Here is a 144,179-nt window from a genome sequence, read left to right as displayed (position 1 = left end):
CGCAAATGCGTGTCCATTATTAGTTCAGATTAATTTTGCCAAATCACTGAATATAATATCCTCAGGGTAGAATAAATTAATTCATTTGTAAAAGTAATTCCATTAAGTACCTTTTTCACAGCAGTCAGAAAAAGGATTTAGAAAATTTGGTTTTCTCAACACAAATTCTAATTAGTTATCAAATATCATTTGGTACTTTCTACACTTAAATAATAGATCTTTCTGGCCACTACCACCTGCTTTTAACGGTTTCTCCTTTGAAAAAGCTAAAGAGAGAAGTTTCCTTGGTGAATCACTCATCTCACTTATTGATCACCCCTAGAGAGCTTTAAGTAAGAAAGAGGCCTATCCTCAGAGACTAATAAAGTGGGGAAAGTAGATCTGTAGTTCTCAAAGGGTGGTCCCCCACCTGTAGCTCAGTATCATATTAAAACTTATTAGAAAGCAGACTGAACTGACAATTCCCATTCCAGATATAATGAACTAACAAGTCTAGGGCCGGGCGCCATGATCAGTGTTTTTGCAAACCCTCCAGATGATCCTGAGAACCAACTGTCCTGTGTTCTTTGTAGCAACTATACAGGAAGCTTCCTCTAAAACTATACAAGTAAGCGTAGGCATGAGGACCAGTGTATTCAAAGAGGTAGACTTTTTTCATTTGTGAACTTTTCCTGTCTGGTGGATATAAACTGTTGGCATGTAGGCACAGATCTGTTAAGACATTAAGGTAATTGTGGGATGGATGAAACGGTGTCTGTTGCTTTGTTTAAGGTTTTCTCACATTTGTTGAGTACATTAGCCTTCTCTTTATAAAATTTCTTTTCCATTGCCTACTGAGCAGAGAAATAACAAGTCACATGGAGGTATTATTTTGGACTAATCATGAGTACGTATAGGGCAACATTGGCAATATATTTTAAGCAGTTGACAATACAATCTTCTTGCTGGCTAAAGTATATGTTTTCCATATCATATTAGTGGAAAGAAATTGAACCATTCCAGACTTGTCCATTTCTCAGCCACAGAGCTAGTCCTTCTAAGGAATTACTGCAAACATGGATAGTTTTACTAGTAAGAAGTTCTAAAAATAGCACATCAAGCTACTGGATCAGTCTTGCTGATCTAATCATTTGTTCTGTCTTCAAGGTTAACACTGATTCCTGTAGACAGCTTGATTGTGCAGTGATTCTTAACTAGGCATGAGCCCAGGAATAATGGAGTACATGATATAGAGAAAGAGAAGCACTTCCTGATAATACAATTGACCTTGAACAATTTGGGGGTTAGGCATGTCAATCCCCTTCCATTCCCATGCAGTTGAAAAATCCATGAATAACTTTAGACTCCCTTAAAGTTATCCAGCATTTGACTTTACTAATAACATAAATAATCAGTTACCATGTACCTCATATGTTAGATGTTTTATTTACTATATTCTTACAATAAAGCTGTAGGAAAGAAACTGCTAGTAGAAAATCATAAGGAAAAGAAAATATAATTATAGTATTATACTATATTGAATAATACTGTAAGTTTATGTCATATATTACAAGGAGACCTTCATATAAGTAGACCTGTGCAGCTCAAAGTTGTGTTGTTCAAGAGTCAATTGTATTTGGGTTAATTTTACAACTGCTTAAGCTTCCTTTAAATGTATGTAGCTTTAAAACTAAATATTATGTACATGTGCTATGTTCTGACACGTTTAAGTTGTTATAATCAACCATGCCTTGCTAATACCACAACCAGTGCAGTGTTCAAATATGCAATGGCATTTTATTTAATTTTTATTTATTTTATATAGAAGTATTGGAGTATAGGCTAGAGGTGAGAGGTGGTTGTTGAGAGGATTCATCAGAAACAGAATGGGCGTGGACTGGTGGAGTTACTGAAATACACTGCTGAGGGGATCAGTGGGCCAGACAGGAGAGTCTGATGTGCTACGTGGGTCACCTCCCTGGCTGGGGATGGAACTCAGGCCATAGCAGTGATAATGCTGAGACATAACCCCTGGGCCAACAAGGAGGCCCTGCAATGGCATTTTGTCTTAGATAAAAGTGCCTCTGCTTTGGGATAGTGAAATATGAATTATATGTACCTCACAGAAATTAATGTAACCTATGGTACTTCTTTAAACCACTGGAGGGATTATCTGGGAGAAGATAAGGGCATGCATAGATAAGGATACCAACAGTGTAGAATGTCTGGATCCTAATCCAGGGACATAGATGTTCTCTGGCTCTGTGGGGTTGAGTGGGAAGTAACATATGATTAGGAATTGATAGGGGACATAAATCTGTGGGCCCCATCCCACCCACTCTCTGGAATCCTCTGCAGGGGATACTTGCCTTCTTCCTTTTGGTCTTTATGACAGACTTTTAGTATAAGAGGATTTATGGTCTCCCATCTATTTTTCTCCATTTGGTTTTGTATCATGTGGATATGATGAAATTTAGCATTTCTGTTGGTCACTTTTGTTGATAAAAACAGAAGTGTTTGAAAACCAGGTTTTAGGGCCCTCCCTGGTGGTGCAATGGGTTAGGACACAGCACTGCAAGCCAACCACAGCCGCTTCAGTAGGAGTTCGATCCCCCACCCTGGAGGTGACCCACATGGTGTTCTCCTGCTGAGTATAGAAAATTTCACAGGATAGCAACATCAGACAAACCACCCTGTGACTATGATAAATCAAGACAAAAGTAAGATCACCATGAATTTGCATGTGAATACAAACAACTTTAACAATTATACATGCCATAAAATACTCAACCTTTCCCTTTCTCAGCTATTTCTTTACCAATTACAGCTTTGGTCTCCCCTCTTGTCTACTTTTCCTTTAGGTAAGATTACTGAGACAATCATACAGTTATCCCTGCTTTCTGAAAGTACCCAACTGAGAGATAAGACTGCTCCTTAGACCCTCGTCATATCAATCAAAGCCCCAATTCAGTAAATCCTTGATAACACCCTCTTACAGGGACACCCCACAGTTACCCATGGTATGCATTTTCCCTCAGTGCAATGAATAACAAACCCATTTGTTCAACTACAGATATGTTCTCAGTAGCCTTTGACCAATAAATATTCTATATTGGTTGTTTTGGTTTTGTCCGTTCTGGGCCACACATTTCAATTATACTAGGTAAGCCTAACTCTTAGCCCTGAGTGTGGCTTGCTAATGCAGCAGTTCTGTCCCTGTCTGACTTCAGGAGACAGTTCTTCTAGGAGATCTGTTCTTTACAGGTTTATCTGAAAATAGTTTAGTACCTTGAGCAGAAGGAGTCATCTTAGACTCCAAACTGGAAATCTGCATTAGTGTTCTCTGGAGAAATAGTGCCAGTGGGATAGACAGATGGATTGTTAGGTTGGTATCAATAGATGGATTGATAGATTGATAGATGGATGGGAAGGTTGGTAGGTAAGTAGGTAGGAAGTTAGGTTGGCAGTAGGTAGATGAAGGTAGGTAGGGTAGATATTACTGTATTTAACATCTAATATTTATTGCATATCAGGAACTGTGTCATTTTAATAAACTATTTTAGTCTTTGTGACAAATCTTTGAAGTATTTGCCATTTTTAACCCCATTTTACAGATGAAAAAGATGAAACACAGAGAGGTGAATCCATTAGTCCAAGATTAAATAGCTAAGATTCAGATTCAAGTTGACCAATTCCATTTCCATTGCTCTTAATTTCTGTATCTACTGCCTTTAAGCTACTTCCTCTATTTTCTAGAACTTAAGTTGCAACTATACCCAGAGTAATATACGTAATTCTCGGAGAGCTTAATAATAGTTGTTAAATTGTGTGTTTTATTTTAAGATGACTGTAATTATTAAACTCACTCTTCTCACTTATAATAGTTAATGAGTCCAATGATCAAACTTATGATAGAGCCATAAACTATTATCTGTATATAACTAGGTTTCCAGTTGCATAAGCATATGTTGTCAAAAGTTTATTCCTTGGGCCCTCCCTGGTGGCGCAGCGGGTTAAAGCACTGCACTGAGAAGCTAAAGCCACTTCCGCATGAGTTCGATTCCCGCCTGCCCCGGAGGTGACCACATGGCATGGCAGACCTCTCCTGACCCGCCCGCTGCTCCCCTCAGCAGTGTACTTTGATCATCTGCCTGTTCTGCTCCCCACTCTGTCTCTGGTGAATCCTATCACCCTCCACATCTCTGGCCTGTACCCCCGTTCTCTATGAATAAATAAATAAATCTTTAAAAAAAAAAGTTTATTCCTTAAAGTTATCAAGGATCATTGTAAAGTACAAGTACATGGGAAACCTCTCTGTATACAATAGATATATTCATATCAGAAGATCAGAGAGATATATGTGCCACAAGGATTGAGCAGAAGTGTTTTATGGTGGTGTCGATTGGAACAAGTGTTTCTCAATTAATATTCCTTCTCATTGATAAGCCTGGAGGTGCCATCTGATTTGACATAGGGTATTACCCTCTTCTTTTATCCAATCACTATTCTCAATCCTCTGTTTTCTGTCCTTAGTCACAGCCTACTTGATCATTTTTTCAAAAAGATTTGTTTATTTATGCATACAAGGATCATTTTTAAGTACTAACTCACCATTTCTTAAACAGAATTTTTATAGTGCTTAGCCATTTTTACATCTCTTCAAAGCTTTAAGCCTTTTATTTAATATGTTAGTTTGCAAATCCAGAATTTATTTGAATACCCAAAAGCACAATAAATAAGCACTAAGAAAAAACATAATCCTTTTAAGCATATTTTAATAAACACTATATTAAACCCCAAATAAGGCAAATGCTTAACATTATTTATATGCTATAGAAATTACAAGGTTAACATTAAAATGGTAAATGTGCAGAAGCATAAAATTTGTAGACATTATCTCCCTAGTATTTATTAATATAAACTTTACAAATTAGAAGTATTCGTTTAGACATGAGTATGGCTTGCTTTTGAAGCCATTAACTGGAGTGATCCTGGGGAAACCAATGAGTACTTGAACGTTGGGGAAATATACTCTAAGCATTTCCATATAGAATTTTCTTTATCAGTTCCTACACCTAATATCATTTGGGTTGCAATTCATTTTCACAGTCTTTCCCTTTCCCCTATCATCAATCAGATTATAAGTCTAAGGCTCTGTACTTCAAAAGGGAAAAACACTGAAAAAAATCAAAGAGCAAATTAATTTAATTATAAATACCTCAAATGCAAATGTACCACTCTTTTAATATTATTTACAGAAGGTTAAATCTTGGCGGAAAACAAGTGTGTGGTAGTTTAATAATTTATTTCCTCAGTATTGTATCTCTTACTTCAAGTTTCTGACTCCCCCTATTCAGAATGAGAAATGTGGCTTAGTTCGGAGAGAAGTGTTTGTCCATAGTTATGACCTGTGAAGAAATGTACAGCTCAGTCACTCTTGACTGCCCTGCAGTGCCTCCAGAAAAATCTGTAGAGATGGATGAAGTGACAAAACAGATCCTAGTTAAAACACTCCTAGGGTTCAGGGGTTTTCAGCACTGAAGGGCTAAAGATTACTCAGAAATATTTTTGTCCAAGTTCATTCAAGAATCAATCATGCTATTCTACAGGGATGTTAGAGGAGGTTGTAACTTGACCTGCTACCAGAGGTACTTTTTCCCCTTGATGACTTATGAATAATAACTTGTACTTCAAAAATTACAAGTGCAACACATCCTGACTTTGCTGGAGCATCCAACACTTTGACATAACATGTTAATTTTTTGGAGGCCTGTAATATATTTGTACATGTGTACATATGCATATTTATGTAAATATGTATGTACACGTGTGTATATGCAATGTAATACAATCTAAGACCAGTAATTACTTTTAAGCAAAGATCTATAGCTTACTTTTTTAAAAAAGATTTATTTATCTATTTATTTATGCATACAGAACTGGGGTACAGGTCAGAAGTGCAGTGGCAGTGAGAGGATTCCCCAGAGACAGAGTGGGGAGCAGAACAGGCAGTATGATGAACTATACAGCTGAGGGGAGCAGTGGATGAGACAGGAGAGGTCTGCTGTGCCATGTGGGCCAGCTCCCTGGTCTGTGCTGAAGCCACTGCTGCTAGCTTCTCAGTGCTGTTTTAACCCATTGCACCACCAGGGAAAGCCCTATAGTTTAATATTTTTGTATAGATTAAAACTGGATCTCATACTATCCACTAAAATTAACATAGATAGTCATTAACAGTTGTTTGCTATTTTATTTTTTAAAGACTTATTTATTTATTTAGATATACAGAACTGGGGTACAGGCCAGAGGTGCATGGGCAGTGAGAGGGTTCACCACAACAGAGTGGGGAGCAGAACAGGCAGATCGATGAAGTACACTGCTGAGGGGAGCAGTGGGAGAGTCAGGAAAGACCTGCTGTGCCATGTGGGTCACCTCTGGGTCAGGGGATCGAACTCCCACTAACGCGGCTGCAGCCAGCTTGCAGTACTTCATCCTAACCTGTTGAGCAACCGGGGAGCGCCTGCGTTTGCTATTTTTAACCTAACATGATAATTATTCTAAGTCAAGCACATTTTACTTAATTGAGAAATCTTTCATTTTTAATTCAATCAATATTATTAATTAAAATTAGTTTTGGGGCCCTCCCTGGTGGCACAGCAGGTTAAAGCACAGCACTAAGAAGCTAAAGCCACTTCAGCATGAGTTTGTTCCCTGCCCCGGAGGTGATCCAGGTCTGCCTGTACTGCTCCCCACTCTGTCTCTGGTGATGCCTGTCACCACCCCTGCACCTCTGGCCTGTACCCCACTTCTGTATGTATAAATACATAAATTTAAAAAAGAATAGTTTGGAAGTCCAAGTCTGTGCTTAGTATGAATTAAACAGAAAGAAAATAGCCATTGAGAATCTACAACTTATATCACTTTAAGACTTAGAAATTTAAACCCGTCAAACTACTCAAATTATGACTTTTACTAAGTTATTTGATAAAAATGTAGCATTTACCAATAGCAATTTAATAATAAAGGCTCCCATTTTAGAGTAAAACAAGTGGCAAATTTGACTCGAAATTTTATGTGGCAAAGACTTATAGAAAGGAAGAGCTATAATAGAAGGCTGACTGGGAATATAAATTAATTTGTAGCACTAGTTTAATTCTGATAAAAATCTCAAAAGAATTTCCTTTTTTTCTTGAGATAAGCTATGGTAAAATTCATTTGTGAAATAAGCATTATGTTCATAAGTTTGATATTTAGGGGTTGATATTTAGGAATGAAGCTGAAATGGGGAAAGGGGTGGCTGGTTTGAAATGACAAAGTATCTAAATTTATTACAAAGCAACAGTTATTAAAATACAAAGCCAAAATAGGGTTTCTCAGCCAAAGCAAGGTTCCCATAGTTCTTGGGGGGGGGGATGGGAGAGGGGGTTGCTGAGGGCCTGTGCTATGAGTATTAGGCCAGTCTGTAGCACCCCAAGCTCCTTCAGTTGTGATCACCAAATACTGTTTCCAGACACTGACAAATGTCCCCTGGAACACAGAATTACCTCTGTTTGAAAACCTGTGCACTAAAAGGTGAAAGATCGGCAATTAATGCAAGGTAGAAATCTCAGAAATTAGCCAATTATATTTACGTTCATTTATGACATGGTAGACATCACTAAATAATGGATAAGGAAAATGTCTACAATTGGATTTGTGACTGTTGGTTTTTAAATAGATTAGCATAAAACTGCATCTCATACTATACATTAAAATTAACATTATGAATAGAATTAAATGTAAGAACTCATAATCAAAGGAACTTTTAGAAAATAGATTTAGTTATTATCTGACCCCTGAGTCAGTGATTGCTGAAGGGAATTTTATAAAGATTCTATCATAGTGCAATGTAGTAAGAATCCTGAGAAGACAGATTCTATACTTCTAAAACACAAATAGTGATGCAAACCAATGTTACCCAAATTAAGAGAAAAAAGTTCTATCACATAGAAAATCAAACATCAAAGATTTGACACAAATGGGATAATTCTCTTAAGAAAGAAAATCATAGACAAGAGGAAATCTTTGAACCAATTATAACAGATTTAGGTGTAATATATGTACACATACCAGCATTCAGCGTTTTTGTTTGTTTGTTTTACTTATTTATTTTTTTTCATAAAGAGTTAGATAACAAATTGTCATGGGCAGGAATAGCTGTGAGCATGTGACCTTTACTTGATCTAATGTATTGTTGTCACTCTTGAAATTCTTTATAAACTTTTAACAAGGGGATGCACAATTTTCAAATTTTACTGGACCTGATACTCATGTAGCTGGTTTGATTGTGGGCTATACAACCATAGTTTAAACTACACAACTCTTTCATAAAAAGCAGCCTTAAACAATATATAAGTGAATGAATGTGGTTGTGTTCTAATAAAACTTTATTTATAAGAACAGGCAGTGGGCCAAAGTTGGCCCAGGGGCCATCATTTGCTCTTATCTCTGCTATACACAAAATTTATCAAAATTCATAAAAGAACCATATATAAATGAATGCCCACCCTCAGTAATTGTCAAGGAAATTCCTACTAACAGAAAACAACTATTGAATTAATACAGACAAAATAATGATAAATTTACATACTAATGAAATTATGGTAAACCTGGTAGCCTCAAGGAGCACTCAAGAGGTATAAATTGGACAGTTTCTTGTAGAAAATGTTTGAACTATTATATAGCAAGACACTAACTCTTTGATTGTCATGTGTCAGGAACATACCCCAAGAAATAGCTCACAATGAGAAGCTGCTACATTTGTGTGAAGATGTTCACAAGAGATTGATTGTTCAAAGATGAAAATATGAGAACCACTAAAATATGCTACAGTGGAATCATGCACAAGTCTAGTCTGAACTGTTAATTTGATGGAAGAATATACTATCAATACAAATGGTCCACCTTGTGAATATGCTTTGATAGCTTGAAAAGTGTTTTCAGTGTTTTGTTGATTGAGAAGAGAGGGCAGTAAAGTGACAATGTTATGTTTGAGTCTAATGTAAACATTATGCATCCATAATTATGCATCCATAAATGCTAGAAGGAACCAAAGAGGAAGCTATAGGACTATAATCTTTGAGTTTCATCTCTGGCTTCAGTACAGTGCTAAAGCTGAGCCCCAGCCCTGTCCTGCTTGGGTGGGCATCACTAGGCAAGATTCTTAACCTCTCTAAGACTCAGCTTCCTTTTCTATATATAGATTTAAATAACATACTACCAATTTCATAAGTAAGTAAAAAATATCTGGCATAGCACAGTGCTTTGTATATGATAAGTTTTCAAATGTTGGCTATTATTACTATCATTATTATCATCAAAGCATAGGAAATTAAGATAGTCTATTTCATTCTAATTTAGTTATGTTATTTGTGCAGGTAAGGAAACTTGTAACAACAGTCTTTTCAAATGCAATGAGTAAGACAACAGCAATCTCAGCAGGTAACAAACTAAAGCTATTAAAGCAGGATAATAAAAAGACTATTTTAAAGATTTCACCAATAGGAAAGAGAAAGGAATGGCTGGAATGTCTTAACATAAGTTGCTAACTCACAGAGACATATAAGCAAAGTCACAAAGGCAATTAGAATGAGCACAAGGAAGGGTAATGAGTGGCAATAATTAATCCTGCCACCAGACACCCACACACAGTGTCACCCACATCTATGTATTCTTTAGGGAAACTGATTAAGTCAGAAAAGCAGAGAAATGGTAGTTATGAATGCAGTCATGTGTGAGTAGCCCCCTCCACCCTGCTTCTCCCCCAGAGTGAGAGAGAAAGAAGACTTAAGCATCACATTCCTGCTAGGGAATTTGCTGTTCAGGCTTAGTCTTGTCCTTGTCCTGACCTCTCACTGTAGTAAATGGGATTTCCAGATGCCTTGGAGTCTGATGTTCTGGGGGGTGGGGTCCCTGCTGTATTACTCTCAGCTCCTTTACCACAGGTCTGAGTGAGGGGTTACAGAGTGCATACATGACTCTGAGTCGCTGCCTTTCCATCCAACTGGTACCAAGAAGCTTCATGAGAAGAGAATCTTGTAGTCCAGAGAAATCTGGACGTGTTTTGGCCCCTTGTGACGGTTCTCATTGCCACAGAGGGCTGCGCTAGGATTCATGGGACTATCTCACCTGTTTTCTGTATTACACCTGGGAATGCCTGTGAGACTGAACTAGGCAGTGTTCTCTTCCCGCTTTCCCACCATGCCCAAATTTGCAAACACCTTCAGTGAGTGTTCACATATAGCATACACAGACTAGTCAATAGTATAGTATAATAAATAAATTAGTCCAATAGCAACATATATTAAGTTTAAGGAGTCTAAAGCTATATGGAACCTAGGGAAGCTCAATAGTTGGTCAATGAAGGTACCCCATCCTGGTGACTACAGTCCAGTGACACAGCTCTACTTGGTCATCTGCCACCTTTCCACTTAAATGTGGAGACATTCAGCCCAGATCTGCCATGGTCCATACCCACCAGAACAACATTCATCCTCTGGTTGCAGCACTGTCCTGAACCCTAACTGGCCACTCAAACTTGCTCCTCCCCCAGTTGCCCGTCATCTCTTCATTTCCTAAGCTGGGCTCTTTGCTCTCTCCCTTTCAATGGAACCTGCCACCCACAGGTAGAATGCCCTCAGTCTTTTAAGACCAGCAGAAAGGTTTGCCTCTCTGGTGGCACAATGAATTAAAGTGCAGCACTACAAAGTTAGCTGCAGCTGCTTCAATGCGAGTTTGATTCCTGGCTGGGGAGATGACCCACATGGCACTGCTTCCCTCAGCAGTGTATTTCGTTGATCCGCATATTCTGCTCCCCACTCTGTCTCTGGTGAACCCTCTCACCACTTCTGGCCTGTATCCTAGTTCTGTCCACAAAATAAATATTTTTTTAAAAAAGACAAAGCAACAGAGAACCCTTCTGTTTTCCCTGTGGGAGTCCAGCTCACATGCTTGCTCATGGTGCCATTTTCTCCTCTTTCATTGCGCCCATAATCTTTGACAGAAATACTGCCATTCTGGCCCAGTCTGAGCACTCTACTGACTTTTTCTCTAGATCTGGGTTTCTTAACCTTGGCACTCGTGACATTTTAGATTGAATGATTTTTTGTAATCATAAATTCTTACAATTTTCTATGTTCTATCTAGATGGAAAGTCGTATCCTTTTAAGGATAATTAGATTCATAGACTGTCCATTTTCTTCCCTTTTCTTTCTTTCTTTTTTTTTAAAGATTTCACTTATTTATGTATACAGAAATGGGGTACAGGCTAGAGGTTCAGGGACAGTACCAGAAACAGAGTGGGGAACAGGACAGGCAGATTGACAAAGTACACTGCTGAGGAGAGCAGTGGGCTAGATGGGAGAGGTCTGCTGTGCCAGGTGGATCACATTGAGGTGGGATCGAACTCTCACTGAAGCAGCCACAGCTTGGCTTAGTGTCTCAGTGCAGCACTCCAACCCACTGTACCACAAGGGAGGGCCTGAATGTCCCTTTGCCCAAGTGTATTGAATCTATGGGTAGAAGCTTTATAAAGCAGATTTAAATTGATTGTTCCATATAACTAAAAAGTCGAGATTTAGCAATCGTTTCATGTAAAATTTGATATAAGGCTTCAAAGACTTTCCCCAAAGTCTTTTTCTCCTTTGCGTTCGCTTATCTTTCTTTATGCTAACTTCATCCTCAGGTTTCACACTGTGAGTAGCAACTCTAGGTTCTCCCCTTATGCTAGTAAACCAGGCCTCACAGCTTTACATGTGCTCCAGAAAGAGAGGGTCACTTCTGATAGCTCCATATAGGAAAGTGAACTCTTCTTTCTCTTAAGCTCCAGAAAATATTTAATTTTTCTTTGAGTCATCTCCCTTTCTTGGATTTAATTAGCACAACCAGAAGTTTGCATGTATGATCTGTGTTAGCTAATCAAATCTCAACTCTGGAATGTGGACCAGGTCTATAACCTTCAAATCATAAAGCAAAGTTGAAGAAAATAATTTCTTATGGAAAGTTAGGAATTGATCCTAAAAGTTGAGAGAATATATGCTTGGGAGGATCAAACAAATATGCTTCTACACCTACTGGTTAATCTGCTTCCTATCATAGGTAGGAACAACCACTTTTCTGTCACATAGCTTTCACCAAGATCTGGTACTGCTGGAAACTGCTGGACAAGTGCTCAGGTACAGTCCACTAGACGAGAGACCCACATGCATGGAACAGGTCTTAGTCTAGGACAGAGTGGGGCTAGAGTAGGGGGCGGCCCACTGCTTGGAGAAGCCTCTCAGCTGACCCCTGTCATTGCATCAGAACCTCTGTCCATTATGGGGATTCTAGTGCCAGATTGTTCTCACTGCGAGTGTGTTAGCACTTCATTCTCCAAGTGCAAAGAAATGGGACCATGTGTGAGCATCGGGCAAGTCACATGCTGTTTCCTGGCTTCCTACCAGGCTGTCAGGCCGTCAGGCCACCCCCACTTTAAAGACAAGGAAATGGAAGCACAGACAGGTGAAGTGGCTTGCCCACGGTCAACCACATAGAAGAAGCAGAACATGGATTTAAACAGATAAGTTTTTTACTCTAAAACCTGTGTTTTTTGTCACCAAAAATGAACCCCCTAGGAGATCAATCTAGCATTATATCTATTTACTGACACTCTTACTGAAAAAATGCATTCAATATGCACAAGAGTGAATGTGAAGCATTTTCCCAGAAATTAATGAATGGAAGAGGGAAAGAAAGAAAGTAAAACCTTCATGTAATGAGAAAATCTTAGCCCCCTCCTCATAGTAAAAGTTCCTGGAAAAATCAGCATCACCCTGCAATAACAAGATCATCTTTAACAGTGGTGAAGCAATTTAGTTAGCAGAAGTCGTGCATGACGTTTTTAGGCAGTGCATTCAAATCCCTAGAGAAATTAGCAGCTGGGGCAGCTCTCCAGACAGAAGAATTGAAGAGGCACTTGAGAAAGGGGGGAGCCAGTGAAGTATATACTCATCTAACTGTAGGGTTTCTGCTTTGCACCCAAGTTGGTGTGCCCTAAGATTTCTGTAAGAGGAAGGTAGTGCCCAGTATTACATGAGCATGTATTTGACTAAAACTCAAAATCTGAAGTCTAGAACATAGCAAACAGAAAGAGCATTTTCTTATTCCTGGGTTACCTTGAAAAGCCAGTGCAGCCATAAAATCTGTACCATAAAAGCCAGTGCAGCCATAAAATTTGTACCATAAAAGCCAATGCAGTCATAAAATTTCTATCAGGTGTGCTCTTTACCTGATACAATACTACATGGATTTCTTTCAGCCCTGGCAATATGACTTTTAGCTACATCAAAAGGGCAACAAATAAATCTCTTAGTCTCTATCAACCTTATATCTGCCATTCTGACTCCCCCCTGCCCCAAAATCTTTGAAGGGTTGTAATTTTGATTCATTACTGTGCCCGTGATCCAGAACACAGATAGGATGGCAGAAACATAAATAGCAATTTCTCCACTTCATGTCTTAGACAATTGCGTATAGGCATTCTTAAACTGAGTTCTTCTGAGAACTAGGTTTCTAAGATAGATACAAAGATGTTAAGAGACATCCTCTCTTCTCTGCCCCCTGATGGCAGGTGTTCTTTTAATACTAAAGTTCTATGCAAGATTGCAAACAATATTTCTTTACTAACAAGGGTTTAGAGCCATAGTTCTCAAAGGAAACACCAGATGATTCTGTCTTTTAAACATTCACACTAGTCCCAGAAAGGCGGATCCTAAAACAACATGGAAGTCAGCAGCTGTGGAGGGTACCAGGTCAGGGAGTAGATGGCTCCTCAATTGGAATTCCAGTGTATTAGTTAGCATATAATAATTAGTTGGCTATACTTTTGCAGCAACATAGATGGAGCTGGAAAAGATCATGCTTAGTGAAATAAGCCAAAAAGAAAAGGAAAAAATACTGGATGGTTTCTCTCATAGACTCATAGCAGGAGTATTAAGGACGAGGGGAGAAAATAATAATAGTAATAATGAACAACTATATATAAGAGACATTTCACGGGTGTGGAATGGGGAATGGGATCAAAAACAGTGGGAGGAGGGAAGTGCACTGGACTATAGTGATGGCACATGGGTGATTTGGTGATGGGAAGTCCATGGAGATTCCAACTGAGATGGAAAAAGACACAAAATGATGTAAAAATAAACTATTATATTCTTTTAAAAGTAATTAGTTGGCTACAGCATCCATGAAATAGAATTTCTAAACCTTTTGTAAGACCATTTGTCATATTCTGAGGCTCACCCCCCTAACTCAGAATTAAATCCTTTGACTAATTCATCAGGAGTCAACTAGAAGTAAAATGCAAAGTTCTGAGTAAAGCACTAGGGCCTTAAACCTTTGAATTCTCTGTCCCAGCTAGTGCAAGCAAAAGGAGATTACAGACTTATTTTCTGCCTGATCCACTACGTCATAATATTAAGAAATGCATTGTAGATATGACTTGGGGAAATAACTGCTGTATGTTGAGGTAATCTGAGCTCCTCTGGGAAATGATGAAATGACAATTCTAGCATAAAGTGAAATGCCTGGTTTAGTTCTATCAACTTAAAGAAAATTAAGCATGACTATATATATTAGGTGTTTAATATTATATACACATAGTTAAACCGTGCTTCATTTCTGTAAAAAAAAAAAAAGGGAGTAAGTCTTTAGATTGTATTTTTAGTATTTCCCAATAAGTACATAACAAGGTGAACCCCCTGCCCTATTTCTTCTCTCGTCCTATTAATGTGTTAGCACCTGTGGTTTGATATCTGAGGTCTGAGTCTCCCTTCTTTTATAAAAATGGAATAACAAAACCTCTGACCTCCCTAGAAGAGCTATTGTTTGGAATAATAAAACTGTCATGTGTTAGCTTCTGACAACTGACAATGTGAGAAGCTGAAGGAAATGGAAAGATTCTGCAAAAAAAAAAAAAACAATTTTTTGCACAAATCAGGTGGTGAATGCCTTTGCTTTTCTTGATAGTTTCACATTAACAATGTTTTAAATATTCTACCAAGAAGATAGGCCTAACCCTAAAAGATACTATCCTTTAATGGATGGTGAGCACTCATCTCAGTTCCTAGTGGGGAACATGATTAAAAGCTTCCATTTTGGTGACTGAATTTGTTTCCCCTTCTCATTGAACCTGAAAGGACTGATGCACAGGCTTCTCACTGAATCTTGAAGGGAGTGTTTTATTTCTTCCTTTGAAAGAGGACATCCCGTGGTAGTTTCATTTGAGAGAACGTGCTGCGGGCTCTCGTGTCCCACTTCCTGTGGTTGATGTTTCCAGACCTTGTGGGGAAGATCTATGTGTCAGATGATACTAGCATGTTGGCCTGAATTGAGAATCTGTCACTTGGAGTCATTTGAGGAATGAATCTTATCAGCAATTCCTCCTTAAGTGAAAAGATTCATTAAGTTAATTCCTTGAGAGTACATGACATCCTCAATATTTTGTATGGGCCATTTATGAAGTGAAATACTGTCACTGCTCCTGAAAATAGAAGGCACCACAGACAAGTGGAATGAGGGAACTAATGGAACATACCTCACCTTGCTGTAAAGGGATGATTGGTTCATTTGCATCCTATACAGTTCACTGAAAGCAAGAACCAACCCACTGTGAGCCAGCGATTTATCCATAAACTCCCAGGTTTCCAGAACTTCATCCCAATTGCAAATTTTGCCTGTGTAGCTGAGCATGAAGAAGGGACATTCATGAAGAATGGCTGAAAATGAACAATAAAAGAATGGCTCTCAGATGTCAGTGGATGAAATGTTTTCACATAAACTATCTGTCACACCTCATGCTTGCTTGTATTCTGTGAAGTCTCATAGCATGTGATACTTATCTGCCTTCTGACTTATTTTACTTAGAATAATCTTGTCCAGTTCTACCCACGTTGTCACAAATGGCAAACATTCATCTTTTTATTTTTTATAGCTGAGTAATATTCCATCCTGTGTCTATACCAAATCTTCCTAATCCATTCATCTATGCACAAAGGTTGTTTCCATAACCTGGTTATTACAAACAGTGCTGCAATAAACATAAGAGTGCATATATCCCTTCAAATTAGTGTTTTTGTATTTTTCATGTAAATGTCTAGGAGTGGAATTGCTGGATAAGATGATAGATCTACTTTAAGGATTTTGAGAAACTCCCTCCACTTGTTTTCCAAAGGTACTGGAGCAGTCTACATTCCCACCAATAATGTATGAGGGCTCCACTTTCTCCATATCCTCACCAACACTTGTTGTTTCCAAATTTTTTTATATAGGCCATTCTCACAGGTATAAGGTGGTATTTCATTGTGGTTTTGATTTGCAATTCCCTTACCAGTAGTGATGATAAGTATTTTTTTATGTGCTTCTGGAACAAATAAATGTCTTCTTTGGAGAAATTCCTATTTCTTTCTACCCAGTTTTTGGTTGAGTTATTTATGTTCTTTTTTGTTGAGTTGCATGAATTCTTTATAGACTTGGATATTAGCCTCTTGTCAGATGTATGACATGCAACTATTTTCTGCCATTCAGTATGTTGTCTTAACTTTACTGATAGGTTGTTTTTTTCTGTACATAAACTTTTTAGTTTTTTAAAATCGTCTTTGTTTTTCTTGCTGTTAGAAATAAATCCACAAACATATAACCGAAGCCAATATTATGGGGTGTTTTACCTATGTTTTGTTCAATGTATTTTGTTGTTTCAAGTCTTACTTCCAAGTCTTTCATTCATTTTGAGTTAATTTTTGTATAAAGTATTAGTGGTCTAGTTTCGTTCTTTTGTATGTGGCTGTCCAGTTTTCTCAACACTATTTATTGAACAGACTTTCCTTTCTTCAATATATGCTCTTGGCTCACTTGTCATAAATTAACTATTCATGTATTTGTGGGATTATTTCTAGACTCTCAATTCTATTCCACTAGTCTGTGTGTCTATTTTTTCATTCCAGTACCATATTGCTTTGACCACTACAGCTTTGTAGTACAGTTCGAATGTCTGGGAGTGCTTTGGCTACTTGAGGTCTTTTGTGGCTCCAAATGGATTTAAGAAATGTTTGTTTTATTTCTTTGAGGAATTCCATTGAATCCTTGATAGTGATTGCACTGAATTTGTGTATTTCTTTGAGTAAAATGACCATTTCAACAATGTTAATTCTTCTAATCCATGAACAGGAAATGCCTTTCCATTTTTTGTGTGTATCTTCTATTTCTCTTAACAATGTCTTGTAATTTTCATGATATAGGTCCTTCATTTCCTTTGTTAAGTTTACTCCTAGATATTTAATATTTTTATGTTCTTGAAAATGGGCTTGGTTTTATTGATTTCTTTGTCTCCTAGCATACTGCATGTACAGATGCAATGCTGTGCACCAGAAAGCTTTATCATTCAGTTTCTGCAACAAGATCTTAACAAAATTTTTGCAGGAAGTAAAATTCAACATCAAACCTGATACCCCATTTGGCAGTTCACCACAAGTAAAGTCATCAGATTCTAAGCCTCTCCATTTTCTGTGCTTTGTGAAGTGACTGAAGTGGAGAGCAGTTTGACGTTTGCCTTCTGACTTTAATTAATGTTTAATACTTGGTGACAAAAGTGCATTTCCTCTTGTAAGTTCTCATTAAGTTCCTTTTAAATCAGTTAACATTCTGTTTATAAAGATGTGGATATTTCCTCTAATTACTGTAATTTTGGCTACTGCTGTAAAAATCAGTGCTCCGTGTCACACTGTCAGAGATCATTACAGACCAGTACATACTTCTTCCCTCACCATTGGAAGTGATCCAATCATCTTCGAAAATTAAACACTTAAAAGGTTTACTAAAAGGAGGGAAAACTCAGAAGCATCATATATCATTTTAAGCTATTCCAGAATAAAATTAGGATGTATGCATTAGGGTGATGAAAATGATCAGCTTAAGCATTTTATATATGTGGAATGCAGGGTTCTGTTATATAATAAATCTCATTATTGTTAAAGAATCAATTGAGATGGTTTATGCTCCCAGAAGAAGCACATTTCCCAAATGTGGTATTTACTATGTATCTGTGAGGGTGTAGCGTTTTGCCTCTTCAGTTGCCCCACCCCTGGGGTAAATAGGTCTCATCATTGGCATGTTTGAAAGAATTGGCTATTATTGACTCGGTTTCTTCCTTTCTCCCTCCTCTAGAGAGCCAAATTGGCTATTATTGACTTGGTTTCTTCCTTTCTCCTTCCCCTAAGGAGTCAAATTCTACTAGAAACATGTGGTTTAGTCTGCTCCTTCTATAGAGGGAAGATGGTTCTATAGTACTATCAGAGAAGTTAAGTTCACCTAACTCTGTGGTTCAGATTCAGAGACCTAACTGAGCCACATCCTCCAACCCAGGCTTTAGAAGTAATGAAGGACTGTCTTGGGCCTTTTTATACCTTCTCTCACAATTACTTAATTCAAAATACTTGGTGGGTGAAGAAGGGTATTATTTACCCAATCTCTTAAAAGTCAGCAGCACTAGACCCTCCCTGGTGGTGCAGCAGGTTAAAGCACAGCACTAAGAAGCTAAAGCCACTACAGCATTAGTTCGATCCCCGCCTCAGGAGGTGACCACATGGCATGGCAGACCTCTCCTGACACACCCGCTGCTCCCCTCAGCAATGTCGATCTGCCTGTTCTGCTCCCCACTCTGTCTCTGGTGAAGCCTCTCACCACCTCTGGCCTGTACCCTAGTTTTGTATGCATCAATAAATAAATCTTTAAAAAAAAAAAAAAGTCAGCAGCACTAAACACCAAGACTGGTGATTTGAAAACAAGCAAAACACTGCTCTTTTTTAGACAGGTTGTTTAAGGAGTTTTTAATTAGTCACTCCTTGTTCTGAGTTTCTGTGTTAATTCTGCTAGACTTTCTGCCTCTTAGTGTGTTACTGATTCTGGATCTATTTGTTAAAGGAGGGGGATGAGAAAGAGTCCTAACTGTCAATTGCCAATTTTCATTGTCACGCCGCTGTTATCTTCATGCAATGAATTTTTAACTCTGTTGTATGAGAATTATTTCCCCCTTTTTACTGAGAATATGAGAGGCATTGTGACTTGTTCAGGTTCACACAGTTGGTTAGCGAGAGAGTAGGAAATTGAACTGTCAACTCCAGGGCCAGCACTCCTTGTTTGGAAGCCTTTCACTTTATGTCTCTAAACCAATGTCCTATCCTCTTGTTGACCATTAGAGGAAAGGCTAACAGGAAAAGTAGTAGCTCCATAGAAGATCCTTGTGAAATAGGATGCTTGTTTTTTTACTTTACTGTCTTTCTGCCCCAAACAGGTTGTCATTAACCTGTGTGTGCGTGTGTGTGCAGTACATATATGTATATGAACATATGTATGTATATGTGTGTGCATATGAGAAACAGGTAATTAGTAGACGTTCTACTGTTGTAAGAATTTAGGTTTCCTGGGTACTTTTGAGAAAGATATTGTAGGAGATTCTACACTGTTTTTTTTTTTTTAAGATGCCTTATTTGAACATCTTTTAGTTTGGTTCTAAACAAAACTTTTTATGACTCTAAAACAATTCTGATGATTTTTTCCTTCCAAATGTGTTGAAGTGTTTGAAAACGCCATTACGAAAGTCAAAATTTGAACTTCTTGCTCAGAAAGTTGCACCTCTGAGGAGTTACTTTAGAGAAACATCCAAGTGTACACAGCTCTGCTCACTGCTGAATCACAGTGTAAAGAGGGTAGTGCTGTTTTCAGGCTGTTTTGAGCAGCAGCAAGGGAAAATACTGCAAGGGTTTATTCAGTTGAGAAAAATGTAACCCAATTACAAACTCAGGGGTTCAGAGTACAGCTCCAGAATCAAGGCAGGTTCTGTAGAGGAATACCACATTTATCCTGCCACTTACCTGGAAGGGCTTCATCAATGTGTATTAACTGAATTGAGGTAAACATCTGAATGAGCCTTAAGGGTGGGTGGGAATTAGGCATCTCTCTTTTGCTTCAAATAGAATTGAGTCAGAGAATCTCTAGGTACATGAGTTAGTGTTTTCATATATACTTCCTTTGGTTGGTTTTCCTTTGGTTGGTTCTTATGATCTCAGATTTTTAAGTTCCATCATTCTGATTTCTGGAACTAAAAGATACAAAGCTAAACATACTTTTGAGGATAGAGGGCACGAGAGCTAGAATATCAAAATTTTCTAAAAAGTATAATTTGAAAGTAATTGTATCTGTACCTAGCATGTATGTCATTGTATAGAAATCTTGCATTTATTTTTATTAGTTTTTAATATCCTTCCTACCCTTAATAGACTGCAGGGTTTACATGTGTTTCAGAGTGAAGAAATGCAATTCTTGTTTTCATAATATGTGCATTTTCTGTTTACATATTTTCCTTTCCCTCGCTAATTCCTTTCATGATTTTGCACCTTTGCCTATATCAGTGGGAGGGGCGAGTAAAACAGATCAGTACTTTTTGTTATCAGAGAAGTTTCTAACACAGAGAGAACTGTCTAGCTTCACTCCCATCACAGTTCAGTGGAAGCTGTAAACAGTGATGTTAGTTTACTAGGATGCAAATTCAGCTGTCTTCTCAATTCCTAGGATTTGGAAGTGTTGAATCTGTAGCTACTGTAATATTTTTTGTTGTTTAAAAAAATTTTTTTGAAGAAATTCTTAGTCTCCAGCATCTTTTGTTTATCTTGAAAATGCCATGCTGTACAAGGTGTACTTTTATTTCCTAAAATTTCATTTAGAACAGATGACGTTTTTTGTAGGTTTTCTAAGAAAAATAGTCTCCTATCTGATTTCATTTGTTGCTCATTTCAAAGTCTCCACGTTTCCAAGAGCACTTATTCTGAGACCACATCTCCTGAGGTGGAACACCAATGCCCCCTACTGATAAATTTCCCAAAACCTTTCCTTAGGAAATGAAAACACAGCCCCTCAGTGCCAGTGCAGCCTTCGCCAGCCTTGTCTGAAAAGGGCATGTGTTTTAGGGTCAGCCTTGTCTGCTTTATTAGCTTCTCATTAGTGTAATTTCCTCATTCGTCTTTACTAAAGCAGCTAGAAGTTATTTCATGCTTGACTGACTTTATTAGAAAAACAATTTTAAAGGTATCAGCAGAGCTTTATACCTGACAAAATGAGGACCAGAACTAACATTTGATTATGGTAATGCAATTCCTTACATTTTGTTTGTATTTAATTGGAACAGTGTCTGAAAATACCTTCGTGTTTGTCTTGCTATGTGTTCATTGTTTATAGAATGTCTGGCATGGAGACTTGAGTCCCTAACACCCCATCGTTACATAAATGTCTTCTCATGTCCTCTGCATCAATGAATTGCTTAGTTTTCCCTAGCAGGAGAGAATACACCAGCTATCGAACCATCCAGAACAACTTTGAACAATTCTGACAGAAAATTCACGCAAAATTTTGTTCAGTTCAACTTCTAAATATTGAGCTAATTCCTCCCCCTTGGCTGTTATAACAACTTTTGCTATACCAAACCGAATTCCTCTTAATTCTTCCAATATTTGAACTGAAAGATCATGTACTCCTCTCTGGAATTCTTTTCTTCCTCAGGAAGGGTAATAGCAGCTCTCAATGAAAAGGCAAATATTTCTATAAATGTGGGGCCAAAGGGACAAAGACTTAGGAAAGAATGTCAATTGGATATAAAATCTCTATTTTCAAATGATAAACTGATTGCCATTTCTCTCTCTCTTATGTGCACGCACACACACACACAAATACCCCTTTATACACTAACATTTTCCTTATACACTACCCCTTTTTTTATCACAATACACATACACATTTAAAATTGGCCATTTAAAACACAACAAAACAACAACAACAAGAAAAACAGTTACAAACCAGAGAGATCCTACAGGGGTGGGGGACAAAGAGGGATCAGAAGAAGGAGAGGAGGGAGGGATGTGGGGGGCTATGGTGATGATGGGTGGGGGAGGGAGAAGTAAACAGTGTTGTAAAATGAACAATAATGTAAATAGATATATAAAAAATTTAAAATATTTTTTTAAATGGTCATCTTGGAATTTAGTGAAGGAGGCAGGAAACAAACTCAGCCTCTGTGATGCTGTCATTTGAATGTTCCCCAAAAGGTCCAATCTCAGGGGCTCCTTCATAAATGCTGAGAAACTGTTGGGGCTCTCTGCTTATCCCCTCTATTCTTAAATAGTGTCAATGAGGATTTCTGACAAGGTTGAGAAATTAGTGAACATGGGGTGACATTTTTAATACTAGGCCAACTGATTCTCTGTGAGATGCTTATCAGCCCATGGAGTGTGCTACTTCTCTTCAAGCAGAAACAACATCAACATCAAAACTATGGGTGGGCTCTGTGTAACCCTCCTGCCCTCCTCTCCCATGCACTCTTAGCTCTGCTTTGCCATGTTTACTTAGCCATAGTAAAACAAGCAGTGGCCGTAAGCCAAGAACCAACATTTGCATTGCTGTTCTTGTTCTGCCAAGTCTTAAAAATTGCATCACCAAGTCACCTTCAACAGTAGAGAATTAGACTCTACTTATCAGCCAGGGAAGCAACAAACAGTTGGCAGTCGTGTTTGAGTGGCCATGGTTTTGTTGGAAAAGGAGTGACTCCTTGCAATTCTGGCTATTACTGTAGTATTGTTCATTTCCTTTTGGATTCATGGTGCCTCCCATGAATATCTTCCACATCTTCAGTCATTGCTGCTTTGATATGCTGTTGGGCTCCTTACTGTTCATCTTTAGTATTTTTTTCATTTACATCTGCCTCAGTTTAAGTGCAGGATCACATCACAGCAGAATGTTCTATGTGAAGACTGATTGGCCCAAAGTAAAGTATCACTTTCACTCGCCTATAAGTCCTGAGATATTAATAGAACCAGGGAGAGAACAAATTTTTGTGCAAGTGGCACTGCAGGATTTATGTGCAGTGAATCAGTCTACTCCATAAACATGAATTAGGTGGTCACTGTGTGCCAAGAACTATGCTAAGTGCCAGGGCCACCAAAATAAATGGAACTTCATTACTTCCTTGAGTAGTTCACAGTGTAGTGGTGAAGATTGTCATGAAAACCAATAATTACTGCCCTGTGTTATACATTATGATAGGAAAATGAAGCTCTGTGTGAATACAAAGGAGAAAGTTTCAAATGCTACCTAAAGAAAGCAAAGAACTGTGCCTTACACAAAGTCATTAGGCCAAGAAATGGAAGAAAGAACAATTGAAGCAAAAGGAAAAACATGGAACTAAGTGCAAGGTAGAAGAAAAGCAAGACACATGTAGGTATCCTTAGTTTCAGTAGCAATGTGTGATTTATTCATTGGATGTTTCCAGGGGAGAGTTATGAGATGAGATTAGAAGGTAGGGAGATGTCAGCTCATCAGGATTTTGGTAAGATGCTAAGGAGTGGCTTTTTATCTTCTAGGAAAAAAAAATCAATAGACTTGTGTTTTTAGAAAAGCACTTTTTCTAAAAGTGGGATATTAAAGGGATAGAATCGATCAGACTTGGAGTCTGTCTGATTGTGAAGTGGTCAATGGAAAGATGGGAGAATCAGGGGCAATTTTAAATTTCTGACTTTAATAGCAGTATGGTCAATGGTGTGATTTTCAGAGAAGGAAGTACTCAAGAAGAGATTTCATGAGGTGAAGGGAGACACTGGTATGATTCAGAATGGTAAATCTTGAGTATGATATTAAAAAAAAAAAAAACATCTAAAGGAAGAGAATGTTTTGCACCAGGCAACACCACACTGACAAAGAAACGGAAGTCATGGAGCAGGTTACATAATGCAGAATGCTGCCAAGGAACAAAATCCTGGCCTTTTTGTTGGTAGACTAATCATACAGATTAATCATGTGAGGAAGTAAAAAAGAAAGGGAAAATTAGAAGAAGCTGGTTGAAAGGTGGAACTGTGCATCTAATGATAATTTGGTATGTTGATCAGCCCTGACTCCCCAGTCAGGATTTCAATCTTATCAATAAGGTGTTCCTTCTGGGGTCCTTCATTATACATCAGTCAACAGCCCCCTAGGCATTGCCCATCACTCTTCGTGATATATAAGTCAAGAGTAAGTTTATGCATCCGTCCACAGCCCCTCCCCAAAACTGCCCCCCCCCCGGCATTCCCAGTCATACCTCATGATGCAGACCTTCCCCAGGGTGATCTAGCTTTATGCTCTTAGTTGGTGTGAAAGGTGCCTCAAATAGCAGACCCACAAGAATGGAGTTCTAATTTGGAAATGAGAGACTGGGGTTCAAGAGAGATGTCTGGGCTAGACTCTATCTGTGAATATAGATGGTCATTGAAGCTGTTGGGGTTCAGAAGAAAGTCAAACCCAGCATTTAAGACAGAGTTTTATGTATGAAATAAAGATTTCAACATGGAAGAAAGAGTTGAAACCCTGGGAATACATGAGATCTCCCAGCACAAAATATCAGAAGAAAGTGCAAGGCTTATGTAGAATGAGGTGTGCAAGAGGGGAGACCTGAAAAAAAACAGACTTGAGATAGGATTCTGAAACAAGGAAAGTCAAGAGGGATGATTCAGAGGGAGGGAAAGCCAAGATTAAAAGACTGATTTGAAAGAGTGTTTGATGAATTTTTCAATTGGGAGTGTTTAAATGAGCTTAATTGGAGAATAAATAGTACAGGGAGCAAATGAAGTTAGCCCCTAAATTTGTAGTATAAAAAAGGTTAAATGAGTGGGTGATAATTAAAGGCAGTAATAAAAGAGAGAGGTTTTATCTTTTGTGATTTATTTTGTTTATTTCAAATGTTTAAGATGGTTCAGAATCAGTGAGGATAAAGCGGCTCAAGGTTCAAAAAGAAAAAATAATAAGGATCAATATTTCCAAGGAAGACAAAATAGTTTACAGTTGAGAGTGAACAGACTTCTCTAAATCTTTGCCTACTGTTTCTTTGCCTATTCTTTTATATTACATTTATGTTCCTCTATTCACCCAGTATTTGAGTCATAGATCATTGCAGACTCAAATGTCAGGGCTTCTGTTGATGAGATTTCTTTAAAAGTTGAGAATTTTCTGGATTCTGATTTTCTGTTAATATATATTCTTTGGTATAAGATTGAGAAATACAAAAATGAATTCTCTGGTAATACTGATTCATTAATAAATTGATGTTGAGTTCATCCAGTGTCTAATATGGAAGCCTTCCGGTCCACATTTCTCTAATTCTCAAGGTCACTTTTGTCTCAGATTCTCAAGGTCATGTTTTAACAAATTCCTGGGTGTGTTTCAGTAGACCACATGATCTATTTACCCTCAATGCCAAACTAATAACTTCATCAAAGAATGAAATAAGGTCAGAGTTAGATGACCTGACTCAAGCTCATGAACCCATCCTGGCTCAGAGTGATGGATGCTTCCTCTCTCTCTCTCTCTCTTTTTTTTTTTAGATTTGTTTTGTGTGTGTGTGTGTGTGTGTGTTTTAAGATTTATTTATTTATGCATTCAGAACAGGGGTACATGTGCAGGGGTGGTGAGAGGGAGAGTGAGGTGCAGAACAGGCGATCAACTGCTGAGGGGAGCAGCAGGCAGGTTAGAAGAGGTCTGTCACGCATGTGGGTCACCTCCCTGACATGGGATCGAACTCGTGAAGTGGCTGCAGCTAACTTCATATGCTGTGCTTTACCGCATTGTGCCACCAGCGAGTGCCCTGGATGCTTCCTCTTTTAAAAGGAAAAAAGTTCCCTGTAACATCCATTCTATAATCATGCCCAAAATTTCCAACCTTCCTACTTCTCAACAATTTGTTATAAGTCTTTTAAGTTTCCCCATTTCCTAGGATATGGTTTCTCTTGTAAAGGGCATTTAAAGTCCTTATAAGTAACTTTGTTCTTTCCTCAATCACTCCATACATTTGGGACCAATGCCATTGTAACTTTTTGAAGTCTTTTTTTTCTCTAGATAGGGAAGATTGACATCAAGAATATTAAAGAAGTTTCCTATCTCAAATATCATCCATGAATTTTATATCATCATTCTATATTGCTTGGTTAAACTTAATTATAGCATTTTTTGTTAGCCACCATTTACTTTGGATTTTAGATGTCTGTTCACCTCATAAAATATATCCCTGTCTTATGTTGGCCTCGATTAGCATTTCCCTATCATCTTCTTTACATCTAGCTGTAATGTTTAGCTACATCAGAGAACTCCCCATACAGCATAAAGAGAGTTGGCAGTTATTCCTCTTCTTCTTTCTCATTATAACTTCATTGTTGAGAGCTTTTAACCATCCAGACCAATTTCTCTGTTAGTTTCGCATGGCTTAGACCCACCTCTGTTTATTCTTGGCATCTTTTGAATTATGCTTTCATGAGATCCAGGTTTCACATCTGATGAAACCCAGCCTTTCCTTTTTAGATACATGAACTTATAGATTATATTCCATTACCTACTTTGTCCATTAACCAGTAACAGCACTATGAGCTACATAAACTTGGGCAATTTATTCCTGATTTAATTATTTATTAGGGTAATTATAACATTGATATGATTTGTTACTTATAAATAATTCAATACCTTGTTTGATAAGAAAATCAAAATATAAATATAATGAATATTAAATCTGAAGTATAAGGCAAATGGAAAATGGAAGATACAGTAGATACACAAAATTGCATTCTTCAACTACCAATGTGGCTTAATTTAATCACAGAAAGGGGTTGTAGCTGAAGAAGTCATCATTTTAAATTAGTTAGATATATAATTAAATATATATAACAGATTAGTTAAAAATGATATATCCCTATAATTTAGGATAATCTCTTAAAGAAAGCATCCAGATTCTTATAAGAAAAGATTATCAGAGTGGAGAATATAATATGGAGAGCTACTTCATGAATAACCAGCCTCTGACTAATAAAACAGTTGCACTCAATAATTAGTAGTAGAATAAGACAAAAAGAAAACCTTTCAATTTTTCAGTCCAGAGCTAGATACTAAAATGAGACAGGTCTTTTTGAACTTTATAAAAACCAAAGAAGTAGAAACTGACATAAAACATCCACTTATTAAAAGTCAGTCACATCTGTAACAGATTTATTCAATTTCCACTATATAAATTGAGATTTTTCTCACTATTATGTAAAATGTTATAATCTTGATAATTTTTATGGAGATATGTATAAAGTTTATAGTTTCTCCAAGATAGTGTTTAGCATATAGGTCAACATTAGGGGTAGAGTTTCTAAATCATGGGATCTAGAAACACGTTTAACTTTGCAAAAGAATACCAAATTGTTTTTCAAAGTGGTTTTCCATTTTACATTCTCATCATGGAAAGAGTAAGAAGGGGATTCTCACTCTTCACAGGATCAACATTGCTTAGCCTTTCAGGACAGTATAGAGAGTCCCTGTAGGTATGCTGTAATCTTAATTTACTCTTCCCTAATAATATGGAGGTTGATATCTTTTCATATATTTACCTTTTGTGTTTTCTCTTCTATGAAATGCCTACATGGTTTTATATGTCATTTTAACTGACTTGAAGTAGTTCTAATAAATTCAGGACACTAATATTTCATTAACAGTCTGTACTCCTATGATCCAGAAAAATAACATGGTATATAAACTGAGGAACTTCCCCTATTGACAGCTGTGCTGTGCTCACGCTCACTGGGGACCTCTTCCTTGGTTTTTCACAAGCTTCCAGGTGGAGGGATGTAACTTCCAGATTCAGGGTTCTTATTAGAAGGTCTTCAGGGATTAAAGTGGCATGACTGTTGCCCTTTTACCTCCCTGTCACTCACTCTATGAAGATGAGAAGTGAATAGGACCTCTTCTTAAATTTATCTGGCTAAAATATCTCTGCTGATTCCCTGGGAAAAGACTTCCTATCCTCCTTTATAGAAAAATAGGAGACTGCTTAGCTCTAGCAGCAATGCTAACAGTTTTCAGAATCTACTTTTGGAGACCTTAGACAGCTGCAGTGAGGTGTCAGTTGTTGGGGCTCAGACCAGCACCCTCACTACACACTCTTACTGTGGCTCTGACAGTAATGATGCCATGAAAATGAGAATGCACATTGAAATGATCTTTCACCTATTAGTTTCTGTACCTTCTGGTGGGCATTGCAGGAGGGCAGGAGGCAGAAGGTGAATCAGGAATGAAAAGATAGCCTGTGATCAATGAGTATTGACTAAATAATATAACAAACTTCAAAGCCATTTTAGCTCAAATGTCTTGTTTAAATCAAATGTTGTAAATGTGTCTTCTAAATAATTTCACATTTCATTGAATAAACTTCCATTGACAAGGCATGCTCAGTCATCAGAACCCTAGTATAATGGCAGAGTACTTAGAGTGCTAAGTGACACCGATTGTGCATTGTGCAATGATCAGAAAGATTTTTAAGTGGAACAATCATTTTTCAAAAGGAACAACAACAACAAAAAAAAAAACCAAGAGGATAAAAGTGAGAAAGTGAGGCTTAGATTACTTTGCACAACCTCCAGTCCAGCATGGATATTCACAGTCATGTTTTTCATAAAAATCAAGAGATAATGGGTCCTTCTATCATGCGTATTAGAATGCTTGTTCATCTAATTCAAATCTCTAAGCAGCTTTATGCCTGTCGACTCTTAGTTCAATTAAGGAGAACATTAGAACAGAAATGCTGTATCTGCTCATTGTCTCCTTCTCTAAATAAAACCATTCAAATAAATGACTTCAAGCTCTGTACATATGTGTTTGGCCATCTAGTTAGCATCCCATCCAAAGACAGGTGAAGAAAGGCACTCCCAGACCAAGTCTCAGATGGAAAAGAAGTCTTGTTTTCACTCACTAGGAAGATGTAACATCTTCCTAATGAAATATATTTGGGGACAGCTTAGCTCTGTTTCAACCTAGGTAAAATCTTGACTCCAGTCAATGTTCTGAATTTAGTTGAACCACCACATTTGCATCAGTTTTTCATGCAAACTCCATGATATACTGACACTATCAGCTGACAGACTGGAGGCTTTGCAGAAGCTACCCTGGCTTCCTGCAATATTAAACCAAATATCTGACAGTACCCTTGCTAGACTGATTTTTGTGTTATTTTCCTTGTGCTCCCAGACTTAAAGTTAGGTAGGTGTTTTCCTTGCTTCCTTTGTCTCTTCTAAACTACTGTCCCACTTTCTTTAAAAGTCACTCAAATGGGGCCCTCACTGGTGGCGCAGCAGGTTAAAGCACAGCACTAAGATGCTAAAGCCACTTCAGCATGAGTTCAATCCCTGCCCCAGAGGTAACCCACACGGAGGTGACCCACACGATGCAGCAGACCTCTCCTGACCCATCCACTGCTCCCCTCAGCAGTGTACTTCACCAATCTGCCTGTTCTGCTCCCCACTCTATCTCTGGTGAATCCTCTCACCGCCCCTGCACCTCTGGCCTGTACCCTAGCTCTGTATGCAAAAAAAGAAAAATCTTAAAAAAAAAAGTTACTCAAATGTCAGTCTACAGCACTGCCCCTGCCTCCTGGGGCAGGTACACGAAGTCCTGGGCCACTCCCTGCCTCCTTCCTTTCTTCCCCTGTCTCCTCCCCTTCCCTTTCTCCCCTGCCCCTCACCACCATTCTCCCAAAGTTACAGTTCTTGGCTCAATATTATTATCTCTCCAACTCTATTCTTGTCACCCCCTGCTTCAGGCTCCATTGCTCATTCTATTTCTTCCTGCAGACTCCTCTTTACTCCATTTGTGTTCACTCATTAAGTGAGCAACTCTTGTCTCCTGAGATGTATCTTCGGACATTTCACTGGGATGTCTGACTGGCGTCTCAGAATGTAGATGCTCAAACTTAAACTTCCTGTTTTCCTCAGCCCCACACCTACACTTTTGATGGCCTCCCCCACATGGAAAGATTCTTCCTTTTGTGCACTGCTCTCTTCCTCAGGCCTGACAAAATAGTTTATCAATAAAAGTTCAATGAAGGAATTACTTTCATTCATTACAGTGGTTGAAAACCAGACATACAATGCACAGTATGTTACTTCTATTCTACTGTGAGAGAAAACTTAAATAGGATTTTTGGAGCTTGCTTTGGAAATGTAGTAGCACAGAAACATTCGAGGTGCCCTTGTTAAGGGGAAAGATGTCCTAAAGGAATTCTGCAGAGCCTTATGGACTCTACCCCCTACCCTAGCTTTCTGGACACTATCCCCTACTCCAGTGATTGGAAACTACAACTCCCAGCAGAACCAGGGAGAGAACTGTGAGGACCCAAGGGCGGAGCTAGCAGGAATTCTGGGATATTTGGGAGATAAATAGGGCACAATTGCATCTCTCGATCTCTTGCTTGGGAAGAGCTATCCTGACTGAGTGACTTGGTGTTTTCAGTCAGCCTAGCCGTAAGGCATTCCAGTTACTCTGTATCTCGCTCTCTTTCCCTGATTTGTTTCCTTTTCCCTTTTGTAAATAAACCCGTTATTGACCCTTTTGTGTGTACCTGCAGTATAACTGAATTGTGAGCGCACGGGTGAGACCCCACAGACGGCGCCCCAGTCCACTCTGGGCTACCCTGTAACACCCTGGGTCCCTGGGAACTAACCTGTAAATAAACCCTTGTCCTAACCCTGATTTCTCTGTCAAGGGTCTCACTTCTGTCTAGTACAGATTACCTTCAAGTTCTCCCTTTTCTGTCACAGGCTTGATTCTGCCACTTTCCTGCTCAAATCCCTTCAATTGTTTCCTTTTGAGTAGATAACAAAATGTTAACTTACTCTACAGGCCATGCAAAACCTTCCTCCTTTGAGTTTTCACCTACTTCTCTCCTCTAATCCTGAAGGAGGGTCCTTGATATAGCCAACACACTGGCTGTAAAGGTGAATAGGGCCTCTGAACACACTGTGTCAATCTGAACTCCTTGGCTGGAAATGACAGAAATGTGACTGGATTAGCAAATAAAGGAATGTAGTCATTTGTGTAGTTGTGAAGACTCTATGTACTAACATAGAAAGTTGGTTAAAATATGTGAAGAAAAAATGCCAGCTATAAAACAGAGTGCATGGTGTGGTCCTATTTTATATATATATATTTTTTTTCTATTTTACATATTTTTATATCTACCTATGGTTGTATATCTTTATACTCCTAAGGAGAAAAAAATGTCTAAAAGAACAATAAGCACCAAATATTAATGATGATTATCACTGATGAGTAAAATTCTGATGGTGTATTTTTTAAATTTATATCTGAATGTCGTAAAATGTTTTCACAAACAGGTTCAAATTTATGCTTGGCTGATGGTTCCAACCTGTCAATGCTTACCTATCATGTACCATCTGATATGTCACCCCTAGCCTTGTGTGGCTATTTAAATTTAAATAAGTAAGATGAAATAAAATTTAAAATTTTTTTCACTTGCAGTAGGCACATTTCAAGACCTTGATGGTCACACACGTTGAGTGGCTGCCATGCTGAAAGTTTGCTTTAGAACATTTTCATCAATGCAAGACGTTACTCCTGCAGTGAGCAATATCTGGTGAGCTCCATGAACCTAGATGCTCACTGCTCAATTTCACTAGGATAATTGGCTCTAAGTATGCACAGCCCCCACAGGTGCAGGCCTGAGCACCTGTGCAATGGCAGCCGCCAGGAGTTTGAGTGAGGCTCAGGTCTAGGCTTATCTGCGCAGGATCTCCTAGTGTGTTAGGGTGGGAGAGGGACAATCTTAGTAGCAACTTAAGCTCTAATTTTTTTAAATACTTATTTATTCATTTATGCATACAGAGCTGGGGTACAGGCAGAGGTGCAGGGGCAGTGAGGACTCACTAGAGACAGAGTGGGGAGCAGACAGGCTGATCAACAAAGTACACTGCTGTGGAGAGCAACAGGCAGGTCTGTAGAGGTCTGCAGAGCCATGTGGGTCACCTCAGGGGCAAGGAATCTAACTAGCATAGAAGCGGCTGCAGCTCGCTTGCAGTGCTGCGTCCTTACCCGTTGCGCCACCAGGGAGGGCCCTACTCTAATGTTAAGGAAAGTCCTTACTTAATTTTTAAAGGAAATGAGAACATCTAAATATTTTTTGCAATATTGAGATTTACCTGTTTTAATTAGAAACACTGGTTGGTTTGAACATTGTTTTTCCCCTCTTCTTCCCATTTACCTAATTCCTGGGTAATTTAGCAATGCATAAGGAGAAAGAAAGAATCATGTTCTTTTCTGGTAGGGAAATTAAAATGTTATCTAAAGTACTTCTGCTTAAAATTATTTGAAACAAATACAGGAAGCTCTACCTTATTTCCTTGGTTTCCTTTCTCAGTTGTAGTTTTTAATGTTTGTTCTACAGAACATACAGAACATTCAGTGTTGCTTTTGTTTTCATTCTAATTTAGAGTCATAAAGTTACTTTCAGTGCCTTTTCCCCCAAGTAGGCCTGTCATTTAAAAGCTTTTGTAAGTAGCAAATAGGACCTCTTGATATTTTTTCACTTAAGAGAATTCAGTGTGATTTGTAATGTTTAGTAACAACATATTCTGTCTTTAATAGCCTTTTAAAACCATGAAATGGTAGGTTCATGATGAAATGCCTTATTTTTTAAAACAAAATAATCACAACTATTTTGAACTGCAGATCTTCTCTCCTTCCAAAGCACCTATTAACATCTTAATTAACATATCACTGTTCTGAACATGCATGTTTATATTAAAAACTTGAGTTTTAACCAATACAACAGTAATACACCTCAATCAGTTCCTTGATCAGATTTCCTATGAGTAAATGAACTATAGACTCTCATCCACTCACTCAACCAAGTATCTTTTAAATACATGGTTTATTTACCTCTGCTGAGCTGGGTTTATGCATTTGAAGGCTCATTTCACTTTAGGGCCACACAGGTTTCTGGAGGGAAACAATAGAGTCGGGGGTGGCACCACATCATATAGGCCAATCTATCCATGTCTGGGTCCTTCTTCACTAACTATACCTATCCTATATAAAAGTATTCTGAATAATAGATAACACATCCCACACCCTCCTCCCCCAATAAGTACAGGATCAAAATACCATGAAATTCTAAGAACAAATCCAATGACAGAGAAAGCATAGTGGTTAGCAAATTTCTTTTGTAAAGTATTTTCATATTCTCTTTAAGTGGATTAGGAGGTTGAAAGGTAACACAACTTACCTTTATTTAGGATTTCTTTCATACAGTAGGATTTTTTTTTAAGATTTATTTATTTATGCATACAGAACTAGGGTACAGGCCAGAGGCGCAGGGGCAGTGAGGATTCAGAGACAGAGTGGGAAGCAGAACAGGTAGATTGGTGAAGTACACTGCTGAGGGGAGCAGTGGGTGGGTCAGGAGAGGTCTGCCACGCCATGTGGGTCACCACTGGGGCAGGGATTGAACTCGTTGAAATGGCTTTAACTTCTTAGGGCTGTGCTTTAACCTGCTGCACATCAGGGAGGGCCCCATACAGTAGGATTTTATATGTGAATTTTATAGCATGGACAAGAAGAACTAAGGAACTAAGAAGAAAGTCTTTTTTCTTCAGCTAATCACAAATCTCAGAACTATTTGTTAGGACAGATTAGACAGCCATCCTTCAGGCACAAATTCAAGCCAATGTCCCCAGAGCCACGTCAGGGTTCAGTGAGAAGGAAAACCTGTACTAACAGTGATTCAAATACTGGGCTCAGGCATTTGCCTGCGATGTTTCTCACAGTGACTGTGTCTGCTGATTAAGTCAATATCTCTTTTACTGAAATCCTCTTTGGAGTATTAATGCAAGAAATTTTAAAGATGGCAAGAAAATTTCATTTTCTTTTGAAATGATAGTATAAGTAGAGTGTCTTCAACTGGCTGTTTAAAAATTGAGAAGCCCTCAGCTTCACAGATTAACAAGATTTTCCTTTTCAATTTTTACTCAGCCCTCCCTTAGACCTACTTATTCACACATTAAGCCTGCTGTCTATGCCTAGACTGGCAAGAATGACACTCGTCTCCATTCTTTTGTGTCAGGCTATTTCAGTGCTTGGGCAGTCATTCCAAAGATTCCCATCAGTGTTTTTGACAAGAGTGAATGACATATCAAAGGTTCAGTTCTCACATCCACACTTTTGTCCCCTTCCTCTGAAAGAGGAAGGCTATGCCTTTCATGTTAGTGTCTATGTGCTCCATTCAAATTGTTCACTTGTTAACCTTTTAACTTACTCAATGATGCGCATTCCTACTATGAAGTCAAGCTCTGAGACTGTCAAACCCCAAACCTATTCCATCTGAGAGCCTAAATAACTAACTCCTTTGAAGGATAGGTGGTTTTAACCATGACTTTATGGATTGCTCCAACAGAAAACCAAGTGCACTATGTGAAGCTAAGAGGAAACTTTTAATAAGGTGAATCCTATGAAACCCAAGTAGGATAAATTGGCTGAAAGGAGAAGCTAAAAGAAGTCAGAAGCAAAATTACTCTTTCTCTCTAGGTCTCATCATCTCTTGATTTTGCATTGCCACTTCATTTTTCTCTATATATTCTGCTGCCACTTTTCCAGATTAAAACAGTTACACAAGGCTGCTCTGTAGCTCCCATTGATAGATTGTATGTCCTGAGTTCAAGCTGGTCAACAAAGACACATGCGTGTCAGTAAATTTCACTTCAAGTCCATCAGAAAGAGCTCATCAGTTCCACTTGGACCAGATATCTCCTCTTAGTTGAGCCAGGAAAACAGTCTTGTAGTAGAAGCCAGGCTGTCTCTTTAAGTGTGCAGTTCTCAGAGAAGAAAATTTTAAATGACATCAATTACTGGGGTCACTGAGCTATTTTCTGTTCTTAAAAAAACTTAAGTAAAATGTTCATGTATCCATGTACGTCTCTAAGGAATAACAACAATATCTGTTTGCTTTGCTTTGGAAGAAAAATCACAAGTTGGTTTGGTTAGTTACTAGCTAATTGTTCATGCAGTCAGAGTCCCTGAATTTATATTTAATTTAAAAATAATAGTAAAATTAGAAATAAAATTAATTATTCCAAGGTAAATAAGGGCAATTTGTTATGTGAACAATATGTTCAAGTTTGGGGATCATAAGGAAAATAATAAAAAGGGACAGAAGTGTTGAAAAACTTGGGAGGAAAGTCAACTTCAGGTTTTGATGCATCAGAAGGAGACTCAAGGAATAAAATCTGTGGGTGGGCTGATTGTGCATAGAAACCACTGGAGAACTTCCCTTTTCTTTCCTCGCTGTGCTACTAGCTCAGATTTTAAGGGCTAGGAATCTGAGTCTAAGTTAGCTGGTCATTTGTTCAGTGTCTTATTAGGTGAAAGCTTATCAGCTGAGATTCTGATCTTGTCTGAGGCTTGGCATCTTCTTCCAAATTCATTAATTGTCAGAATAATTCAGTTTATCATGGCTGTAGGACTGAAACCCTTAGCTCCTAGAGCCTTCTTGCTGGAGGCAAGCTCAGAATTCTGGCCACTACATTAACATGAAAAGAAGGAAGGGTGAGGACTGATCTTTGTTCAGTCATCATCCTTTGACATGAAGGAGGCCTCAATATGTTTAACAGTTAAGGGAAATCCCAGAAACAGAAATATTTATACCTCTTAAGTCTACTTTTGGCTGTTTCACCCATTGTGCTGTTCTGATTTATTTTTGCTAACTCTCTCATTTATTATACATATTTGTATAGTGCTTTGCCATCTGCAGAGTTTCTCCAAGTTTTCTTTAAATGAGTTTAATGCATCCCCTCATAGAGTGCTATGAATATTATGTAAGATAATGTATTTGATATTACATAGCTAGTTATGTGGTTGTCAGTGAGAATAATAATATTCTTTGGGGGGGCTTGTTTTTATAATATCTATCTCCCACACCAAAAACCCCAACAGTCCCAAAAGTGTGCCTGTTTTGTTAATATCTTTACTGTTTGTTATTTGATTTTGTCATCAACTGAGTACCCCAATATAAGCACACATTAGGTACTTCATTCATTATCATCGCATGTTCTTTATGAGAGCCCAGGAGGATTTCCTATATGTCTTGAAACTAGATCAGAGAGTCCACTTATCCTTAAGCATTGAATGTTTTTATCTTACATAAACTGAAATGTGTAACTGACCAAGATTTCCTTATGTTGTGGACTGCTAGACAATTTATACTCAAGATTGTAGTTCTTGTCCCCACTTTATGTCACACACTTAATTTCCTTTTTTCTTTTGTTCCAACATCTCACTGAAGCTGGTTTACTTTATTTGATAGAAGTTGATAAAATTCCTTTTTTTGGAACAAAATGAAAATACATAAAAATGCCTCATTGTATCATTATGAGATGTTGTTATTAATCCATGAATTAACTAAACTGATGTTAGGAGCCATATGAATAAAGGACCCTGTCTGTAGCACATAGTTAAACCTTCAATATAGTGATGAGTTGCATTTATAACTTGATTTCCCCTAGGCCAAATAAGTTTGTATAGAGAAACCCCCATTCCATGAGAAACCCCCATGCCATGAGAAACCCCTCAGTCCTGAGCAAAGCAGGGTGGTTAGTCACCTAAGATCCCCCTGGTTGAAAGGTACCTCTCACCCTCCACACCTCAGCAGCTCTCATTCCTCCCTTGAGTGTCTGTCCCTGCCCATCTGAACATACTTGAGTACACAGATGTCACCGTGACCCACCCCTGTCCTTCCATTATCTACAGACCACATCAATTAGTTTACTGAAGACTTTCCAGAGAGAACGAAAATGTCATTGTCCTCAACTTGTGACCTTCCCTGCTTCCACTCTTTGTGACATTCAGTTTTCTCTAGTCAACAGAGAGCATGACTCTCAACTCTGAGACTAGATTTCAGATAGTGTTGGCTTCTGCTTTCTGAATCCTTAGCATAGTCAGGACTTACTGTGTTTTTCTGTGTCAGCTTGTCCTTCTAAGGAAGTGACAGCTGAGGAAAATCCCTGGCATGTGAGCTCTTACCCTTTGTTATCCACCCCCTCCTCAGCCATCACTGCTCCTTCACATCGCATGTTCAGTCCTTCCACCAGGACTTGAGTCCAGCACAGCATCACCATCTGCTTATGTGACACCAGCATGATGGCCTCCCTCCATGCAGCTTCAAATGGGGTTGGAGAAGGCAAGGGACGGGGCAAGTGTGCCAGCTGGCACCAGTAACACAAACCTGGACAGTGATGAATAGGGCCCAGAACAGGGAGGATGCAGTGGCTATTTCTGCAGTGTCCTCACTGCAGCAAGGTAGACCTTTCTGCTCATGGGAGCAGAATCGATATGGTGTGACCTCCCTGTAGCAAATGCATCAACTCCGCTTTAACATCTGGTCTCAAGAAAATGACCACTAGAAAAGCAACCTAGAAATCAGTATTCTAGTGGTGCGATTTTTTGCTTCAGGGCTTCTTTCCCCAGCATCACTGGGAACTGTCCAGGAAAGTTGGAGGGTTGCTTGAAAATGACAGGAACAGGTTTCTGGCAGCTCATGGGAAGAGGAAAGACAAGTTGACACATGGTGATGTTTCAGTTCTCTCCCACAAGCTGCCAAAGTTCCCACCTACCTCACCACTCTGAGTCTCCAAGGTTCTCTGTTCTTCGCACCTGCAATTGATTGATTGATTGACTCATTCCATTCTCTGTCAGAATGCTAATTCTAGGATTAAAATGGTCGTGATTTGTCCTATAGATTTGAAATTTAGTCATATGATATTGACTTTTTGTTGTCATTATTGTAAATTTTGATGTATTTACAGTCTATATTCTCAAAGTGTCTATCTTTGCTTTTCTGTTTTGTCCTTTAACATAATAGATACATATATGTATATATCTGTAAGTATATATGTATAGCATATATACTCATGTGTATATTACACATATGTGTAATATATGTGCACACATATATTTACGTCCATGTGCATGTATGTTTGCTTTTGTCTACTTCACATTCACCTTTCCGTTTTTTGAATGAAAGTGGTAGCACAAAGCTACCCAATATAAAATAACTTATTCTTCCTAAACACAGGAAACACGATGCCAATTTTGTGTTTCTTTTATCTGAAAAAAAAAAACAACTGAAATTTCTTTTCCTCTTTTCCAAGCAAATATTTCCCAAGGTTGATGAAACTAGGAGAAAAGAAATGTTTGCAGCCACAGGGATAAGTCACACAGACACCCAGATCCAGCCCCAGGCAGGAGAATGAGGCAGCCCAGAAGCAGAGCTTTGAACTGTTGAAATCCTAGCATTCATTCCAAAATATTCAGGTCAGCTGGCCAGGTTCCCACCCACCAGGTGGATGCAGTTGACTAGTCAACTTCTTTTTCTACACAAAAAGAAGTAGAAATCTCCTGGCCTTGACTTTGTAATCTATCTGCAGACCAGAGCACCCGCCAGCAGGGGCAGCTTTGCAGTAGCAACCCTTCATTCTTACAGGAAAGACTATGCAAGTCTCTTCTGTTTCTAAATGGAAAAGAAAAGAACCAAATGCTTGAAAAGGCAGAGATGACAAGCATGAGCACTGGCGATTCACATGTGAGGCCAATAAATGTCAAGTACCAAGAAATGTGCAGGACTGCCCAGAGATCACTGGAAATTGTGACAGGTGATGTACAGGGCTGAAGGATGGAGGGGGAAAATGCCAGATATGGAAGAATCGCATCCTTGTCGAGCCAGAAACAAATCAGATGTGAGGGATAGTGCGTGGAAAGTATGATGTGTGGTCTACTTGGTGATCAAAAGGATGGTGATGGAGGCAAACAAAGGTAAAGACATTTATACTGGGTGGTCAGGAGTTGGTATTTGAGAGACATTGAACTTGGAGAATCTCAAGTCTTCTTCTTCAGAGAGAAAAAACATTGAAATAGAGAAGAGTAGTATAGGAAAGGATTCTCAATCCAAATGACACTCAAGAAATGATGCTTTCAGCTGGGGAGGGAGGAGCTGTAGAGGCTCTTCCTGTCAGTAGAAGCTCTTCCTATTCCAGAGTGGGGCAGAAATGTAACAACTCTTTTCCTGCTATGGCTAAATAAATGGACATGATAACCGATAAAAATGGCAAACACGTTCTCTCAGTATAGAGCTGAGCTGCTTTGCCTTCCCAAGGAGCTCGGCACTCTTTGTAAAGCAGACAGTTTTGATCCATGATTTACAAATCAAACCTCCTTCCCCCCCACACCCCACCCCCCACACACACTCAAGGGATCAGAAAATGTGGGTTTCTAGTGCTGGCTCTGACTAACTAGCTTTGGGTTACTCATTCGGGGCTGGAGTAAAGCTTTACGCTTCCTAAAACCTGAAGAAGTTTTAGTTTCCCATATATAACCCCATAGATCCCTCCAAATAAAACCAATTTTAAGCCAAAAAAAAAAAAATCCTACCAAGTTCTGTTCTCTTCCCATAATGATTACATTGATACTTTTCAACAAATCAGCGCTTAAAAATATTTTCCCTCCATTTTAGTTTCCTTGCTTTGCTGACGGATGCAGCCTGGGCACCAATTCAGTTTCCTTGCTAGATAACCTAGTAGTGATCAGTTCTTGCTGGGTTATAGTTTTCTCATGTAGGAAATAAAGATGCTAGGTGAGAAGATCTCCAAGATTCCTTTCGGCTATATTTGCTGCCATTTTACACCCTCACTGACCTGTTTTGTATCTACCTTTATCATTATTTCATCTTGACATTGTAGCCTTTCCCAAATATGAGTAAGAAAAGTATTGTGGCATTTCCATATTACCTCGCACCGCAGGCCTACTGAAGGCACTATCTAAACTTTTGCAAGTATCGAGGGTGCTTTGAGTCAACATTAATCAGTGGATGGTTGTTGCCCTTTTTCATTCTCCACATGATGAAGGATATGTCTATAATAAGATAAGATCCTCAGCAGAGTCCTTGACTTACTGGTAGAGAGCATTTTGGATAATGGCAAAAGCTTTTTAGAAAGGGATAAAAATTGTGTCCGATGTAGACATATTTGTACTGTGTTCAGCCCTGCCAGTTCTATCAGGTGTGGTTCAGAAATTTTCCTTTAACCCCTCTAGGCCTTAGCTTTCCTATCCACTTGTTCATTCACTCATTCATTCATTCACTCACTCATTCATTCATTCATTCACTCATTCATTCACCTGTGGTTCATCTGCCTCTACTAATGTATAATAAGGTAAGTCTATCATTAATAGCTTATGAGATTTCTCATGAAACATTATGACATCCACATCTTACCGATTCTTCTGCCACTGTCCTTGCCAATAGTGGAAATATCACTTTGGTGCCCATCCAGTCTCTGAGAAGTTGGCAGCAGAAGCTGGGTCCCCACCAGCCTTGCTAAGGTCTGCCTCTCAGATGGGAGCTGTTCATTATTTGCTGGAAGGTTTATATAACAGATGTTACCAGGCGGACAAGCTAGCACACATTCCCTCAGCCCAGAGCACGCAGAGCCAGGCACGCACACACGCTGCCAATACTGATCCCAAGAGAGCTGCCGGGGTGATGGAGGGAGTGTGCGCTGGGGGTGAGTGCTGCTCCAAAGCCCTGCTAATGTCTCTGTGTGGCCATGCTGTATTTTCAGCTTGTCATCATGGCCGGGACAGTGCTGCTTGCCTACTACTTCGAATGCACTGACACTTTTCAGGTGCATATCCAAGGATTCTTCTGTCAGGACGGAGACTTAATGAAGCCTTACCCGGGGACAGAAGAAGAGAGCTTCATCACCCCTCTGGTGCTCTATTGTGTGCTGGCTGCCACCCCAACTGCTATTGTAAGTACAGACATAGACTTCCTTCTTTGTTGTCAGATTCCCAACAACATTTCCTGTCTGCCTTGTCTCCTCTTTCCTCGCTTCCTGGGCATTCACCAGCAGCCTTCTCAGGGAAGTCTGTCTCAGCCCAAGGACAGTGAGGGAAGTGCTGCCTAAAATTGCACTCAGAGAGATCTTAGCTTTTTATAAGTGGCTTTTGTTTTTTGCTATCTGAATTTAAATACATATGTATATGTACAGACATATACATATGTATGTAAATTCATATGTGATTATCATAAATCAACAGGTATGATTAGCTAATATAATAAGAATACTTTGCTCTTGAAAAACTGTCCTGTGAGTCATATATATTCAGAAGAACATAAATTCTGGTATTGATATAAAAGCTAGGATCAGAGTGAAGTAGACACCCCTGGGCCTGTATTTTCTGTATCTGATTGAACTACCAGAGGGGCCAGAGATATATCGTTTGACCTGAAGTTTGCTATGGTTCTTTCTCAGTGTCTCTGGCTCTGCTCACATTATATCACACTCAATTAAATTGCCACTTTGCTTTCATTTATTTCATTTTTCTCTCTTAGGAGAGAAACATTTTACCAGACAATCTTCTCGAGAAACTGTTTCAAAAGCATAAAGCTCACAAATCTGTATTAGCTAATAAAATGACTTAACACTTAGACATTTTAATTTTCAAAATGGCCTCATGGGGGTTTTAAAATGCCTATTTCGGTCTAAACATGCCAAGGTCAGATTATTTGGGATGTATCCTGAATTATCATTTCCCCTTTCTCTTCCAATAACTGCCTCCCCAGCTCTCCCTCCTCCCATGACTGCCCTCTCCCTTGCCTTCTTTTAGAGATAGGGACAAAAACATTGCCTGGCTTGCTGAAGAATATAGAGATTGCTCATCCATTCAGTGCAGGTGTGTTTGCTATGCAAATGTTTTAAGATGAGAAATGGACTAGAATGTTGGGGGGGGAGGGGAATATGGACATAATGAGTCATAATACTTGAACTTATTTTGATCCTTGACTCTGAGTTCAACAAGCTCACCCATCAATGGTAACACTGTGCAGCAGGGATTAAAGTCAGCATTGATAAAATGCAACATGATGTATTATGTGAATTGGTTAAAAACATAAGCTTTACTTTCCCCATATCTGATCCATGTCCTGACTGGTGTCTTTGGCAAGATATTCTATTGCGCCTCCCCAATAAAAAAAAGTGGGGAAATGTGACTGCCTACCTCAGAGAGTTGTCCTGAGGCACAAATAAGATGATTCCTACACATGATTTAACACAGCACTGGCATATACTAGGTGGTTAGAAGCAGGGGAACAAAGAACCTGGTTGGAGTCTGTTCTTTACTCTCCTCAAGATCACAGACTGACTTGCTCCAAGAGACTGAGATTCTGCTGACAACTCTGGTAGCATTGAAATGTGCCCTTTTCCCAGAGAAAAGATGATTTCTGTATCCTTTGCACCTTTTCCTTCTTTCTTCTCACCAGGGATAAGCATAAAACACACCTTTGCACATACCTCAAAAGACAAGATACTCTTCTCCCCATATTAAGAGCAGAGGCTACAGTGGGTTCTGTCTGGAATGGTCAAATGGTGGTTTGGAAGCAGTGGGCTTCGTCTGGCATCAGATTCTGGTTTCTTCCTATATCAAAAGCGTATTTATCACTTTCCTATGTGTTTAGACATGCATCTCTGAGTGATCTGCTAATCTATTTCCTTTTTTACTTGCCAGTTCCAGAAAATATCATTGCCTAGGTTCTCCTATAGTTACACTTTGTAATTACAGAGGTTTTCTTCTTTAAAAAAAATACTAAGGAAAACAAAGGAAATAAAATTGTAAACACAAAATTATTGAATCATAAAATAACAGATAAAATCAGAGCTAATTATTTGCAAAGTAAAATGTAAAAAACCCTGGTTAGTTTAACATAAGAAAGAGGAAAAAATAAAATACAAGCAAAAAATACATAACCTTTCATAGTCTATATCATATTTTTATTTTATAATTCTGTGTCAATAAATGCTCACAAATAAATAAAATTTATATTATTTAATGAAAAGAGTTCACCAACATGCCTTCAAAATGAAGGAAAGCTGAATAGCTGAATAGCAATAGAATAGAATTGCATAATAATACTAGAGGCAAATAGCTATAGAATAAATTCCTTCAACTTTCTAAGGAATAGAAAATGCTTAACTATATATAATGTTCCAGAGCCTAAGCATAAAAGGAAAGTTTTTCAATTCACATTATTATAAAGAAAAAAAAAAAAACACAGGCCAGTCCATCAAAAGCAATCTTACTTAGGAATGCTGTGCAAACATATAGAGGATTATATAGGAATAAGTATATTTATCTACCTAAAAATGAGCATTGCTAGCAAAAGCAAAAATAAAGACTTCAAGAAAAAGTTTGCAGCATATGGGACAGAAATGTAAATAACTACCCTTGAAACTTAAAAAGATGAGCTTTTTCACTTGGAATCTTTTTAAACAAAAGAGGGCAGAATAGATGGTTAAGAAAACAGTAAACTGACTGTGTATGTATCAACATCTCTAAACTCTTCAATTATCAAAGTAATTTTTTAAATTCCAGCATTATCCTCATAAAATTAGCAAATGTTTTAAAGAAACAACCCATATTGAAGGCGAAGATACTTCTTGAGCTTATAATCAAGGGTGGACTGATATTTTTTTCCGCTTGTCAAAGATGTTCTAAGAGTTTTATAAACTTTGGAACAGTGAAGAATTCCATTCTCTAAAATTATCTTATGGGCATAATCAACATTTTATACAGTGTGAAAGTTTGTGTTATGGATATTCCTCTTAGCAATAATTTTAACAGTGAAAAAACTGGAATGAACAAATACACAGGATTAGGCGAATACATTATGAGGCAATCATATTTGTGAAACACCTTAAAAGTAATGTGACATGCTAGTGTTTTATTTTGAGATTTTTTTTCAAAAGGCTGATTATTATATATAGCATTGTGGGTATAATCTTTTTCCTTTCTGCAAGAGAATCTTATCTTCTCTTGATTTTCTGATTCTGTTTTCCTAGAAAAAGAAAAAGAGTGTATATGCCAAAAGATAAAAATATACTGGGCAAAATTAACTCCTGATTGGTAGCTTAGGAACCTTAATTGCTGAGGAGGCAACATGCTGTGACTTCCAAGTGCTGGGTCTTTGGAAACTTAACACATGTATTCAGGACACTACAAGCTGTGCCCATAGAGTTCCTACACTGTACGTTGACACATGCATGTGACTTGTAAGCCAGGTGTCTCCTGTATCCCCTGACATGTCTGCTGTCTTTACTCCCGAAATGCTCTTCTCTAATTTATAGTTGACTGTTAACTTTGTTTTTTATTTATTATTTTTAATAACAAAAACACACATGGCCCAAAAAAATAGAAAAGAAGAATTTTGTGAACAATGTCCTTTCTGGACAAAAATAACAGATATTTTTCTCTAAAATTTCAGCAGAACTCTTCTCCAGGCTACAAATTTTGATCCTGTGTCTTTTCCATCAATTCCTTTTTCCCGAAGTGACACAAGTTGACTTGGGGGTCAAATAATATAGTGGGAAGCTAAGGGGTAAGGCTAGCAGACAGTGAACTGAGCATTAAGGTCCCGAGTGAGTCCTGATTCATTTCCCATTGCTTTGCTTCTTTGGACAAATGTGTGACCCATAGGGCTAGCAAGCCCAACATGTATGCTGAGGAATACTCTATCAATACCGCATAGATGATGATGGCAGGAATAATACCTTTTAAACTATTTATATTCTGTACTTACCTAACTTATCCTTAACACAACCCAGTGAAATAGAAGCCATTTTAACATAGAGAAAGTGTATAGTCCAGTTCTTTTCTTTTTTCTGTTTTTGAGTATATTGAGACATGACTAGGTTAACTGATTTACTGAAGGTCCTTGCTACTTCTGCATGTGACTGCACAAATAGCCACCCTATTTGGGTGTCTGCACATTCTCAAGCACATTAACCATAGGCTACCCAGCACCCTTCAAGGTCTCGGTGGATGGCTCTTACCAACCATATTCACAGCTGCAGGGATACAGAAGAAGCACAAGGTAGGGGGTGTCCGGTGGGGAGGCGTACTGGGGAAGATGCTGCCAAGTGTGACCTGTCATTTCCTATTTCTTCTTCTGTTTTTTGCTGTCAGAAATGATCAGCATCACATAGAGGCAAGGTCACGTGGGATAAACTACACAGGGACAGACCGCTGCTGTCCCAGATCTTCAGGAAAGGTTAGAGCTTGGGGGACTTATTGTGTCTCCAACTGGTTAGGCAAAAGATGTCAGAGAAATCTGCAGGGTGCACTCTGACCAGCATGGAGACCCGGCTATGTACTGCCAGGGTCTCCTGAAGGAACTCCCCTACCTAGAGTCAAAGGCAGCAAGCTTGTTTGGATAAGAGCATTTAACTCAGGGAGAATCTGATTTACCCTTATTTTACCTCAGCCCAGCACCACCAGGCATGAGAAAATGGCTATTAAACCTTTTTCTCAGCCTCACAACAAAGTGACAGGGGAGTATTTAGTATTGAACCAGCAGAGCATTGGGCTCCCAGCCCGAGAGAATTGAAGCAGCTCAGTTTGCATGCAACTATGCACGCACGCATCTACAAGACTCATGTAGAATTTCCTAGGAAAGGAAGGGACAAATACAATTTGATAAAAAGGCACAATTTGGAGGAAATTGTGAATCTTCATTTGGGGGTTTTCTGAAATGGAAGCTCTTACAGTGAATGCCAAAAGCCCAGAGCACAGGGCCGGTCAGAGCGAGCTCTCAATTAATGCAAGTCTCTTGGCTGACTGACGAGGCTGCAGCTGCCGAAGCAAAGGAAACATTGTAGGGCCTGGTACTGCCTCATAAGCGGCCTCTTCCAGGACCTGAACAATCTCATCTGTTGAAGCTCCTTTATCACTTTATATAATCTACCTCTTTTTCACATCTTAAGTTATCAAATGACTTCTTTGGTGGGAGAGAGGTTTGGTTTATTTTTTTACTATATTTTCTTTGTTGCTGTCTTTACAATTTATATTGCTTTTCTGTGAAATATTTACAGATATTCCTATTAATTACCATGCATTTTAAAAGAAAATGTAAAAAAAACCTATTTCCCCATTTTCTGTCCACACTACAGATGAATATTCCAATCCCACAAGGCATATTCTTTTTATTAAAAGCAGTATTTTAGTTAACACATTTTACATTCCCTTTTCTCTTGTATTCACTATCCAGAGGAAAAAAGCATAAGGGAATATTAGGCTTAGGATATTGAGTCCACCATCTTGATGCTACATTTATAACAAGTGTCAGTGAAATACAATCTTCCAAATGGGTATATGTGGACCCAGAATAAGGCTGCTGGGGAAGCTGTAACTCACAAGACACTTATTACCCCAGTTGCTGAATGATTTTCAAAATGCCATCATCCAAGCAGTGTCAATTCTCTTGATTCTTTGAGCTGCAAAAGAAATAGAAAGTATCTGGAGATGTTATTTATACTTAATTGTGATAAGATAGAAGTCAAGAGCTCTTGAACCACCTACAGCTCTCATTGCATATCTGGGCCACCAACAGCACTCATCAGGAGAGATTAAAGAGCATGAGGACTCAGGCAATCAGCACTGGCAGCAGAGTTTGTACATTTAAGCTCTCCTGGGTCACTTTTAAACACAACCATATGTGCCTAGAAATGCTTATGACTTCAGAAGCCTACCAGGGAGAATACTAGAAACATCTAGAAATTCCTGGAACTAAAAGCTCTAAAGGCAGTTAGATGTTAATGTTGGAAAGTTTGCAAAGAATCCTCTTTTTGTTTGCCAGCCTCACCCTTTAAGAATCCAAAGGGATAAGAGATATCAAGGGATGAGATGATTCTGGAGTAAGTTGCGTCCACTTGGTTAAAAAAAATGATTACTTGGTAAGGACAAAGTCCTATGGGATTGTGAATGTGGGTAAAGGAGGTATCAAAAAGTTAACAAATAATAAGTTCTGGTGGAGATGTGGAATCTGTTAGTGGGAACTCTTGGTGGGAAATTAAATTGGTGGAGCTACTATGGGAAACAATATGGAAGTTCCTCAAGTAATTAAAAATAGAACCAGCATGTGATCAAGTAATCTCAATTCTGGGTATATACCCAAAGAATATGAAAACACCCCTTTAAATATAAACATGGGGATACTGGTACCCCTATGTCCCTATGTTCATTTGCAACATATATTCACGGTAACCAAATATGGAAACAACCCAAGTTCCCAACAATGGATAAATGAATTAAGATGTGATATGTATGCATAGTGGCATGCTATTCAGTCATGAGAAAGATTAAATCTTGCCACTTGAAGCAACATAGGTAGACCTTGAGGGAGTTATGCTAAGTGAAGTCAGTCAGATAGAGACAGGCAGACACCCTGTGATTTCACCATTTGCAGAGTATAAAGGAGAAAATAAACAAGCTAACAAAACAAAAACAGACTCTTACAACAGAATGGTAATTAACAGAGGAGAAGGGAAAAGGAATAGGCAGAGGGGGCAGCTGGCCGTGAGTGAATGATGACTGGACATTTGGTGGTGGATGAGGTGTGAAATGTAGTTGCTGAGGTAAGGGACTGTACACCTGAAATCTGTACTTTTTTAATTTCAATTTAAAAAAATGAATGAAAATGTAACTCAAGAACAGCCCCCCTAGCCCTAAAAAGCTTGACCATTAGTACTGAGATTGAAGCCTAAGTAAGTGATTGCCACCATTTCCATTCATCAAAACTCTCTTGTCAGCTTTTTTCATAAATGCCAAGATGTTAGAAGTGAAAAATTTCTTTAGAGAGGTCTTGAGTTCAACTGATGAGAAACTGACAGATTGTCAAATGAGAAACTGAGACTCAGAAAGATCAATCAACCCAATGCCACTTTGGGGCAGAGGAGAGTTCAGTCACACCAAGTTTCCTTACTTCAGAGGTAGTGATTATTTTTTTTAATATTTATTTATTTGTGCATACAGAACCGGGGTACAGGCCAGAGGTCCAGGGGTGATGGGAGGCTTCACCAAAGACAGAGAGGGGAGCAGAACAGGCTGATTAACAAGTGCACTGCTGAGGGGAGCAGAGGAGAGTCATGTGGGTCACTTCCAAGGCCAGGGATTGAACTCCTGCTGAAGCAGCTGCAGCTAGCTTGCAGTGCTGCATCCTAACACATTCCTCCACCAGGGAGAGCTGGTAATGATTCTTTTAATCTGTTTCAAAACACTTATTTACAAAGACAGACTGAGAAATGAAAGTAATAAATGTCCTTTGGGCACATATTGATGCTTTTACATACACTTTTTAATTACTCAACAAATTTCTGACATAATTATTGACCTTATGTTCAGAACCATGAAACAAGGGAAAAATGGAAGCTCAGAAAGGCTCAATTACCTACCAGAGTTACATGGCAAGAAATAAAAGTGCTAGGATTTCTACTCTACTGCCACATTAAGGTCATACTGCAACAGCTTTGATATTGCCAAATTCCAGAGCTACAACTAGCAAATGTGTGAACCCAAAATATATATTCCAGGAATTCTAGCCGCCTTTTTTTTTAAATGACAATGACATATAATGATCAGTAAGTCCCCCTTCACATCATTCATGAAATTATAACACATCTTTTCTGATGACTTTTTCTACAGTGTTTATATTTTGAAAACAACTGCCCCTGAATATTCAGCACTTTATTACTTATTTATCACTCATCAGATGAACCATAAACATTGGTGAAAAGTGAATGGAGTTTAGAAGACAACACACCAACTGATACACCATGTTTCAAGTTGCTTATTTATTTGCTACTTAGATTCTATATTTGAATGGTAATTTTATTAAGAAAAACAGTTAACAGTTAATCTTGTTACCTAAAGTTTATTATCTAAATGTCCTGTGTCACTGAGATTACATCTGGCATAGTTGGGAGATCAGAAACAAACCAATGTAGTGCACTACAGGTAACTCACTGCCTGATCTAGAGTTTGACCTTAGTTGGTTCTTATCAGAGAATATTCTTGTTTGCAGTGAGTGACGCTGTGTTTGTTAGCCAACACTCAGAAAGGTCATCCAGGGTCAGACACATGGAGTGTCTCACTTGCCCAGCTGTTCTCTGAGCAGCGTGGTAGCTAGAAGCAGAGTGTGTGGCAAAGATACAGATGGAGGAACCCAGCCATTGCCAAAATCAGAGTCATAAATCTGCCATATGTGCAAAATGGTGTCCACCATGGACTGGCAGTCTGGCAGGAAAAGGAGACACCCCTTTCCTTATCAAACAGAATCCTCCCTCTTTCTTTCCAAGCTAGCAGACCCTGTGGGAGACAATGGTTAGAGAAACAGCACCCTATGTATGGTCAGTAAAATGCAGAAAAATGAACATCCATGCAGCTCACAGAGATCAGAAACTTAGGTTGTTTCATAAGCCACCTCTGTCTACACAGTGTGAACCAAAACCAGGAACATCTAAAAAAAAAAAAACCAGGAACATCTTCTTGTCTTTATGTTGTAAAAGGACTCCTTCCCTGTTCTCTTTTCTCCCTTCATTCTTCATTACATAAACATTCACAATCACTTAATAGAGTCCAGGTGTTATGTCAGGAACTGGGCACAAAGATGTATCTTTGCTCTTATTTTTAATTTTCTTTTTTGCTCCTTATCTGTTGTGTTTTGAATGTTGTTGGTCAGTAGTAGCAATTCTTGTCTTGCTCATTATTTTTAACATGAGAGACTTAGGTCAATTTATGTGTGAATTTGAGCCTCATTAACTTTTAAAGGGCAAGCTCTGTTTGGTCTAATATACCTTAGAGTGATTTTATTAACTGTGTGTGTGTGTGTGTGTGCACGCGCACACATATGCTTAGGTTTATTTTTAACAAGAATAGGTTGTGTATAGATTTCCTCACATATTTGTTTGGTTGTTGCTGTTTTTCCCCCTCTTTTATTAAGTAGTGGAAAGTCTCACCAAACAGAGAATTTCTAGAGTTTGCACATCTCTTTACTATAGATTAAGAATTTGGGAGTTTATGAAATATTTTGGCAAGCAGTGTATATTTTATGCTGCTGTTTATTATTTTTCATCCATGTCCCTGATTAATTTTTTAATCATATTTCATATTGTGACATTATCTATATTTTAGTTTATTGGTTTCCTGGCCCTCTTCCATCCCACTGTGTATCTGTTTACTTTCCCTTGTACCAAAACAATTTCTTGCAGAATGGGTTGCAAATTTATGCAAAAAATTAATAAACGAGTTTAAAAGAGATAGTTCAGTTTCTATTACTTTGTCCTTGTTTTTTATTTATTCTTAAACATTCCATCAAGATTTCCATACTTTCTGACCCATACTGGGAATTTCCTACAGAGTTCATCTTTGGACAAATGAAGGTCAGAGGTGTCTACCATAGTAGTTTCTTTAGAGATTCAATTTTCTGCTCATTCACAAAATACTAATTGAACCTGTATATTACTCCCACTTCTAGTCACTAAACAAGGAAGGCAAAGTCCTTCCCACTAGGATGTCACCGCCCAATGAAGAGGGACATACACAATAATTGCAATTCAGGATAGAGATCTTTATAACGTGCTGTAGCAGCAGTGAGAAAACAGGGTCTTCCTTTTCCTTTGCAAGCTACAAAGTCTTTTTAGAGGATAGTAACATTTTCACTGCATCCAGAAAAATAATGAATAGACATTCTTTTTCCTAATTTATCTTTTTCCTCAATCACACATTCCTTCACTGTTCTGATATGCTTCTTTCATTCAACTTTGAATAGCTCTTATGTGCCTTCCACTGGGCTTTGGCTTTAGGGGTACAACCAAGGTACAGGCAGGACATACTATCACAATAACAAGATGTCATTACTTGGGGTAATAACTAGAAAATGAAAACACAAGGTAACAAACCCCCATGCAGAAAGAATGCCTAATCTACTCTGTAGGATCAGAGAAAGTTCTCTCCAGGAAATTCTACTTCACATATGTGAGCTCATTGTAAGTGCTTATGTTTTTAAAACTGCACCTGTCAAAAATAATTAAGGTAGCTTATGATTATTAAGGTTAATTATCCTAACCTGTTTCTGTTGTTAAGTGGTTCTTTGCTTTCTCACTTTTCCCATTTTCTCTGCTGTCAACTGAAGCCAGCACTCACCTTTCCAAGGTCACGCCAGCCAGATTTACGCCTCCAGAGAGGCAGATTATAGTCAGGCAGAACTCTGTGGGCCTGTTGCTTTACAAGGATGTCAAAGACCTAGTTGCTGATGAAACAGGCCATAGAAACTACTGGGTACTACAAGGATAATGAAGAAGTGCAAGGTGTCATCCTGTCATCAAGGAACTCACAATCTGTGTTAGAGCATTGTGGTTTAAATGGCAACATATATTCATTCAAGACGACAAGAGAGATGTCAATCATAAAAAGAGAACAATCAACTCATTCAGAGTTGGAGAAATATAGCTCAGAGACATGTTAAAATGAAGGATGATCATGTCAACAATGGCAGTATTATCATATCATGAAGTAAGGCTTTCTACAACGTGTGCATGTATTGCTCTATTGGGCACAGTGACTGTATGTCATACATTGAGTTAAAATCAATCCCAGCATGAGCTTATTATAAATCCTATGACAATTTATTATTTCAACTATTTTATAGGGCCTAAGAATTTAGTATTATAGACAGAAATCTAAGTTCATTATTTTGAAGGGGTCAACATAAACCACTCTTTAGCTACATCTTTCCAATACAATGAGATTGTGGATCCTCAGAAGTTTTTTTCAAGCCACTGTTTTTTGTTGTTGTTGTTGTTTTTAATCAGACAACTTGACATTTCTTAAACATTCCTTCCCCAGATTTTTATTGGTGAGATATCCATGTATTTCATAAAGTCAACCAGAGAGTCTCTGATTGCCCAGGAGAAAACTATTCTGACTGGAGAATGCTGTTACCTAAATCCCTTACTCCGAAGGATCATACGATTCATAGGTAAGTACAAGAAAGTGCTGAACTAAGCCCTCTGTTGTAGGTGTAACTTACTAAACTTGCTGAAACTAGACCCACTTGATAAAGCAAACTAAACTGTGAATCTATCAACTTGAAAAGCAGGGGTTGCTTTGAGATTTGCCAGTGAGCATAGAAATTGAGCCTAATCCTAGTGCCACATTTAATTTTTGATCCTTGAATAAGGTCTGTCCTACAATGATTTCAAATTTTGATTTTCCTTATACAATATTTATTGATGATCTTTTTTGAATATACATCTTACTATTGACTGGGATTGCCATGTACACTTGAAGCAAGTCGGCAAGGGTGGAGGGCAGTGGATCACTGATACAGCAAATGCAGAAATAATCAAATTTCCAGACAAAGATTTCCCATCCAATAATTTTGTTATACCAGGGACTTATCAAAATGTGAGCAAACAAATCCAACTTGAACATAGTTGCAGAACAAACTGGTTTCTTAGTATTCGGGATAAGGAGTAATTAAGGCATGGGCTACTTCTCTCCCTTTAGGACTTTTATAAAATGCCTGAGGTGATATTGATGATGATAGTAGATATGGGAATGAGTGAGTGAGGTGGCTTAGGTAGGAATATAGGTCTTGCAGCATTCATAGATGGTAAGTACTCAGCAAATAACTATTTCACTGACTTGGGGAGATCCTACAAAATCTACTGATTTCCTATTGTGGCTCCTGAAAAGCCACTTGATTTAGTGCACCAGCCTACAAGAAGACCTCTATTCAGGTAGATATTTTTCACCCTAGAGGAGCATCAAGTTCCTTTTCATAATCAGTGAAACACTGATCCATTTGAATCTATGATAAATTATCAGAGCGTTGGATCCCAGGATGACATGCCTTGGATATTTAGATGAGACCAGTTAAAGTTCAGAGGTATAAGATACTTCTCGAGGAGTAATCCCAGAGTAGGGAGCAAGCTGGCAGGCAACATGGGAACCTTGGGGTATTAGCTGAATAAAGAAGCAGCCTTCTTTTGTTTTATGGAAACAGGATCTTTCTAGTTGCTAAGATCAAAAACCTTGAAGTCTTATTAGGCAAGAACGTATTAGAAATTGAAATCTTAATTTGAAAGACTTGTTAGAAATTTTGATACCTACTAAATCAGAAAACCTGGGGATGCACCTCATGATCTGTTTCATGACAAATCATAAGTGATTCTGACGCCTATTAATGCATGAGAGCCACTGGTTTAGACTCTTAGAAATTCTTGCTCCTGTAAGTGGTTTATTTACACCTTGTCTTACAACTTGGCTTCCTTCACTTCAGTACCACAAATATATCTTTTGCCATTTTGTAGATCTTTTGGAAGCAAAAATATAAGCAAGTTATTTTCCTACTTAAAACTTCTCAGTGCATTCCGACTGCTAACAGGGAATGGATTTTCTTGGTTCCTACTCAGATGCTGCTCCTTCTGTCTAGAGTATTCCACTGCTTCCCTGTCACCACTAAAGCTGGCCCAGTCCCACTCACCCTTCAAAGCACTGCTCTCCAATTACCTCTTTAGTGATCCAAACTAGCTTCCTCCTCCTCTACTGAACTTTACACCTACATCTTCTATAGGCATTTGCCAGATTGCTATAATTATTTGTCTGTTGCTCCTATTAATATGTGATCCATTGGAGAGCAGAGATTGTATCTTTTCCACTTTGCATCAGTAACATACTGCAAAATGCATGGCAAAGAGTAGGTTTTCAATAAAATGTTTTTGATGAGTAAAGAACAAAGTTTATCTCTGTTAAGTCACAGATTTGCCTAGAATTTCTTCTGTAAATGCTGATTCTTAAATATTCATTTGCTTCCTGTTTAATTAACTTTATTACCACTCATCAGCTTAGTTCTAGGAAATTAAAGTGCACAAATAAGGCAATTTCTAAGAGAAGGTCTGAGAGGTTTATTCTGACTTTTCATATAGGCGATTGCAGGACGTGGGATTTATTTATCTTAAAGAAGCATAACTTTTTCTGTGTACCCATTTTTTTTTTCATGCGAGGAAAAAGGTGCTACTTGGAGTAAAGATCCTATAAATGGACATTTTTTAAATAAATTATAGTAAAATAAGGTAGCTGTCAAAATATATTAAGAATGCTATTTTGAAGATTTAACAGTCTTTTTTTTCCTCTAGTCCAGTAGCCACCAAAATACATAGGATGCAGTTGGAATTAGAAAATGACAATTATTTCAGTTAGCTATTCTAATTAAGTTGAAACGGCATGATTGTTCTCTTGCAGTTTATGTAATTTTCTAGAATACATCACAAGTAGTATTTCCCAACAAATACAGTAAATCTCACATTGTTAAAATGAGCAAAGTAATAACAAAGTATTTTTAAAGAAAATAAGGGAGTAACTGTCAAAGATGAGAAAAAACTGGAGATTCTAGTATATTTCTGGTGATACCAATTTGATCTATCAAATTGTTCTACTTAACAATCTGACAGTATATTTCAATAATCTTAAAAATACCTACTAACCCAAAATTCCACTTCAAATAATTTCTTAAGGAAGTGATAAGAGAAATTAGTTTTTTTCCTCCTAAATTATTTGACCTGGTATGTTAGAAATAGCTAATATTTTTTAAATGCTGCAATCACAAATTATCACCCCAGAATTAGAATTTCTAATGAAAGAAGAAATAGTGTTATATGAAAGTCAAGATACTGTAAATCTATAATTCAAAATAAACCTCTAAAAACTTTATGTAATATGTGTTTATGTATGTATGTGTGTTTGTGTTTCCCATAAAAAAGAGTTTGAAGGGAGGTATACTAATTTAACTGATACCACCTCTCAATTGTACGGAGATGGATGAATAATTTTGGGTTTTTTTTGCATTCTATTTGGTAATTTCTATTTATTAGCATGGAAATATATAATTTTAAAATCAGAAAAATAGAGCTAAATATTTTTTAAGTTAGCAATGGTAAAATAAAAGCTACCCAGAAGGATGTCTAACTTCTAACTCAGACTTCAGCCTAAAAGCAGAGTTAACAATGCACCTTAGTGCTCAAAATCCCTGTTTTAGTAGTCTGTGTGCAAAGGCTTGAATGTACAGCCCTTCACTCCCCGCCCCTCTGAAATTATGTTAAGTGAGAAAGTGGCTAGAATAATGAAGTCAAAGGGAAAACATTCAAATTAAACCACCTCTTCCTTTATATAAATGCTACTTGTTTTGACCTTGACAAAGAGGATTGAATTCTTGAGTCACAAATCCTACAGTAATTTTCCCCCCTTAGATTCTCATTATAAGAAGGATTCCATCCTTTAAATGTAAAATATCAAAGCTAAACTTACCCATTTTAACCCATTATAAGTTTTTCAAGTATAGGGTTGGAAATGAATCTACTGAACTAACAAATTTGACCAACACTTTAAACAATGAATAAAATCAAATTAGATATTTTTCTTTTTTTCTCGCTATTCCTTTTCCTTCTTATAACATTTGCTGTGGTATTACATTAAATGGAACAACAATACACATTCAAATTTTCAAGAGAGATAGTTCCCTATATTCCTTTTCAGCAATAACTACAAAACAATATTATAAATCTGAACAAGATTCCTGGCCCAGATCCTTAAAGGTCACTATCAGGAGGAAGTTTATTTAATCCTATGAAATTCCAGGGCTCCTTTTCCGAAAGCCCTCTCCAGCACCAGTGTTTACACTAGTTGTCATTTTCCTCAGCAGTTGGCAGATTGGCAGTTTGGTACTTAAAGACTAGCAGAAGTGAAAGGGAGCCAGACATTTGAGAGAAATCACTGAGGAGCTATCCTGAGAAAGAAGTAAAGATACTTGTGTCAAAATAAAACCATGTTATCAGGAAATTATGCTTTTAGGAAGTAGAAGTCTATTTGTTCTTTCATTTGTAACATATTTAGGAGTTTTCTAGTTGATTACCCCTCATCTTTATTAAGTTATTATCCTTTATCTCCACTTGCCATGATAATTAATTACAATAATGACAAATACGGGTTTGTTTGTTTGTTTTTTCATAATTCACCAGCTCATCATATTGTACAAAGTGCTTTTTAAATATAAAGCATTATTAGGGTCTTCCTCATGGTTTAAGGTGTTAAGTTGTATCGCTATGAAGCAATTCACAGCCACTCCAGCACGAGTTCCATCCCTGGCCAGGGAGCTGACCCACATGGCACAGCAGACCTCTCCTGTCTTGCCCACTGCTCCCCTTAGCAGTGTATTTCAGTCAATCTGCTTGTTCTGCTCCCTACTCTGTCTCTGGTGAAGCCAATCACACCCTCTTGTACCTCTGGCCTATACCCCAGTTCTTGTATGCATAAATAAATAAATCTTTAAATATATATATATATATATAAAGCATGATTAATCTATAGTTAAATATTTGAGGTAGTTAGAATGACAGGAGTCTTGTCTCTTCCCCATTTTAAAATTAGTTTGTAAAGTTAACTTAGTTAAAATACTGAGGACATCTGTGTACCTCAGGCATAAAAATAATAGCAACTAGTTATCTGTAGAGTTCATAATTTACAAAATATTTTTAGAACTAGTTCTATGATTTGGGTAATAGCCCTGTGACATAAAGCAACTTAGGTTCAGATAATTGATATAAATAAAATCTCTGCATTTAGCTTTTAGGATTAAAGCCATGCCATTAAGACAGAGACCACTGTCAACCTGTGGTGTCTTTGTAACCTCTACTGGAAAAAGAGACTATGATAATCTTGTTCTGAGCACCTTGATATTAATGTTCCAAGAAACATCTATTTGAAGAATAAGATAATATTTGTTGGATAAATCAATTTGTGCCAATGGTGTTAATTATACTGTTAAATTATACTGTTAAAAATTATACTGTTAAAAAAAAGTTAGATTCATTGCCAAAGTGATGAGAAAAGTGCTTTGTGACATATGACACGACTTAAGTGCCTATGATATATCATGGTTTTATCATATTCTTGTTGGGAAATTATTGGCTAAAGAACCGAGAAATTCCTGTTCTGTTGTGACATGTGCATAACATGTATTTCACAGGAGGCATGACTTATATCCTGGCCTCTTCCCAGTGTGTGTCAGCTGTGTGCACACATGCTGGCAAGCATGCAGAACTAAAGTGCTTTTCTCATGACTTGATGCCTAAGTACATCAAAATAGAAACCTGGGTGATGCTTAGGAGTGTGGATTTAGAGCAGTACCACTGGGTCTCTAAACTTAACTCTTCTACTTCCTAGCTGCATGAACCAGGTCCAGTTCATTGAGCTATTTGTGCCCCAGATTCCTCACTTGTGACATGTGGAGATAATAATACTGCCTATCTCCTTAAAAAACTTAAAATATCAATTCCATTCAATCCACTTCTGGGTATTTACCACTAAAATACAAAAGCACTAATTCAAAGAGATATATGCAACCCTATGTTTTACAACAGCCAAGATCTGAAAACAACCTAAGTGGCCATCAGACCGTTGAATAAAGAAGACTGGAGATACACAGACTCACATGCACAGAATGGAATGCAATTCAGCTGTAATAAAAGATGAGATTCTGCCATTTGCAAAAACATAGATAGATGAAGAGAGTGTTGTGCTTACTGAAATTTGTCAGACAGAGAAAGTGAAATCCCATATGATTTCACTCACATGTGGCATATATAAAAATGTAACAAACAGGCCCTCCCTAGTGGCTCAGCGGGCTAAAGCACAGCACTAAGAAGCTAAAGCCACTTCCACATGGTTCGATCCCCGCCTGCCCTGGAGGTTATCCATATATGGCACGGCAGACCTCTCCTGACCCGCCCCCTGCTCCCCTCAGCAGTGTACTTCATTGATCTGCCTGTCCTGCTCCCCACTCTGTCTCTGGTGAAGCCTCTCACCCTCCGCATCTCTGGCCTGTACCCCAGTTCTGTATGAATAAATTAAGACTTTTTCCTGTATACATCTTGGATCACACTCTAATTTAAGGTTCTTGATTCATTTTGCCACATTGAAATGGAGAATGTTTTCATTTCCAAATTATTACTTATACATGTACTCATTCATGAGACACTTAATAAAGTCCCACTTTTCAGTTGTTCTCTTTATTTGTTAAGTGTCTTGTACTGTGCTAGATTTTTTGAAGTTTATAAAACAAGAGATATGGTCCCTAGAACATGTATGCCAAATGGTTTGATGTCAAACCCTATGTCCAATAGAACTGGGATGTGAGATACTAAGTAGTTAGAAAATTTGGACAAGTTCCTACACTCTTTATCCTCATCTGCTAATCTCCACAATTTCTTCTATAATTGATTCATTGGTTCCACTAATATCTATTAAGTATTAACTCTGTGTCTGTTTTGGGATATTTAGGATACAACATTGAACAGAGGTGTCCTCTGCTCCTTGGAGCCTATATATTCTACAAATCTAACAGAAGAGATGGACATGATTGAATAATAACACAACTGTGAAATTCCCCTTCGATATTGCTAACATGGGCATCTGTTGTCTGATACCGTGCCAGATGTGAAACTTCTGTAAAAGGCTCTTGAGTTTCCCCCTAATAGGCACAAGACACACTTCCACTGGATTTTCGAGAATCATTCTAGAGATTTCTAGTACCCCGGCCCTGGAGGCAGTGAGCAGAGACCTTCCAGTATGGCCTGTGCATACAGGCGCTGTTTCCTCTTTGGCTGACATCCTCCCCTAAAATCTAAATTCTTAATCTAAACCCTAAAATTATGGTGATTTTAGAAACTCGGGTTTCGTCCTCCAGACCATCGCCGTTGGTCTTCCCCTGCAAGCCTTTTAAGATTTCCAAACAAAGCAACAATAACTTGTCTTTGTCTCAAGCACATAGCCCTGGCAAATCAAAAGCACTTTACTTCTAGACTTATGTGTCTGACATAAATTCGCTGAGAAATCTGATTAGCTCCCCTGAAGCTAGAAACACCATGATGGGATGGAGCCAACAGATAAACAAAACCAGATAGGAAGGGTTATGGGGATTACACATGTATCTGTTAAATTCAAAAATAGGATCTCAAAGAATTTAGGACTGAGGGAAGATCTATAGACATTTTTTAAAGCATCTCCTTCAAACCAGACCCTATAATACACAGATAGAACACTATCTGTGTTCCACCTGAATTTGAGGACAAAAATATCGATTTTTAGCTTTTGTGACTTGTAAATATACACAAGGAGTTGAGGGCTAAGTAAAAGAGGAAAGACGCATCTCTCAGGAAAAGTCCTGTCTGATCAGCAATGTCTGTGAATCACCCTGGGCCCCCCCCCCCACCCTTTGCTGGTATGGCTTGTGCCCACAGTGGGCTTCTGGGCTGCCTCAATGCCCTTCCGATGCCTGGGCAAATGCACCAAAATGAAACATTAAGAAAGCACATGCTTGGGAAGCCATCAGAAATGCAGGCACCATTCAGAGGGGGCAGGAAAAGAGGGAAAAGTGACTTTCAGCTGCGCTATCCCCCCAGGGGGCAGCGGAGAGCTGCCCATCACAGACTCACTGGAACCACAGAACTGCACTTCAGACACTGGAGCGAGCATCCCGGAAATTCTCTGCCTCACAGAGAGCAAGCCCTCCGGAGGTGCCACACTTGTGACAAATAAAATGCCAGAGGGAAGTGCTGCCAGCTGTCCCTTTTCAAATCATAAATTACCCCAGTTTCCTAGAACGCCATGTCTAGACAGACTTACTGCCCCTTGAAGAGGCCAGAAGTCTAGTCTTTAAGGATCAGGCTTGAGGACGTACCATTCAGACTTTTAGAACCTGGGGGTAAAAATTGCCACAAGTGCAATGTGTGCTCCGCCCCATGGCCAGCAGTGTGCTGAGCTGATGGGTGCTATTAAAAGAACTAATTCTCTCTGTGATAAAGGCGTCCTGGCAAAGCCACAAAAAGGAAAATTATAGCAATTAATGCAGATCACAATGAAAACCGAATGAAGGTTTCAGCCAAACTTGTCTTTACTTCTATGATAATGGATTAACTTTTGGGAGCTGAAATCAGCACAATTTGCAGATTTAGGACTCTGGGTATAGGAGACAAAAATGGGGAAGAATTGAACAGAAACAATAGCAGGTCCTTGACATCTACAACTAAGACTGCTTCTCACACTTGCCTACTCCTCCCATAAATGAGCTGCATTGGAAAGGTTTTGAGCCCACCAAGCTGCGTGGGTACCTTGCCTCTCTTGACGTATTGAACAGACAAGAGTCCACCTGTAATCAATATGGATTATACAGATGTTGAAAGGATTCATAATGAAGCACCTTTTAACAAATTCTGTTTATCATGCTCAAGCTTATTGGGGCTAACCATGTAGAATTTACTAGAAAACAGTTAAGATGCAGGAAGCAGAGCCTTCCCCCAGGACTCATAACCAGCCAGACACAGTAGTGTGGGAGGAAGAATGCCCACCATCCCCAAAAGGCCCTGGCCCTGCTCCTGGGGACAGCTTGCTATGTCACCTTACATGATTAAAGGGAATTTGTAGCTACAATTAAGCGAAGGATCTCAAGGTGATTGTCCGGATGGAGCCAGGACAATGCAAGAGTCCTCACAAGAGGGAAATCATGAAACAGTGATCATAATGGTGTGATTGTGGAAGAGGACTGCAAGTCAAGGCAGCTTCTAGAAGATGGAAAAGGCAATAAGTGACTTCTGCCCCGGAGCTTCCAGAAAGAATATGGCCCTGCCAGAATTTGGTGTTAGCCCAGTGAGACCTATTTTGGGTTCTGTTCTCTGTAACTGTAAGATGATAAAATCATGTTGTTTTAAGCCTCTTGGTGTGTGGTAACTATTACAGTGAAAACAGAAAACCAGGGCCTTCCCTGGTGGCTCAAGGTGGTTAAAGCACAGCACTGTGAAGCTGTCTGCAACCACTTCAGCCCAAGTTCAATCCCCATCCAGGGAGGTGACCACACGGCACAGCAGACCTCTGCTGCCTCACCCCTATTCCCCTCAACAATGTGTTTCTGTGGATCTGCCTGTTCTGCTCACCACTCTGCCTCTGGTGAATCCTCTCACACCCCCCAACCCCCGCACTTCTGATTTGTACCCCAGTTCTTGTATTCATAAATAAATAGAAATTAAAAAAACAGAAAACCAATATGATCACCTGCTTTCAACTTTAATACTCTTCCGTCTGACTTTGTGTTTACAACTTCAAAGTAAATGGTGAATTTAATCAGATTTCTGGGATAATCTTTTTATCATATTTCTTTTTAGAGACAATTCCCTAACAACCTCCATTCACTCTCACCTGCCCTATTAGAGGTAACCCCTAAGAGATGATATGTTTGCAAACAGGACAGGGAAAAAGTATTTTCATTAAGTGAAATAAAAAACCGACGTTCTGTGTCCGCTGAAGGCCATGCACCCTCGTGGGTATTTACAAGATCTTATTTCATCTCTCCTACCCCTGTCAGAGATTTCGCTTACCCGCCCACTTTGTGACTGAGGGAACCAAGATTGAGAGCAGGTCAACAGCTGAAAGTGTGAATGAAGTACACTGCTGAGAGGAGCAGCGGGTAGGCAGGAGAGGTCTGCTGCGCCATGTGGGTCACCTCCCTGGCCGGGGATCAAACTTGTGCTCCAGTGCCTGCAAATGTGAAGTCACAAAGGCAGGACTGGAGCCCAGGTTTATAAGCACCCCAAAATGTCTGTTGACATCCCTAATTATTTTAAATCTCCTTCCAGGGGTATTTGCATTTGGACTTTTTGCTACTGACATTTTTGTAAATGCCGGCCAAGTGGTCACGGGGCACCTGACACCGTACTTCCTGACAGTGTGCAAGCCCAACTACACCAGCACAGACTGCCGAGCACACCAGCAGTTCATCAGCAATGGCAACATTTGCACCGGGGACCTGGAAGTGGTAGAAAAGGCCCGGAGATCCTTTCCCTCCAAACACGCTGCTCTGAGCATTTACTCCGCCTTATATGCCACGGTGAGTCTTACTGTCACCCCTGAACAAGTTTTGGCTGGGATATGTCTCTGCCTTCCTCACCCCACCTGTCTCCAGTGTCACTAACTCTGATTTTTAGAGTCATGTCATGACCTGCTGCTCCTGTACAAATGAGGCTGTTGTGCACCCCCGCCCCATAGGATCCCATTGTAAACCCTGATCTAGCGTAGGATAGTAATTCTGGAAAGAATGTAGGTAGCCACTTGGTCAAATCCTCCCAGAAGCTGAGATCCAGAGTATAACTGAGAACAAAGTTGGAGCTGGGACCTAGACTTGGGTTCAGTGCCTGAAACTCTCTCACTGCCTATGACAGCATTCTTTGGCAAAGCTGTGGCTGGTTTCAGAACACATGCTTGTCACACCTGCCTACAAGTTTGCAGGTGTAGCCTGTGTGAAGGACATCCTCATTGGTGTAGTGGACGAGGATGAAGGCATTGCTTCCCTCAGCTCCTTCTCCACGAATTCAGCAGGAGAGACAGCTGCTCCTACAAACCTCCCCCACCCCAGCATCCAAAAGTTCACTTCTCAGTGCTCCCAAACCACATGAGAAAATCTAAAGCATGTCCCACCTCTTAAAATGTAAGAAGAAACGACAGCTTCTCTCCTATTTTCCTACTCTTTACTGCATTCATTTGAAATTGATCTAATTCCATTTTTTTAAGTACTCCTTAATAGCATCTATCTTGCAAATAATATAATCCACCTTCTTCTGGCTCGTGCTTCCTTAGAACCAGGAGTCTGGAAGGAGAGGGGTCAGTTCAGGGATGGATATCACAGGCCTTTACCTGTAGAAAAGCAACTGTTGGTCTACAACACCCCATTTTCCTTACTTCAACTTATTTTAAATTCAGGGTATCACTAGTCCAGAGGCTACCAATGAAAGGTGAGGGAAGGAAAAGAAGAGGAGAGACCCCTTTTTAAAATTCATTTTTATTGTTTCTAGTCTGATGTGGGCCATTCTCACATGTGTGAGGTGATATTACATTGTGGTTTTATTTGTATTTTCCTGATGATGAGTGGTGAAGAACTTTTTTTTTGTCATGTGCCTGTTGGCCATCTATATGTCTTATTCTGCCCCTTCTGATTGGGTTGTTGTTGAGTTCAACAATGGAATACTACTCAGTGATCAAAAAGGATAACCTCATGACATTCTGGACACATGGGTAGAACTGGAAGGGATTATCCTAAGTGAAATAAGCTGAAAAGAGAAAGAATAAGATTAGAAACACAAACTGTAACATCAACCCTTGAAAGCTGACTATAGATCTGAAGCCTCCAAAAGAGGAAAGGGATAGGGAGGGGAGGAAAGGCCTATGGTAGAGGATAATGGGTGAGTTGGTGCTGGGAAAACTATGGTAAACACACCAGAGAGGAGAATTCTCTATTATGAAAAATGAGCGAGAATATATATATATATATATATGGTAGTTCAATAAAAATATATTAAGCAATACATAAACAATGTATTCTTCCCAGAGATTCTGAGCACACCCTTGCCCACCCCCCAGGGGAGTGTGTTCCAGTCTCCTACAATATGGATAATTGGGCTCCGCAAGGAGAGTCTACTTCTGAGGGAAATGTCCCTGCCATCTCCCTGAATATGTACATCCAGGGAGGGAAAAAATGACTGACCTCGGGTCTGGTCTGTTTATACAGTTTAAAATAAATTTCTGAATATTCTCTTTAAAACAATGGTCCCTTCGTGTCCCAAAATCACATCTATAGGAGCAATTTGTCAACCACCAACTATCCAAAATAAGTTCTAGTTATTTCTTTTGGATCTGTTCCTTAATAAACACATGATAGAAATCATATGACTTGCTACCCCATTAAGAAACAGGAACATATATGATACAGAAGCATCAGTTTACAAAATAGATCAATTGTAGCTATGTGAGACTCCTTCACTTTACATAAAGGGGGGTTAAATACGATATCAAGTGTTTTCTAAACAAAGAAGTCATCGCAAGCATTGAACATATTTTCCAATTTGTAAAATATTGATTTCTCCTAAATTATCAGAACGAAAGTTATATGAAGCAATGTGTTCTTACACCTTTTTCTGTGTTCTTATCAAGCTCCAGTCATTGCTATGTAAAATGAATTTTTACACCACCATTATAAAAACAAATCCGTAGCTCAAAGTATCATCTCATCAAATGAGAGAGAAATTTCTTTGGGGAAGAAAGAAGTAACTATAATCAGCTCACTTAGAATAGATGCTGCTATAACACATGTTTTCAAGGATTCAGATTTTTCCAATTCAAGTCATGCCCCACAGACAAACTATAATCAGTTAAACCCTGATATAAAATTCCCATTGTGCAAACATTTTATGAACCTCTATTTTATGTTAAGTGCTTTTAGAAATTACTGAACAAGGATTTCTTAAGTACTAGTTAATATTGTGAGGAATACTAACTAACCAGAAGGAGTAATAGTATGCTCTAATTTCTGTTACTTTGATCTAACGGTTTTGTAGGACATCTGTTACATATATATAAATGAATCCCATCTTCCTGCATTCACACCAGTGTTGAAGCATCATGCTATGAAATAAACCATCTCTATTATGAGACTGTAAAATGCATCTATTTTAAATTGCATGTGTTCAGGCCATACAAATGTATTATAGATTCTAAGCATCCACATACTGTTTTTCACCGTTGCAAACTCATTTAGCACATTTATTAAAGAAATAATAGATCAATAGTGCCCTCTAGTGGTTCCTTGTAATCTCACAAAAAGTGACCTGTTTTGTTACCTGCAAGAGGCAGATTGCCTAATTCTGGGTTATCAGAGACACTTGATAATTAAGCCTATGAAACTTCAGCGTCTTATCTAACTCCTGAAAATGAAATAACGGCAGCCTGACTCTTGGGAAAAACAAATTACATCATCCTTCACATAGTCCCAAAGTTTTAGTTGTAAGATACAGAAAAGTAATATTTTAGAACGTGCTAGAGTGAATGAATGGATAGAACTGATCACAGCTGCCCCAAAGAATGTGGGAATCAATTTCCCTACAAACGTGAAACCTATTCATGTGACACTGGCTTGGGAGTTCTAACCCAATCAGCTAATTAGTCAGCACTCGTATCCATTGTGTGAAAACATGATTAGTGCTCCAGCGTTCACTCAGAGCTATGGAAAATGCAAAAAGCAAAATGTTCAGCAACTACCTACGTGATCTTCTCCATAAAGTTCATCTCCAGGACAGTTTATTTGGTACCTGAGAATCTTACATGAATTCCCTAATAGCCTGAACTCTTGAATTAGTTACAGAGAAACCAAATGCTTTCACATCACTATGATGCATATCAGCCCAGTGCTTTCTCTAGTAGCTGGAATTGTTCAACCTGTTGGTGTGATTGCTTTGGTACAAACCTCTTGTGTGCGTGTTTGCAAGCACGTGCATGTGCATAAACCATACAAGGAGACTCCCGGTCACTCCCCAGTCTCTTTCCTGTGCCAGATGTACATCACAAGCACAATCAAGACAAAGAGCAGTCGACTGGCCAAGCCAGTGCTGTGCCTCGGGGCCCTCTGCACGGCCTTCCTGACGGGCCTTAACCGGGTCTCCGAATATCGGAATCACTGCTCCGACGTGATTGCAGGCTTCATCCTGGGCACTGCTGTGGCTCTGTTTCTGGTAAGTCAGCTTCTCTCTTTCCAGCTTTTTCTTTCTTTGACAGGCTGCACAAGAGCATGCAGAGTCAACACTCCCAGGTTTCACAGTGCACGTTCAGCTTTGTGAGTGGCAGAGTCCACTGCAGAGCAAGAGAGGATTATCCTGGGGAGGACAGCTTGTTCTACTTCCTTCAACTCTGGGCCAGGCAGAGTAAGATTTTGGCCTACCTTCAAGCCAGTGTTCTCTAGATAGTTTCTTAGGATATGCTGTGAACAGAAGTTTGTTCTTGTTTGAAGGAGGAACACAGAATCAAGAGCTCTACTGCATATCTCATATCATATCTCCACAGCTATCTCTTCTCCAGTCTCTCTAGAACGTCAGCTCTGGCCCAGACTTGTGTATGCCACTCTGAAATGGAAACCTCAGCCACACACCCAGACTTTTTTTTTAAAGATTTATTTATGCATACAGAACTGGGGTACAGGCCAGAGGTATAGGGGCAGTGAGAGGCTTCACCAGAGACAGAGTGGGGAGCAAAACAGGCAGGTCGACAAAGTACACTGCTGACGGGAGCAGCGGGCAGGTCAGGAGAGGTCTGCTGTGCCATGTGGGTCACCTCTCTAGCCAGGGATCAAACCTGTGCAGCAGTGGCTTTAGCTTCATAGTATTATGCTCTAACCCAGAGCACCACCAGGGAGGACCCACACCCAGATTTTTTTAAAGGCCGTTCTGATGATCTCTTTTTCTGTATCCTAGTCATATCTCTGTTTTGAAATGCCTGTAGCCTCTTCCACAGGAGCCTCGCTGCCACTTGTCAGCCCGTGTGTGGACCTGATGTGCAAGTGTGGCCTGTCTCGCCTCAGAGCCATTCAGGAGCAGGCTGGGGACTTCCATAATGATCATTGCAGCATTTTATTTCCTACAAGTACCTTTTCACCCTCATATGATTATCTTTTCTAGAGAAAATTGTGGATTCATGCCCTTTCTCCATGTATTTACATTTCTGATGTAGTTTTAATAGATGAAAAAGGCCCAGCCACTTACTTAACTAAAAACACCCTAACCTGAGTTGAATTGGAAGAAGAGGTTAATTTTTATTGTTTTTGTGGTATTTTATTGTATACAGATTTATTGAGTAGGAGAAGCTTATGGAATAGCCCATCAAGTGTACGGTTTGATCCGTTTTTACATACAGATGCTGCCTTCCCTTCTCCTCATTCCAGCAACCAGCGAGCCTCCTATCACTTTACTTCACCTTTCCTAGGACTTCCTAGAAACCAAATCACATCTTGTGTATTGCATGTTTTCGTGTCATTTTTCACCCAATATCATTATTTGAGGCTTACCCATGTGGTAGCATCAATTCAGTGAATCAATATTCCATCACATGGCTTTACCAAGGAGGTGCCAATTTGTAGGACTTTTATTCTTTTCAGGGGTGAAAAACAGGCCCCAAAGCTCTTTAATACATCCTCAGACCAGGAAGTTGTATGTTGAGCAGGAAAGGAAGCCCCTGATTATATCCAGCAGCCTGGCTGTCTCCCCTCCCCGTTTGCCCTCCCTCAGCCACAGCACCCACAAACACTGGCACTGCACAAAATGGATTTTATGGTCCCATGACCTAATTCCTCCTTTTCTATTCCTCTACCTTGTTTTCCTCAACATACAAAAATACATATGCCTCTTTCAACCTGTAGCTCATGGCTTCCCAGCTTATTTACCTGTGAAGATATAAACAGAAAATGCTTCTTTACTCAGAAAACTGATTGGGAAGCCCCACTCAAACTCAGTATTTCTAATGGATTATTTACATCCTCTAGTAAAAGGTGAAGGACTTCAATGCAAATTCTCTGGGTGAAGAAGCTGCAGGAAAAGTGGCATTGGGTTGAGCCTCAGATTTTAATAGCTCACCAGGGTTATTTCCCCAAGATTGCTTTGTAAAGAGGGAAAGCATACAGCTGACTTCAAGAAAAGTGAAGGTTTTCAAAGAACATCAGTGGCACATAAATGAAGGCCTGTGCTCAAAAGGAAAAAAACGAAACAATTTTGTATCCATCCATTCTCAAGCCAATTATTGCCAGCTGGAGAGAAAGCAGCGCTTGTCCCAAGCAATTGCAGGGGTCTTTAATGGAATGAAATCCTTTGTGTTTGCTGAAGCCTCCTATACAAATTCTGCTTCAACATTAAACTTGTTTTCTCTTAGCAACCTGCAGTCCTGTTTCCTACCACTCAGTCATTATTGGGTCTGTTATTACGGTCCCAGTTGATGGCAAGTGGCATTTATTTTCTGCAAATGATCTTTACGGACGACCTAGAATGGCTTTGATGGGAGACAGGCCACGCTGGGCCTACACATATGCCCTCTTCACACACACACACTCGGCTGAGGAATGGCAGGGAAGGATGCTGTAGAGGAGACTGCAGGCGTCGCCAAGCTGAGAGGTGTTGGAAACAGAGCAAAAGAGAAAAGAGCAGTGTCTGCGAATGCGATTGTCTTCAGCATATATTCATTATTGTCCCATCTGTGTTTTCTATGAAGACTTTGTGGGGGGGGGTGGAGAGAAAAGGCACTGAGTCATTGAATAGCTGCCACCTGCCCTACAGCTTATGGTCATCAGTCACGTGTGCCTAGGACAGCCCAGCAGTATTCTTGCCCTCACTGTACAGACGAGGAAAGTGAAGTTCCGAGATAGGTCACTTTCCGGGGTGCCACCCAGCCAATAAGCCACCTCCTGACCTCGGTCTCTCCAAACCCAAAGCACCTGCTCCTTCCACTTCTCCCAGCTCCCGAAAGGAGAAGTATGAGCAGAGCTGGAGCAGACTGAGCCAGATAGAGTGTTTACGGAAGTGCTTAGAAGGATTTGAAGAGTGAGAGGAATGAGCAAAGGTGTTCATTCTGGGTATGGGGGCAAAGGTGCAGAACAAGTGGAGGGAGAGTATGGAAAGAGACAGGAAAACACTAACTGGGCCTTAGTAAGCCTCAGTGGGTAGTAATGTGGAGGGCAGGTCTATTCATGGAAGCAATAAAGATCTCGCTAGTGAGTTATTTAATAGCAAGAAAATAGTGATCATGTAGTATAAGAATGATCACCTTATGTGGGAGGGAAAGACTAACATAAATATTTGCAATATGTTTTGACACTCGTGATAAGGCAGAATGTTAGTGATGTGACTTAAGGCAATGGAGTTTAATTCAGAAGTTACCTAACTTCTGCCTCTTCTTATCTACACTTGAGATAACCATAGTATCTTCCTGGTAAGATTGCTAAATAGGTAAAATGAAATAAGGAAAACCCTCCAAACAGTGCCAGACTTGTAATAACCCTGAGGGAATGCCACCTGTTATCAGAGGTGGTTGATGTTCTTGGGTCTTTTAATGCTTACAAATTGCATGGTAGGTGTAGGTATTATGATTCCTGTTTGTGTGGTGAGGAAACAGGCGCCATGCGCCTGCTATTGGATGATCAAGCAGATGCTTCCTCTGCACTTCCACTGTGCTCAGCAGACACCCTGGGTAACGCCCCAGCTTCTCCAGGGCCCCTCCCCACTGATTCAAAGGGGGAAAAGTCACCTTGGCAATGATACTGTAAGGAAAAGCTTTGGTGTCTGCAAACTGACCCCCTTTTTTTGCCCTCATCCTACAGGGAATGTGTGTGGTCCATAATTTTAGAGGAACACAAGAATCTCCTTCCAAACCCAAACCTGAGGACCCCCGTGGAGTACCCCTGATGGCTTTCCCAAGGATAGAAAGCCCTCTGGAAACCTTAAGTGCACAGGTACAGTAACGTGCTTTTTGCAGACCAAACCCCATCGCTCTGGGCGGTCAGCTAACCTGTTACAGGGCAACCCTCACGTTCCTTTACTGCAAGTGAGAGACCACTGAGTCCAACTTGTACCAATAAAAACCTGATGCATTCCTAAGAATGTCCTCCAGGAACGTCATAGCTTCCCTCAATTAGTCCTCCCAGGACTTGGCAACCACAAATCCTCAGGAAGTTCTTAGTTACATCTAATTTGAGTCCTGGCTGCTTCTGAACATCTTCACCTCCACTGTAATACCACACAGATGAAATGTGGATCAGTGATGTAGTGGGAAAATCGATTCAATAGGTAGGACGATACTTGACAGGAAAAGGTGGATGACATCCAGTGATAAATGTCAACTGGAATTCCATTTAAAAGGTGATTATTAAGTGTCATTCTGATGACCAAAAATTCAATGCAACGGTATGTATTGCTCTCTTGTGCAGGCCAGGATGTTGCTTCAGCCAGAGCTACAGAAAGTAGTTAAACACATAGTCCTTGCCCTTAAAAGAACTTACAGATGATGAGGAAGTGGGTATACATTAGTGGTCCTCTCATGGTGTGCTGACTTCGGGCTCCTCAAAGAGCTTCATGAATACAAATGAAGTGGTGACAAATCCTGTCAGGGAAAGCCATAGAGAAGATTTGCTGAAGAAGGAGTCTTGAGTCCTTGAAAGATGATGTTTCATACTTTTTTTTTCTGCCCTGAACAGCTGCTAAATGCTTTGCAAATACATTCTTATTTAAGCAAAAGACCTTTGAGGCTCTGGACCTGTGTACCAAGTCTGTCTCACTTTCTACTTTTCCTGGCACTGACTAGGTGTGACATAAATGTTAGGTGGATGGGGAAATGTAAGCCAGACCGAACCAAAACCTGTACTAGAAACTTCAGTCACAAGCAAGAACTGAAGATTGGATCCTAATCACTATCTGAACCTCCATGGAAAATAGATATTGGTGAGAAATGAATGGGACTTCCACACACAGGTCAAAATGAAGCTACAGAAAGCTGACAGAAACTGTTGCCTCTCAAGTGCCTCCTTCCGCACCAACTGTTGGCAATTCAAGGAATCAAGCATCTGTTTTTAGTATCACATGTTTATGGATGAATAAGTAGGAGGTTCTACCCTTTGTTGGTTAAGGAAAGAAAATTAGCGTCCGTCCCAAACCATCAAATCCAAATCTGCACAAAAAAAAATTCTGCATTTGGCATTATTCTATTTTCTAGATGAAGTAAGTCTCAAAAAGTCCTCGTAGTGTGCCGAAGGTCATCTGTACAAAACTAACACACCGGCTATCAGTCTACAGCCACACCACTCTGAACGCACCTGATCTCATCTAAAACACGGGACATCTGATTCTAAGGGCTTGCTCTGCTGCACCTTGATTTGCATTCAAGAGAATTCCATTTTGAGAGTGGCAACCCTCAGCACTGATTGTGGAAACATGCTAGAGGGAACAGTGTCCTTAAACTGTGCTGCACAAAGCTGCTGACTTGGAACTGAACCACAGCTCTTCCAAAATAAACATGCCCTGTGTGCTCTCTGGTGCGCCAGCCCCTCCCCTGCAACCGCATCAGCTGTGGTTTCTATTAGAACCAACGCCTTTGTAGTTTCTGGGTTTGAGCCATCTTCCCAGGAAGAGAACCCTTTGGGGATCCACGAGAAGATTTGACCCTCTCTTCCGAGGTCACATTCACACACATGAAATCCATCCCAATGTTCAAAATATTTCCGGGAGCTAGAGGGGCTGTCTGAACGTGGAGGATCCTCATTTTCCTTCCCTTCCTCCCGAGATATTCTTTCCCTTTGCCACACGGAACCCCCAAGGAAATGGTGATCTTTTTTTCCCCCTCTCTAATACATCAAGCCAAATTTTAATGTTTGCTTTCCGTGATTCCCCTCAGTGTAGCTAAAACAGCCACCTTTTCTACACTTCTGCCTCCCCAGGCCTGAGCAACCAAGTTCAGTGTCACGTGATTGCATCTCTGTTGAACAAGGTAACTTTGTATTAATAACGTGTATTAATGAAGAAATTCCATAAGAGCTAGGCATTTGTGTCAACTCACTCTGGGTGTGGTAGAAACTGTCCCTATGTCTTCATGTGGAGAGAAAATGGTTTTTGTCTTTAACACACAAAGAAAAATCCAATCTATGCACAGACCCAGATGCCAGGGACCTACTCCAGGAGATTCTGATTCAGAGGTCTGGGGTAAAAAGAAAAATTAAATATTCCCAAAGGAATTCTAAGCTTTCCCCCACCCTTATTGAAAAGTGATATTACAGAATTCATATGAGAAATTTTTAGGAAAAACTACGGGGAGAGTTAAAGATTTGCCCAGAGTCCCACATTAGTTATCTTAGGTTGTTCAATTACTCTTTGCCTCTTTTTGTGACATAGAATTGTTTTACTACCTAGCTAATTATTAAATTATATGTAAGAGATAAATATTTGGCTGACTTAAAAATTCAAAGAAGGAAAATATTTCTTGCATCACATATTTGCACCAATGGAACATGCATAACTATGAATTATGGTAGAAAACAGAAAGTTTTGCATTGAGGATACAAAAAAATGAGTTTGGAGATTGAGAAGATCAGGTAACCTTTGATCTCTTAGGTGAAAACTAACTAGCTTCTGTGAGTGAGAGTCTAGCCTATCTGGAAACCCCACACAGAACAAACCAGGCAAGCTGTAGTGGCCTCTGCCAGCCTAAGTCCACACCTATTTGGGAAATTCCCACTGTACCCACAGTGAAAAGCGAAGGCCTTGTGGGGAGGGACAGAACGTTATCTGCAGTATAAACCACATGGACACTGACCAGAAAATTCTGTATCGTTCCATCTGCTGCAGGAGAGGCACACAGTCCCTTCCAAAGTGTGTTACCACATTGCACCACAGTGGAAAGAACAGAAAAGCCGAATGGAGTGTTCTGATGAAGTCACATCTTGGGGAAAATAGCCAGCTTGGCAATGCCATAGGTGTTGCTCTTATTTTGAACCATGAGGATTTAGCCTTCATTTCTGTAATTTTCTCCCCAGCTGTTTTTTGTTTAGCCAATGCCTGTTTTCCTTCACATCCCATAGCCCACTGCCAAAAGCTATGCTATGAAGCTTTGCTAAAAAGATGAAAGGTGAGACTTGAATCAGTGGCCACAGAAATGGTGCCACCAGGGCCACTACCCACTTCAGCACTTTCTCCTTTCCCTCGGGGGTCTCTGTGTGCCCTCTGCATTTAGCCACCTCACTTGTTGGGTTGTATGGACAACTGTCATCCTAACCTACATGTGGGTGGGCATCTTCAGAGTCAATGCCCTGAATCTTCAGTACATGCTGGATGTGACATAGAATTGTTTTACTACCTAGCATGTAGCCTGCTTGGAAGCCATCTTTCTTTTGAGAACCTGTGGAGTCTGGGACTCTGCCTTCCCTCTCTGGGATATAGAGGGCATTGTTACTGTGGGAATGAGAGGGAGGCATTTTTAATCCAGTCATTTCTGAACCACCTCTTCACTAGTCATGTCCCCCAAATGGTTCATGGCCAATTCATATGTATGGACATCAAGGGAGACCTCAAGATGATCACTGGACATACGCTTCAGAGTTTTTACCTAAAGTAAATGCCAAGAGATTGCATTCACCTTGCTTCCTGTATTACTTCTTCCATAGCTCCCATTGAATGTGCAGCATCTCCGCTGGGTACAGAGCAGAGTTCACTGTGGATAGCAACAACAACAACAGAATCTTGAGCCATTCCATCCTGGGGAAGGGCATACTGCTGATGGGGATCTGTTGTCTAGACTGGTTTCAGCAGAATAGTGTGACTGTGTGGGTGGGTACCTGGGTTGCTGGATTTATTCCATCAGGGTTGTGGAAGTCAGATCCAGCTATTGCCTGGAAAATTTTCTTCAGAGTGTTCCTCTTTTTTTTTTTTTAATTGAGGTAACATTGATTTATTACACTATGTAATGGTTTAGGGGATAGGTTCACACCTCTTTGGATGTATGTTACCACACCATACTAACCATCAAAACACCCATAGTTTTCTTCGCTTCTGTGATCCCCAACTATTGACTCCCCTCTAGTAGCTCAGTTCTGCAGTCATCTTTTTAGAGTTTGTCTTGGTTAGTTTTATCTGTCCCTTTTTTGTTGTTTCTTTATATTCCATACATAAGTAAAATTATGTTAGCATAATCCCCAACAAGTGTTAGTGAAGTCGTGGAGTAAAAGAAACCCTCTTACATGGTTGGTGGGGATGTTGACTGGTCTAGTCCCTATGGAAAACTGTCTGGAGATTTCTCAAAATATTCAAAATGGAACTACTATATTAAAAATTCATCTTCGAGGCATCTACCCTAAGAACATAAAAACGCTAATTGAAAGGGAATCATGTACTCCTGCGTTCATTGCAGCACTAATTACACTAGCCAACCAATAAAAACAACCTAACTATCCAAACACAGGTGAACACAGTCTTCAAAGAAATAGAACAAAGATTACTGAAAGTCATATGGAACCACAAAATGTTAGGAAAGGCCGAAGCTCTTTCGACTAATAAGGGGAAAATGTAGGTATTACACTTCTGGACTTGAAACAACACTGTAAAGCTATAACAATTAAAATAACATGGTACTGGAACAACAACAAAAAAAAAATGCATGAGGCAGTGGAAAAAAATTGAGAGCCCAGAAATAAAACCACAGCTAACCCACAACAAAAGAACAAATATATGCACTGGAACAAGGAAGGCCCCTTTAATAAATGATGCTAGAAAAATTGAACAGCAACGTGCAAAAAATGAAACTATTCTTGAATGTATTTACACCATGTGTTAAAATCAACTCAACATGGATAAAAGGCTTGGGTATAAGACCTGAAACCATTAAATACATTGAAGAAAACAGGCAAAATACTCCATGGCATAAGCTTCAGAAACATCTTTATTAGACTCTTCTCTAGCAACAAGGAAAACAACAACAACAAAAAATATAAACAGTTGAGACTACCTCAAACTAAAACGTTTCTGCACTGTGGAAGAGAAAGTAACCAAAATAAAGAGATGGCCTACTGGATGGGAGAAAATATTTTCACACCATATGTCAGAGAAGGGACTGATATCTACAAAGACCTCATACAACTCCACAAAAAGAAGACAAATAGCCCACTCAAATAAATAGGCAGAAGAACTAAATGAACACTTCTCCAAAAAGTAAATGCAGATGGTCAACAGGCATATGAAAAAACTGTTCAGCATCACTTATCACCAGGGAAATCAAAGCCACCCACTCACACCTGTGAGAATGGCCCCAGGGAAGTTGAGAAACAAATGCTGGTGAGGAAGTGGAGCAAAAGCATCATCCCTGTTATACTTTTGAGAAGATAGACTGGTCTCATTCCTTTGAGAAGTAGTGTAGAGATTCTGCAGAAGACTTAAAGTGGAAATGCCGTGTGACCCAGCAATTCCAGTCGTAGTTTTCGACACAAAAAACACAAAAGCTCTAATTTGAAAGGAAAACTTCACACATGTGTTTATAGCAGCAACATTTACAATAATCAAGACATGAAAATAACCTAAACTCCCAGAGAAATGAATGGATCAAGAAGATGCATCTTATATGTGTGTATAATATATATAAAGTGGAATATTACTCAGACATCTAAATAGATAAACTTGTACCATTTATGGCAGCATGGATGACACTGGAAGGGATTGTGATAAATCAGAAGGATAAAAATAAATACCAGATGGTGTCACTTTAATATCCTAAGTGAAGTGAGCCAGAAGAAAGATAAGTACCAGGTGGTTTCACTTATAGGTTCTAGAGAAACCAAAAGATCAGAGAAAGACAAAATTTTAAAACCAACCATAGAACTGAGGTATCCAGGAAGGAAGGAGGAAAGAAAGGGAAAGGGGAGGGGAGAAAACAGGAGGGGGGTGAGGTTGGGGGAGGAGGAGAGCACAAGGGGCTACGGTGGAAGACTCTGGTGTTTTTGATGATAGGAAAATTATGGTGAGCATACCTGAGGGGAGAAATTCTGTATTGTAAAAAAAACACACAACAGTGTAAAATAACAATACATCATTAATTTTTAAAAGAAAGGAAACAAATACAGATGAGTGGATCAGGAAGATGTCAGATATATATACAACGGAATACTATTCAGCTATCAAAAAGATAGTTCTGCATTTGTGTGACAGGATGGAGCTGGAGGGCATTACAATAAATCAGATGAAGAAAGACCAATACCAGATAATGTCACTTGCATGTGAAATACAGAGAAACCAAAGGGTCACATAAAGCCAAATGAACAACAAACCCTAGAAATCTCAGAGGGGAAAGAGATACAGAGGGACAATGGATTCTTCGGTAACAACACCTGAAAGAGGGGGATCCTGTACCTCTAAAACACAACCAACCATGTAAACCAATGTCACCTCAATTTAAAAAAGATTTATCATTGCATAGGTGTAAGTAACAAAGACAAATATATACATAGAACAAATTTAGATGAAGCAATTATTTGGTCTAAAAAATCAGGGAAAGTTTAGTAGAAGGGGTAATAAATTGAGGGAACATGAAAGAGTATATTAGGGAGAAAAAGCCCATGCAAACTGGAGGAGATGAGAAAGCGAGGGGCTACTTGGGAAAGGTGGGCATGTCCATCTCTGAGACTCCCTCTGCTTGTCTTTTCAGAACCACTCTGCCTCCATGACTGAAGTCACCTGAGACGGCTGACAAGTCACAGCTGTTTTTTATGTTATCACCCTCCAATTCGATACTTCAAGACACAGTTGCTGGATGTCAAACTGTGAAGACAAGTATTATGTTTATCTAGTTAGAGGCTAATGTTTTGTACATTTTTTGTATGAAGAAGTGATGTAGCTTGCCCTGAATTTTTTTTGATCAGCTTTAATATATTTATGCCAGAATTTTAAACCAACAACACTTTCTTCTTGTTCAAGTGTGCATTGAAGAACCACATTTATTCAATGGTTGATGTTGTTTTGTGATATTTGTACACTAACCTTCTTTTCTCAGTTTTATAGACACAGAATTAAAATTAATATACCAACTCTCTTTAACCTTTTACTACCATGGTTGCTGTCTGCCCCAGAATTTTTGAATTTTAATGCAAGTTACCTTATGAGTCGCAGGGAGGACAATATTGGTTAATGGTAAATCTCAAAATCAATTGTGTAGAAAAAAATATTTTCAAAAAGAACTATATGTTCTGACCTGGTATTTTCAAAAAGAACTGTCTGTCCGGACCATGTTATTGCATCCAAGTAAAAGTGAAGTGACCTAGTTGCACAAACAATTGGCAGTGAATCCTGGATTTGAGGGGTAGCAAGGTTATGTGATTCTCTCTTAGAAACAGCTTTTCCATTCTAAGAAACTCAAGATCGTTCTGGAATCATGTCCTTGGGCAGGCAAATAACATTGCAGCTTCTTTCCTAAAGACCAGCCTGCACCAGCCTCCCCGTCAACTCAAGTTTTGTATAGCATATTGTATGGACTTTATATGAAAATGAATATTTTACAGTTTGCACAGTATTATTTTACAGAAAGGCTATCAGAGCATCTACAACCTAGAGCCCAGAGTAACAGCTTGACTTTGTGGCTTTTAACTGTTTTCAAATTTTAACTGCATCTCACTTTTCTAGCATGGTAATAGCTAATGTGTAACTCCTTTAAGAGAGGGACCCTTGTCTGTAACCTATCAGAATGTTTTCTTGACATTCCCATTTGGTTCTTCTTAGCTTTTTTTGTACATATTTTTTTTCTAAAGAGAAGAAAAAAGTTATCACAAAATGTATTCTGGCTCATGTCCTTTGTTTTAAGCATCAACCCCAGGCCAAGGTACTTGAAGAGTTACAATGATGGGCCCTCAACACATGTTTATGCTTTACAACTTCTTGCCTGGGAAGAGAAATATTAATAGAAATGTGACTTATCATGAGAATGTGTGTGTGTGTGTGTGTGCGCGCGCGCGCTCCTTCAGGAACACCACCTTAAAATCACCAAGCCCTGGCACAGCTCATTCTTGATACTTCACAAGCAGCCTTTGTCTTCAGCTTGCCTGCCTCATCAACAAAAGTCCTTTTTAGCAACAAAAGTTAGCTCTGCTGAACCATTCCCTAATCCTCTGTCTCATTCTGGCCTAGACTTGACCTTCATTCATTTACATATTCCCTCATGGTCTCTTCTGCGTGATTATCTCGCTACAGCTGGGGAAACAGTCAGGGAAGGAAAGACTGCAAACTCTACACATCCCAGAGGCTTGCTCACACCTACCATCTAGTTGTTGTCAAAATGGTGAGCCCAGGAAGCTGTGACAACCCCGGGTGGTGTTATCCTAGAGTCCATATCTGCCTGACTTTGAATTGCACTGCAGCAAGATGCCTTTAAACCATGTCCATATCTTTTAAAGGATTTTCAATGTCAACATACCTACTTAGATGGCTCAGGGGTGCAAAAAAAATACCATATCTTGTAAAGGATGCTTTCTCCTGATGAGAAGGATAATTTGTAAACTCTTAGCTCATCCATCTTACAGAAGCCATCTAAGTTTAATGTTGCCAACATTAGAGGGATTCCTTTTCTAGGTAAATGACCAGATTTTTAAAAATAAAAGTCATGAGAATTCAGTTTTATTGATTGTTCATCATTTAGACATTCTGATAAACGCTGGCAGGCTAGTAGATTCGTATGACCCACTTCTTGTCATAATAAGAAATTTAGGCCCTCCCTGGTGGTGCAGTGGGTTAAAGCACAGCACTAAGAAGCTAAAGCCACTTCCGCATGAGTTTGATTCCCACCTGGAGGTGACCACATGGCACAGCAGACCTCTCCTGACCCGCCCAATGCCCCCCTCAGCAGTGTACTTCGTCGATCTGCCTGTTCTGCTCTCCACTTTGTCTCTGGTGAAGCCTCTCGCCGCCCCTGAGCCTCTGGCCTGTACCCCAGTTCTGTATGCACAAATAAATAAATCTTAAAAAAAAAGAAATTTAAATGTCCAAACCAGATAGTATGTCCAAGGATAGAAATCAACTTGAAAAAGTTCTACTCTTCTTTACAGGTTCAGTCCAGGAGGACCTGGCAGAATGTACTAAGACTCTGGCCCATTTCCTTTCTGGCCTTAAGCTGAGGTATGGAGAGTTGGTGGTAGAGGGGGGAGTGTCAATATTGACACATAACTGAGTCCTGCCCCAGAGGACACCACACTCAGGCACTGGGAACTAAGGATCATCTTGGCTCACGTCCCTGGGATATGCCAGCCAGTATGTATCCTGCCATTATGCCTGGGCAACCTTACTGCTTCCCTTCTCTTCCTTCCAAGTCGCTTCACAGGCCTCACATTGATCTTCCAAGCCTGCTATTTGAGATTGTTTTCCTAGGCTTAGGGGTCCTTCTACATGCACCTTCTACTTAAGACAAAGCCCTCTGTCTAAATAAGACTGTAGCCACAGAGAATTAGCCTTGAGCTTCTCTTTTTCTCTTGAAGGAAAACCCAAAGGAGACTGAGAAGCTGGCCCAATTTGAGAGGGAATAAGGAGGAAACAAAAGTCTGCTAAAACATGTTGACAAAAGCAACCTCATGAGGTTATTGTAAGGTATCATTGAAAGGAGCCCACACAAGTGTCTTAGAGAAGAGAGGTTTATTGGGGCCAGTTGCCAGACAGGACTCCAAGGAAGGAGGGATCGCGCCAAGGGAGTGTCTGTCAGAGCTTGGAACATCCAAGGCGGAATGCACCGGAATGTACCCACCCAAGGCCCAGGCAAGGTCCAGGCAAGGTCCAAGGTACCTCCAATCTGCAGAACCAGGAATATGGCAGAGTCCTCTTGCTACGACATCTGCTTCCTCCTAGACACATCAGTAGATGCTGCAAGGTCAGGGGGCCCTTCTGTCCCCAGTGTGCTGCCCGTGCTGGCCTTACATCTATCTAAAGATAATCTATTTCTTTGATCCTGTGCCCAGGACAGAGCATGATGCAGCAAACACTTCAAACTTATCAGTTGAAAGGATTTCAGACTTCCTCCTAATTTGGCTGAAGGAGACTGCGACTCACTTGGAAATAAAGAGGAATTGAATGTGGCTTGGCAGTAGTTGACATAGGCATATATTTACACAAGGATGGTAAGGTGAGAACATTCTGCTGTTATGAATATGTGGGTACTTCTTTTGATCAGTTTAAAGATCACCTGACTAGACAGTGATAGACAAAAGTTGTAGGTAGTTCTATGCATTATGCAAAGAAGCATGATACCATACTCAGAAAAAGTGGGCATGGCTATCACTGGGATGGTTTTAAAGAGCAGAAGAGCCAGGAGTAGCATTTTTGTATCAAAAAAAAAATTTCCTTGATTTCCCTATTATGTGTAACTACCAGGATGTCTCAAGGGTGTTTAATATCTTGGAGGAAGACACAGCAAATGTCAGATTACTCCAGTTTGTTTTAAGTTTTGCATTAAGTTTGTGTTAAAGCTGTTACACTGTTCTGTGCTGCTGAGTTCAAGGTAAGTACTAGAACTCGTCTGTCATTTACCATCATCCCCTGTACCACTATGGGGATTTTGTAACAAACACTGAAACTCTTGTTTGCATCTTACTTCTTGATCCTCATGTCCCAGGATTGATATTTTCATTCATTCAATGCATATTTACTGAGCATCTATTATGTATCAGAAAATCTAAGAACTGAGAATATGCAATAAAAGAAACTGACCTACTTGCTACTCTCATGGAACTTAGTCAACTGAAAAAATCCAAAGTGATTAATATATGCTTAGCATTTCATCACCTCATGGAGTGGCAGTGTTGGAAGCAGCATGGGAGGAGGGAAAGGTTAAAGTCCATGTGGAGCAACGAAAGCCTAGAGGGGCTTCCTGGAAATAAGCAGCAGCTCCATCCAAAGGCCAGTCTGGAGTTTATTAACATTGAAAACAAAGGTGGAACAAGCCCATGCATGTCCCATATGTCCAAGCATGTGGGAAGCAGTTGATGTAAGCCAGGGTGGGGTGCTCAGGGGCTATTTCCTAGAGGCTCTGATGTTCCTTCTGTAGAAGCATATTATCTCCAGTTGCTGGCTGTTTTTAGCAGATACTGGTTTCCCATACCAGGAACTTTGCCATTGCTGTATGACCCTAAACCCAGCTGACAAGCAAGAACTCTGGGCACCAAGACAATATCCCTAAAAACAAGAGGGGCTGGGGGATCCCACAGAATTTTGAAGAGAGACCTGATTTAGACAGGACTCGATAGAGGATGATCGGGAAAGGCTCTTTCAAAAAGTGAAATATGAGTGGAGGGTGATGGGACTGGAAGCAGAAAAAAGCATAAGGCCAAGGAAATGAAAAGCTTTGAATCAGGACAATTCTAAAGTTGTGATAATGTCTGATACTGTTAGACCAAGTCCTATCTGCATTGAAGTGTATATGTCTAAGTGCAAAAGTTCTGAAGCAAAAAGAGATTTATATGTGAGAAACTGAAGGGAGGCAGAGTGACTAGAGCATGGTGAGAGATACTTAATGGTGCTGAAGTTTATGATGGGAACTCTGGAGACCTTGTTACCGATTTTGGAATTTATCCTAAAGTAATTGGAACCTGAAGGTAAATGAAGTTGATCAGGCTTCTGACAACCCTGGCTTCTGTGCCCATCACCTGCGGCCTTGATCTTGTTAATGTAGAAGACCAATGGGTGTGGGGCATGTGTGCATGATTATGGACACCTGAGCATGCATTTGTGCACATGTGCAAGGAGGGAGGGGATAAAAGAGTAGTGTCACCCTGGGGAAGGGAGCTCGTGTTGCTGTCTCTCTGCGGACTTGTTTTTCCTACTTACTATTTAAACCTACAAAAATGATGCCAAGATCTTCAAACGTCTCTTTTTCTAGAACCAATTGTGAATCTATGGGCCTGGGCTGGTTGCAAAACAGCCCAGTTAGTGGACAGGAAGCCCTCAATAAGCTAGAAGAATGGCATAATCAGATTAGTATCAGCAAGAGTCTTTCTGGGCTACTGCCGTGTGTAAAATGAGCTGAAAGGAATCAAGAGTAGGAGTGGAATCCTCAAGAGGTTACAGTCTTGGATAAAACAAGATGACTTGAAGTAGGGCAGTAGCAGTCATGATAGAAAGTGAGTTAAGAAGAAATGAAAAACAGTGGGACGATAGACTCAACAGGTGTGAAGCTAGGGTGGATGTGGTGGGTTGGTCATTTCCAGTAGCTTTTTCTTCCGAGACACTTCAACTCTCCTGCTTTCAAATCTAACTCTCATGGGATCTTGATGATAGATGAAAAGATAGGGGAAAAAATTAAAATACTTCCCAGCCTAACAAACCCTGTGGAGCCCAGGTAACTCCACACATACCTCTACCATAAATGGCACCTCTAGGGAAGGTGGTGGGATCCCCAGAGGTGTGAGTTTGAACTTTTGGTGCCCTCTGAGTTCACATCTGTGTCCTCCAAGTGAAATCAGGTAAACCTGTTTGGAAAATGCAGAATAAGGTCGTTATGAAGCTCTCCTTCTCAGGGTCTTTTTGAAGAAAAAGTGTGCCTATTTTGAGTGTTCCTCTATTTATCTCAAAAGCTTTGAATCAGGACAATTCTAAAGTTGTGATAATGTCTGATACTGTTAGACCAAGTCCTATCTGCATTGAAGTGTATATGTCTAAGTGAGAAAAAACTGAGATGGGTGTACAGAGCTACCTGTGGAAATAGGACACCCCTCCCCCCTCACAGTAGAGTTCAGAGGAATCTGGGCCCCAGGCTGAGTGGGACTCTGTTGGCAAAGATCAGGTGGGTCTGGAGCCATCATCCATTGGAAAACACATTGAGGGGTCTCCCTAGTGGCCTAGGGGTTAAGTCTCAGGGCTACTGCTGACACTGGCTGTCAGGCCTAGCCTCACAGCCAGGGATGGATCCAGGCTGCAGAGGTAGCGCTGATTCCAGCCACTAGACCACCAGGGGCTGGTGGCTTCACGAAGCCACAGCAGATTTGCTGAAGCTCAGACAAGCAGGAGAAGAGGCAAATTGGTTTAGAGAAAGAAAAAGCTTATTGAGAAGAAAAGGAACAGAAATAAGCAGGACTGCCAGGCTGGTGGAACCAGGCCAGGGAGGGGCAAGGGAGCTGAAGTGGTCATGACTGTCTCAGGGATTATAGACCTTCTTTCCCTCATTATTCTAAAGCTCCGCCAGCCTCTTTGTGGTTGGTTAGTTCTCAGTGGTCACACTCACTGTCCCACTGTCTCTGTGCCCAGAACTAAATCTCTGTCCCAGCCCTTAGAGTTCTTTGGAAGGGGGAAGTTCCCGTTGCCATAGCCCTGGGGTGTTTGATTAGTCCCTTTTGAAACTTGTTGCCCTTATCTCTGGGAAAGCCCAAAACTCTTCTGAGGCTTTTTCTGATCCTAAGAGCTAACCCTTGCCCTATGCCTCACCACTACAGCAACCCACCGCAATGCCCTGAATTACCTCCCCCACCAGGGAGCTGCTCACGTGGTGCAGCAGACCTCTCCTATCTGGCCCGCTGCTCCCCTCGGCAGTGCATTTCAGTTAGCCTGCCTGCTCTGCTCCCCACTCTGCCGCCGGTGAGTCTTCTCCCCTCTCCCCTACCTTTGGCCTACACTCCAGTTCTTCTGTGCAAAACACATCCATTTGGTAGTGTATAGTGGGGAAAAAAGTGATTCATTATTAGCAAGGACTAATTGAGTTGCCAGTCAGCACATTTTGTCCCACCTGCTCTTCCTATTTCTCCAAATTAGTTTCACAACAAATGCAAGTAAGGGTCAGGGAAGAGGTCCTCTTCCTCCCCCAGAGGGCTCACCCTGTATCTTTAGAACTCAGGGTTCAGGTGGGCTCACCTGGGGATTGACCTCCTCTCAAGCTTCTGAGTTGTGCTGAGGTGGCTTGGCAGGAAGGGCACAGCCCGAGTATTGTGACGTGGCCTTCTTTCCAGTGGCCAGGATCTGGTTCCGGTTGCTTTGGAACCCCAGCAAGGTGAACTGGAATTCTGAGTAGCCACCCTGTGTACCCCCAGGCAGGAGCAACACTCTTGACTTGGGAATAGGCCCCAGCGCAGCAGGATACCAGCCGAAACAGATTGGCACTGTAACAGGGTGGTCCCTAGGAAAAGGGGAAGTTCCAGGTTCCCTGTCCCACCCAGAAGGAGGGTGGAGCTGAGCAGAGAAAAAGCTGAGGAGAGAGGAAAGAGAAGAGAAGAGAAAGAAAGAGAAAGATGGAGAACAAGAAGGAGACCTGAAGAAGCCACAAGGAGCAGCAAGCCTGTGATGAAGAAACGTGCTTGTTTCCTTCCACTGGGCTGGTTAAGGCAGATGTTGGTGAGATCCCTGTAGGGAGGTGACTATGGCACTGTTTATATTGATTTTGATTTTGCTCTTTGCCTTCCAGATTTGTCTGGCCATTTCTGACCCTTTTCTATGGGTCCTGGCCAGAGGGTGCTTTAGTCTAGTGGTGGGCTTTCAGGCTTTGCTTTGGGCCAATCCCTTTTGGGTTGACTTTTGCCCACGAGGGGATGGGTAACTTCAGGTGTTTGATTTAGAAGTTATATTCTTTGTGTTCCGTATTGTATATTCACTGTATTAAAGTCCCTTTTCATTAAAGTTTTATATGTTTTGTCTTGACGCAGTGGATGGTAGAACCCACTTAGAGTAGGCAGGTTTGGGCCTTCAGGGGTGCCTCTCTCCCCCTGTCCCGTAACAGATAACCCACAGACAGGCAACCCAATTCACATTGGGGTGCCTTGTAACAGCACCTCCCAGGGCTCTGATTGACCGGAGTCTCTTGCATCACCTGGAGCTGTTCCCTGGGACACAGTTTTTCACCTTTTTATATTTTAAGACAAGAAAAACTCGCCCCACCCCCAAAATGCCTGTTTTGTCCAATCTCCATTCTCATGAACTCTGTGACTGATGAGAAGAAAATGCCGCCCTGATCAAAATGTAACAGGGAGACAGGAGAGCGGCGAGCCTTAGTGATAAACAAGACTGAGAGGCTGCCAGTCCCCGCATTATAAGTTGTTTTCAATGGCATAAAAGTCTCTGAGTAGACTGTCTATCCTAGAAAGGCAAAATGTGGAATGAAGGCAACCAGGACTGCTATTCACATATAAATAAGGACTCTTATTCACATAAATAAGAACATGAGATGTGAGAAATGGTCTATGTGATGTGTATGTTTAAACTACACTTCTGCCAACAGCCAAAAAGTACAAGGAATAGGAGCACAGAATAAAAATGTACAGGTAGGTCAATTGAGAAACAGTCTTTTCTATATCTTACAGAAAACATTTTGAATGCATCAGAAAAGGACCTCCTCCTGATGTCTTCTTGCATTTGTTATGAAAATAATTAGAATAGGAAAACCAGGTGGAACAAATTGTGCTGATTGGCAACTCAATTAGCCCTTGCTAATGACGATCACCTTTTCTCACCACCCCAAATGGATGTTTTTCAGCGGATGCTTGGCCCATTCCTATATGGGGATAAATCTGGGTTTTTTTTAAACCAACTTTATTGTAATGATTTCACAGTATATGCACATATCAAATTATCACACTGTACAACAGAAATTTGCAAAATGTTATTTGATAACAGATCCACATAGAGATCAAGGAAATTAAAAATAATGATCATCCAAAAAGAGATGAGCTCAAAAGCACATTGGAGAGAGGTGAAGCACAACTAGTGAGTTGACTAATTAAACTGTGAAGTTCCCCAAGACTATTGGGGAGGTAGGAATACCAAGAAATGAAAGTATAGGATAATTTTAGTATTCATGGAGGACACAACCGGAAGCTCCAAAATCCTCCTAGCAGTAATTCCAGGAGAAAACAGAGTGGGGGAAAGGGTGAAGTCATCAAATAACTTTGAAATCAGTCTATTGGTTTATATTCATTTACAAACTATATAATTTGGGACATACAATTGCACACTTCAGTATGTGCATATCATCCCTCACCCACCATCACACAATCCTACTGTCTCACACTATCAAATTGACTCCCTCTCTCCTTCCTCCCATCCACCGCCCTTCCCACTCTGGTGATTATCATGTTTTTCAGAGTTGAATTATTTTTGTTGCATTTTCCAGTTTGTTTTCTTTTATTCATATTCTATATCTGAACAGAGCCATCCAGTAACTGTTTCATTTTCTGATTTATTTCACTTAGCATAATAACCTCAATTTGTATTCATGTACAAGCAGATGATTAACAGAAGCAAAACCCTACAGAGGCAGTGAGTTGTATCTTTACTTTGCAATCACCTAGATAGTACCACGCCGAATAAATTAAAACTGTAATTGTCAACCCACCCTAGTTATAGCTCTAGGAAATTTCAGAACACTAAGAACAAAGTGAAAATTGTAAAAGACCTTCAGAGAATTAAAAATAATCCCACAAAGAAAGAATCAGACTTTTTACTGTAGCAATGGATGCCAAAATAGAAAGAGGTTCTGGGAAGGAATAATCATTAATATCATATTCTCTATAAAAATTACCACTGAAGAATGAGAACGAAATATAAGCATTTTCAGTTGTACTAAGATTCAGTTAAATATGACTCTAATATACTTAAATTTGTACTTTGGGAAAAAGTCAAATGGAAGAATTAAGATAGATTATAAGAAAAATGAGGAGAAAAACTGTTCAAGTACAGTTATGTTAAATAACCATTAATGATTTTAAAAAAATCAGTCACCTGACATTAATAAGGGTTGTCATGGACAAAAAGATGCAGTGTATGTTAAAGCTTCTGCTTTGGTGAGCACAAAGGTAAATGAATTGATTATATTGCTTATTTTTTTAACTTTTTATTATGAAAATTTGCAAGTCTACATTAAAAAAAATCCATAGTAAACATCACTATATCCAGAACCTTGCCATAATAATTGCATACATTTTGCCATATTCTTACAGTATTTTAAATCAATTCCTAGATAAATATGTCAGTATTTTTACTGACATTTTTACACAATCAAGATACCATTAGGACACTGAGCAAGATAATAACAATTCCTTTGTATCATTTAATATCTAGGTCATATTCAAATTTCTCTAATTGTCTCAATTTTTTTTTTTTTTTTTAGTTATTTTGTTCAAAGCAGGCCTCCACATATTTTCCTGGCATGTTTCTTAAGTGTCTTATAATTCTGAAGAGATTCCCCCCACTCCCATTCATTCCAATGCCCAAAGGAAAAAGAAAAATCTCACAAGATAAACACTGTTCTTTTTAATTTAGTTTATGAAGAGAGCAGTTCAACTGTAAAATTGGGCAAAGACCAGATCATAGAATGACCTACAAACTGAATTTAACTTTCTATGGTAGTGCATTTAATTTGTCTTTCTATGATCAATAGAAAGTTTGATCTAAAGGCTTGATTAAATTTAATTGTGCTATGCAAAGTAGTTCTAAGTCTTGATACATATTCCTTGTTATATCTCATCATGAAGCGCAAGCTGCCAAAATGACCGTTTTTTTCACCTTTGGGAAAATTGCTCTTCAATTAACAAGGGGAGACAAATAATAAAAATGATTTAAAAATGAACAAATGAGAACACTGCATATCAAGAAACCAGAAAGATAAACACAAAGATGGTAGAAAGAATGAATTTATTTTAAAGAACAGAAACTAGTGAACCAGGAAAAAAAATAGATCTGTCCAATAAACAAACCAAAGCTGTTCTTAGAAAAGATCAGTAAAATAAAAAAATAATTGGCAGGCCAGTAAACGGAGAAAGTGTGCAAATAAGTAACAGGGTATATGTGAAAAATTATGAGAACAATTGTTCTAGAAAATATAGGTAAAATTCTGAGAAAGTATAAATAACCCAGTTGGCTCCAAAAGACATCTTAAAACCTGAATTAGTCAACATGAAAAATCAATCTATTAAAATTAGATGAATTAACAAAATTGGTCCATTGATAAGGATTACCACTTAACAGATTGAAGAAAAAAGTATAGTGAATGTAATAATAATTTCTATGTGCCAGGCCCAGGACTGTGCCAGGTCTAATAGCTTTAACTATATCAATTCATTCCATTTAAATAAATGCTAAAAGGTGTTTAATTAAATTCAATCCTATTCCTGATTAAAATCTTAGAAAGGGATAGACAAAGAAGCATCACTATCAAAAAGGGAAAAAAATGTTGAACTATCTACCAGAAATTCATAGAAAACCTTGAAGGTGGTATTGGAACTGTTCTTATCAAATATCAGAAACTGAGTTCAAAATAGATGAAACAGAAGTTCCAGGGAACTTATCTACATTGGTAATACCTGGGTACAAGGTGTTCCTAACCAGAGAATAAAAGGTGACTCAACTTGCAAGAGCATCACAATTTTGAACTAGTCAAGGTACATATAAACTAAGATCCAATTTACCAACATTCAAAATACATACACATTGTCAGAAATATTTCAGGTGGATCGTGCCCTAGTTCTTTGATTTGTTTGACTTCCTACACTTGATTCAAGACAAGTGAATCCAGAGAAATCAGGAAAAAAACCCAACCTCCACCCAGCTTCATCCTTTCTGGGAGACAAGGAGTTGGTTGGTTCCATTGGTTGGTTGTGGTTTGGCTTGGATCGCCTACCCTCTCACCACCCTAAGCCCTCAGAGTTTGCTTCTGGTCTCAACAATATGTTGCCTGAAGAACTTCAGGATATCTCCCCAGGACTGCTCCTGAGCTGCTGCGTGGAGGGCAGGGTCCCCTCCCCAAAGCATGGGCAAGGGTATGCTGGGGTTCCAGGAAGCATAGCACAGGGGTCCATAGGGAGGCTCTAAGAGGTGGCCAGCCCCAGGATAGGTCAGCATCCTTCCATTGCTTTTTCCATGACTCTGTAGCCGCTCCAGCGCCTGCTCAGCACATTTCCTGCTGTCAAGGCATGCATCACACTCAGATACAAGGAAGAGGATCTGACCCTGGGCCTTTTCCACAGGAAGCAGGTTCAGCGGACTCACTGTGTCGTGTAACTTGTGGAAGTTGCGGAAGCTCACAGCACCAGAGACATCAATCCGTAGGGACTCCAGGAACATGGGCGTGGATGGTGATACCTGACCCCTGTACTTGTGTGGAGTTTCAGAGACCCAAGTGGGCCCATTGATGCAGATAGTGGCTACCACCTGTTTCAGGAAGCAGGTCATGGCTAGGGCAACCTCTGCCCCTTTGCTCACCCCAATCACTCCGATTCCTGGCCCTTGGACCTGAAGCAGAAAAGCAAGAGAACCCATTATAGGCCTTACACTGAGCAGTTGTAGTCCTTACAGGCTAGTGGACTAGTAAAATGGATGGTCAGAACAGGTAGGGTTGAAGTCCTGGCATTAGGCTTTACCAGCTTCTGTGACTCAGAACACTACCTACTTATCCCTTCTAAGCCATAAGACAATATGTCTTAGGGCGTGCTATTACCCACCTTGCAGAATTGTTGGGAGAACAAAAGGAAACAATAAAAATAAAAATTTCTGGCCCTCCCTGGTGTCGCAGCAGGTTAAAGCACAGCACTAAGAAGCTAAAACTACTTCAGCATGAGTTCAATCCCCGCCCCAGAGGTGATCCACATGGTGCGGCAGACCTCTTCTATAAATCTGAAAATCTCTACTTCACCAAGAACATTTTTACATCGCAAGAAGAGAGACATGTAAGTTTTCTTTAAAAATCAAATTCTTTCTAGGTAGACAAAAAGATTTCTTGAGTTGTCATATTATGTAAGTGTAATTCATAATGAAGTAGCATTTTACAACCAGAAAGGTTTTGACGTCCATTAACCCAGTGGCTAAATCTGAAAGCATTGGGAATATAAAGATGAAAGACTTGGATTCTATAAATAATTGAATTTCAGTGCCACGTCCAATAGGAACAGTGGTAGGTCATAGTAGGAACCATAATTCTGTAGGTTGAGAGAGCAGAGGAGCAGGAAGGAGGCTGAGATATGGGTGAGGAAAGAAGGGGATTCTGAACAGACAACAGCATAGAGGTAGCAACTTGGTCCGTTCTGTTCATTTTGCTCACAAGTATAAACCCAACACCTACCTATCATCACAATCACCTGTAAAAACTTGTACTAGAGATTCCTGAGATCCAATTTTCCTAGTTTCTACTTCAATAGGCCTGAGTTGAGTGCAAGAATCTGATATTATAAAATAGTTCCAAGGAAATCAAATGTGCATGCACAATTGAAACCATCCATGTGAGGCAATGAAGGGGAAGACAGAAAATGGATTCACACCTGAGTGTGGTATCGTGGATGAGTGTTAACGAGGGAAAGAACTAAAACAGTGACACAAAGGAAGAAGTGGGTGTGATAAATTAAGAAAGATTCATGAGTAGAACCTGAAACACTTTGAGATTGAGAATGTGGGAAAAGAGAGAGGGAAGCTATCAGAAAATCAACGGGTGAATTTCCTATTAAGAGTTCACTATCTGTCAGGCCTGAAGCGAAGTGCTTTACACATATTTCTCAGTTCTGCTGATAAGAAAATGAAAATTCAAGTTTAAAAGTCTTGCTCAAGGTTACAACACTCATGGGGCATAGATAGGATTTGCACCTCTTCTACTGAATTTGAGTCCAAATCTAAATTGAATGTTGGCAACTGCCTTTTCTCCCCAGACAATGCCACAGATGGCTAATTTTGAAATTCAAAAAATTTGAAAACATTCTCTCTGGTTATTTAATTCCTTTTAAAAAAAAGTCAAATATGCTTAGAAACATCCTTAAAAAAAGTCAAATATGCTTAGAAACATCACACATATTCAATCATGATTGATAATGCTCCTGTAGAATATATATCCAGCTCTCCTTGAGGAAAGTCAGGCTCTCCAGAGAAAGAGAAACAAGACAGAGTCAGGACAACATCTGGGTATGCTTTCTCATCTGAAAAATGACTACTATAACAATAGCTTCGCCAGTTTATTGTGAGCATTAATTGTGTCTAGAAAGTATTTCATGGAGTCTAGAAAATAGTCAATACATCTTAGCTGGTATGAATGTTTTACCAAGGTTAGGCCGAACCATAAAAATAGTTGATATTTGAGCATCTTTAAACTAGAAAATGATATTTAATATGATCCAACTCAACAAAATGTCAACTTTGACTCCTGACCCGGTGGTATCTATCCTACATTTCTTTTCTGAGTTATGACATGAATATCAGTATTTTAGGAGCTCCTCAAGGGAACTAAACCATAAGTCATCTGACATTCAATTCCTAGGAAAAAGCTGGTTTCTGAGATATGTCATTTCTGTCCTTCTCAATGTGGATTACCTGGTGATCTTCTTGCAATGCAAGTGTGGATTCAGGTATGGGGCGGGAGAATCTGTGTTCTAGTGGTCTCGGGTGATGCTGAGGCCTCGCTGCCTATTGACCACACTTTCAACAGTACAGAGATGCTAGACAAAAGGTTCTAAAATAATCCTTCCTTTGCAGATTCCTTTCCCTAGATTGGCTCCTGGCATTGGACTCTTACCATAGACATTTCTGTCTTTAGAACTGAAACTAATTAAGCAGATAATTTAGATAATTAGATGGTGCAGTCAAATCATTTTGCTGATGACCCTACTCTGCACCATATCCAGCTCTGACACTGGACTTTATCGAAGGATTCTGGGTGACTTAGTTAAACCTTACTCAATGCAGTGATAATCCACAAAGATTGTAAATGTGTCAAGCTAGAGAATTCCGCACATAAGATCTGTGGTTGGTGAAACATTTATGAGCCACTGGAGATAAGTCACAGATGCTTCAAATGCAAGGTCTTAACTTTTTTTTTCCCCATTGAAAATATTCAGAGTATATATCCACTACTTATTATCCTCTTTGAGGCAGTTATCACTAAACTGACTACCAATCTACCTAACAATCCTACAAGGTAAATATGACTCCCATCTTAAGTATAAACTATTCTATAACCAAATCTAAAGAGATTAGAGAAATAGGGAGAATAGAAACTCATGGATTTTTATGTATTTGTTTGCTGTATTGTTGCAAGGTAAAATTAAAAGTATTGTAGATACCTTTGGATGTGATACTAGAAAATCGGTAGCTTCCTCAAAATAATCCAAGTCCAATTCCTTCAGGTGGCTGGGCAGGTCTTCATAGGCAAAATATGCTAATGCCAGCGTTGCAAAGCCATGGCTGGCCAAAAGACTGGCACGAAATTCAACTAGACCCCCAATGCCCCCAAACAAATCAATGATTCCTGGAAAAGGGCCTTCCCCTATGAGCAACAAAGAAAGAAGAGAGGGATTCAGGAAGAGTGAAATGAGGGTCAATGACAAGTAAACAAAATATATTCTACCTTCACACACATGCACACATACACACAATGGCATATTAGTTTATAAATATTGTGGAGACCCTCCCTGGTGGCACAACGGGTAAGGACCCAGCACTGCAAGCTGGCCATAGCCACTTCAGTACGAGCTCGATCCCAGCCTCAGAAGTGACCCACATGTGCAGCAGGCCTCTCCTGTCTCTCCTGCTGCTCCGCTCAGCAGTGTACTTTGTCGATCTGCCTGTTCTGCTCCCCACTCTGTTTCCGGTGAATCCTCTCACCACCCCTACACCTCTGGCCTGCACCCTAGTTCTGTAGGCATTAAAAAAATCTATAAATAAATAAATATAGTGGAAAACACTTGTTCACCAATAAAAGGATGGCCTGTGTTTTCTTTTCATGGCCACCCACACAATAGTCTGTATACCACCAAAGATTAAACTCACCTGGAGGGAGAAAAAGGGCTCCTCGCACACGTCCTGATCGAATGGGCACCCGCTGCACCCCAGGGGCTGTGAACCAGCGCTGCACTGTCTGGCTGGCCTTAGGCATCTCGGTGGCCGGCTCTTGGAGGACAAATGAGTCATAGAGGTCCAGAGTGACCCTGAAGGGACTGTTCATCACATCCCGCTTCAGCAGTCTCCTGAAAGCTTTCTCAGGCTTTAGAGACCAGAAGAGGCCCATCGGTTCAACCCCCACATAATCGCCTCCAAGCGCCGCGTCTCGTTTCAGGTCCAGGTCACCGGCCTCATTAGTCCTGTAAAAGGCCCTGCTGTGAAAGAGATTCCCCTTCTCATCCGTCAGAGATGCCTTTAGGGTCACCAACACTGATGGGGGCAGGCCTGTCGCTCGGATGTGCACCGGTTCATCAGTGAGGGCGCTGACGGGGGTGACTGTCAGCCGCGACATCGGCAACTGGCGAAGTGGTGTTTCCTGCCCTGCTCGTGAAACAGGAGACTCTAAGTTAGACTTCACTGCCAAGGGAAAAGTGAAGATCCACTTCGTCTCTACCAGGCTTAGCCACGTTGGCTTGAGGAGACAGTGCAAAATACGTAGAACATTTGGAGGAGAAAGGAGCTGTGCAGAGAATAGTCCATATTCTCACTTTATACGTGAGGAAGAAGGTTAAGTTAAAGTGGAAAATGCCAGGTTGACCTGTTGGTGAGCTGACGTTGGGACAGAGCGTGTAGAGTGGACGTTTCGGGGAGCACTGATAAGCACCCTCATGCCGTAATTCAGGCATTTCCAGATAGATGACTGTACCCCTTGATTTAAATACTCTGTAACCTAGTTGCTCAGGGCTCAGATTTTGGGGAGAGATCTCCTCTAGGCCCACCAGTGTAAAGCCTGCTGGCATAAATAGAGAGCTTCCCTCCTCGTCTCTGAGGGACATCTCTGGCCCCCGTCATGGAATTCTGCCACAACATTTTTGGTCCCCTGACCGGGAAGCTGGCTATGCTGGCCGGTTGTGCCACCGGCCTGGAGTGGGGCAATGACAGGCGACTCTCCCGGAAGAGAATGAGGTGGTACTTCCTTCCTTCCGGTCTTTGCTGGGTCCTCCTTCCAGGGGTGGCAGTCAGCTGGCCACAGCTGCTGCACCTCCACCAGACTCTGGGAGAGGTGAACAGAAGTGCCAGGGGCATCAGGGCATGGTAAGATCTCCAAGGGACCTATTCTTAGCATTACAAACTCAAAAATGTTTTCTTATCTAAGAAAGCTAGTAAAATGGCTTGGCTTGTCTTTAAAATTGTTTTGGCCTTGGGCCCTAGGTTTTTGATGATGTTTAAAATTGCACACTTATTCTCTATGTATGGATCTTAACTTCTGTCTGATTGGAAACCTCCTTAATATAAAAGTGTATAAAAAGCTAAAAGAAAATGGTTTTTCTTTTTAAAGCGTGTGTTTACATCTAAGTCATCTAATACAAAGGGATAATAGTATAATGGCTATTACAATGTCCTACTAAAATGGAGGATGTAATAAATGTAAGCTTTTTTTTAAAGTATTGAAAATGGACATTTTAAAGGCCTGAAAGTAAAATTTAACAAAAGTGTTAAAGTGAGTGTTAAAAACCTGTGAGAGGGAGGAAAATAATTTTAAGAAAAAAAAGTTAACGATTTGAGAGAGGAATTTTAAAAAAAGATTATGTGCTTCAATGACTTACTACAAACTGTACAAGGACAAGCATTCTAGCAGTGTAGTGCAATAGTTCCAGAGATTAGACATGGCCTTGAAGGCCTACATTGACAAAGAGGAGACTAGTCAGGCTAAAAAGGAAAGGCAGAAGGACAAGAAAAAGGGACACAGTATATGGCAGTTGCCATTGCAGTTTTCTGCCACCTCAGACTCACCTGAGGCCCCGTGCATCCCAGACATTTGGGACCTCAACCTGTTCATGGGCTGCCAGCCTGCTTCCACTGCCAGGAACTGAGACAACTCAGTCACGAGTGTGTGAAGAAGCCGCCCACAGGGCCAGGCCTTCAGTGCCATGGCACAGAGCACTGGAAGAGGGACTGTTGCACTCTCCGAGAGAGGGGGGTCAGCCCAAACCACAGGCCAAGATGGGAGCAGAGGCTTGACCGTCAGCTGCCTCTGACTATGAAGCACCAGATACAGGAGAAGAGGTTTTCTGAAGAAGCCCAGAGGTGAGACAAGCCTCGAGTGACCCTAAAAGTAGCAGACAAAAAACAATCACCTTCTTGGTGAATAAGGGGTCACTTACACTGCCTTGCTCCAATTCTGTAGACTGGCCCACTGGTCAGCTGTCTCCCTCACTAGTAGTGATGACTAGCCTGAGCCAGGATGCTTCACAACATTGTTGCCTTGTTCCAGCCAAGCCTGGAGGAGTTTTTGCCTCTTAAATAAAACAATTGTTTTTTTTTTTTTTAAGATTAACATTTCTGGTGAGGTAAAAGGAAATCTGCAAATACTAAAAAATATCTGTATTAGAGATAACCTTAAAAGACAGGCAAGACTGACCCTCCCTGGTGGTGCAATGGGTTAGGACTGCAAGCTGGCCACAAGCACTTCTGTGCAAGTTCAATCCCTGGCCCCGGAGGTGATTCACATGGTGCAGCAGACCTCTACTGACCCACCCTCTGCTCCCCTCAGCAGTGTACTTCATCAATCTGCCTGTTCTGTTCCCCACTCTGTCTCTGGTGAAGCCTCTCATCACCCCTGCGCCTCTAGCCTGTACCCCAGTTTTGTATGCATAAATAAATAAATCTTTAAAAAAGAAAAGACAGGACAAAGTCCTACTTGGCTACAATCAATCTTTGCCTTTATAGGAAACCAGCTTCTGTCCTGGTTGCTCCCCTTTCTCGTTCCTTCACTAATTTTCTTTATTGTTCTCTTGTTTCCGCCTTGCATCTTCAATGCTCTGGTCAAAATCATCCCCTCTTGCCTGAAGGCCCACAGGCTTCAAGTAGACCTTCAGATGGAGCCTGATATGACACTTCCACCGTCCTTAGGTCTTCGCCCCGCAGTGCAGCCCCGAATGCTTCCCCACATCACCCATTTTCAACAGGAAGCAGTTACTGATCAGATCCACGTCGTCGTTTGTCCGAACAGCAGTTAGGGGGTCCATCGTAGAGGGAGAAATGAGTCCCAGGCCAAGTTAGGATTAATTAGGCAGCTTCGGGGACTTTGAGAGGGTAAAAGAGGCTTCAAGAGAAAGACAGTAAATTGTGAAAAGTGCTAACCAAAATACACTCCAGAGACGGGGTCAAAAAGTTCAAGAGGACTAAACAAAGAGGGAACACTGGACAAATGCCTGGTGTGACTGTATTTTCTCTTGCACACACTGGAACTCTAAAAAACAGTCTTCAAAGCTGCACCCTGAGATCTGTGCCCACATAAATATTGGTGGGATAAAAATTACAATGAGTGGGCAGAAATGAAGTGAAAAATGCCGGGCTGATCTGTTGACTAGCTGAAGATGGGACATAGCCTGTAGACTGGAAGTTTCAGGGATCACTGACAAGAACCCCAAGGCCACATATATCCTGATTCAGTCATTTCCAGCTGACTGTACCTCTTATTTTAAATATTCTGTAACCTAGTTGCTCAGGGTTCAGGCTTTGGGGAGAGATGTCCTCTGGGCCCACCAGTGTGAAGCCTGCTTCCCTCCACCTCTCTGAGTGACACCTTCCCTGACAGAATTCTGCTGTAACAAAGTGACATGCTCCAAGTCCCATAAGCAGTTAACAGAAGAATTGGAAAATCCAGTCAACCTGAAAACACAGCTTCCTGTCCTGTCCATTCTAACACTAGTAAATCTCAGTGTTGAATAAGTAGAGATTGAATTCCTCAGCTGAGGTTATACCAAGTGACCCATTTCGTGCATTCAAGGGCGTAAAGGGCTTATGGGAAGGTCTGTGCTGTTTTCAACCCCATACCTGCCTGGGTAGAATTACATAAACAAGAAATGGTTTGTGGTATTTTGTTTTGTTTTCTTAATTCCCTAATCCCTTGCTGCCATTGTAAGACCGCTGGCTTTTTTCAGAGTCCTCATTATATGTTCAAGAGAAAATAAAATTTCACAATTTGTCTCTGTTTCCATGCCTTTCCAATGGAGGAATGAACATCAAAATGTGTGTAGTAAATATATATTTGATCCTCCAGCAATACTTTGACCAATTTCTACTGACCATTTTATATAAACCTAAACTCATGGGCAGCAAGATAATTTTGAATAAATAGAATGATTCTGTTTCTCCTTGCTTCTGGGAAGTTCTCGACAGGTGGCATCAATTCAAATTTCATGGATCTTTCATTCATGTCAAGCAAATGGAATATATGGTATCTCAATGTTCCACAGGAATTACAAGTCTGATCCTACTATTAACCTTGTATCTGCTATTTCCTTTGTCCCCCAAACAAGAGGTCATCAAGAAGCAGTTGTTTATTTCCCCCTATTTAATAAATCCTTTCTCAATTCTTGTTATTATTGTATAGAATGCATTAATTTAACACAGGTTTTATTTCCAAGTTGAAATAATTTAAATTACCTGCCACAGTCACTCTCAACAATGCATCCTGCATCTGTCTTATCCCCCCAAAGGACTTTAAGCCCCTAAATGGTTAAACTGTATGTGCTAAACTTGAGCAACTGAAATGTCATGAGATTCATTTAAAAAATAGCACCAGGGCCCTCCCTGGTGACGCAGCGGGTTAAAGCACAGCACTACAAGCCAGCGGCAGCCATTTCAGTGTGGTTTGAAGGTGAGGTGACCCAGGAGGTGACCCACATGGTATGGCAGATTTCTCCTGACCCGCCCGCTGCTCCCCTCAGCAGTGTACTTCGTCAGTCTGCCTGTTCTGCTCCCCACTATCTCTGGTGAATCCTCTCACTGTCCCTGTCTCTGGCCTGTACCCCAGTTCTGTATGTTCTTCAAAGAATTTAAAAGAAAAATAGCACAGGCCCTCCATGGTGGCACAGCGGGTTAAAGCACAGCACTGAGAAGCTAAAAGCCACTTCCGTATGAGTTCGATTCCCGCCGGCCCCGGAGGTGACCACATGGCGTGGCAGACCTCTCCTGACCCGCCCGCTGCTCCCCTCAGCAGTGTACTTCATTGATCTGCCTGTTCTACTCTCCTCTCTGTCTCTGGCGAAGCCTCTCGCTGCCCCTGAGCCTCTGGCCTGTACCCCAGTTCTGGAAGCACAAATAAATTAAATCTTTAAAAAAAAAAAAAAGAAAAGAAAAATAGCGCCAAAATGTAATAAGAATATTGTACTTGCAGAGTGATTTTTTGTAACAGAAAAGACTGGGGTTTTTTACCAAGTCATGGTCCTTCTTTATCTGAGAACTGCCCCCTCAAGCCTGAGATAGAGACTCAGCAAGTATATTTATTCCATTTGACTTCCACTCTGGGACCACAGATGAAAGATCAGGGCTGGATACTGGATTCAAGGTATGCCAGAAATGTTCTCCTCTGGCAGGCGAGCTGGGGGCCCAACAATATCCTGTCACCCAGAGTCAGGACTAAAGGTGAAGCAAGAGGACACCTAGTTGGCAAAAGTTACTTATGAGACCAAACCTTGAAGTCCTCCTGAAATTTTGCACCCAGGAAACTCTCTTGTCTTAACTTGGTCCTCTCCCTGAGCTCTTCATAGTGACTGAATCTAAAAATTCAGAAGCCAGATCCAGAAAATAACAGAAAACCAGTCTTGGATAGAGTATGGGAGTTTGAAGCTTCAGGGACAGAGAGAAATGTGATCGTTCTTATCCAGAGAAAACTCCTCAAGGAAAGGCAGCTCACTTATAAAGTCAGGGGTTTTAAGTATAAGGAACAAGAGATATGATATTGTAGGTCCCTGGAGGCACTGAGAGAATCGATCTTAGGACTAAAATTTGACTTTGGGTCTCAGCACTGAGTTGACTATTGTATGCTTGATGTTTTAGCTCCTCACTTTTCTGGTGCCCCTATTAAATGTGTTAATTTATTGATTTATCAGAAATTCTTTGTCATGATCATTTTAAATTCAATAATTGGATTTTTGACACTTTCACCAAAATACATACAAGAAATTAGATTACAGTTGATATGGTTTTGACATGAACAAACCAGTGAAACAGAGTGAGAGAGAAGAGAGACAGAGCAACCGCCTTAGTCAACTGTGTGTGCTTAAGAAAGGTGTCTCAGTTTTCCCAACCAAACAACACTAAAAAAGAGCCAGATGATTAGTAATTCTATAGTCACTTCCCTTGGATGTGGGTTAAATAAAGACATGTTTTCACAAGTTGATAAAGGCAGGTGTGCCATCATGGAATTTAGTATGTATCCAAAGCAAAATTCAACAGATTTTTTTCAAAAATTATTTGCCAGACTAACAGACTTCAACTAATCAGGCTAAGTGGCTTCTGCTCCTTATACTATACCCCTTACATATTTGACAGAGACAAGGAAAGTCTTAGATTAAAACACACATGTAAACACAAGAAAACTTCTACACTAGAGATTCTCATGTACAAAGCTGAGGAACCCTAGATTCTGCAAAATGTCACTAAAATTTTCAACAGAATTCAACAATTGTGAACCTCAAGAGTCGTGTGATGCTGTATACTCAGTGATGGATCATGACTAAGCAATCCTGTTAATGATTTTTTTTAAAGATTTATTTATTTATTCATACAGAACTGGGGTACAGGCCAGAGATGCGGAGGGTGAGAGGATTCATCAGAGACAGAGTGGGGTGTAGAACAGGCAGATCGACAAAGTACACTGTTGAGAGGAGCAGTGGACCGGTCAGGAGAGGTCTGCCATGCCATGTGGATCTCCTCTGGGGCAGGCGGGGATTGAACTCATGCGGAATTGGCTTAAGCCTCTTAATGCAGTGCTTTAACCCACTGCGCCACCAGGGGGGGCCCCTGTTAATGATTTTTATAGGTCTTTCATCTCCACAGAGTAGTGCATTAAAAGACCAGGTCGATTGGTTAAGTCCATTCACAGCTTTGAATGCATGACAGAGGACCTCACTAGCTCTAGATTGTAGATTGTGACTTTTTTCTCTAGGACAGGGGTTGTATACCTTGTTCATTACTCTACTCCCTATGCTAGTACCCTGCATCTAGTGATTGTGTAGTAAGTGAGGAATTAAATAAGAGAGTAAATGATAAGCGAAAGAACAAAGAATGACAGTGATAGAGAGAAATTTCTTAGAGTCTGAAGAACAAAAGCCAAATTGAATTTTTGTAGGCTGCTTCAGTAAATGGACTTTTCAAAATCTAATGGAATCTAATTTCCAGGTTTTGTCATATCCTTGCAGCTGAAGAGAGATTCTGCATACCATCGTGTTGAGAAACCAAGTGTGCAAAGAAATGACAGAATAAAAAGTAAGAACTCTGCTGCCCACATGCCTCAGCCTTGGCACAGGAAACCCTGAGATAGATATATGAGAGACTTAAAAAGTCTGAAAGCTCAGTCTTGTGGTTGATCAGGTTCCAGTCCTCTGGGTCAAAGGCACCAAGCCTTTGACTTGTGAGGAGAAGCAATCAAGAACTGACAAGACCCTACCTAGCACAGGAGGAGACAAACAAAAATGAACAAGTCCCTCACAGAGGTTAAAATTACTAATCCAGAAACAGAAATCTCATATCCCTTAGTAGCCTATCTTGATTTTTCCTCACAGTAACATTTGCTTCTTCTTCCAAGTCATTAACCTCTCTTCCAGAGAAACACTTCTCGAATCAAGAAGTGTTTGTAAGTTCACATTAGTAGGACCCTAATTTTTTTAGCCCAATGTACGTTTTGCTTCCAAAATAATCTCTGGACAATCTTGTGGTTAGGTTGACTCATCTGACATAAATTTGTGTTTGTGAGCAGTAAAACTACCCAAGATGGTGACTACTGGTTCCCTCTGAGACTGTGCTGCACACTGAGAAGAGAGAAACACAGGAAAGTGAAAACAGACTTCCCAAGTTGAAATCAGAAAGTAGTCCTTGCTGCTGAGGCAGTGACATCCCTGTCTCCCCGCTTACCTGAATTCAGTTGCAGGAAGCAGTCTGGGGCAGGAGGACTTGCAGAATCAGCTTAAAAGCACTGGACTCTTGCCTGTTGCTCAATGGTTTATAATCTTCAGAACACTCCACCCTATCTTTCAATGTTAAAATTATCCCCGCAGAAAGAGCCAGCTCCTCTCTGGTTTTAACACCCCAGAGACCAGGCTACCAGTGTGTTGCCAGGAGTCCAGTCAAGTTCTAAGCAGCTGGTGAGCTGTTTCATAAGAAGGTGTCACATTTCATCACACAGGCAGGCTTCTACGCTGCTTCCTTTTATTTATTTATTTTAATTTCTATTTATTAGTAATCTGATAGTGTTAATTAAAACCTGTTTCTTGATTTAGAAAGACTTCCTTGAACAGTTAATGTCATATTATCAGGCATGAAATAACATGAGAAACTACTCGGCAAACAAACATTTAGTCTCCTCTGGAAGAACTCTGCCTCAGATTTTAACATAGAATTGTATTTAAATTTGCAGTCATTAAGGCATGCCTCTACTTTATATTAGGGTTTTAGTTTTTGTCTCTATGGAAATTGATTTGCATTTTCTTCTTTTTTAAGCTTAGGGAACATAGGTTTATAGTACTATGATTCAAAGATCTAGGGCTACACCTCCTCAGATGGATGTCACCCTACCACACCCACCCATTTTCTTCCACCATAGTCCCTCCCCTCTTCATCCTCCCCCTCCCCAAAGTAGCCTTGTTTTTACAGTCAGGTTTCTAGATTTGCTTTTGGTTTGGTTTGGTCAGACCCTTTGTGTTGTTTTTCTAAATTCCATACATTGTTGAACTACACACTGTTTCTTAAGCTCTTTTCCTTGACTATTCTCAACTCTCAGCTCTAGTGTCTCTTACTTTGGTTCCTTCTCAGTCCCCTACTCTAAGCCAGTGTCACCTTTTGCAAAATTTACCAACTGAAAATATGACTCTTTGTCATAGGATTCCTTTAAGCTCATTATTTTTAGGAAACAGAAGATATAGGGGGGACTCTGAAAGATAAGGATTGTTGCCCTTAAAGACATTTCCATGTATAAAGGAAAATCTCCAATTGTAAGGGTCTCTGGGAATGAGGGGGATATCAGAAGAGGGGAGATGACCAAATCTCTTTACCTCTTATCAGTGAAAAGTCAGGGAAAATGGTACCTCCCTTCCTGGAGATGTGTCTGTAAGAAATGGTCAAAATGGGTCCTCCCTGGTGGCGCAGAAGGTTAAAGCACAAGCACAAAGAAGCTTAAGCCACTTCCCCATGAGTTCGATCCCCACCTGCCCTAGAGGTGATCCACAGGGCGCAGCGGACCTCTCCTGACCCACCCGCTGCTCTCCTCAGCAGTGTACTTCATCGATCTGTCTGTTCTACACCCCACTCTGTCTCTGGTGAATCCTCTCACCCTCTGCATCTCTGGCCTGTACCCCAGTTCTGTACGAATAAATAAATAAATCTTAAAAAAAAAAAAAGGAAATGGTCTAAATGCTAAATGTACAAAAGAGGCAACCTACAGATTTTGGACTGTGCTTCCAGGTTGTAAATTCCTAAAGAGTACAGACCATGTTTTCTAAATTTTGCATCTCTTGCGGCCACTACAGCATGAATTGGATTCCCGGCCAGGGAGGTGACCCACATGGCACAGCAGACCTCTCCTTACCCCACCCACTGCTTCCCTCAGCAGTGTATTTCAATCGGCCTGTTCTGCTCCCTATTCTCTCTCTCTGATGAATCCTCTCACCCCCTGCACCTCTGGCCTGTACCCCAGTTCAGTATAAATAAATGTTTCTTAAAATAAAAGGACAATGAGGGTCAACTGCAGGTACACACAAAGGGGTTTATTTACAAAAAAGGGAGAAAGAGAGAGAGATAAATTGGTGAATATGTCCTACCAGTTCTGCTGAGCTGGAACCCCAACAGCACGCTAGAGGCTGGCAAAAAGACCAAGCACCCCCAAGGCCCACATGTCTGGTTATATACCGAAACTGGCTGCTTAACTCCACCCTCAGGCCCCAGCATCCTCCCTTTGGTGGCGATGACATTATGGGATTTTTGTCTTGGATCTTTTTGATCTGGGGTGGGGTTGGGGTTCATGAAACCTGTTGTGGAATTTGTTCAGGACATTCTTTCCCCCGTGTCTGACCTTGCTTAGTTTTCTAATGATTCAGCTTTCTAATTAGTAATATGGGAGTGAATGATGAAACATATTAAAGGTAAAACTTAAGCCCTGAGGAGAAAGGGCTGGTAGGAACATGGTAATGTTTGGGAGAAAAGAAGGCTGTGTAAAATAATAAAAGTATAACCAAGTTAATATCTTATCCAGAGCAAACAACTTATTTATTAAACAGATGAAAGAAAAATGGAGGTTTTTATTTTTCTGTAAGCACACTATTGATATTAAAATTCACTTTTAAAACCTTATAACAAGTATACTCAATCTTATCAAGATTGATCATGCATATAATTGATTTCTGGAGATTTCTCTTCCATTAAGTCTAGTCCCAAGCAAAGAAGGCAACCCAGACTAGAACAGGATAGACTTTGACCAAAGGAGGGAATGAATTATGAGGAAATGAAACCACAGAGAAGTTTTTTTTTTGTCTTGCTTCCTGTTTGGAGTTTGGAAAATCAACTAAAAGTCATTTTGTGTTCTGGCAGAGTAGATGCAAAGATAGCACAAGACTGTCTTTGCAGTCCTGTTGCATAATAGGGTTCTGGGATTTTCCAGATACTCACAGTGGTGGCACAGAGCCATCTGAGAGTAGAAAGCCATCCACACTCCCCCGGATAATTATGGACAACACGTGAACTAATCTGTGAGTACACAATTCGGGGTCTGTAGATTAACCAGGGCCAAGGGCCTGATAAAGGGTGTAACTTGCACTCAGAGAATTGTTGAGGATGATAAAAGCCCAGCAAAGCAAATTCAATCTCAAAGGGTGTGACTGGGCTGTCACATGGCCTTGACAGCCAAAGGACAAACTCTGGTACGGGTAGTCCTAACTACCTCACCACACCCCTTTGCAAGAGGTCAAAGCCTGAAGAGGAGACAAATTACACTTCCACAGGCCAAAAAAACTGGCCAAAACCAGTTTTTTAATCTCAGTTTCCTGCCCCTGCCCCATGCCTGAAGGCTTTATAAAACTTCTTGCATCCAGATTTGGAGAGGAGGGCAGAGAATATATTTTGAAGGAGATAAGCATTGGGCTAGGATCTGATTTTCAAATTGATTAAATATTCACTTGACTTGGGTTATATAATAAATAGGAAAAGATTAAGATAACAATTAGTTAGATGGTTTGTGTCATTTTTCCCACATCATCAACACTCCTCATTCGAAAAAGGTGTTAGAAGGGAAAGCTGGTCCTATTTTAGAAAACTAGCCTTGTGTATATATGAGTTGTAGAGAATCAATATGGAATAGGCTTCATGCTATTCATTTAAAAATAGACTCCTGTTTCATCTTAGCCCCATCCTAATTAATAACTCATGAAATTTTGGGTTTGATAAAGCAGTAGTTTTTTCAGATATGTGCTAGTATAACCATTAAAATAAAAATGTTTCAGAGCCATCTAAAATCTTCTTGTGCTGTGATAGCAAAACTTATATAAAATTAAAAAAAAAAACACTATACCAGTTTACATAATTCCGAAAGCTGATACTTTATAATTTAAGGCAAATAATACTTACATTCAGACATATCAAGTAGGTGAAAAAACCTGGGGGAAATTCTGAGGGCTTCTTTTATAATGAGGTCATGTGGTAGAAACTATGATGTTTTCAACAAATACAATTCTTTTTCGTACTTCCTGTTCTAGTCTCGATTTCCCCAGCTTTCTGGCAACTATCCAGAACCAACTGGCTCAGAAGTCTTCTACGTAAGTAGGTGTATGTACTGTACACACCTATACATTCACCTGAAGGATCTGGAGCAGATTAAAAACTAATACCTACATGCAATATTATAAAAATACTTAAAGTTATAAACCAAGGGAACAGATTGTTCACTACAGTATCCTCTTTCGTCCTATCTTGAAATAAAAAATTTCATAAATACAGAAAAAAATTCACCTTTGCAGTGACAAAATCAATATTTGTAAAACCAATTACTTCTATGACACAATTGTGTTCAATTATACAACACATATCAAGTGCCGTGTTTCAATGAGTACTACTTTAACAATTCATAAATTATCATGAATTGTGTTCTTATTTTAGCAAAATAATTACAGATTTGAAATAAGACTTTTATAAAATTTCTGTTCTATTGATAGTAATTTCTAAATAGACAGTTATCTTTGAGTAATAATAGTGTCTTAAAGATTTTTTTTATTAATTTTAAGTTGGGGAACTTTTGTTCTGCTGAGGCAATAGAAACTGGAATGGTCAAGGTTTTTATTCATTAAAGTAATACTTAGGTCCAGAAATAAATCATCCACTTATATATTAACATTAAATACTGAATTTTTAAAGTTTTAAATGACAAATGACCATTATTGCAGAAAATACAAAATATTTTAATTTCATCATATGAAATTACCTTGTGATTTTTCATCCTTCGTAAGTTGTATCAGGATCAACACACTAATGTAAAGAGTTAGCATCACACTTCACACCTATTGTAACCACGTATACAAATACATAAAATAAGATTAATACAAAGTATTTGATATATTTTCAGCTGCCAAGTGAAGCTGTTGCTAGTACTACACTAATCCTGTATATCTCCAAGATGACTAATTCAAACAAGAAAAGAAAAAGAAAAAGCCCATTCTGCTATTGAGAACATCTTGTTATCAATTGTTATCAAAGAATCTGTCCATTCATGGTGTGGGGAGAGGAAAGAACCGGCATGTTAATTACTTTGCCTTTTCTCTTTATAGGAGTACAAAGTTTAATTCTCCCTGTATTTTGAAATAGGTTTTGTCCACTGTATCAACATTGACACAGCACTAATCACAGAATTCCCCCCCTTGTTTTACAAACCAGGGACAAAAGTGTAGGGCCTGAAATGGAGTTAGTCATGAGAACGAATGTTTTGGGATTGAAAATGTATCCACTACCACTGAGGCTCAGTTGCTTCTTGACAGACACTCACCTGTTCCTTGCACATAACTTGTAAATGTGAGTATGTGAGGTCTGTAAAGAGGAGGGGTCATCTAAAACACAGGACAGCAAGCTTTCTAAAATTTCCTGTACATGTGAACTATTCTAAAGTCAACATTTATTTAAAAAATATTGGCCCCAGTGAGGAAAGGAGGACATTAAATCCCCATCACTCTGGCCTGCCCCACAGAGTCAGTAAAATGAAATCTGCACTCTGATGAAAATGAAAAGTAATTTCATATATGACTAAATGCATGTGTGCAGGTATAATTGAGCTTAAGATGCCTGCCACTGTATCATGTAGGATAACAGAACACATCTGGAATTATATATCAAAAAAGCAGTACCAAATTGTTAACTTAGGCTTAGAGCCACATGCAGTGAAATGATGTCCACTTCCGAATAGAAGGGAGTTTTATGCCAGACCATTACTCAAACAACTAGAAAAATCATATTTTTTTAAAAAAAAGTTGTAATGTGGCAATGGTTACCCAACAACAGATTGTTGGTTGAATAATGTAATACCCAGTTACAGATCAATAGGCTATTAATCAGATTTGTTATTAAGACTATAAAGGTAACTGGAAATCTTCATGATTTGATGGTGGGGACATGATGTCACACACAATTTTAAACTACAGAAAAAGTTTTTCATCTGGAAATATATAAAATGTTAAGTGATTATCTGCACAGTGGGAAATGCCTCCTCCCCACACACAGTGTACTTTTATAGTAGAAAAATTGACACGCTAAAATAATGAGAGAAAAGTCCATTTTATGCTGCTGAAATATGTACTGTTTTTGTAAGACCATTCCTTGAATTCTCTTTTCTTTATTGGCATATTTTGTAAGTTCCATGTAAAATTTGTAAAGCTCCAACTAAGTAAAATAAGTTAACTGATAACTTTCTTAGAGAGGAAACATTTAACTATTAACAATAAACCTATTATAATTCACATTGGTCTCAGCCAACAGGTTAGCAAATTTAACATAACCATTTTAAGAAAATTAAAGGTCATTATATTGACATCTATTACTTTTTATCTTATATTGAACTGTAAACCATTGACGCCCTCTAGAGTTTACGATGGATGTGCAGTTTGCCTTCTGTTACCTAAACTTTTCAGCTCTTTTCTCCCACTTCAGCAAAAGCCTCTAAAATGTTAGACACATTACCTACACACTTTTAGGGATGTAGAAGTTCAAGGCCCACAACATGGAGGAATAGAGAATTTCTGTTAAACTACTCCCCTAAATACACTATGGAAATATTGAATTTTGCTCCTAGGAAATTTCAGGTGAGAGAGTTGCCCCCACGGAGGCAGCCCTACTAGTCATCCTGTAAGTTGGGCAGATGATGTGGGCACATGGACCATGTTAGGGGATTTTTTTTCAGCAAGGAGAAAAGCCCTGTCTGCAATCACACAGGGACTGGGGCTGTTTAAGTGGTTGCAGAGAATCTGGCTGTTGGCAGCTCTGGGGAGTGATGCTCCTCTCCCCTACCTCCTGGGACATCTGAGAGACATGCTGCATAGTCTAGAGGGGTGTCAAGGCGGCAGGACCTAGAATTTGGGAGGTACAAGAAAAACACTCCTTGCTCTGGAAAGCAAGGAAAGAAGAAACAGAATAAATCTCTGCCTGGACTAACCGTCCCTCCCCAAGATTGAAACTGAGTCTTTCTACTCCAGTAACCCCTCCTTCACCTGACCCCAATTTAAGACAAAATTAAAACCATTGTGCTCTAACTGGAAAAAGCACATAAGGCAGCATGCACGTTTAGGAACAAGCAGCATATGAACAAGATGGAAAAGCTGAAAGAGAAGACTAGAAGAAAGGACAGAGTTCGAGGACCTCACAAAGATTTTAGAACGCACTGTTAGAGGCCAGTCTCACTGCAGAGGTGGCATCTCATGATTATAGTTTGCATTTCTTACAATATGTGACAAAGCATTTTTTCCCACATGCCTGTAGACCTTGTAGATGTCTTTGGAAACCTGTCTGTCCCCCGTTCTTTGTTCTTCGTTGTTGAGTTGTATGAGTTGTCTATTTTTTTTTTTTTAAAAGATTTACTTATTTGTACATACAGAACTGGGGTACAGGCCAGAGGCTCAGGGGTGGTGAGAGGCTTCACCAGAGAAGAGTGGGGAACAGAACAGGCAGATTGACGAAGCACACTGCTGAGGGGAGCAGCGGGCGGGCCAGGAGAGGTCCGCCAGCCATGTGGTCACCTCCGGGGCAGGCAGGAATCGAACTGATGCGGAAATGGCTTTAGCTTCTGATGCGGAAGTGGCTTTAGCTTCTCAGTGCTGTGCTTTAACCCACTGCGCCACCAGGGAGGGCCTGAGTTGTCTATTTTGGAAATTAATCCCTTGTTGGACATGTGATATAAATACCTTCTTCTAGTCTGTAGGCTACCTTTTTGTTTTTGTGATTTCCTCTATGGCTTTTAGCTTGATGTCCCATTTATTTTTCTTTATTGCCTCATTGTTGGAGTTGTATCCCCAAATGCATCTGTTGCTGATGTCCAGGACTTTAGCTCTGTGTTTTAAGTATCTTATGATTTTTGTTATTTCCAAGTCTTTAATTCATTTTAAATTTATTGTGTATGGGCTTCAGATCTAGTTGTTGTTTTTTTTTCACATGACTGGCTTTCCCAACATTTCTTAAAGAGGCTTTCCTTTCTCCATTGTAAGGTCATAGCTCCCTTGTCAAGATTAATTATCCACATTCACGTGGATTTATTTCTGGGCTCTCTTTTCTATCCCATTGGTCTGTTTCTGGCTTTATTCCAATACCAAACTGTTTTCATTACTATCACTGTACTATGGTTTGAAGTCAGTATGATACCTACATCTTTATCTTTTCTCAGGATTGTTTTGGTCATTCAGGGTCTTTCATGGTTCCATACAAATTTTTTAAATCCTTGAAGAATGTCACTAGAATTTTGATAGGCATTTTACTGCATTTCTAAGGTCCTTTGTTAATATGGCCATTTTAAACAATGAGTCAAATTCTGTATGTAAAAATCATGCTTCCATGCTGAACCCTTCTTACACAGAAGCAGAAAGGATGTAACAGCTCGAATGACAGGTTCCAGATACACCAACACATCTGAAGTTCTTATATGTAGAAGTTACTCAAATCTGCCTGCTGTGACATTTACAGAGCATGACATTACTGTACTTTTTCTTATAAACATGCCAGAATTTATATATCAAACTGGTTTTTTAACCTTTTCAATGGTGTTACCTTGAGAGAATAAATTTAATTTCCTTTGTTCAAAATTTCTTCCAGTTATCAGCTGAGTCAAACTAACACAGTGGAAGAAATTCTCTTCCCAGCCAAATCTAAAGTTGAACAAAAATTATTCTTACCTTAATCACTGATTTTGTCACTCAGATTCATCTAATAACTATTTGAGTTAAAAAAAAAAATAAAATTCAACACACTTTAAGAAACCTACTTTAATTCCAAAAGAGATGAACCCAGAATGAATACTATAATTTTCTATTTCTCGTGTAGAAAGTGAAACATCTAAAGTATTCTGACTTACATGTTTATAAATGTTTATTTGCATATGTACATATATGTATATTATTATTTAATAATATCCCCTTAGCTTAGGAGTTAATAGAATCCAGACTTCCTTGAAACTATTATTTTCTACTTCTGAAGAGTAAAGACCACACTTAAGGCTTGTAATGGCCTTAATCACAGTCTCCTCTGAGAAAAAAATTCATAAATTACTAATGACCTGATTCCATTAAAAAAGCAAGTTTCAGCAAATATGAAAAAGAAAGTCTTGTTATTAATTCATGATATGAGAGGGGAAAGGCAATATATTCTTCACAGAAAAAGCCATTTTATAAAGAAGTTCTGATAATATATCACAAGGCTAAGCATCAAAAAGTCTGAGAAGCAGTCCCTTTGCCCAGCATGACTTTAATAAGCTTTTCTGAACTATTCAATAACCCCAGGTGATTTTTAAATTGGGAGGCAGATTAGTGGAAACAAGTTCATCAAACTTAGATCTATCCTGAACAGGCACACTATAGAAATCAAGAACATCGCTGACCCTGCACATCTGGTGAAGCCTGGAGTTAGGCACTGCGTGGCCCAAGTCATTAGCTAAACGTGCCAAGAAAGTGAACTTCAGGTGACCATCTTCCAGAGAGACATCCTGCCAAGTGCCAGGAACAGATGAACCAAAAATTTCCTTGACATAAGATTCCAAACGACTCTGAAGATCTTCGGGTGGGATGTATGTTCGACTTCGTAAGGGTGGAGATACCAGGCTAGGTTCCTTCTTCACCTCTTCTACTACCTCTGTCACCACTGGCTTTTCCTCTTTTCTGGAATGATCAAAAACAAATATATAAACCTTTGGTTCAAATAATTAATTGACAAACAGAAACACCAAGCTCACCAATCAAAATTAACAAATAATTTGCATATCTACAAGTTCAGAGTGGCATTGTGGAGAAGATAGGTCTTTGTTCTAAGAACACATTTTAACTGAGCTTACACAGACATAAAACAAAAGCAAATTACAGATTTTAATATTCTAAAAATGCCCAAGAATGAGTAAAGAAGGCAGATCTTTCTGTCTGGGATTCCCAAAAGATGTAAACCCAATCTTTGTCTCTAATCTACCACAAATCTGTACATCTTCCATGTCCTATCTAAACTGCATCCTGCTCTGAGAACAATAAAAATGCAATAGGACATCAGAGGATCTTACAGCTGTACTGATTGGGGAAATTAAGTAAAGCTTTCTGGAAGAGAATGGTTTTGCTCCAGAAATTAAAGGGTAAATAAGGTTTTGCTCCAGAATTTAAAGGGTAAATAATGGTTTTGTTCCAGAATTTAAAGGGTAAATAAGAGCATTCGGTACCTGAAATGCATGGTCAGCACTGTTTATTTTTTTTTTTAAAGATTTATTTATTTGTGCATACAGAACTGGGGTACAGGCCAGAGGCTCAGGGGCGGTGAGAGGATTCACCAGAGACAGAGCGGGGAGCAGAACAGGCAGATCAACGAAGTACACTGCTGAGGGGAGCAGTGGGCGGGTCAGGAGAGGTCTGCCACACCATGTGGTCACCTCCGGGGCAGGCGGGAATCGAACTCGTGCGGAAGCGGCCAAGATTCTCAGTGCTGCGCTTTAGCCCGCTGCGCCACCAGGGAGGGCCCAGCACTGTTTATTTTTTAAAAATTAATGGAAGAGAAAGGTAAGACGACAAATACAGCTTGCTTTGCAAGATGAACAAACAGGGGACAACAAAAGAGACTGGAGCCCACCACTCGCTGAGCGCCGCAGAGAAGCTGCAGAACACACAAACCTACGGCGCTTGTTCGCGTCCTTGCTCGGTGAGGCCCAGGACCAGTGTCCCGTCTCAACAGCATGACACTTCTGAATTCCACCCTTCATCCTCCTCAGCTCCTTTTACTTTCCGTGAACGTGACCGACCGTCCAACCGTCCGTTTTACCTGAATCGAGACCAAATTTCTCTGCGCGGAGCCCTTAAGAAGGTGCACGTGAGACATCTGGTAACTCTGCTCACCGATAGCGCCGCCATCTCCAAGGAGAATTACAGACCAGAGCCCCGCCCCCAGCCGGCAGTGACGCGCCAAGACCAGCCAATCGAGTACAAGTTGAGGCAGGAGTTCCCGGTTTCCGGTTAAGACGCACCAGAGGCTCTCTCGCCCTTTGCACGCCGGGAAATGTAGTCCAGCGGCCTTTGCCAGGGGAGGACGGACCGGTGCTTTCTCTCGGAGCATGACGGGAGTTGTAGTTGGGGGGCGTCCCGGGAAGGTTCCGGGTGACGCCTTCTGGTCCGGGGGCGGGCGGTCATATCGCTACTTGGCTCAAAGGAGGAGAAATTGGCAACCGGGAGAGGCTTTAGGGAGGCCTGAATGGCTGCGCAGTCAGGCAGGAGCGAGGGTTCGACTTGTGGGTTGGCCATGGAGAGAGTCTGATATGCTGCTGGGGTCGTGACCGCTTGGGGACCGAGGCAGGACCTGGCCAGATCCAGCCTGGAGGCCTCGCCTTCATCGGGCCTAATTTCCAGCGGCCGGGTAGGCCGCACCAGAAGTTGCTGTCCGTACGGTCGCCCCGTGTTCCTGCCCTAATTTTCAGGCCGGGAGATGGCTTCCCCGAGCCCCACGCCGGAGCCAAAGGTAAGTCACCCCTCGGGGTATCGGGTTCTTTCGCCACTATCCAAAACCAGACCGCTCCATCGCCGCCCCACCTCCCCGACAGGGGTCTGTAGGGCCAGCGCAGGGCAGGGGAATAACCCCTCCTCTGGGCTGTGGTTGAGACCTAACTGCCCGCCGCTCCCTTTCTCCCCAAGAGGGATGTGATACATCAGCTACAGAAAATATGCTCAGAACTATCGCTCTCATTTTTTAGTTTTTCCAAGTGCAGCACCATTTTTCACCCTCCCAGTGTCTTCTGTTAGGATGTCTGGCCCCAAGGTAGATATTTAGAAAACTTCATGGAGCTGACCTGAGTCACAAGCCTTTGCAAATGGAGAGTTGGATCCTGTTAGGGAGGTGAAGAAAGCTTGGGAAGAGGCCTTGAGGGCACCTTTCTAAATCTAAAAAAATTAGTCCATAACTATTAAATCATAACACCTTTGCTCTAAGGGCCGGTCACTATCGAGGACAAGGATTCAGCTCCATCTCTGTTATCCTCTACTTGGAGGTGCCAGTCTGTTGCAGTTGTTCCTAGAATTGGGCCCCATTTGGAATTCCTAGTTATCATATTCCTCCTAGCCTCAGGGGCCCAGAGAAGTGGTTGTTTCTGCTACTCTCAGTGGTAGAATTGTCCTTGAGACAACAAGAACTGACCATAGAAATCATACTATTTCAGGGGTTGCTGACATTTGAGGATGTGGCTGTGTTTTTTACCCAGGAGGAGTGGGATTATCTGGATCCATCTCAGAGAAGCCTGTATAAAGATGTCATGATGGAGAATTACGGAAACCTGGTCTCACTGGGTAAGAATCTGCCGTTTCTCTGATTCAGATATCTAAGAGCCTGTTAGAAAACAGTCTGTGAGAACACTTGTACCAAAGGTGCTTTGCTCCAAATTTCTATTTGGAGCCATTAGTTGTTTCCATATTGCTATCCCTAGAGTCCTTGCAGTGACCAAAATACAAGCCTTTCTTGCCTCTTATCTTCATAATCTCATTCCCATATTGCTCTGTACTTTCCCTCCTGGCTCATCTTCCCACTACTTCACTCCCACCCTTTTCACTCTGCCTTCTGGAGCCCCTGTTCCTCTTCACATAATGTTCCTTACCCCTCCTGGCCTTAACTGAAACCTGGCACTTTCCCAAGGACACTTCTCTGGCAGGCGTTGCTTATTCTCCCACATCCTCTTCCTTCCTATTCTTTGTCTTAAGGCTGGAAAGGGAGGAGTTACTGATCTCCCAGCTTTTCAGTGTTGTTCCCAAAGTGTTAGTTTTCATTTAAACAAAATTCATCTCCTTTGAGACTCCACCATTCTGCTCTACCCACCCAGTTTCTTCTCACTGTTAATTTTTTTCATCCTTCACACATAGTCACATTTCAGAGTATTCTCGACTCACTCACTCCATCTACGATGCACTCATTATTTATGCCTCACAATCTTAACCAGGTTGTCCTCAGTGACCCTGCTTTTTATTTTTATTCAACGGTTATGATTATATTCCTAACTCACTGGTTATAGCCTCAGTTTTTGTCGTAACAGGCAAATCTTAAACCCCATTGTCATCTTTGATTAATTTATACAAACAACGAATATTCATTGACTGACCAAGTAGGAATAATGAAAACAATGATCTCTACCCGTGTGGGGCTTCTTTTTGTCGTAACAGGCAAATCTTAAACCCCATTATCATCTTCTTTGATTAATTTATACAAACAACGAATATTCATTGACTGGCCAAGCAGGAATATTGGATCTCTGCCCTTGTGGAGCTTCTTACCTTTCTACCTCTCCTACTCCTTATCTCTCCTTCCCAAAGAATGAAACCTATTCAATATTAATGATGTTTCCTATTCTCTGACTTCTCCAATTTTGTTTAACCAATCTTATTAATCTCCTCCTGACTTTACCTCCTCATGTGCTCTATAGACCTGTATAGAAAGATCACCAGAATGCTCTTTTGCCACCTTCTCATTCTTAATCTTGTGCAATTTCTTATCTTGTGGTGTTGGTAAAATCTGTTTTGTTTTTCTCCCACCTGAGTTGCTCAACACAGTAGGAGAAATTCTTTAACAAAAGGATTGATCTTGATATACCTGCATTTTCCTTACTTTTATTTTCTATGGGGTTTTTAGACCTCAGCAAATTTTTTATCCTTAACTTACTCAGTCCTTTGTTTATTAAAAGATTTGCAAAAGTTCAAAGAGTTTTCCTTGAGTCCATTACTCAACTGTGGACCTTAACCTGTTTCACAGAGGCCAATAAACCATTTTCAATTTTTCTTCCCCTTACGGGGGCATCTATCTCAATTCTACAAGAACTTAGCCATCAATCATCTCTCCCTCCCACCCCCAATTTGTAGCTTCAGTCTATTCCTTCTCCCCCAGTAGCTTTCAACAGGAGGAAGAAAAAGAAAAACTCCTTTAAGCCAGTCTCTCTCTCGCCGCTCCATGTAACCTGCTATTTATTCTCCTCACAGCCAAGTTTATTTTTTAAGAGTAGTTAGTGTATGTTCTGTGCTTCCGTGCCTCTCATTATTTTGCAGCTCTTTATCTTGCCTCTACTTCCCTTAAAGTATTTAACATATCGTGACTTGATTGTCAAATACAGCAACCCAGTTGTCAAACGCAATAGGCTAATTTTGGATCTTATTTTATTCCACCTCTATAGATATTTCAAATTCTTTGTTGTTTGTTTTCATTGCTTTGCATTCTTAGATTTCCTCTTGGTCTTTATCATTTCCTTGACAGACCTAATTTGCATACAGGTCACCAGCTGTGGTGAGAAGTCTCAAATCTCTTACTCTCCGCCTAAGACAGGCAATTGAATCACACTGCTTAAGTAAAAATCTTGGTCCCACTGTGTGACCCATGTGTGAATCACTTAACTTCTCTGTGCCTTAGTTTCTCTTTTTATAAAGTAGAAATAATAGCAGCCACCTCTTAATTAATAAGCACTTAGGACACTGACTAGCATACAGTAAATACAATATGAGTGTGATTGCTATTATCATTGTTTTTTCTCTTGAGCTCCAGATTCCTAGTTGTTTCCTTTTGTAAACCACATAAATAACTCAACACCTGGCAAATCTCAAATCTATTCTGAACGACCTCCTTTTCAGAATTAAACACTCCTTTCTCTATGCTACTTAGAGTACTATCATTGTTGAATTTATCACACTGTGCTATATTTATTCTTTATGTGATTTCTCTCTCTAGATTGATCTCCACAAGTATTTTATTTATTTGATTTCTCCAGCACTTAGCACAAAGCCAGGCATATATTGTATACTTTTTATGTATTTTAGTACTTGCGTTAAGACTCAATACCTCTTAATTATTGCATTACCCATAAACTAGCTTTTGCCTCCAGTCTCCCTTTCTTTTAATGTATTTTCTTTTCTGCCACTAAAGTGATTTTGTATCACCAAAGTGATCTAATGATTTCCTGATAGCTTAAAAGATAAAAATCTTCATCTTACCCTACGCACTGGGGCCTATCCTAATACAGTTCCTGCCTAGCTTTCTGCCTCTTCTATTATTTCCTGCATACCACTCCAGCCCTACCAGCTGCTGATTTTTTTTTCAATATGCCATTTTTTTTTTTACTGCCAGCTTTATCTACACATATGGTATCCTAGGTGATAGAACCAGACAAACGCCGGCCTTGCCTGTCCCTCCTGCAAAATGTGAGTACCATATGGACAAAGGCGTGGCAATGAGCCCATTGCATTCTCCTATTTTTAGGTATTCTTTTTATTTTAGCTGAAATGCAGGTTTGCTTCATTTATTATTTCTTCCTCCACTATCTTTTCATCCTCCTCTTTAGACTATCTCCATTCCCTTGAGAAGACTTTTTAAATAAGCTGTTTTACTCAACTGTTCCAGTGTTCTATTTCCTTCACTTCATCTTGCTGCCTTACTTAGCACAACTCTTTTCTAGCTTTGTAATTGCAGTTCTTCATTTATACCTTTCCATGCTGGCTTAAAAAAAAAAAAAAGAAGCAGTTTTAATAACTACATTGATGGTACAGCTGACTGCTTGATTTCTCAGTTATCTTCCAGTTCTTTACATTGGAATCAACTTCTTCCCTTTTAATGGCTTCTTTCCAGTCTACTTGTGGCAGTATTAGGAATTGTTTTATCTACAACCTTAATTTCATTGTTTCTCTTCTTTGATTAGAGTTCCTCTTAAAATTTTGTTCAGGTACTCATCCATTCATAAACAGTTGTCACAGTGTTCTAGCCCCAGGAATTCAAGTTCTCTGATTTTGGTATTATTTGCCAAGAAAACTGTTCTTTATATATTCTTTTGGATGATGTGTTGGCAGCTATGGCTCACAAGTCATATCTACTCCACTGCTGTTTTAGTTTTATTTACAAGGTCATAAGTCTGTGACCTTGATAGGACATGCACATGTCCATTCCTTTATGTGTTATCTCTGACTACTTTCACACTACCATGGCAGAGTTGAATGCTTACAACAGAGACTATATGGCTCATGAAGCCAAAAGTATTTGCTATTTGATCCTTTACAGAAAGTTTGCTAACTTCTGTTCTGTCCTAAAGTTCAGTTATTCTCAATTGCCTTCTCTTTCCTCAGCTACTGATTTAACTTCATGAAGTAAATAGCAGAGGAACCATTACTTTGAATTGAATCTTACAGAAAAATTTGGTTCATAAGATAAACAATTTGGGGAACATAGAAAAACAGGCTATGCAAAGAAATGGCATAAAAGCAACAACACAATATCAATTTAAGGTAGCTTCAGCCAATAAGAAAAGTTATTACAGTTATTACAAACAATAGATGGTTTATGAATGTATGTGCAGGATTTTAACTGGACATCAGAAAAGGACTGAGATAGAAAGCTGATTCTAAGTGCATCTCTTCCCGGAATTTGGAAATGAAACTGACAGAATGCTATGTTTATGGTGTTTCTCCCTGACTGGCCTTTCTACCTATGTCCATGTCTTTCCAGCTCCTGAGTTGGTAGGTCATAAGTCTAGTCAGTCTTAGCTTTTCTGTGTTTAAATTTCCACCTTACCCCCCCAGATTGCCCCTCTTGGACAGTTTCTGTTTCAGTTCCAAATTCCTGGTAAAGATGTACTTTGCACAACTGTCTAGACAAATAAGCTATGATCACAGGATGGGAGCTTGTAATATAGACGTGGCGATAGTAGGTAACTATAGTGCTACCAAGGCAATGGAATGGATGGTCACATCGAGGCTGCTCTGTGGAGAAAACCTAGACTCGCTTGTTTGTCTCATGTCTAATAAGGCAAGTTCATTTTTATTCTTTTTCAGTATATACTTGCTACTTCATTCTTCTAGTTGAAATTAATAATCATTGGGGCTTTTTGTTTGGTAGGGCTTTTAAGGGGAATGCAGTTAGGTTTATAGATTGTTTGGGGAGGAGGGTACAATTAAACCATTCTATTGACTCTCTAGCAGTTTGGTTGACTGCTATGTCCTTCAGAAAATTTTATGATTTCCTATGGATCTCGCACATTTCTTGATAGATTTATTCCTAGGCTTTATGGTTTTTGTTACAATTGTGAAGAACATTTTTTCTACAATTTTTATTGTAATATTTAACTACTTATTCTTGGCAGGAAGAAATAGTACTTATTTTACTTAATATTCTTGTTGTTATATTTTAATGAATTCTTTTAGGACTTTTAGATAGACATATCATCAGCAAATAATGATAATTATTTCATATTCCTTTGAGCAAGACCCCAGAACAGTATTCATTGGGTTAACATTATAAAAAGATATTATCCTTTCCCGGTGATTTATAATCCAATGGAAGGAACAAATACTTTAAAATGAAGTATGATAGCTATAATGGAGTAATGGATAAGGCCTGGTCATAAAAAAATTCTGTCTTGTAAGCTTCATGAAGTAAATAGCAGAGGAACCATTACTTTGAATTGAATCTTACAGAAAAATTTGGTTCATAAGATAAACAATTTGGGGAACATAGAAAAACAGGCTATGCAAAGAAATGGCATAAAAGCAACAACACAAGCAGTTTACCCACTTAAAGTGGAAGTGGGGTAATTTGAACCATGGGAACTATACCATGAAGTGCGGAGTATCATAAAGAGCTATGATTTGTTCTTAAAGGTGGTGTAGCGTTAATGAGTCAACAGGTAGTGACTTGAATAGAATTTCATTCTATGACGATCTCTGGAGTCAATGAAATAAATGTGGAGTGGGGGCAGCTGAAAGAGCCACAGATTGATAAATAGCTTTTGAGTAATACATGGAACATGGTTGTGATAGTAAAAAGAGAGATGCTGTAAAGAAAAAACATTGATTTTGATGATTGATATGAGAACAGTAGAAATCCTGGAAATCCTGCATTGAGACTTCAGAAATGTAAAGAGAAGATGATGGAGTTAGAATTATGGGACTAGGGGCCCTCCCTGGTGACACAATGGGTTAAAACAGCACTATGAAGCTATCCGCAGCCACTACAGCACGTCAAGAGTTCCATACTCTACCAGGGAGCTAACCCACATGGCGTAGCAGACCTCTCCTGATGCACCCGCTGTTCCCCTCAGCAGTGTGTTACAGTACATCTGCCTGTTCTGCTCTCCACTCTGTCTCTGGTGAATCCTCTCCCCCCCCCCCCACACCTCTGGCCTGTACCCCAGTTCTTGGATGCATAAATAAATAAATATTTTTTAAAAAGAAATAATGGGAGTAGATGATGACAATCATGTTAATTGTGAGTCCTTTCTAAGACCTATAGAATGAAGCTATTTAAAGAGTGTATATGGAGAAGGTATGGCTATAAACATGAGTAACAGTAACATTTAAGAGTGAACAGAAGAGAAATTAATGTAGAGAATGTATTAGTAAAGTACAAAGAAGCAGTAGGAGAACTAGAAAAATGTAATAGAAATAAAAAAAAATAGTATCAGGTGCTCCTATGTAAAATAAGGACTGAAAAATGTCCATTGTGTCCATTATATTTGTTATTTGGAAGTCATGGGTGATTTTTTTAAGTTTCTCTAGAGGCTAGAAACAAAACTAGATGGTTTCATAATAAGTTGTAGAAAACATTGAATGGGAAATGGTTGGTCATGAAAACACAGTTAGGAAATGGAGAGCTACATTCTTTTTATTCCTCCCCCGGTCCCCACTCCCAGAGCTTGACTTTCATCAAAAGAAGGATTTCAAGTTCAAATAAAGTTAGGCACATTTGCATGTTTGTAGGGAAGGCATCAGTGGAAAATACAGAAAGAAAAAAATGGCAATAGTTGAACAATTAACAACAGATGACTGGGATAAAAATGGGATAAATAGATTAACCTTTGATGGGAATGGGATGTATCTTGATATATGTACCATTACAAATAAGGTAAGGGGCAGAAAATTGAGGAATTTTCTCATCCTTTCTAATTGCATGAAACAAAACAATTAGTTTAAAAGAAAATTTGGAAGATTACTATAAGGAACCTAAGTAGAAATAAAGTTTCTAATAATTTCGTAGGGTAATTGGAGAAAGTTTTTCTGGAATAAAATAATTTATGAGCAGTTTGAAGTTAGTGAAAAGAAGATTGAAAGATGTTTCCACACATTGAAAACTGGAAAATTGAGAGGAAAAGAAAATAGTTTAGGGTCAAATATAAAGTTAGCAGCATTGAATCTTCTAGTGAAGTTACCCAACATGCAGCAAGAAAAGAAAATCAGGAAAGTGTTCAGAGACAGAATTAAGTGTCCTATATGCCACTTTTTTTTTTTTTTTTACTACAAACATCATTGTTTTCCTCTAGCAGATGCAAGAATTTCATTTTTAAAATGCCATATGACCTCTTAGAACTAGTTTACTCCAACTGGGGTCTTGTATTTTTACAAGAGTTAGAATTATGTATACTTAAAGAATATGATATATTTGGTTGTGGGTGAGTCAAGCTTTCCAGGCTGCTCCTTTTCTTTGTTTCTTCTATTAGTTGTGACCATGTTCCTTTATATTCATTTTCCTCTGTCTTTTTATGTCAGACTCCACATCACTTCAACTCATTATATAAAGGAAAAAGCCATTTTGTCTTGATACAGGGTCTGCTTTTTATTTAATGTTTTCTTATATTCTTTCACCATTTAAACTTGCCATTCATTCCATTTGGCACAGGGCTTTCATGTCTTACCTCTGGATCCTGGCTCATACTGCTGTGCCTGGAATGGTTTTGATTGCAGTTAAAAAAATCCTTAACAGTGAATGATCCATTGCTTCCTCTGGTTTTTGCCTTTTGTCACATCATTTTTTTGTCTTCCTTTTCTGTCAGTTATTTGATTTATTAACATTTCTATGATGCTGTGTCATCCTGAATTTCCTGGAACCTACTATTTTCCTCCTGTTAGCCTTTCTTTGATGATAGACTAGTTCATCCCACCAATGCTTGTTCTATTTCTTTATTTGCCTGTCTTACCATTCATAATTTATTATTGATTTACCGATTCTTCCTCCCAGCTCTACCTTCCTCTACAGATACTTCTTTGCCTACTAAATAGTCCTTTCATTCCTCTTCTCCAAGAAAAACATCTATTACATAATTTAAGTAATACTACATAATAGTATTTCTATATCTTGCACTGTTCTTTGGATAGTGTTGTAAAGGCTTCATAAATATGAGCTAAATAAATCTTCACAGCAGTGCTGTGAGATAATAAACTATACTTTATAGATGTCATGTATCTTTAATTATCTTATTTTTATGACATTTTCTCTTTGCTAGCCAAGAATTTGGCTGATGTTTCTATTTTTTATTTTAGATGTTTTGAACAGAGATAAAGATGAGGAACCAACTGTGAAACAAGAAATTGAGGAAATTGAGGAAGAAGTGGAACCACAGGGTGTAATAGTCACAAGAATTAAAAGTGAAATTGACCAGGACCCCATGGGTAGAGAAACCTTTGAACTTGTTGGTAGGTTAGATAAACAGAGAGGAATCTTCTTATGGGAAATACCAAGGGAATCTTTGACCCAGGAACAGAGAATGTTTAGAGGCAACACTAACATCCGTAAAAGACCAAATTCAGAAGAGAAATGCCATAAATGTGAAGAGTGTGGAAAGGGTTTTGTCCGCAAGGCCCATTTTATTCAACATCAAAGGGTTCATACTGGGGAGAAGCCTTTTCAGTGCAATGAATGTGGGAAAAGTTTTAGTCGCAGTTCATTTGTTATTGAACATCAGAGAATCCACACTGGGGAGAGGCCCTATGAGTGTAATTACTGTGGGAAAACCTTTAGTGTGAGTTCAACCCTTATTAGACATCAGAGAATCCACACTGGAGAGAGACCATATCAGTGTAATCAGTGCAAACAGAGCTTCAGCCAGAGAAGGAGCCTTGTTAAACACCAAAGGATTCACACAGGTGAGAAGCCCCATAAATGTAGTGACTGTGGGAAGGCCTTCAGTTGGAAGTCACACCTTATTGAGCATCAGAGAACTCACACTGGTGAGAAACCTTATCATTGTACCAAATGTAAGAAAAGCTTTAGTCGAAATTCATTACTTGTTGAACACCAGAGAATTCACACTGGGGAAAGACCCCATAAATGTGGTGAATGTGGGAAAGCCTTTAGATTAAGTACATACCTTATACAACACCAGAAAATACACACTGGTGAAAAGCCTTTTCTTTGTATCGAATGTGGAAAAAGCTTCAGTAGGAGCTCGTTTCTTATTGAACATCAGAGGATTCATACAGGAGAGAGGCCTTATCAGTGCAAAGAGTGTGGGAAAAGCTTCAGTCAACTTTGCAACCTTACTCGTCATCAAAGAATTCACACAGGAGACAAACCCCATAAATGTGAGGAATGTGGAAAAGCCTTTAGTAGAAGCTCAGGTCTTATTCAGCATCAGAGAATTCACACCAGAGAGAAGACTTACTCATACAATGAAACTAAGGAAAGTTTTGATCCAAGTTGTAGTCTTGTTATACAGCAGGAAGTCTACCCTAAGGAAAAATCTTACAAATGTGATGAATGTGGGAAAACTTTTAGTGTCAGTGCACATCTTGTACAACATCAAAGAATACACACTGGTGAAAAGCCCTACTTATGTACTGTATGTGGAAAAAGCTTTAGTCGGAGCTCATTTCTTATTGAACACCAGAGAATACACACTGGTGAGAGACCCTATCTGTGCAGGCAGTGTGGCAAAAGCTTTAGTCAACTTTGCAATCTTATTCGACATCAGGGTGTTCATACAGGTAATAAACCGCATAAATGTGATGAATGTGGCAAGGCCTTTAGCCGGAACTCAGGCCTTATTCAGCATCAAAGAATACACACAGGAGAGAAACCCTACAAATGTGAGAAGTGCGACAAAAGTTTTAGTCAACAGCGAAGCCTTGTCAACCATCAGAAGATCCACTCAGAGGTGAAAAATCAAGAAACTCATGAATGTGATGCCTGTGGCGAAGCCTTCAATTGCCGCTTATCTCTTTTGCAGCATCAAAAATTGCATACTGCGTGGATGCAGTAAACGTAAGAGAAATACTTTAGCTCAATTTGACTTGAGACTAGCTACCCAAGTGCAGTTTCAGTACGGCTCAACCTGAGTCTGACATTTGCTGGTAAAGCAGGTTTCCCTTTGCTTCACCCAAATGGTTTCTAGAGTCTGTGAATAACGGACAACTGCTTATGGGCATTTGAAGATTTTATTCTTTGTTTTGATGATGATAAGGACTGAGTGATTTATGTACACATCTTTCTTTAACAGTTGAAACCCATGGTCAGAGCACTTAGTTAAAAGGAGGACAAAGTTGCATTGGTACAAGAGAAGTAGAACCAGCTAATGCTAGAAAACAGAATTATCCAAGGAATCCTTTGCCGTCATCTATAGGTAGTCCTTCCAGTTCTGTGATATGTTTGGCCATGCATGTCAAAACTCAGTAAGAAAACAAAGCCCAAATGGTTTTTTGGTGTTTTGAGGTTTTTTTTATATACATATAACTGGTATTGAAAGTTTTTGTCGTTTAAGAAAGCCAGTTGTTTAGTGTGTAAGCTAAAGGCAGTTCTAATGCCTTGTTTCCCTGATATGTGAGATGAGTGGACCATTAATTTTACATGTAAAAATTATGTGATTAAAAGACCTAGCAAAGGTGTTACCAAGGAACCTTTTGGGAGTGCCTTTTTTTTTTTTTTTTCCTCAAGATGGGCATCAAAAAAATGGAGCAAAACACTTCTCTTTGTGCCCTTCAATCTGTGAAAAATATTTGTAATACTATACAAATAACCATACATATTCCTGTGCCACCAATAGCATGTGAAAGTGTACATATTTTGATTACCAAGAATTGGAAATAAAAATACCAGGAGTCTATACTAGGAAGCAGAAGTATTTTGATATTGCTTCAGTTTTTATGGTAACTAGACTTTGCATGCAATTAAAAGATCTATTTCCTAGTTCTAGGGCTTCCCTTAGTTAATGGCTATACACTTATTGATTCATCTGTTTTAATCATTAAATCTATTATGTTTTTGTTTTGTGTAAGAGTTCTTTGTTATTTTGGTATAAAATCTATCCTGTCAAATATATTACTGAATTTATAAGCTAGCATCTCATGTAAAGGAAATAGCTCTCAGTCTACCTATGACTAGATACCTTTTTTGGGATAGTTCAGTTAAGGCTACATCTAAGTTCTTTAACTTCTGAATATGGAATTTCAAGTGAGCAGACTCTTAATTTGAACTTCCTGACAGTTTGAGCAAATAACTTCCCTTCTTCCTATGCTCTACACATTCTAAAATTCACCTCCAAACTTTATCTTCCCATCTCTAGAAAATGCATATGCAAATTAAGTGTGCATAGAACAAACACCAATTTTTGTGCACTCCCTTATTCAAATAATACAGTTAACATTTGAAAAACAGTTTGTAGTTCAATGAAAAATATAAAACAATAAATTGTGTGTGATTCTTCATTAAAATTATCCTGCCCTGAATCTCCCCAGTTTCTTAAATGCCAGTGGTTCCCACTCTAGGGTCTCAGTTTACATACAGTGAGATTCATGACCTGTCCTTGATATTTTTAAAAACCTAGCTCAAAAGTGTTTTTACTGCATGCACACTAGAACACATTTCTTTGTTTTTTTGTTGGAGTTAGATCTTTTACTTTATGGATAGTTTAGCAGAAACTGACTTGATGTAATATTCATTTGGAATGATGGTCATGAGATATTCCTGTGAAAGTAATTTTTAGCATCCTTATGTTAATCTGGAGGGACAAGTCACTAGCAGTGAAAACACTTGACTATGGATGCCTCAAGAGGAATGAACAAGTTTAATCTTAGAGATTATACTTAAGATGTTACCAAGGAAGGTCTGAATTTGGAGAGTTGAAAAGAGCTGGTAGTAGAGTGAACTGCTTGCTTGGTGACAGGAATGTGGCAGGAGTGATGACCCCTTAAACAAGTGTAGGTAAAAAGAGGTTGCCCTGCTAAACAGAACTATTTAAATTCTGTGGTAATTCCTCCCTTGTATTTAAGAAGGTGTGAGACAGTGAAAAGGGCGCATGTGAAGTGTACAGTGCTGAATGTTCACAAAACCCTTTATGGCATACCCGGCTAAAAGGTTACTGGTGCAAACACTACACACCACACATACCTTGTGCCTCTACTTTAACTCTAGGAAGTGTGGAAATAGACAGGAAGGGAGAGATTGACTGTTCATCTTTCTTAGATCTCTGCCTGCAAATAATGTTTCAAAGACCTGGGTTTCCCATGTAAATCTCCAGAGGCTCTTCAAGTAGCACAGAGTGACAGCATCTTCAGGTAAGGCAGGGGGTGAGAAAAGGCAATGGATTTGAAGAGAACATAAGATTTGACTGCCAGTTAGATGTGGAAAGTGAGCAGGGATGATTCAAAATTTTGTCTGGGCGGCTGGTACTATTATTTCACTGAGATAGTAGGAGTGAGGGGTGTTGCAGCTAGTGTGGAGAGAGGCTATTACTAATTTTTGCACATGAACTGGTCTGGGACAGTAGAGATGTGGATATGCTGCACAGAAAATAAAACGAAATTTTATTCCTTTCATCTCTGGCCCTTTTGTGGTGATGGGTGGGGATGAGTTGACTGGTTTCTTTTAAATTAAAGCCATCTCTAGACCCATGATGTATGAGAAATTGGAAAAAGGACAGATATATTTACTGTACAACTGGGACAGGTTGAGCTAGATACATTTTTTAAATAATTACTAGGTGCTATGTTAACACTCTGATAGTTACATAGTTGAACTTGGGGAAGTGGATAGTTGGTCATTTATTCCATAGAATAAAGGCCAGAGATAAAAATTAATTTTTCCAAACTGAGTTTTGATAAGCATTTTGCACAAAGAAAGCATAGCAATTAGCTTTGCTTGTGCTATTTCTTGCCTCCAAGCACTGTTCTCAAAAATAAGGTCTCATGTCAGTCCAGTGGCCCTCACATGATAGCCATGGAACAGAGAAGTGCACTCGGACTTTGACCTGTCATTTCCCCCAAGGCAAAACTGGGGCAGGATGAGAAATGTTGGAAGGGCTTTCAGAAAGATGCCTTGACTTGGAAATCTTAAGGCAGGATGGAATTCTCTGACTTCTGAGACATTGGGCATTAGCCTTGTCCCACTTCTGAACTGCCAGAAGAATTTGCTTTTAGAAACCACTGTTTCATTGTGCCGCCATCTTCAAAGAGCTGAGTGTGTGTGTACAGATAAGCCTTTAGGAGAACTGGACATGGAAGAATTTTGAATTTCCATTTGTCTCAGTGCTAGCATCTTGCAATAAAATAGAAATCTTTTTAGGGTAGTAAATGGCTTTGCTACAGGAGGGTTTTTGTTGATTTCCTCAATTTAAAGATATCTGCTCGCCCACCTACACCAACAGAGTGACCTGGCCCTATGTCAAGTTGCTGTTCTACCCACTTAGTTGGCTTCTCTCATTCTTCTAAATTCTAAAATGTAAATTTTCAGCTGCTCAAACATTATTCACGGTTCCTTATATTCATTACTTCAGGGCATTACTTTCCCTGATATCCCTATCCAGACTCCCCCTTCTCCACTCTGCCACTCACTTTGGCTCATCTAATTCCCCTCAGTTTCTTCAACATCTATTATCTGTGCTCTAGTTAGGAAACAGACCATTCATCTTGATTCCCATTTCAGTGCCTTCATCATTATTTAAGAGCCAAATGCAGGGAACTATACCTAGCTTGTGTTCATCAATGACAATGGCCCTGTCCCCAAAATACTATTAATCTCACAACAGCCCTGAAACTGAGACTTGGAGAGACCAAGTATGTTTCCCAAGATCATGTCACAAGCAATAAAATAGCCTGTAACCCATTTGCCTGCCTGTAAAGCACTCCTTCCTTTTTTATCTCAGCACCACTATGATTGAGCTCATCATTAGGTGCTATTTTGTTCCCTAACTGAATTCTTGTCTTTCTCATCTCAATGGTATGGAACCATACAGTACAGTTACTAGCCGGCAGGAGGTGCTGAAGGAACACTTTCTGGCTGTTTTTATGTGTGGTTAGTAGATCCATGTCCAGTACTGAGTATTAGAGATCATTTCAGGGGCTTGGTGCAGAGTTACAACTAGAAAGCCATGTGTACAGTATTTTAGTGGAATAGGAGCTGTGTTGGGTTGCGTGGAACACTGCTATTACTCCTGTCTTAATTCATGCTCTCTAGAAATGCTTACGGGGTTGGCGGTGTCACCTGAGTCTTCCATGGTCACAACTCTCAGTGGCATCTAAATTTCCTGCTTAATTAAGCTTCATTGTCTTCTATAGCATATAAATGCTAGAACTACCCTCAAACTGAAACTTCTGTTAATTACTTTCAGTGCCAACTAGTACCAGGCTTTATTTTTGGCAGGTGTTCAATAACTGAAAAATCAATTTGACTGTATAACATGCTAGGAAGTCACTAATGTATTCACTCAGTGATAAAATAGAGAATGGAAATTGAAGGTTGTAACCTAACACTTGTCTTCTAATACTTCAAGTGGAGAAAATTATTAGGGTTGAAATTCCTGTGCTTTTAGTTGGAAAATATATCAGTGATAGCCAAGAAAAATGATACAAACCCTTACCACTGAAATATATAATTCAGCCTTGAACAAAAGATAAGTAACTCAGCCTTGGTTTTAAATGCATACTTGCAAATGAGTATCTAAAGGCTTCTGTACAAGATAGTGATGCTCAAAAAGCTCTAATAAACATTTTCTGGCAGAAGAGCTTTGTCACACCACGTGTTACCAGCTTTTAGAACAGTTTGGCCATGGTAGGAGCCCACATCCTTGCTGAATGAAAGCAGTAAGAAAAGCAGAGATCGCAGACACTGCTCTTCTGCTCTTACCTTACTCTCTCACTATGACTCTGTCAGAGAAGATACCCGATTCGAACCCTTCAGGTGTCCCCTAAATCTCTGAATTTGTAACTTTCAAGATCTTGGCTTGGCTTTATGTCCTATATGACAGCTTTAAATTAATTGTATGAATATAATTGTGTCTAGGAAAAGTAACACAAATATATGAAAATAAATATTCAAACGCCATAGAGGCACATAAGAAAAATTCCTTCCAACCCACTCTCTGGTCTTTCTTCTCAGAAGAAGCCTCTTTGTACTAATTCCATTTTATTCCTCTAAAGACTGTGCTTATGCTGCTATTATATAATTTACTGTAAGCAATGTCTTGGAGGTCTTCAAGACAAGTAATTTAGTTTACTTTCTTCTGTAGTTTAAGTATAGATATGCATGCTTCAATAATTTATATCCATTTCCATTATTACTAAAGCAGTATTTCTTAATAAATTTGATTTAGAATACTGACTTCCTGAGGGGCGTGCTAGTGTGCTCCCTTTGATTTCTGCACTTCACCTCCTCCTTGAACTTCCCAACTTCTGTCATTTACATCATTATTTTGTCATCAAAATTAGTGACTTTTACATAGTCCAAAATTAGAAGGTTTAAATTGTCTTTTGTAACTATGGTTGTCCTTAATGCATTCTTATACACTAATTCTGAAAATTAAAACCCAGTGAAATATAATTATGTGAACAGTACTTACCACAGAAGTAGGAAGCAGGCTTGGAAATTTAGCGGATATGTTTCTAAACCTTGAAGACACTCATGCCTTTTGAAGAGCAGGCTCCAAGCATCGAAGTCACATTGACTTTCTTAGTACACTCCATTTATCACTTGAAATCATTTCATGTTTTAGCTTGTTTCCTATTGTGTGTGGCTGGCTTTCAAGTTCTCCAGCGTGAAATCTAGATTGGTTGCTCTCTAATGTGGCTGCACATGGATATCATCAAGGGAGATTTAAGAGACCCTGATATTTAGAGGACCCCACAAATAAAGTTTCTCATCAAATTGGACTGGAGTGTGGCTGAGCATATGGGTACCTTTGCTTGTTTCTGGCAGGTGTTTCCAATGAGTAGTCAAAGTTGAGAAGAACCTGACCATTAATCTCAGTCATACTGAATAGACTCAAAGATGAAACAGGCTGAGCCCTTTCAAAGCAAAAGCATAAAAATACCAGCCAATACCCACTAAAGTTTCATAGACTCTTTTATTTCTGTTTTGATGGCAGTTGTCTCTCTTTTAACCTACCACTGCTAAATTGGTTGAAAAGATGCATTCTCTGCACTCAATCTAAGGTGTTTCATTCGATGGTTATACTTTGGTGGAGAGATTATTTTGTTTATAAATAAAGTCTTACTTTCTGTGGATACTCTGGGGCATGGAGAGCTGAAGTGTTGCAAGGAAATCATTGTGTGGAATTTCATCATATCCTTGATATTCAGACTGTTGTTTCAATGACTGATTTTTCCCCTTGTGTCTAAGAATTTAACATTGTATTTCCAGTAGTTATATATACTACTTTACATATATACAAAATTACTTGTATATAATTTTGTCTGATTCTCAGGGTCAGTCAAAAGGTTGTTCCTTTTTAGCCCTCCGATTAGGCACCTACAAGGACTCAAGCCAGGTGGTCATCCTCAGGTTCTAGTAGGTATAGGAGGCCTGGAAGAGTGACTGGGTGGAGGCAGAACCGGATGAGGCTGAGTGAATGTACTGTCCTTTGGCTGCCTGGCTGTTAGCCTAAAAAATACAAGTGTGCAGAGAAGACCGTGTTAGAGCAAACGCAACCCTGTCTCCCCTCTCTGCTTCTCATTTGAAACCAGCTACACCTTCCCCCTTCACTTGGTTTTGCCCCCCCCCCCCGTGTATTAATTTTGCTGCTGATGCTGTGTCTCTCTTCTATCATCGTATAAAATTATAATTGGTATCTCTGTTAACATCTCAATTTTCTGAGCTGTCCCTAGTAAGCCTGAGATTTGGGTCAGTTGTTGGGAAAGTTTCTTTTGCATATGAACAATATTGCAACAATGGTACTATAAATTAAAGTTGAGAAATTACTTATTCACTTAGTGATAAGGAAATAGAGTTGTGAATCATAACAAAAAGGAAGCTTGGAATAGCTGTTGACTTGTCTCCTAGGAAATTGGTCACATGATTATGGCTACATAACAGGTGAGGGGCGGGGGCGGGGGAATAGCTTATTTTCAAAAATTTTAAATTTCTACCTCTATTTGTCAACAAAATGTGCAATTTTTGTGTAGTTGTTATCATAATATCTTTAGAATAAATCAGGAATTATGAAACCTGTAACAATATTTGAATGTCACTAACCGTAATACATATTCGATCACTTTTGCTGTCATCTCTTCTCTCCAGGACTAGTTTCTACATCCACAGTGATTTTCAAAATGGGTTTCATGATCTTACGCAGTTCTTAAACATGGAAACTCTCTAACTTGACCCCAGACCGACAAATTGGCAACTCGATGTCTATGACCCTTTTAGGTTAACTGGATGAAATCTCAAGCTTGAGAACCACCATCCTAGATAATAAACTCATCTTTCCTTTTTCTATGCACATGGCACTTCTGATTCTTCCCTTTACAATTCCTACATCACATCAACTACATCTCCCCACCTCATCGGCCACACGCCAGCCTAGAAATACCCAGTTCTGCATCATCTCAAGACAAAGCACTATCTCTAACATTGCACACCTCTCTTATAGACTCGGATGTTTCCTTAGCTTCTCTGGGAACTTCCTTTCCATAAGTGCCTCATCATTACTCTTCTGGCTACACTTGATTCTTTGCTGAGGCTTCTCTGTGATCAGCAAAATGAATGAGGTTATCCCTCAACTTTTGACTCTTCCATTTCACAATTAAACTTTTAGTTGTCTACCCTGCCATTTCCCCCTTTAGGTTTGTCTGAATCTTCCTGCACGTGTAGAAGATCTGTTAGGGAGATGTGGTGACTAAGCTGATGTACCACAAAGTCACTCACCCTGGAGTGCCTTATGTTTGGCCATAAGGTCTGGTCATTTCCTAGGAGACAAGTCAGCAGCTGCTCCAAGCTTCCCCCTTGTTAAGATTGAAATCTCCATTCCCTGATTGCTCTCACCAGATGCTCTCAGGTGTACCAACTGTTAAGTCTCTTCATTTATTGTACTGACTTAATTCTAAACCCATTATTTTCTTTGCAGTCTCTGTTCCTCCTTCCTAAAACTTATATTTAGCATCTAGTCTCATGCAATTCTGTTTCCTCTAAGTCCTTTTCCTTTCTCAGTTATGCCCATCCTCCTACTAAACTTCGGTGTCTCCTCTAACTTCTTTTGCTTGACATTCAAGCATGTCAGGTTCTCATCTATTTGACTAAACTCTGAATTCTTTGAAGGCAGTCTCTGTGCTGGCTTCCATTCACCCTGATCCTTGGCTCAAAGTAGATATTTAAAAAGGAGTGATTACTCATTGCATTAAATTCTCTCTTCCCTCATTCCTCCTGGTGACCCTGCTGGCCGTTTTCCTGAACTTTCCTCAAACGGGAGTCTTCTTTATTGAAATTGTTTTGTTGAGGATCACTGACATGCTTCTAAAGGTTGATCTCAGTGCCTTTCTCAGCCTTTATTTTAAATCTCTCTGTACTGTGTTAGTGACCCCTTGAAACATTGTTTTTGGTTGCCCCTGGTTCATCCTGTCATTTTATTATTTCTTATGTGAGTTGCTTCTCCTCTTCATCTTCCCAAAATGAAAGGTAACCCCAGTTCATTCCTTGACCCTCTTATCTTCCTTCCAAACGATCTCTGTTGAAATGTCCTTCAATCTGCTGTACTGTACAATCAACTATATAATTGACTCTACTCCCCGTATAGACAATTCAATACCATCTCTAGCTCCAACCTTTCTCTTGAGCTCTAACACCCCATTTTCAAATACCCAGTGCAGACTCCCTGAAGATAGCTCATAGCTTGAAGAAAGCAACACTTCTCTGTGAGAGAGACATGCCCTAAGTTTTCACTTGTTCAAATGGAGACGAGCTGGCACATCTTACCAGGGCCCGCTTCATAAAGGCCTCCTGGGTTGCCTTCTTGTTTGCAGCCTTTCCACCCCAGGCCGCCAGCGCACTGGCCTGCAGGGCCCGGCCATAGGAGAAACTCAGTTTCCAAGGCCGTGGCAGAGGGCAAAGGTTGATAGCGTTGAGGTTGAGGGTAGCATCCTCTTCACTCATACCACCAGACAGAAAGCAGATGCCTGGGAGGAGAGAAGCCATCCCATTCTTTTTAGTTCCAGCTCACAAACCTTGCTTGGGAATGCAAGCAGTGGCTGGAGAGATAAGCCATGCCGCAGTCATTTCTCTGCTTGATTTGTATGAGACTGGGGAAAAGAAACCACTTTGTCTTTGCTGAGAAATGTGCTTTCCTAAGTAGGGGAGGCAGTGAAATGTTGAGGAAATCAATGGACTATGTATTTGGACGACTCAGGAGACAGAGGAGCGAGGCGTGTAGGCAAAGTGCTGGCTGCCCGTGAGATAGCACAGGTCTGCGTCATGGGGAGAAACAGACGCTAGACACGCACAAAAGCCCGTGGAACTCCTTCAAGGGATAAGGGCTAAGACCTCAAGTTAGAGGGGGAGGAAGTCTTACCTGGGACAGCTGCAGGAACAGTTCGATGGAGCGCTGTGACTGTGGCCATGGCCACCTGCTCTGGGGTGTACTTCTTAGTGCAGGCATGGCCAGCAGTCACCATGTTGGGCTTCAGCAGGGTGCCCTCCAGGAAAACATGATAGTCATTCAGGGCCTTGTAGACGGCAGCGAGGACCTGAGGGATAAGAGATCCAAACAGGTGTAACTGAAAGTCAGCCTAGGGGGCAACTGATGCTGGTGCCCTTCCACTGCAGGGATGCAGGCGGAGGAGAGCCCAGGTGCTGCTTAGCCATGGCTTCCCAACCAGCCCCCAGGCTTGATCAGAGCCATGCATTATAAATCTTAGCCATTGACACAGACACGCTAGCCCATCCCCACCACCCTACTCTATCTGCTCACCACCACCCTATCTGCTTGGATTATTGGCATGCTTCTGCTTCCCAGAAGCCTTCACTCTTTCCTCCCCATTATGCCCTTAGTCAATTAGTGCATTGAGACTGCCCTGATTTAATTAGTTGGAACTATCTAAACTAACCTCCATTCTCCATCCCTAGAGAAGCTGAGTAGTCATAAGAGCATACATTTTAGAGACAGAAATGTTTTTCATCTCATTTTTCAAGTGAAGCAACTGAGGTTAGGTTACATTATGACTCTTGGTTTCTTAAAGCTATACTGTGGAATTTATAAAGTCAAATATGAAAAAGCACTTTGTAATTCTATTTTCTCTGGTAAGCCTCTTCATATTTAAAACATCTTCAGTTTATACATAATGGAAGTGAGATCCATAAAGATAATATGATTTTTTGAGCAAATTTTTATTTATTTTGGCTGCCAGGAACATCCCATTCACAGGATATAGAAACAACTGATTTGTAACTGCCAGCTATTCTCCACTGGGCCTGGCATGTGGAAAGAACACAGTTCCCAGACCCACTACTCTTAACCCCATGATCCCACACAACTCACTCACACTTTCTGCATCTTGGCTTCCACACATAAAGATAATATGACTAATGAAATGTCCCTACTGGGAACATACATTCTTAAACCTAAAGCTGGATACTGCAAATCCTGGGTTTTTTCATGGTGCCAAGTAACTGGAAGGTTTGGTAAGCATCTTCTTACTTTCTCAAGGCTACATAATGAGTCCAACTGAAGAATATTTCCTTTTTGACAGCTGTTATGTATTGTGACAGCTGTTACTTAAAAGCAAAATTTCTAACTGGAAATGGGATCTTTATGGCCAAGTCTTACCTTCTCAGTAACATACTGGCAGTGTTCCAAGTCATGGTCCCCATCAGGAATTACCTCTGGTTCAACAATGGGCACCAGTCCATTCTAAAGAGGGAAACAAAGGGAACCAATTAAAGCTCTGCTCGTGGGGATAGTCAGCAGTTGCAACTGGTATAAAATGAAGCCATTTTGGAGAAATACTCCACAGAGGAAATTTAAAAGCAGTGAAAAGAAATCTGATGGGATGTCTAGTGAGCATTTTAGCTTAGCCAGATAAAAGTACTAGGGCTTAAATAGTGTTTTCCTGGAGGGTGTTTAAAAAAAAAAAGCAAACTTTTAATATCTGTATCTTATTCTAGAGACTCCCAGATAACCTAGCTATCTCTCTTTTATGGCAACCAACTAAAATGGTTAATAAAGATGCTTGTTGTATAGGTTAATTGAAGAGTTCAAGCAGTTTTCTGTTCTAATTAAGAATCTCCCAGTGCCCACATTCAGGTCACCCCAACATAGCACCCATATAGGCAAATTAGACATAGTGTGGATCCCACACACACTTTAACATAAGTTGGGCAACTTTATCAAGTCACCATCCTCGAAGTAATATGGATTCATACTAAATCAATGCCACCCGCCTTGGGCTAGGACCCATGGGGTCAGATGTGGGATACGGTGGAGCTTAGAGAAGCAGGTGCCCTGGTTTCATGAACACCCATAGAAGCAGATCACCTGTTGACAGATGCTGGCATAGCGGGCCAGGGCTTTGGCATTTTCCTGGATGGCAAGAGCAGACGGGCACTGGTCTGCAATCCTCAGAACAGCACGCCACTTTCCGAAGTCTGCGCCGTCTTTCTTATACTGAGCACAGCGCTCAGAAAGCCCATCAAGCCCTGCAAGTCACAGAAGAGAGAAAGACTTTCTATACACCCTAATCCCTGATCCATGAGGCCTCTGATAAAGAGGCATTGGTCTGCCTTGTCTTAGTTTTCAGTTGGCAGGGCTTGAAAACTGAAAACATCCCAGCATATTAACCTTAATCAGAGCATTGAAATTTAGTCAATATTTTGGTTTGAGTGGTACATGTTGGGGACTCCATAAGAAGAGGATGGGGAACTACTGATAAAATTTGTTGGGTACTTGCTCTGTTCCAGGCATGACTCTAGGCACAGCTTCGTTCATTGAATTATCATCACAACCCCAGCAGTTCACTCTGTACTCATTTTAAAGACATGGAAACTGAGACTGCCTAGAGGTCAGAGACTTTACCAAGTTTTCGATGCTAAAGAGTAACAACTGGGATTCAGACTCTGCTTAGCCAATTCCATGCTTGAGTAATGCTTATCAACTTGGGAGGTGAAATATCCTGTAAAGCTATCTAAATTGTGAATGGTGGAATCAAGATTCACTCCCTGTGTAGGTCTGATCCCAAAGTTTGAGACTTTTCTGACTACTGCTGCTGGATTTTTCTTGAAAAGTAACACAGGTACAGAGAATCTTCTCTGTGCAAGTCACTGTGGTAGTATTCCATGTACATTGTCTGCTTTAATCCCCACACTATGTATGATCATCCCATTTCATTTGCGACCCACACACTAACGTGACACCGTCATTAAACAGGAAATGAAAACCACCATGGCTGCACAACCAGTGTGACACCTGTGTTTTGCTCTCCCTTGCTCATTTCTTTCCTTGCCTTCATTCCTAATCTATGCTGGCATGTATACCAATGTATACTAGTCTTACATGGATCAGATCAGTGGGCAATATCCTTACCTTGAATGGTACTTTCTTTGTTTGTTCCTGCAAGGGGAGCAGCTCCTTGGTCTAACTGTGAATATAAATAATAAGTGGTGAGCAAATATCAGGCATCCTAGTAAAACACAAGTTTCTATTATTCACAAGCCAAGGAGTTGAATCGGCAGGTCATTGGAGGGGGTGGGGCACAGTTCAGCCCAGAGTAGAAGGGAAGTTATCTGGAAAGAACAATGGAAGAGTGTCAACTGAAAGAGGGGGCAAAAAATGGAAAACACAGGTCTACTGGTGAGTGACAAGCCCCTCCTCTCCCCAGCTAACTGAGATCCCTCCCCTCATTCTTTCATTTATTCAAAAGAAATGTATTGAATACCAGCACATACCAGGCACCTCATCATTTACAGGGTAGAGGGGGAAAACGGGGGCAGCCTCTACCCTCTGCAGAACAGACAGTAAGGTCATGAGCACAAGAGGTGGACACTCTAGGTTTGAACGGGCACCAAGCTTTCTCTGCTGTGGAAAGTTATGTTACCCTTCATAATTCCATTTTCTCAACTCATCTCAAAGTAAGGATAATAGTCGAATCTACTGTCAGAAATTGTAGGGAGGATTAAATGAAGGCTTGGAGTTTTAAACACAGTATTAGTGTCCACTTTTGAAAAGTTGTAGTATTAGATCTAGTAAAAGTGTTGATAATGGCTGTCATTAAGTAATAATTCTATGACAGGAATTGTTTTCACAGCTTACCTCATCCTAAGAACCTTATTATGTATTATCCCCACTCTAAAAATGTGGAAATTTAGACACAAAGAGGTTAAATAGTACCTTGTAGAAAACTTGGTTGAGGGCCCTCTCTGGTGGCCCAACAGGTTAAAGCACAGCACTGTGACGTTGTCCACAGCCACTGCAGCACAAGTTCCATCCCCACCCTGGCCAGGAAGGAGACCCTTCTGTCTTACCTACTGCTCCCCTCAGCAGTGTATTTCTATCGATTTGCCTTTTCTGCGCCCCACTCTATCTCTGGTGAAGCCTCTCCCTCTCACACATGTAACTCCGGCTTGTACCCCAGTTCTTGTATGCATAATAAGTAAATCTTTTGAAAAAAGAAAACTTGGTTGAAAGAAGGGCACCGGAAGGAAAGTCTGAAGAGGATCTGCTTCTCAGTGGGAGGATGATGGAAAGGAACGAACACAGAAATTAAGTGTGCAGCATATTCAGGTGTGGGCCTTGTGGGATCCTGGTCCTGGTGAGGTGGCAGTGAGGTGGGGACAGAAGCATCACCTTGATTCCCACCACGATCCCCTTTTCCTTGAGGATGTTCCTGAATAGCTTTCCCTGGCCGTCTTTCTGGTAGAGGGTCTCATGGAAAAGGATCACACCCCCGATGCTCTGGTTCATGGAGTTGTCAGAGGTGAAGAGCATTTCTCGGAACTGCCTGCGGTTCTCCTCTGTGTTCTCCACCTTGATCCTCTGCAGGCGGTTTCCCATGGTGCCTAAGAGGGGCAGGACCAAGTAGCAGCGTAAGGAGCAGGCAGAGTTCTCCTCCTCCCTCCTCCTCCCTGCCTCAGTGTCCCTCCCAGGGCAGACAGCAAGGCTGTTGGTTAACTAGATCTCAAGCTCCTGCCATTTTTTTTCTTTGAGGGTTAGGGAGGGCACTGATGGAGGGTGTTGAGCCTTCCTGTGGGAGACTTGGGTGCTGTTAGAAGGTGTTCGAGCAACTATTGAGTCCAGGTGACTATGCCAGGCCCTAGCCCAGCACAGTTCTCCCCTGACTGGACACACATAGAATGGAAGGAGAAACTGGGGTAGGCTTGGATGTTTCCGCCACTGCACTTGTATGGCAGACTGTGCATGCCAGTCATAGCTCGCCCTTGCGCATCCAGGGCTCCTCTCTGCCACAAGTCCGACCCTGGTCAGATGCAGAAACGTCTCTGCCTGCCTTGGCTGACAGGAAAATGACTTCTCATTAGCAGCAGGGGGGCTCCATGTCTGACCTCATTCCTGAGTTCCTGGCCTTGCTAGAGCCTGGATTTAAATGAACAATAGCAAGAAGCCATAATGGACATCTTGAGTCTCTTCCCTTGGTTTTCAGAAACCTGTCTGCTGGAACTACAGGATATGAAAGGCCTCTGCTCACTGAGCTTTCTGCTCCCACTCTTGTGTACATAAGGCTTTGCTTCCTGTGAGGGGAAAGAATGTGGTTATCAAGTGGCTTTGGTACATGTAGAGACAGGAATGCGCTTGCTAGAGATGTTTCTGGCACTCACCCACAGACTCATCTGCGGCCAGGATCCCCTTCCCATTGGCAACAATGCGCTGGGCAATTTCTGAGAGCTCCTTCTTCTGCTCTGGGGTGAGAGCTGGAAATCGGTGAGCCATGGTGGTAGGTCTAGAAAAAAGTGTAGCAGTGCCTGAACAGAACCGCGAATGACTCAGATGGATTCGTGGCCAGGATAACTGGGTAGGGTCCACAGAGTAGCCCTGGAGGTCACTTCCACATTTCTGGATATTTCCACAACTACGAAAACAGGTCTCGTTTATTCAACTTTAATCTTAGGATTTGCTGTTAGCCATGATGGATGAAGGTGGGATGTCAAAATTCTCCTGCCTTACAGAACGTTAGAATCACTGATCTTGAGACTGAACAAGTTAGTGGCCAATTAGAATTTGACAAATAGAAGCCCAGCCCAGGCAGTGACCATCTCCTAGTATGTTGACTCATTGTGCATTGAGTGCCCTGGACAGCTTGAATCCAGCACAGTGAGGCTTTTGACCTCTGTGCTCATCCCTCATTTTTTTCTGTTAGCTTATAATCCCACCAGATTGTTCTTTAGAGGGCAAGACTAAGAAGGGAAAACATCATTTGGCCTTAATTTGATCTCCTGTCACCTTTGAGTTATAGGATGTGGAGTACAAGATTTTTATCCTTATACTCAGTCATCTATGAGATCATCTGGGGCAGATGGGGGGCATTTTCCCTAAGTGCCTTGGACTGGAGGTTTCCATGGGTTCTTAGGATGCTGAAGTCATATGGCCATCACAGCTCAAGTAATTCTCAGTTTTACTTCTTTAGCAAAGAGATACTCTGACTGAAGGATCCTCCACCCGAGCAACCTCCTCCCCACTGGTCCTCTGAAGGTGGCTCCAACATTGGGATAGTCTTGAAAATACATGACCGCTACTAAGAGGACCAATGTGAACATCATGCTCAGGGTAATTGCTCAAAGTATATATTTACTGAATTGTAGGAGAAACATGAAGATGCTTTTTAAAGTGCTATGAAAATGTCAGGTATGGCTATTTCTAAGAAAAAAATTTCCTACGGGACTTCCGTGTTTTCTATTTGCTACTGATTTCTTTAGTCTGGTGTGCTGACTCAAACAGAAAAACAGAAAAGGTCAAATTGAACCAATATGTTTATAAGTAAGTTAAACTTCTACAGCGGGATTAAAGGTCTGTCCCACATCAGCACAAATTTTGCCCCTCTGTTAATCATAAAACAGGGTCACAGGCCGGTGTTCAGCACCGGGAGACAGGAGGCCAGCAAGAATGGGTAATGATAGGGAGTAATTTCTGTGCCCCTAAGCCTCGTCCCACCAAGTTCTCAAGTGAATTATTATTTTTAGAAGTGTGATGGGAAGTTGTTCACATTATATAGTCAAATGGAAAAAAAGCAAGTTTCCTAGAAGTATGCATTCTTAAATCAAAATATAGTAAATACATATATGATCTGTGTGTCCATAAACAGAATAACCACATGGGTTATTGTAGGGAAGGGATGGGTGCAGTGATGTTCATGTCTCATTTAATGGATTTCTTACAATGTTTGATTTCTTAATCAACAGGTTTATATATAATATAAACTATGAAGTCACATCCTGCAGACTTATGACTTGGGATCCTATTTCCAGCACCCTACTGGAAGAGGTTCTGTAGAAAGATAATAATTTGTAAAATATGAATAACTCCTGGAGAAATACAAAGCAGTAAAGATTCCATTTGCATCTCCCTGTCTCAGACAGATGAATTTTCAAATAGATAAAATGAGGGGCTTATTCACTGTGTGCAGGACTTTTACCTCTGAAGGGGTGGAATGCCCACAGCTCCATACCCTCCCAATGCCACAGAGACATGTGCAGTGAGATGCTTTACGACAGCCTGGCCCCTGGTGCCTTTGAACAAACGTGTAGCTCAGAAAGAGCTTCAAGTACTTTCCTCTCACCGGACACCTAAGTCAGGAATTCCAGCAACTGTCCTCCCTCCCTTGCCAGCTGTTCCCGCTCTAGTGTGGGTCCGGGTATCCCCAGATATGCCCGCGTGTCCCTGGATATGCCCGGATGTCTCTGGATATGCCCGGGCTAAAGTGATCATACATACAACTCAAACCTATCCTGGATCCTAACTGGCTAATGGAGCCCTAGGTAACTATTTAAAGAGAAGTTTGTTTCTATAGGCAAAATGATCTCACACCATGCCTATTTTTCAAATAGTAGAACAAAGATAGCAAAATACATCCACAGCTTTTGACCTTTAATACCTCAAGCTTTGAGTTATGAAAGAGTTTGGTGCAGTGGGAAATATTTCAGAAAATATCAAACAAGTTTGACAATTCATCATCAGACGCCAACTATGCATGGGACGTTGACGTTTCCCAGTCTGTTCTTTTCTCTCATTTGAGCAGTGGATGAAGGCAAGGGCAAAACAAAGCACACCAAGAGTTTATTTCTGTGACAAAGAAACTTCAGTGTTAATACTAGAAAGTGTGGGCAGAGAATGAGGAAAATGACAGAGAATACAGATATGGAAATAAGCATTGTTATTGGGGGGAATAGACTATGCAGGAATCTGAAAAACTGAACCTAAGCACATAGGAGTCAGATGTCTTTCCCAGGCCAGAGACTCAGCAGAGCCCTCAGACAGGAATCACTGGGCGCTGGCATTAAGCTAGAGCATTTAGCCACCACTAATGGCAAAAGGGGCACATGAGCATTGACGCTAGGAGAAACTATCATTTTGGTAGATGCTCCCTTTCTCAACCACCATCAAGTTTGTTGTGAAAACAAAAGCAAAATTGAATGTTCCCCTCTACTGCCATCATTAATCCCTTATTTAGAGCCCTCATTAACCCCTTCCTCCCTAGTGTAGGCCATGAGACAGAAATTCATTTACTTACCGTTTGGAAGAAGAGAGTTTTCTTAAGTATTAGAAGCAGTAGGTGAGGCAGCAACTGCCAAATAGGACGAATCTTTGGAAACAGACAGTTTTTATAGGCTTCTTATCAAAGTTTTTTTTTTTTTTTAAGCCTTCCCCTCCCCTTCTCACCTTGGCCGGTAGGGAGTGTTTATGCAATACCCCTGATTGGCTCATAAACAGCCAATCTTCCTAATCAAGCTCACACACACTTTGTACTCCCACAACATGAAGGCTCAAGGGATGTCTGAGGCCACAGAGCTCCTGATCCACACTGTTTCACAGGTAAGGAAGTTGAAGCACAGAGGATGAAGGGATGCCCCTAAGTCACACAGCTCAGGGATGACTGAGTTCCCCTCCTTCCCCCCAGTTCTCCCAGGAAGACTGTTGGCTTAGCTCCAGCACTGACTAAACAAATGACCTTGGTTAAGGTTTTTTTTCCAGTTCTCTGAGCTTTATTTTCTTCCTCTGTAAAGTAGAACCTCAACTTTATATTTTTGTCTTCAAACTTGGAAAAAACTAGTATCAAACTCAAAGTGATTGGTCCAAGCCATCAGCAGCCTTAGATGTGTGTCTGGGTTTATTCTACAGAATTTTTTCCAGAGCATTCAATCAAAATCTAATACCAATAAAATGTTGTATGTGTCCTGAGACTGATAAAGGTTAAGGGAAAATATAAAAATAATGGAATAACTATGATAGACAGCTATAAATTCTTAGGAACATATTGATCATAAAAGGTGGGGGGTGCAGGACAAAGCCCAGTGTAGCGTGTAATACTAGAGTTGATGATGAAAAAGTAGTGTCTTTTTTAAATGAAGGATAAAGAAGCAGAGAGCTAGGCTGTCTAAAGAGAATGGAGGAAGAGGATGTGGACAGTGAGGAGATAATGGAGAGTGGAGTTAGTAACATTGTTGGGGTTCAGGGCTGTGCTTAAAACTTCCCACCTGCTGAGATTTGTATGGTAGAAATAAGTTTACTTAGTCTACTAATACTTGTTATTCTTGTAACAGTGACAGTGATTATTTTTTGACGTTCTGTGATGCACTGGTTCTTTTCATATGTGATATCCAATCTCAGATCTCTGTGTCAAAAGATTTCTAACCCTATTTTCTGGATAAGGAAACTGGTTCAGAGAGAGCAATAACTTGCTTAGTCCTAGGCATATCCACAGAGAGTCCGTCTTGCAGCAAGAACGCTGTCTAAGCAGAGCTGCTTATATTTTGGTTATCACAGACCACATAGATTAGCTTTTTCCTCTTCCCCTCCCAGCAGTTTATAACCATGGGCATTAAACCTGCATTAATGAGGGGCAGTAACTTGCATCCACCGACCTAGTGGTCCTGGTCTTGCTGGGCACCATTTCACGTGAACAACAGCCTGGCCAAGCATGTCAGCGGAGCAGTCAACCTCCCCACCCCTACCCCACCCCCAACCTGCTACTGTTCCCGTGACATCAGCTCTGGCCACCCCCAAGGCTTGATGTGCACCTGGGACTCAAAGTTCAGGAACGCAAAGCTAAGGCTTACTGAACCTTAGAGAAACAGCAACACCTGATGGAACAGATTGCTGTCAGGTTTTGCTGTTTTTTGTTTTTTTTTTAAGTCTCTTAACTTAGTAAAATGTCACATCTCAATATCAGAAAAGTCTGGAGTAAGTGTCTTGTACTGCAGTATGTAGAAAGAGGCTATGAAACATTGTGGGATCCCCCAGTGGGGATGGTATTCATCATCTATAACATGGGCTGCTAATGCCTCCATCAGAAATGGGTGATAAGCATGAATGAATTAACATATGACCAGGAACTTAATACACAAGTTTCCATTATAAAAAGCATTCTGGGTTTGAATACATAACTGTATTAAAGGCCTCCAACTGGGTCATTCATAGTCATTAATGACAATACCGCCAATAGTTCCCTCCTTTGTTCTCCACTTCAGCCCCATTCTAAATACTCCTGATTTGAATATAATGCCTACATAAGTTAAACAATAGGCCACGAGTTAAATGTCCTCATGTACAGTAAGGAACCTGAGTCCACAAACACACCTGTGTATCCGTGTAATCTCCTGTCTCATAGGGTTACACTCCATAGGAGTAGTAATATTATAGAAAAAGAACTTTCATAAAACCAGGTCCCGTCTACATAATGCCAAGAAGTACTATGGCTGAGTCAATCAGGCATTTCAAAATGTCTTTTCCAATCTCTCTTCAAAACAGCTTTTTGAAAATATCTCTTCCAACTTGTAATACAAATTTTACACTATTGTGTTGCAATCTGCTGTAGCAGTTGGGATGACTTCTGGACCTGAAGCCAGCAGTCATTATTCTGGCCACAGAGTTAGGACTGATGTGAGCTCAGCATAATTCACAATTTTTTTGTGGAGGTTTTGTGTGTAAAGCGTTTTGTCAGCCACAGAGCCATTTGGTAGAGGACACACTTTCATGGAGAATAGAAGATGTGTGAGTCCCACCTGTTCTCAATAAGCCTGCATTAATGAGGGGGCAATAGCATTTAATCTAAGAAGTGGGGAGGTGAGGAGAGAACTGAGGGTAGGATTACATAACATCAAACTAAATAGGAGAATGGATATGTAAGTACTAAGAGACTATCTGGAGGTTACTGCAGTGCTCATAGAAGATTCCATAAAGTAACAAAGAAGGATATTTTTTGTGGTCAAGTCATACTCTGTACCAATCAACTCAGCACATCAGGCTGTAAGACCTGTGGCTACAGGCAGTTAGATCTCATTTCCCTACAGCACCCAGTACCATGTCTAAAGTGCAGTCAGTACCCAATCAATTTTTATTGACTAAATGAATCAATAAATATATGATTGCTTTCATCCTAATATCAGAAAAGTCTGAAGTAACTGCCTTATAATTCTTGTCCCTGAGAATTTTGAAATAATTAAGGTCAGTGTAAGACCATTGCTTCCTCCTAAACTATACTAGATTCTGAAAGTTCTTCTATTGTTATTCATTTGGAATGTCATAGGAACCCAGGCTGTTGTACCCCTAAAATGTTGCATATGAACCGTGACCCCACTTTTTAAAAAATTGTGATAAAATATATAGCATAAAATTTGCCACCGTAGCATTCATAGCATTAAGTATATTCATATTGTTTTGGAACCAAATATTCATAAGTCTTTTCATCTTTCAAAGCAGAATTTCTATACTGATGAGACAACTCCCCATTTCTCCTTGCCTCCGTCCCTGGCTATCACCATTTCACTTTACATCTCTAGGAATTTGACTACTCCATGTATCTCATAGATCTGAATCATATGGAATTGGTCTTTATGTACCTAATTTCATTGAATTTACTAACCTTTGTAGCATATGTAATTTCCTTCCTTTCAAAGGCTGAACAATACTTCAATGCTGCTGTAAACATTGAAAAACACTGCAACATTTTCAAGATTGTACAAAAGTTTTACTGTCCCTTTAAACCTTTTAATTAAAAACATGGACAAGAAATCTGAACATATTATTCTAGAAAGACTAGTGTGATGGCTATATTCAAATATCCAGGGTAGGTTAATTTAATTCTACGGCTTTGAAATATCACCCTTTGAGACTAGACAGTGAGGCTCAAGTCTGAAATGTGATAAAGCATTTGAGTTCACTTTGAGGAAATATGTCTGTGCAGTCAGGGTGATGAAGAGGCAGAGAGAGGAAGGGCTGTAGAACCTCATGAATTACTGAGTGGCCAGTGTAAACCTGACAGGCCAGCCCTGGCCACCAATGCCCCTTTTCCCATGGTCCCTCACAGCAGGCTGTTTACTGCCATATCAGTGTTTTCTCTTTGTCTTTTGCTCAATCATTTCAAAGTCCAGTTTTACCCACAGTTACTTATGTCATTTATGTCCTCTGACCTAGTAATATCTCTCTCACTATTCACTATCTCTTTGCTGAAACTGTTTAGAAAAGGTGGGGGAGACATTGTGAGCTTGTGGGAAGAGCCATTGGTGAGCAGACTGCAGGTCTCGGTAGTCTCTCATTCTACCTGTGATCAGCCACAGGGCCGACAGAAAACGCCTTCTTCCAACCTTCCACCCTCATGTGCAAATGATCCTAGAAGTACCTCTCCTGTTTATGTTTACCATGATGTGTGTTGAGTAAACAGTGTTCTGCTGGCAAGTGCCTTGGAAACTAGACCATCTTCAGAAATGCAAAGCATTAGAGACTGCTACTTCAGGAAGCAGACATCACACTACTCCTATGGCAGCCAGGGGACAAACAAATCCCTGATTCTAAAGCCAGGCATTCGAGAAAATTTATGACTAAGCCATTCTAGGACCTTAAATTCATCCACTATACAGTGAAGGAAGGGCTAGTAATATTCTAAAGTCTTTCCACTTTGCAAACAACATGTTTTTTGACATATATGATTTCCTAGAACAAAGGAAATATTTTACATGTGTGTATGTGTGTGTATATGTGTATGTATATATGTGTGTATATGTGTATATATATATATATATATGTATATGAGCACAAAGTGTTTTCTTTGGAGAAATATTGTTGAGATGATTATTGATTAGACATCTTCAGAATATGTCATATAGAGAAGAAACTGGGGAGTTCCATTATCCCCACCCCACCCCACCTGCCCCTTTGGATTTGCTTCCCGTACTCAGCACTCTTGAAGAATGACAAGTGCCAGCCTGGTCAGGTCCAGATTTATACTGTCCTGGAAAACTGACTAA

At 40.0% G+C, this 144,179-nt stretch overlaps 5 protein-coding genes across 7 annotated transcripts; 2 read left to right on the top strand and 3 right to left on the bottom strand.

Moving 5' to 3' along the window:
• The first annotated feature begins 40,328 nt into the window (after nucleotides 1-40,328).
• On the top strand, nucleotides 40,329-77,014 carry LOC101625387 (lipid phosphate phosphatase-related protein type 1). Its single transcript, XM_012721275.1, has 6 exons — nucleotides 40,329-40,730; nucleotides 51,655-51,787; nucleotides 61,494-61,744; nucleotides 65,238-65,414; nucleotides 69,038-69,169; nucleotides 75,892-77,014. Exons 1-6 carry the CDS (start codon nucleotides 40,527-40,529, stop codon nucleotides 75,922-75,924), a joined length of 930 nt encoding a protein of 309 aa, XP_012576729.1. The 5' UTR covers nucleotides 40,329-40,526; the 3' UTR covers nucleotides 75,925-77,014.
• A 10,625-nt stretch (nucleotides 77,015-87,639) lies between these two features.
• BAAT (bile acid CoA:amino acid N-acyltransferase) lies at nucleotides 87,640-100,030 on the bottom strand. Its single transcript, XM_012721306.1, has 4 exons — nucleotides 99,969-100,030; nucleotides 91,935-92,426; nucleotides 91,229-91,431; nucleotides 87,640-88,421 (listed from the first exon to the last, which is right to left on the bottom strand). Exons 2-4 carry the CDS (start codon nucleotides 92,395-92,397, stop codon nucleotides 87,831-87,833), a joined length of 1,257 nt encoding a protein of 418 aa, XP_012576760.1. The 5' UTR covers nucleotides 92,398-92,426; nucleotides 99,969-100,030; the 3' UTR covers nucleotides 87,640-87,830.
• An 8,523-nt stretch (nucleotides 100,031-108,553) lies between these two features.
• MRPL50 (mitochondrial ribosomal protein L50) lies at nucleotides 108,554-110,677 on the bottom strand. The gene is made up of 2 exons (XM_004677965.2): nucleotides 110,571-110,677; nucleotides 108,554-109,435 (listed from the first exon to the last, which is right to left on the bottom strand). Exons 1-2 carry the CDS (start codon nucleotides 110,657-110,659, stop codon nucleotides 109,048-109,050), a joined length of 477 nt encoding a protein of 158 aa, XP_004678022.1. The 5' UTR covers nucleotides 110,660-110,677; the 3' UTR covers nucleotides 108,554-109,047.
• Nucleotides 110,678-110,923: 246 nt separating this feature from the next.
• On the top strand, nucleotides 110,924-122,782 carry ZNF189 (zinc finger protein 189). Of its 3 annotated transcripts, none has more exons than XM_004677469.2 (3): nucleotides 110,924-111,260; nucleotides 111,955-112,081; nucleotides 120,065-122,782. In XM_004677469.2, the coding sequence occupies exons 1-3, from the start codon at nucleotides 111,228-111,230 to the stop codon at nucleotides 121,780-121,782; spliced, it is 1,878 nt and encodes a 625-aa protein (XP_004677526.1). In that variant the 5' UTR covers nucleotides 110,924-111,227; the 3' UTR covers nucleotides 121,783-122,782. The 3 variants fall into 3 exon arrangements, with proteins under 3 accessions (XP_004677526.1, XP_004677527.1, XP_012576923.1); XM_004677470.2 differs by having other exon boundaries at nucleotides 111,997-112,081; nucleotides 120,065-122,040; XM_012721469.1 differs by lacking the exons at nucleotides 110,924-111,260; nucleotides 111,955-112,081 and adding an exon at nucleotides 114,952-114,964.
• Nucleotides 122,783-128,228: 5,446 nt separating this feature from the next.
• Nucleotides 128,229-139,562, bottom strand: ALDOB (aldolase B, fructose-bisphosphate). The gene is made up of 9 exons (XM_004677468.2): nucleotides 139,448-139,562; nucleotides 136,542-136,663; nucleotides 135,556-135,767; nucleotides 134,296-134,350; nucleotides 133,252-133,412; nucleotides 132,544-132,627; nucleotides 131,290-131,464; nucleotides 130,698-130,897; nucleotides 128,229-128,390 (listed from the first exon to the last, which is right to left on the bottom strand). Exons 2-9 carry the CDS (start codon nucleotides 136,651-136,653, stop codon nucleotides 128,295-128,297), a joined length of 1,095 nt encoding a protein of 364 aa, XP_004677525.1. The 5' UTR covers nucleotides 136,654-136,663; nucleotides 139,448-139,562; the 3' UTR covers nucleotides 128,229-128,294.
• Between the last annotated feature and the right edge of the window lie 4,617 nt (nucleotides 139,563-144,179).

The sequence above is a fragment of the Condylura cristata genome, unplaced genomic scaffold, assembly GCF_000260355.1.
Source record: "Condylura cristata isolate star-nosed mole 26May11 unplaced genomic scaffold, ConCri1.0 scaffold00006, whole genome shotgun sequence".
NCBI lineage: Eukaryota > Metazoa > Chordata > Mammalia > Eulipotyphla > Talpidae > Condylura > Condylura cristata.
The sequence above is the reverse complement of the archived record's forward strand: the minus strand, read 5'-3'. Positions and strand labels throughout refer to the sequence as shown.

Coding starts and splice junctions, on each gene's coding strand:
- LOC101625387 (XM_012721275.1), top strand. CDS start 40,527: ATGCTGTATTTTCAGCTTGTCATCATGGCCGGGACAGTGCTGCTTGCC. Junction 51,788..61,493: donor AAGGATCATACGATTCATAG/GTAAGTACAAGA, acceptor ATCTCCTTCCAG/GGGTATTTGCATTTGGACTT. Junction 65,415..69,037: donor CTGCTGTGGCTCTGTTTCTG/GTAAGTCAGCTT, acceptor CTCATCCTACAG/GGAATGTGTGTGGTCCATAA.
- BAAT (XM_012721306.1), bottom strand. CDS start 92,397: ATGTCGCGGCTGACAGTCACCCCCGTCAGCGCCCTCACTGATGAACCG. Junction 91,432..91,934: donor AGCCCTTTTTCTCCCTCCAG/GTGAGTTTAATC, acceptor TGTTGCTCATAG/GGGAAGGCCCTTTTCCAGGA. Junction 88,422..91,228: donor TTCTAGTATCACATCCAAAG/GTATCTACAATA, acceptor TTTCTGCTTCAG/GTCCAAGGGCCAGGAATCGG.
- MRPL50 (XM_004677965.2), bottom strand. CDS start 110,659: ATGGCGGCGCTATCGGTGAGCAGAGTTACCAGATGTCTCACGTGCACC. Junction 109,436..110,570: donor GAAATTTGGTCTCGATTCAG/GTAAAACGGACG, acceptor TGATCATTCCAG/AAAAGAGGAAAAGCCAGTGG.
- ZNF189 (XM_004677469.2), top strand. CDS start 111,228: ATGGCTTCCCCGAGCCCCACGCCGGAGCCAAAG. Junction 111,261..111,954: donor GCCCCACGCCGGAGCCAAAG/GTAAGTCACCCC, acceptor ATACTATTTCAG/GGGTTGCTGACATTTGAGGA. Junction 112,082..120,064: donor CGGAAACCTGGTCTCACTGG/GTAAGAATCTGC, acceptor TTTTTATTTTAG/ATGTTTTGAACAGAGATAAA.
- ALDOB (XM_004677468.2), bottom strand. CDS start 136,653: ATGGCTCACCGATTTCCAGCTCTCACCCCAGAGCAGAAGAAGGAGCTC. Junction 133,413..134,295: donor CAAAGAAAGTACCATTCAAG/GTAAGGATATTG, acceptor TGTGACTTGCAG/GGCTTGATGGGCTTTCTGAG. Junction 128,391..130,697: donor CCTTTATGAAGCGGGCCCTG/GTAAGATGTGCC, acceptor TGTATTTTTTAG/GCTAACAGCCAGGCAGCCAA.